The sequence below is a fragment of the Quercus robur genome, chromosome 11 (assembly GCF_932294415.1).
Source record: "Quercus robur chromosome 11, dhQueRobu3.1, whole genome shotgun sequence".
NCBI classification, from domain to species: Eukaryota; Viridiplantae; Streptophyta; class Magnoliopsida; order Fagales; family Fagaceae; genus Quercus; species Quercus robur.
Genome location: NC_065544.1, coordinates 27415609 through 27559787, shown reverse-complemented (window position 1 = coordinate 27559787; position 144179 = coordinate 27415609). Strand labels below are relative to the sequence as shown.

At 39.3% G+C, this 144179-nt stretch overlaps 3 protein-coding genes across 9 annotated transcripts; 2 read left to right on the top strand and 1 right to left on the bottom strand.

Annotated features, from left to right (window-relative positions):
- Window positions 1–52252: 52252 nt before the first annotated feature.
- On the top strand, window positions 52253–131614 carry LOC126707551 (TMV resistance protein N-like). Of its 7 annotated transcripts, none has more exons than XM_050407266.1 (10): window positions 52253–52429; window positions 52536–53035; window positions 53241–54336; window positions 54458–54733; window positions 54832–55006; window positions 120524–121578; window positions 121663–122270; window positions 122610–122776; window positions 130042–130238; window positions 131414–131614. In XM_050407266.1, the coding sequence occupies exons 2-7, from the start codon at window positions 52536–52538 to the stop codon at window positions 122062–122064; spliced, it is 3504 nt and encodes a 1167-aa protein (XP_050263223.1). In that variant the 5' UTR covers window positions 52253–52429; the 3' UTR covers window positions 122065–122270; window positions 122610–122776; window positions 130042–130238; window positions 131414–131614. The 7 variants fall into 7 exon arrangements, with proteins under 7 accessions (XP_050263223.1, XP_050263222.1, XP_050263221.1 ...); XM_050407265.1 differs by lacking the exon at window positions 131414–131614 and adding an exon at window positions 130578–130915; XM_050407264.1 differs by lacking the exon at window positions 131414–131614 and adding an exon at window positions 130566–130915.
- LOC126707552 (disease resistance-like protein DSC1) lies at window positions 55248–65330 on the top strand. The gene is made up of 4 exons (XM_050407271.1): window positions 55248–55978; window positions 56065–56672; window positions 57001–57167; window positions 64441–65330. The coding sequence occupies exons 1-2, from the start codon at window positions 55328–55330 to the stop codon at window positions 56464–56466; spliced, it is 1053 nt and encodes a 350-aa protein (XP_050263228.1). The 5' UTR covers window positions 55248–55327; the 3' UTR covers window positions 56467–56672; window positions 57001–57167; window positions 64441–65330.
- Window positions 92312–93498, bottom strand: LOC126707553 (B3 domain-containing protein At2g24670-like). Its single transcript, XM_050407272.1, has 2 exons — window positions 93355–93498; window positions 92312–93094 (listed from the first exon to the last, which is right to left on the bottom strand). Exons 1-2 carry the CDS (start codon window positions 93424–93426, stop codon window positions 92456–92458), a joined length of 711 nt encoding a protein of 236 aa, XP_050263229.1. The 5' UTR covers window positions 93427–93498; the 3' UTR covers window positions 92312–92455.
- Window positions 131615–144179: the final 12565 nt, after the last annotated feature.

Genomic DNA, 144179 nt, shown 5'->3' with positions numbered 1-144179 from the left:
GCCTTCCCTACAACGCTAAAGGGCGCAGCAAGAATTTGGTTCAGTCGACTGGCCCCAAACTCCATCAGCACCTTCAAAGAACTCAGCGCTCAGTTTACCGCACACTTCATTGGAGGCCATCGGTACAAGAAGTCTACGGCTTGCTTAATGAGCATGAAGCAGCAAGAAGACGAAACTCTAAGAGCCTACATCTCCCGCTTCAATAAAGAGGCGCTCTCGATCGACGAAGCTGACGACAAGATACTTGTCGCGGCATTTACAAATGGTTTGAAGAAGGGCAAGTTCTTGTTTTCCATATACAAAAACGACCCAAAAACCATGTCAGAAGTACTTTATCGCGCCACGAAGTATATGAACGCTGAGGATGCACTGTTAGCGCGAGAAGAAAGGCCCAGGAAGAGAGAACGGCAGGAAGACAATCGGCAGGACCAGGGCCGAAAGAAGACAAGAACCGCGGACCGAAGAGACGAAAGACGCCCTAAGCCCCTGGGAGGAAGGTTCACGAGCTTCACTCCGCTAACAGCCCCGATAGATCAAGTCCTTATGTAGATCAAGGACGAGGAGTCGCTGACATTCCCAGGAAAGCTGAAAAGCGACCCCAGCAAACGCTCCCGAGATAAGTACTGCCGATTCCACCGTGACCACGGCCACGACACAGCTGATTGCTATGACCTCAAGCAGCAGATTGAAGCCCTTATCAGACAAGGAAAGCTGCAGAGGTTCGTTAGAAAGGAGAGAGCGGATCCTCCCGCGCAAGACCAACACCCCCGACGGGACAATGAGCGGCCAAGGCCCCCGATTGGGGATATAAGGATGATTGTAGGGGGAACGACCGTCGCCGGGTCATCCAAGAAAGCCCGCAAGACCTATCTTCGGATGGTACAAAATGTTCAACTAACGGGGGCCGTGCCAAAGATGACACGAAGAGAAGGCCCCGTAGTCGGATTCTCGGAAGAAGACGCACGACGCCTTCACCATCCACATGACGACGCACTCGTCGTCAGCTTACGCGTAGGAGATTACAATATGCACCGGGTGCTGGTCGATAACGGCAGTTCAGCAGATATCTTATACTACACCGCGTTCCAGCAGATGAGGATCGATAGGGGGCGACTGATCCCGACAAATGCCCCACTTGTCGGCTTCGGCGGGAGCCGAGTATTCCCACTGGGCGCGGTCACCTTATCCGTAATTGTGGGTGATTACCCCCAACAGATAGCCAGGGACGTGACATTCTTGGTTGTTGATTGCTCATCCGCCTACAACGCTATCCTCGGGCGACCCACGCTCAACTCATGGAAGGCAGTAACCTCCACCTACCACCTGATGATTAAGTTCCCAACTGACTACGGAGTAGGGGAGTTGCGCGGGAATCAGATGGCCGCGCGCGAATGTTACATAGCCATGATGGAAATGGAGGATCAGGTTCAGACTTTAAGTATAGAAGAGCACCGGACGGTAACGGAGCCGGTTGAGAAGCTAGAAGAAATACCCCTTGACAGTTCCGATCCTGGCCGAACGACCAAAATTGGAACGCTCGCTAACCCCACGACCCGTCAAGAGCTCATAACATTCCTTAGACGCAATCAAGACGTATTCGCATGGGGTCATGAAGATATGCCAGGAATAGATCCTTCAATCATGGTGCACAAGCTGAATGTGTCGCCCGCCTTTTCACCCGTCAGACAAAAGAAGAGGGTGTTTGCCCCGGAGCGAGACCGAGCCATAGCAGAGGAAGTCAGAAAGCTACGGGAAGCAAGCTTCATCAGGGAAGTATACTATCCCGACTGGTTAGCAAATGTAGTAATGGTGAAGAAAGCAAGCGGGAAATGGCGGATGTGTGTGGACTTCACCGACCTTAACAAAGCCTGCCCCAAGGATAGCTACCCCCTACCGAGGGTCGATGTCCTAGTAGACTCCACGGCCCGACACCAGATGCTGAGCTTCATGGACGCTTTCTCGGGATACAACCAAATCCGAATGCACGAAGCCGACCAGGAGAAAACGTCGTTCGTAACCAGCCAAGGCCTATTCTGTTACAAGGTCATGCCCTTCGGCCTAAAGAACGCAGGCGCAACGTACCAAAGGCTCATGAACAAAATGTTCGCGCAACAGATTGGGAGGAATGTCCAGGTCTACGTGGACGACATGCTAGTTAAGAGCCGGAGGGAGGAAGATCATCTAGGAGATCTCAAGGAAACATTTGATACACTCCGCTCCTACAATATGAAGCTCAACCCAGGGAAATGCGCCTTTGGAGTAACGGCAGGAAAATTCTTGGGATTCATGGTGTCTCAAAGGGGAATCGAGGCGAACCCGGATAAAATCCGAGCCATTATGGAAATGACACCGCCGAGAAGTGTAAAGGAGGTACAGAGCCTGAATGGAAAAATAGCGGCACTTAACAGGTTCGTGTCGAGAGCAACGGACAAGTGTTTGCCCTTCTTCCGGACATTGAAAAAATCCTTTGAATGGACCGACGAATGCCAGCAAGCATTCGAAGAATTGAAGATTTACCTCTCCTCTCCTCCGTTGTTGAGCCCATCACAGCCGGGAGAAGAGCTTTTTCTCTATCTGGCCGTCTCCCCCGCAGCTGTTAGCGCAGCCTTGATGAGAGAAGAAGAAAGGATGCAGAAACCCGTATACTACGCAAGCCGAGCGCTTCGTGGTGCCGAGGAAAGGTACCCGCCGATGGAAAAACTTGCCTTCGCATTAGTTACGGCAGCCCGAAAGCTCAAACCGTACTTCCAAGCTCATACGGTAAATGTCCTGACTGACAAACCTTTACGGCGAGCAATGAGCAGCCCCGAGGCCGCGGGCCGACTGGCATTATGGGCGATCGAGCTAAGCGAATTTGACATTCAGTATCGTCCGCGGACCGCCATCAAGGGACAGGCTGTCGCCGACTTTATAGCTGAGTTCACCCATGACGAGGACCAGGGGGCAGCAGAGTCCCCTCAATGGAGCATACATACGGACGGATCATCCAACAGGCAAGCCGCCGGGGCCGGCATTGTGTTGCTATCACCTGAAGGAGACACCATTGAATGTATGGTCCGTCTAAACTTTCCCGCCACCAACAATGAATCAGAATATGAGGCTCTGATAGCAGGACTCGACCTTGCCAAAGCAGCAGGAGCCGCAAGGGTAGTCGTCTACTGCGATTCACAGGTTATCACCAACCAGATAAATGGAGACTACGAGTGCAAGAGCGAAAAGATGAAGAAATACCTTGCTGAAGTAAGGACAAGAGTGGGCGACCTAGAAGCCAAAATCATCCAGATTCCCAGAGAGGAAAACGAGCGAGCAGACCGTCTCGCGAAGGCCGCCTCAGCAGAACGAATGGTCGTCCCTGGTAATGTACTCTCCTTTGTACAGCTTTCCCCGCTAATAGATCTCAGCAATATGCAGGAAATATGCTCCGACAGCGGCTGGGCAGCGCCGTTGGTTTCATACCTAAAAAGCGGGGTCTTACCGGACGAAAAGGAAGCCGCAAGGAAACTTAAAGTCCAGGCAGCAAGGTTCGTCCTGATAAAAGACGTCCTATACAAGAGAGGTTTCTCCCGACCGTATCTGAGATGCTTGGGTGCGGAAGAAGCAGACTACGTCATGAGAGAAGTACATGAAGGAATCTGCGGAAACCACTCAGGGTCCAGATCATTGGTACACAAGCTTGTACGAGCAGGGTATTATTGGCCCACCATGCAGAAGGACGCCGAAGCCTATGTCAGGGCCTGCGACAAATGCCAACGGTTCAGCAATATTATTAGACAGCCAACCGAAGAGCTGACCCCAATGACAACCCCATGGCCGTTCGCACAATGGGGATTAGACATTATGGGGCCTTTCCCTACAGCTATGCGGCAGCTGAAATTCCTGGTAGTAGGCATCGACTATTTCACGAAATGGGTGGAAGCTGAAGCTTTAGCCACGATTACGGAGAAGAACGTTCGCAGCTTCGTTTGGAGATGCATCGTATGCAGGTTTGGCATTCCTAGAGTCTTTGTCTCGGATAACGGGAGACAGTTCGACAACAACCATTTCCGGGACTTTTGCTCACAGTTGGGAATAAAGAACCACTACTCCTCCCCCGCCCACCCTCAAGCTAATGGACAGGTCGAAGTCACAAACCGATCCTTGCTCAAGATCATCAAGACTCGGCTCGAGGGGGCAAAGGGTATATGGCCCGAAGAATTGCCAAGTGTACTATGGGCATACAGGACAACGGCAAGAACACCCACAGGAGAGACACCGTTTCGCCTGACGTACGGAAGCGAAGCAGTCATCCTGGCCGAAGTTGGACTCGCAAGCTACAGGGTACACAACCACGATGAGAGCAGAAACGATGAGGCTATGCGACTACAGCTTGACCTAGTGGACGAGATCAGGGCAGCAGCAGAACAGAGGCTCGCTAGGTACCAGGATCGCATGGCCAAATCCTACAACTCTCGGGTCCGACACAGAGACTTCCAAGTCGGAGACCTTGTTCTTAGAAAAGTCATGGGCGCCGCTAGGGACCCTACCCAAGGGAAACTCGGCCCCAATTGGGAAGGTCCTTACCGAGTCTTGTCGTGGCAGAGAAAAGGTACTTACCACCTTGAAACATTGGAGGGACAGAAACTACCACATCCTTGGAACACCGAGCACCTACGGAAGTACTACCAATAGGAGCAGCAGCATGAAGACCAACTCTTTTTTAACTCCTCAGATTTATCGTTTATTTTAGTTTTTTCGCAACAACTTTTTTAGCCCAAGGGGCAGGATTTGTTTTTAATTACTTTTATTTAAATGCATGGCAATAAGAGGAGTTTTATTCAAAAATTGCTGAAGTGTATTTTCCTTCCGACAGCCCACTAAGTTTGCAGCCCAAAAAACGACTAAGTCCTCAAAACTGACGGACCAAAAAGATGTCAAATGACATCAAGGCCAAGGCCAAGGCCAAGAAATCGACGGCCCAAAAAAGGCTAAAAGCCAAAAGGCTGACGGTTTAACAAGATGGAATAACCATCGTAGGAACAGTCCTCAAAACTAACGGACCAAAAAGATGTCAAATGACATCAAGGCCAAGGCCAAGAAACCGACGGCCCAAAAAAGGCTAAAAGCCAAAAGGCTGACGGTTTAACGAGATGGAATAACCATCGTAGAAAGTCCTCAAAACTGACGGACCAAAAAGATGTCAAATGACATCAAGGCCAAGGCCAAGAAACTGACGGCCCGAAAAGGCCAACAGCCAAAGGGCTGACGGTCCAATAGATGGAAATATTATATGACAGACGGTCAAAATGTTGACGATCTTACCAAAAACAAAAAATAATAACTACTTACAAATAAGTCTCTCCAACCAACAAGCTTGTAAAGATGACGAGCTAATCGAAAAAGGCTAAATAAAAAAGAGATAACGGTCTCATTAAAATTAGTCATAATCAATGTATATGTTTAAAGTAACGGACAACGGGGAGTAAATAGAGTTACAAGTAAAAAGCCCAACAAAACATAAGGGCACTTAAATACATTGTTCAAAAATTACAATTAACAACAAGGATTAAGCGGCAGGAACGTCCTTGGAGACCCCGTCAGCTTTATCCTTAGCAATATGATCTGAAGACTCAGCAGGAGTAGGAGCAGCAGGCTGGGCCAAAACGACCCCAGCGTCGTTAAGCAAAAAATCCAAACTGAGGGGTTCGTCATCTCTGTCAGCAGCAGGAGTCATTGGCACGGAGGCATCCATGGTGATTCTAGAAAGATCCAGCTCCGGATAAGCTGACGCTACTTGCTTCAGACAATCATCAAAACCTGTGCCGTAATAGTCAGCACAGGAATCGATGAAGGACTGGGTGGTCTTGAACTTTTCCACTGCGTCAGTCCCAGCCGTCAGTACTTGCGCACGCAGAGACTCAACCTCCTCCTCAAGTTTCTTTTGAAGGCCCTCAGTTTCTCCTAATTTCTCCTTCACCTCCTTCAGCTCTGTGTTTAGGAGACGGACGGCCTCCTTGTATTGCGCCTGCTGGTCCATCAGGGTGGAATTGTGCCTCCTCACCCGAGAGACGACGCCTTCTTTGGCCACGCATCGGTCCTGAAGAGCTTTGACACGGACCAAGGCCTGATGGAAACACGACCGTCAGCAATTAAGCAAGGAAAATATCAGATTGATCAAAGTAGGAAACGTACCCGTGCAATATCGAAGAAAGCCGACGCTCCAAGGTCCTCCGTACCAAGCTGGGCACAAGGATCCAGATCCGTCTGTTTAATGAGGGATTCCACCCCCTCGACAGCGTAATCCTTGTGAGTCAGCAAGGAACGGGGGCCCTCAATGACGGGGCCAGAAGAGGTCATCACCCCTTTCCCAGCACCATGGCCAGACTTGGAGGGCGACTTCTTGGAAGGAACGTCCATCAGGCTGACGGTTGGCTTCTTGGAAGGAGGATCATCCTTTCCGTCAGCTTTTCTCTTGATCGGACCCTTCAAAGAAGAATGAGGGGTTGACGTTCCCTCTTTCCCCTTGGCCTTATCCTCTTCCTTCTTACGGGCAGCAGCGGCCCTCACTCTCTGTTTCGCAGCCTCCATCTCTGCACGAAGTGAGGTGACGGATAAGTGATAACAGACAAAATAAAATACCAACGGATTAAAATACTACATTTACTTACGCTTTCTTGAAAATTCTTCCAACTTCCGAGCTTCAACCGTCGGCTCCGGACCACCGCAATACAAATGTAGAGTGTCCAAGGTTATCAAATCCCTACACCTACGTTGCTCAAGTGGGATGGTAAGTATCCGACGGATGAATTCTCTTTGTTCGTCAGACACCTCCGGACGAGCGACGGCTGAAACAAAAGAAAATAAACGGTGTTAAAGAGACGGTTAAAGTTCCCTGAAAGATGAAAAGCGACGGAAAAAAGAAAGAGACGGGGGCAACCTGACTCCTTAATATAAGCCCAGGTGTTATCAAAATAACCCCCGGGCAACTTATCCCATTCATCTGGGCGACACACCCAGTCCGTCCCTTTAACGAAGAAAAATCTATTTTTCCAGTTCCTATTCGAATCCGGCATATCAAACACTAATCTTAGGTTCTTTTCACGAGGTGCAAAATGATATGTCCCCTTGGCGGATACTTTATGCTGAGGACGGTAGCAGTAAAAGAACTCGTCTATCGAAAGTTGACGGTTCCCCCCACTCAAGCGACCCCAAAGAACCTCAGCTCCAATAAAGATCCTCCAGGCATTCGGAGAGATCTGGCTGACGGATAATCCTAAGAAATCCGCCAGCTGACGGTGTAAAGCCGTCAGTGGAAGTCTAAGGCCAGCCGCGAACATGGCATCATACATCCCCACATCAGCCGTCCTCCCTGTATAACACCTCTCATTCTTTTTAGGGAGACGGAGGGGAATATGATCTGGGATCTGGAAGCGAATACGCAACTCAGAAAAAACTCTGTTGCTCATCTTGGGGAGAAATTTATTGATGGCCCACTCCTCTGGAAGGATGAAGGGACGATTACCTCCGGAACTCCCTGAAGTTCCCTCACTGGACTCTTCGTCATCTTCATCCTCATTACCATCACTACTAACCTCGCTACCGTCATCCCTAGCTCCGTCACTATAGATCTCTTCGTCACCTTCCTCCCAGTTCCCGTCATCAACAACCTCCTCGTCGATCCCCTCGACCTCAACCTCACTTGACACCTTTCCCCTAACTCCCTCAACACGGTCCTCTACATCAACACTAAAGGATTGGGTGGACGCTTCTTTTCCTGACGACTCCAAAAAGCCGTCGGACTCTTGACCTGAGCCAAAGACTTCGTCGTAGCCCGCTCCGTCGCGAACTGACGACTGATCACTCGACGCGTCACTTGACATCTGACTACCTACAAGTGACGGATACACCCTAAGTTCCTAGACTGACGTTCTCAATAAAAGAAATTCTTGGGCAAAAAGTAAAAATAAAAAAGAAGCAAAAAGAGAGGAAGAAGAACTTACAGGTGAAATAGATCTTGAATAAATGGAACAAAGTGTGACGGTACTGGTAAGAGCCGACGGAGCAAAACGTAAGCGAGAGTGACGGTTTCTCTGATAAAAAGATCTGCGAAGTTAAAATGACAAAATGAAGCAAAGCGTGATATTTATATAAGGGAAAAAACGCACGGAATGCGAGGCGACGTCCGTGCCCAGAAACGAGGCCAACGACCGCTCGCCACGTAACCTTGCATTAAATAGCTCGCAGCTCGAGGAGGCATTCATAGTTCTTTTTCTGTTTCAAAAATAACTCAACATGCTGACGGTTGTAAGCGTCGAACATGTAGAGTAGGGGGCAACTGATAAGGATAAAAGGAGTCTGACCTCGGACTGACGGTTCTGTGCGATCTTCCATACATAGAGCCGACGGAGCCATAGCAGACGGTCTAAAAGCTGACGGTCTAAAAGCTGAAGGAAATGAGTTGAGGCTGACGGACAAAGTAATATGACTTGCTCCCCACGCTACAAGTAAGGGATTGGCTTGTTTCCCACGCTATAGAATATTCAAGAAACCCCTATAAGGAAAGGATCCCGAAAAATACGCCCAAAAAGGACTCCTATAAGGAAAAGACTTCTACTCTAAGGGAAAAGGGCATGACCCTTGCTACTATAAAAACCTTAACACCCTCGTGATCCAAGGTACGCATAATTTTACCCTCTCTAGCACTCTAGAGCAGTGAGAATAGTTCTAACTTGACCTTCGGAGGGTATTTGGCCGGTACCACACCGGTACACTCCGCTAGGTTATTCCTTTTCGTTGTGCAGGTGCCGTTTGCGATCGAGTGAGGAGCGTGCGACTCATTGGTGGTATTGTTTTCAGTATCATCAAATGTAATATCCATTAAGAAGAAGAGGAGGAATAAGTTTTACTTAATTGGTCAGGTTTTTTTTTTTTTTTTTTTTTAAATAATTTTATTTATTTATTTATTAAATTTCAATGGACAAATAAATCCTTACTCTTTATTTATTTATTTTTGGGAAGAATAAATCCTTACTCCTTGAGGTCTGTTTTATAAAAGCAGAAATTGTTTAAACTTCTTTTTTTTATTATAAATAATCGTAGTTTAAATCTCTTACTCAGTCGCTTCCTATTAATATAATTATCAAATTATTCTGATTAAAAAAAAAAAAAAGAGACTATCAAATTTTAAATAATCAAAAAAGAACTATTGATTTATTAAGAAAAAAAAAATCTATTTAATGACCCTTCTATGTAGGCTTTTAGTCAAATTATTTTTTATTTTATTTTTTTAAGTATTTAAAAGGGGTCGTTTCTTAATAGATTTAGATGGGAAAACCAAGCTTATTCATTTTTACAAAATAAAAAAAAAAAATTTTGAAAATAAGTAAAATTTAAGGATTGATTTGAGAATTGAAATTAAATTAATAAGTAAATTGTCTAAATTGAATATTAGCCTTGATTATTTTAAAACTAGTTGAAGGCAAGTGTGCAACGTGGTTTTTAATAATCAATGTATGTTGTGTTCTGCAATATATTCTTTCTCTGTTTCTTTGAAGTTATTGTTGATTTTTGGGAAATTACACAGAAAAGGCCCAAAATTTTGAAATTGTTTCAATTAAGAACCTTTTCACATGTGCCAGTGCTACACTTAGTGGCCACCACATCAACAAAAATAGATGAAAGGACTGAAATCAAAGTGATAAAAATGTTATGGTAAAACAAAATTTTAAAATTTTAGGGGGCAAAATCAAAATTATCCCAAATGCTAAGGATATAAGCAATTTAGTAAAAAATTATCAATTGGGCTAAACTGAAATCCATTTTACGTACTAGAGGTTTTTTTTTGGGGGGAGTTAAACTTGTTTGTATCATTTCAGGATTGAAAATTATATATATCAAAATACAAAGCTTCCTCTGCAGGTGGTGGAAACTAAAAGTCCTCAATCCAAACAATATTATTAGCTAAATTCCTAATAAAATTTGCTAAACAATAAGCTACTGAGTTAATACATAAAAAGACACAAAACTCTATCGTAAACTTTTGATATCTCTATTTTCCCAACTTTTGATTATCCAACTGTTGTATTAATTTCACCAATAAATTTAGGAAGTCCTCTTGAGTCTAGAAAGTCCTCAATCCAAACAATATTATTAGCTAAATTCCTAACAAAATTTGCTAAACAATAAGCTACTGGGTTAATACATAAAAAGACACAGAACTCTATCGTAAACTTTCGATATCTCTATTTTCCCAACTTTTGATTATCCAATTGTTGTATTAATTTCACCAATAAATTTAGGAAGTCCTCTTGAGTCTAGAAAGTCCTCAATCCAAACAATATTATTAGCTAAATTCCTAACAAAATTTACTAAACAATAAGCTACTGAGTTAATACATAAAAAGACACAGAACTCTATCGTAAACTTTCGATATCTCTATTTTCCCAACTTTTGATTATCCAACTGTTGTATTAATTTCACCAATAAATTTAGGAAGTCCTCTTGAGTCTTGACCTGAAACAAATTTCCTAATCTTTAGATAATTATTCCATGTCAGGCTAGATCTTTCTTGGTAGGGAGGATAGCTTTGTAGGCTCTCCAACTTTTTTATTTTATTTTGGGATGTTAAAACTTCCAAATCTTTGACCACACTTGTTGCCCATTGGGGCTCTCAACTAAATTTGCTTCTCTTGCAACAATCCTAGCCACATTAATAACTATATGTTTGATAAAAGCATTAAGAGCACACCAAACACCAAAAACAGAGCATCATGAGGTGTGTTAAATGTATCAAAATATTGAGACATGCTACAGTACCGTCTCAACTTTGGCACGGTACATAACAAAATGGCATATGGTTTTATTATTTTTTATTCTCTTTTCTCTCTCCTCTCTCCTCTCTCATCACTTTATTCCTTTTTTTCCTCTCCTCTCTCATTCTTCCTCAGACATTCAGACTGGACCTATCAACCCATCTCTTCTTTCACTCTTTTTTCTTCTCATTGTTGTTGCTTTTCTCTCTTCTGTTCAGCCTCGTTGTGCCACCAAACGCCGATTAGTGGTTTTTTTTTTTTTTTTTTTTTTTTTTGTGCAATGATTTGATGGGTGGGTTCGGCAATGGGTGTGTTTAGATGGTGATAGGTAGATCGGTTAGGTTCTGGGTGCGAATTCGATGTTGGGTGGGCCGGCCTGTGGATGGGTCGACGGTGGGTGGGTGGGTGTGAATTTGGTTTTGTTTTTTGTTTTTGTTTTTCTATGGTGGTGGTTTTGGTGTTCTGTTGTGGTGGTTCTGGTGTGAGATAGTGGTCGGGTGGGATGTGGGGTGTTGATGGGTGGGTCGGTCGGTCGGCGGCAGGTGGGTTAGCAGCGGCAATGGGTGGGTTGGCCTCGCCGTGGAGTTCAGCTCTTTTCTCTCATTTCTATCTGTATATTGGCGGCTAATGGATTTTTGTTGGTGGTGGCGGGTTGTACCTATGGGTGGTGGTGGCAGGCTGTGCTGTGTATGGTGGTGGGTTTGTCATTGGTTGTGTTTGTGTATGTAGGAGGTTTTTATTTTGTAGTTTTTATATTAATGGTTTTTTTTTAATGTTATTTTAATATTGGTATATATTATTTTAATGTATCGAATTGAAGAATAGAAGATGTGATAAATGGTAAATTGTAAAATGGTGTGTTAAAATAATAAAGTAGGCTTTTGGTGTGTCAAAATGACATTTTTTTTTTAAACAGCTGATGGTGATGCTCTTAGCATCATGTGTGCTAAATGCTAAATTTTTAGCATTTAGCACACCTAACACAAAAAATTACCTTTATGAAGTGTGTCAAATGCCAAATAAATTTAGCATTTGCTACAATAACATTCTAATAATAGCATTGTATGGACAAGTATGCTATTAATATTTTGGATTCTTTTATTCATTTTTTGTTAATCTCTTCTATCATTTATGTTCACTGGTTGGGCATTACTTAAATTTGATCTCTCTTATGTGACATTGGGCTAGGGGTATGCAGCCAATCTACCAACCTGCCAAAACTAACCCAATCCAACCCAACTTGTTGGGTTGGGTCAATATTTAAGGGCTGGTGGATTGGGTTGGGTTGTGAATTTTTTTTTTTTACAATGGGTCAAGTTGGGTTCGGGTCATAATATTTATTAATCTACCTAACCCAACCCAATCCACTTATATTTAATATATATTTAAAATTTTAAATATATATTTAATATATATTTTAAAATATAATATACAATTCTATCCCTCTTCCTAAATGAAACTCAAACCCTAAGTTCTACTCATTTGAATATCCTTCTTATCTTATGTTACTCTCTTTATCACCACTCCAACTCCTATTTTGAGTCCTAAATAAAATCCAAACCTTAAGTTTTTCTCATATAGTTTGTGTTGGTTTGGTGTTATGCTCAATATTATTTGATTATAAATTTGCTCTTATTTGTGGTGGTGTTATTCTAATGCTCAATTTAATAATAATAATAATAATTTAAAAAAAAAAAAAATTGGCCAACCCATAAGTCCAACCGGATCCAACCTGAGAATTTTTTTTTTTTAACCCACCATGTGGGTTAAAAAGAATTCAACCCAACCCTACTCGACCCATACAGACCTTTAGTTGGGACTTGGAAAAACAGAAAGAATTTAAAAAGAGAAAAGAAAAAATAAAAAAGAATATTTAAATAAAATGATAAAAGAATAGAAGATGCGATGTATGATGTATTGTAAAGTGATGTGTTATAATAGATAGAATAACTTTTTAATGTGTCAAAATATAATATTTTTAGAATGTCTCTAACAAGTTGTTAGGGGAACACATAAAATTGCCTCTTAACAAAGCTTGCAAATTGTGCTTTATTAAATGTTAAAAAAAAAAAAAAAAAAAAAAAAAAAAAAAACACATACACACACAAATAGAATTTCAGTTTCTCTAGCCTAGGGCTCTCTCGAAACCCTAGTAGCCAATAGAAAACCATGCCTACTCTTTGAGTGACGCCTCCAGTTTTCTCTCCTCTTTTTGTCAAGAACGAGTGGAATTTTTATGTGAGAGAGTCAAAATGGAAAACTTGTTTGCTATGTGGGAGAATCTTTCACTGTTGGTGTTTGAGGGAAGTAAATATCTAGTCCAAGATGGCAGGGTCGAAGGGGAGTTCTTTTTAGCAGCTAGATATTTTATTGGGAGAGTGCTGAGTATGGAGGCAATTGCACGAACTTTCAAGTTGCTTTGGCATACCAAGAAGGGTTTTGAAGTGAGAGGCACGGGGAATCACAAGGTTCTATTCGCTTTTGCGGATGAGTCAGATGTGGATGAAGTTCTGATGGGTGAGCCATGGTGTTTTGATAAATATCTGGTGGCATTAAAAAAGGTGAATAGGCACACAGATGTAAGGAGTCTTGTTTTTTACAAAACCAGTATTTGGGTTCAAATACATGATCTCCCTATTGGAAGTTTAACTATGAGAATGGCGAGGGATATTGCTTCGATTGTTCGAGACGTCGATGAGAATGAGACGAGTAGTGGAGATTGTGATGGATGTAATTTTATGAGATTTAGGGTGGTTATTGATGTTGCAAAACCTTTATGTAAAGGTTGAAAAATTGCTTTGAGAAGTGGTGAGGAAAGTTGGATTAGTTTCAAATATGAGTGACTGGCCAATATATGCTATTGGTGCAAACAACTCACTCACCATTATAAGGATTGTCCCACTTGGCTAAAAAGGAAGGGGACCATAAAAGAAGGGGATCAACAGTTTGGTTCATAGCTGCGTGTAAGCACCCCAAATTCTTCGCGAAAAACAATAATTCGAGTGGCAGGTTATGAGGAGGAGGATAATGGGAATGATGATAATATCCAAAGTAAAGAGGCTGAATTTTGAATGAATCACAATGGGGGAGTAAAGTTTGGTATAGTTTTAGCACCCCAGGGTAATTGAAACAGTAACCATGGTCAATGAGGGGCGGTGGAGCTCCATGGAAGGTGGAATTGTGGAGGCAGTTGACCAGATTGATCAGTTTATGGTAAGTTCCTAATCACAAGGTACAGTAGTGGATTTTTCAGATTATTTGGATATTTGTTCCCCTGCTTTAGTGGATTCTAGTTCAGGATTTTTAGGAACAATTGGTGGAAATTGATAGGGAGATGGCAAAGTTTGATGATATTGAAGGGTGGAGTGAGGAGAAGCTCACATCTATGAATTCAGTTGCACAATTATAGGAATGGCAACGGGTCGGGTTTGGGCCGGGTTTTTACATACCCGAACCCGACCCGCGAGCCAAGACCCACAGTCCGAACCCAGCCCGTTTTCTAATCGGGTTTTTTTCCAGGGCCCAAACCCGCCCCAGTCGGGCCCCATCCAGTGGTCCCCCTTCAGGGCCTAATCTAAAGGCCCTAAACCTTGACCTAATTAAAAAAAAAAAAAAAAAAATTCCAAGCTTCACATCAAAAATCACAAAATTACAAATCATAGCCAAGCCATTTTCATTAATGCATGGTAAGCTAGAAACAGATCACAAGACCCATGCTTTCATTTTCCACACTTCACATCACAAATCACCAAAAAAAAAAAATTTACAGAATTTATCAATTATCAAATCGAAAACAATACAACCCAACCCAATACCAGAAATCATATAAGAATTAGGAAATTAACCCAAAAAAAAAATTTGGGGAACGAACCCAGAGAGGTGGACATTGGCTTGGCAAACCTAGGAAATTTCACTCTCACGGTCTTACGGTGAGCGGTGACAGATCAGAGAGGGAGGAATGTTGGCTTGGCGTCAATGCGGGGTGGACATGGAAACGCATGGAGGAGGAGTGGCTAAGTAAGAGTGAGGCCGTGAGGGTGGGTAAGAGTGAGTGCTTGAGGGGGGCAACGATTATGCGGTGGGTGAGACCGTGAGACTGTGATAGTGATGGCTTGAGGGAGGTGGCGGCTGTGACTGTGAGGATGGATGAGAGTGAGAATAAGAGCTTGAGTGTGCTTCTATGAGGGTGAGGCACTGTGAGGGAGGCGTGAGCTGCTGCTGAACAAATGAAGGGCTAGGGCTAGTTATAGCTCTCTATATATATAGGGGCTTTTTTTGTAATTTTAATCGGGTTATATCCGGGTCGGGTTTCGGATTTTTTTGATAAAACCTGGACCCGCTTCCGTTTTTTTTTTAAAAACCCATACCCGACCCTATTTCTAATCGGACCGAGTAAAACCCGGCCCATTTGGGTCGGGCTGGGCCGGGTACCCGCAGGTCAGGCAAAAATTGCCATCCCTATGCACAAACGAGTTTGGTGGGCTCTTGGGTTGTGGGCTTAGCCTAATTTCTGAAGAACTTGTTTGTCCAAAATGGGCCGAGCAAGACACCTATATCAAAATCTAAACCAACTCATGTAATAAGGAAACAAAGTTTTACAAGGAAGCCCATTAAGCTAAAGGAGCTGACTTTAGCTAAATGATTGAGGCAAGAATCAGATGAGGATACGGGGGAAAAGGATAGTCATAGGAAGAGACAAGCATCAAACAATAGTGATTCAATGGTGGAGGCTGATGTCCAGCCCCACTGACATCAATGAAACTTTTAGCATGGAACTGCAGGGGGCTTGGGAATTGCTATGCAGTTCAAGAGCTTGTGGACATTGTATAAGCACAAGATCCCATGATTGTGTTTTTGTCAGAAACATGGTTAGATAAGAAGTAGATGGAACGGTTTTGTGATAAGATAGATTTTGATGGTTTGTTCATTGTACTGACCAATGGTCAAAGGGTGTGTAGACACCGCATTCTATACCCCTTATGACTCAGGCCCCCGTTTCCCAATGATGGAAAAATCCCAAAGCTCAAGGTTGGTTTAAATCTCGATCAAATTGAAATTGACTTGAGGAAAGTATTTATGAAAAATATAACTCTTTTATGAACAAAATAAAGCTATTTTTAGAAAACAAAGGCCACGAAAACCCTAGGGCATGTGTACGCATACACGCATATGCGCACACATGCTCTAGACCTGCATACGCATGCTTTATGCCTATGTACGCATACATGGGAATGTGTATGCATGTTAGGGTTCTAGAAACTATGAAAGACAAGTTTTTCTACATTAAAGCTGAGATTTGGAACTAATCCCACATCGTTTGAAAGCTGTTCCAAACCCTCATTTTCTCAATATAAAAAGCCATGCATGGTACCTTTTCAAAGCACACAGAAAATCCTAAGGGAAAACACAAGATTCACTAGAAATAGTAAATCAAAGAGGGAGTTTTTCACAAAACATCCTTAAGTCAATAATTTCTGATTAGGGCATTTTCTAGCCTTGATCTTCGAGTTTTAAGATTACCAATCACTTTTATATTTGATTATAAATAGATTAACTGAGGGGAACGGTCAAAGTCAAGCTTAGGAGCTTTTCTTTTTAAGGTATAAACCTTCTTGCCTTTTCTTATTTTTCTTGCTTTAATCTCTAGTTTTATCTTTGTTTTATTTGTTTTTCTTGTTTAGTTTATGTTTTAATATGTTTATATAGCTTAGGGTTTAGTAGCTTTCTGTTCTAAAGTACGTTAGGTTGTTAGATTTAATTTTCTATGTTGCTGTGTTTATGTTTCTAGGTTAAGGTATTTAGGGTGTGTAGTCGTACGCATGCTTCCTACATGCGTACACATACTCGAAGTATGGGTACGCATAGAACTAAGCTGCGTACATAGGCCCTATGTATGCGCATGCATACTCGTGCCCAGAAACCCTAATTTAACCCTATTTTGTTTCGGTTTCTTTATTTCTCTTATTTAATATGCTTCTGCCTTGTGTGGGTTTATGCTTATAAGTCCCTGCTTCTTTGTTTGTGTATTTGTTTGTCCTTTACATGCTAGATTAGGGTTTTATCTTCCAATTTTATTGTTTTGCCATGAACATCCATATGATATGACCATGCATTGATGCATAGGTGCTGTGATGCAACGAGGTAAGTGAGATAAGGCATGCATTCAGATGAACATGCATTTATCTTGTGCTTTGATGATGGATATGAACAAGTTTGGTTGAATGATATGTTTTGATGTTGGGATATCTATCACATGCTTGTTTGATGCTAACATGCCTACGTTTCTACGAAATATGTTTGTTGCCTTGTCTATGCTTCTGTTTAGATAATGTGAATGTTTGTTTGCTTGCTTGGATGAGATGCTATATGTGATGTGATATTAGGGTGTGGGATAGGATAAGATGCATGTTAGGGTTGAACATGCCATGTTGATTGCTAGATGTATATTAGTGTGTACGTGAGTATACAATATTGAACATGCCTTTAATAGAATTAAGACGTAAAATACAATGAGTGGAAGCTGACCCACAGGTCGGCTGTCTTAGGTGCCTAACACCTTTCCAAGCCGTACCTAAACTCCAAACCAATACTTTGGTAGTAAGATCAGTCCTTCCATGTAAGGGCACTATATATATGGTTCCTAGACCTAATCTAGGCGGCGACTCTGTTCTTTTTCTCCACCTTGGTCCACTCGGCCGCATACTCCCCAAACCCATTGCGCCCATAGGCTGGATTGGCACTTCATTGGAAAGCAAGTGCGAATGTTTGGGTAGATAGTTTTTCGAATTATCATATTAATTCAATTGTTCATGGTGGTTTGAAAAATGCATGGAGATTGACTGGGTTCTATAGGGAGCATGATACTAGTCGAAGAAAGGAAGCATGGACCATGTTATGTATGTTGAGCTCAAAGCTGAAGCTGCCATGGTATTGCTTTAGTGATTTTAATGAATTACTAAAGGTGCAAGAAAAAAGGGGTGGTGTCCTTCAAGCTCACAATCTGATGCAAATATTCAGAGATGTTTTAGACCATTATGGTTTTGTGGACTTAGGATATTTAGGTTTAGATTATACTTGGCATGGTCGTCGGAGGGGTGAGTTGATATGGCAAAGGCAAGACCATGGTGTTGATGTGCACGCAAGAGGGGTCAAAATGGAGTCACCACCTAGTTTTTGCAATGGTCTAGGAACCATATATATAACGTCCTTTCAAAGAAGGACCTTTTGATCTTACTACTAGAGATATGGATTCGGAGTTAAGGTACTGTCATGGGAAGGTGTTAGACACCTAAAACCACCCAACCCTAAGGTTAGCTTCTCATCATTGTGTCTTATGTCTTAATCCTATTAAAGGCACACTGAATACTTTTATCTAACTCACAAACACGCTAACATACATCTAGCAATCAACATGGCATCAAACATCCCTAACTATACATCTATCATGCTCATAAACAAAGCCTATCATACATCTAATCATGCATATCACTTCATCAAAGACCCTAGCATTCACCTAATCATGGCATCAAGGCATTCATCACATCACAAACCGTAATAATACATCTAAGCATGCTTCATCATCATACTCTAACATTCAACTAGTTATGGCATAACATATAATCTCTAACAAGGCAACATATGTATCATCACATCAAAGCAACGATATAGCAAGCATATCATTATTAAAAGCATTGCATGTATACTTTGGAAATACTCAACCAAACAATCATATTCACCTCCATTATCAAGACAAGATCATATCACAAATGCATGACTTACCTTTTACTTACCTTATAGCAACTCAGCACCTATGGCATTTATGCATAAGCATGCGAATGCATGTTTCATGTCATCAAGACAATAAAACACAAGATAAATCCTAATTCTACCATATGACAGAAAACCAAGCAATTAAACATGTGAAACATAGGCATTGAAAGCATAAAAGTATGGGAAAAGAGGCTAAACAAACAAACATGTGAAAGTAAAAGCGAAACAAACAAAAAACAAAAATTAGGGTTTCTAGGTAGTGGCTTGCGCATGCAAAAACAAGCCTACGTACACATTATCAAGCCAGCATATGCGGGTAAGATTATGCGTACACAGGTTCTTGCCCGGAAACCCTAAAAACACCAAAAACAGGGCAAAACCTCAAAACAAGAATCCTAACAACCTAACATGCATTTTAAACATACAAAAACGTAAACCTAGACTAGAAAAGCATATCAAAACATGTTATTAAAAAAAAAAGACGAACAAAAAAATTAAAAGTAGAAAATAAAAGAAAAGGAAAAGAAGGGTTTAAAATGAATACCTCAAAGAAAAGCTCTTCAAGCTTGATTTTTAATCATTCCCTTTAGTTAAATCTATTCACAATTCAATAAAAAAGTGATTAACAAAGATTAAACTCAAAGATCAAGGCCAGAAAAGACCCTAATCAAAAGAAAATTGACTTGAGGGTGTTTTGTGAAAAACTCCCTTTTGATTCACTATTTCTAGTGAATCTTAGTGTTTTCCTGTGGGATTTCTGTGTGTTTTGAAAATATACCATGTAAAGCTTTTTATAGTGTGAAAAAATGGGTATAGAACGATCCCCAAACGATGTGGGATTCATTCTAAACATCAACATAAATATAGAAAACTTGTCTTGTATAACTTTCTGGAAATCACTATGCGTGCACAAGATCAAACCAACATACGCATGCAGAAAGCCACGTACGCAAGCTAATTCATGCATGCACATAGCGAGGGTTTCCTTTGGCCTTATTTTTCAAAAATTGATTTATTTGCTCATTAAAAGTTATATTTCTCATTTTAACACTTCTCAAGTCAATTTAACTTTTGAGTGGCCCTAAACCAACCTTGGGTCTTAGAATTCAACATCATTAAAGAACGGGGCCCGAGTCATAAGGGGTACAAAATGCGGTGTTTACAGATGCCCCTCTTTTGATTCGTGAGCTTCACTAACAGAATCAAAAGAATAAGAGAAAAAACATTTTATTTCGACATAGCTTGGATCCAACTCATGCACACGACACACATCATACATGGGGTAGGGTACAACTCCAAAGAGTTGCATGGGATTTCGTATGTCCGAATTCCCACCTTTGTTGCTCGAGAAATGAGAACCGATAGGTTCGCTATCCCAAAACTTGTTTTGCCAATTGCAAGCAAAAGGCGAGTGAAAGGCGAGTGACTCACTATCCTAGAGTCACTAAAAAGAAAAACAAAGGTGCTCTTATAAGCTCAAACAATCTAACAAGGGTACTCTTACAAGCTCAAACAACCAAACAAAAGGTTCTTTTACGAGCTTAAAAGGATATATATATATATATATATATATATATCTGTAGTGTCTATCTGGGGTTCTTGCCTCAAACTTCTCCATCTCTACCTGTTCTAGTGAGGCTCTTGCCTCGGGTTGACCTTGGTCTCTACCTCTATCCCTACCTCTTCTATCGCGCCTACATGTTCAATTCCCATTGGATATGTGAGTGAGATTTGTATAGTGTGCTTGCATGTTCAACTCCCGAAGGATATGTGCACAACTTTTGACTTGTATAAGATCTGTGCTTGCATATTCAATTCCCGCAGGATATGTGCATAAGATCTGCATTCTAACTTTTTGACTTGTATTGGGTTTTGTGCCTGCATGTTCAATTCCCGTAGGACATGTGCACAAATTCTTTGTTACATGGGATCGATGCCTGCATATTCAATTCCCAGAGGATATGTGTACCATTCATACTTGTACAAGATCTATGTCTACATATTCAATTCCCGAAGGATATGTGCACAAGGTCTGTACTCTGACTCTCTAACTTGCTTGACTATTTTCGGATGAAAGAAAACTGGGGATGCTGGAGGACTCATTAGAAGTATGATTCTGTTGAAAAGTGTCTTGGTGATGATTCCGACTTACCACGAAGTCTTGACGATGTGTGTCTCACTAAGGAAGGGGTAGCTTGCTAGGGATTTTCTGATGGTGTGCTATTCAATGGGGAACTTCCTTTCACCGAGGAAATGATTATCTTCTTCTTTCTCACAAATCACTAAGAATTGATGTTGATTCCACCCTCGAGGGGGGTTTTACCAACTTTACTAGGGAAATTTTGTTTTGCAACTCTCGAGGGAGCTACTTCTGTGCCTTGGACTCATGAGAGAATTTGTCTATGATACTAGATTTACTTGAGATTTAGTTGATGATCTTGACTCATAGAGGAGTATTCATGATGATTTTTGGTCCATTGAGGGATGTTTAGTGCCATTGATCCACTAGGGATACTTCTGATGGTTTTAATCTGCTGGGAAGTGATCTTGATGCTTTTGATCCACTAGGGATGTTTTTGATGTATGCAGATCTAGTGGGGATACTCTTGAATTTTTGGATGTACTTTTGAATTTTCCTTTGCACGCCTAGCCTTTTGCTAAACTAAACGTAGTTTAGCAGGGGGCCTAAACTATGTGTAATTTAGCCATCTAGTGTGTTCCCGCCTCTTCATTTTTTCTCCAATGGTTACAACCAAATTTTTTTTCTTTTCATTATCGTCATTCCCTTATCTCTTCACATTCTCTAACTCTTCAACTTCTCTTCTTTCATTTTCCCTAAAACAACTTCTACCCTTTGTCTCATTCCTTCACAATCTGACTTCCATCTTCTTCTTCATTCTCAACTTCTCTTTCAAATTCTCTCATCCCTTTCAATGGCACCCAATTCTTAGAAAAGTTCCTACGTCCTCTCCACTGACATTCTCCATCTCACCTATTGGAATGGAGTAGTAAGGCTAACGGTGGCCCTTCATTTGACCTACATATCACAAAAACACATTTTGGAGGGTGCAAGGACCGGATTAGTAGGTTTTTCAAACTTTCCTCACTTTTCAAGTTCTCCTTTAATCTTCTATTTTAATATGTTTTTATGCCTATAAATGCTTGGGTTTTGCTTTGGGATGGGTTTAGAAGAAAACCTCACACTCTGGGAGGGGTAGGAACATGTTTAGGTTGAGTTCTGGTTGAGAAAACTTGAAAAATATCGAAGAACACCCTTTTGTGTTCGTTCTTGCGTGCGCAGAATCGGTCCTACATACACAGACTTGTTCTTGCGTACGCAGCCTGAATTCATGTGTACACAGGCTTGTTCATGCGTGCATGCATCTGTTCTTCAGTTTATACATGCCCATAATTCTTGCTGCGTACACGTATAGTATTCTGTGTATGCAGGGTCCTTCTTGTGTACGCATGGCACCAGGCAGAAACCCTACTTTAGTATTTAAGCTCATTTTTCACCTGTTTTCTCATCTTTTTGGCAATGTAACATCCTTCTTCACCATTTTTTAACTCAAACGCATGTTTCATGTCACATTTCGTCTATTATGCACCTAATGTCATTTTCTCACCGTTTCTTTCACCTAACCATGAATCTAATCCCATTCTCTTTTGTAGGTCCCAACCCCATATTTTGATAGAGGAAGTACCAGTCAGGTCTTAGTATGGTACTCCATTCTGAACGAATAGACTCGGGGCCAATGCTGCAAGTTTTGAGCCTGCCATCCGTTTGATGCCTAAGAGGTCTGCCAGTGCTGTCTTGGTGCAGACCTTGGTTGAAAGGTGGTGGGACACTACCCACACCTTCCATATTACTGGCCGGCAGATGACCATCACTCCTTATAACTTCCACCACATGACTGGCTTGCAGTTTAATGGAGTCCCAATCAGTCTCGAGGACGAATCAGGTGTTCGGTTGGGTGCAGATTTACTGGGGAGGCGGTATACTACTGAGACGATCCGCTACACTAATCTTGAGGCATACTTTATGCATCGTCCATAAGAGATGGTTGAGAAGTGCCCTTAGATGGCTAAGGTCTTTCTGTTGTTCCTGGTGGGGGTGTACCTATTTGCCACAAGTGGGCAGGCAGTGTCTTTAAGGTGGTTGGCCCTTTTCTGAGACTTTGAGAGGGGTCAGGCTGCCAACTGGGGGTCAATATGCTTGGCTTATCTTTACTCCTTTTTGGACACTCTCAGTCGAGGGACACTGCACTAGCTAGTGGGGTCTTCGAAGCTCCTTGAGGTTAGTTTCTCTCTCTTTTCTCTCTCTCTTTTCTCTTGTAGTTCATGCATTCTCATTCTTATAGTCATATATCCACATGCCATATAGGTTAGGACCATGTACTATATTCTTGCTAATTTCATTCATACCTATATCTTGCAAACTATTATCCTGCAAACTGTCAATCTATCTCTTGCAAACTATACCATATTTGAACCTTAGAAACTATCATCTTGCAAACTGTACCATAACCTCTTGCAAACTGCCATATTTTTATGTTGGGTCGTGGAGTACGGTCTCATTGCTAGAGGAGCTGAGTTGGACTTGAAGAGAATCACTCCGCTTTGGGCTCACCTGGTTAGGCTCTCTCCCAATGATGTAAGTTAGAAACATATTACGCTTTCCATTATTTGCATGCTTCTTTAGGGTTCTCTTTCTAACTTCATGTGTTGTTATAGATCATATGAAGTCCTTGGGCTAGAGCTACCCCTATAACGGACCCAAGCCTAGAGGCAGCTGCCATAGTTGCTTCTAGTCTCTCCCAGACCCTTGAGGGTGGTCGATTGAGGGTGATCTACTTGGCGGAGCAAGTGTGCTGCCAACTAGTGGGGGAGGATGCACTTTAGGTTCCCATGGACCCTCTAATGTTTATGCTTGCTCCTCATTCCATGATGGATGTGGAGTACAGCCAGTGGGGGCCGAGCATTCCTTTTACTGATTAGGTCATAGATGAGTCAGATTACAAGAAATTCAGTGGGACTCGCCTCATGCCTTCTCTCCTTGCTCAGGTATATGTTCTTGCTTCTCTTATTTATTTTAATCTGTCATCATTTGCATTCTTGTACCTTAGTAACACTCGAATGAAACACTTGTGTCAGGAGGGCCCTATGGCAGGTGCTATCATTGATCCTCCCTGCTTGTCTTGGTCGTTCTATGCTTATGGCCCTAACGACTTTGCTTGGGAGCACCCTATTAGCCGCAATACAAATGTCACAGGCTATCCCTTCCCTGGAGGCACTCGGGCGATGAGTTCTCTTTCATCCTTGTTCCCTTTCCTTTCTATCCTTGCATTTGAATATTTGTTCTAACAACCTTTCCTTCAATAATTTAGCCTACTGTTCAGGAGCATGAGAAGCTTGTTTAGCTTGCGGGCAACCTCAAGCTAGAGTTGATTGTGTACTCTCGGCAGCTATATGGAGTCGGGGATGATGATGAGGAGGAGGAGGAGGATGGTGCTGGAGGTTCAGAGTAGACTCCGAGTCATCAACAAAGAAAGAGGCGCTTCCAGTGATCCTATAAACTAACACAGACATAGCAGCATAGCATACTTTTTTTTTGTTGCTTTTATCATTTTTCTTTATAGCATACATGCTTGCACTTTAGACTTTGTTTGAGACATTGGGTTGTATTTTAAGAACACCTTTTACATTTATGCTTTTATTTGGGATATGTACTTAAATCACAAACTTGTGGGAACTTTATTCCATTCTGTTGTTCTTGGAAATTCTGTGCTTGAATTGCACCTTGAGTAGCCTTTTTAGTTTTTGCCTTGTGCCTTCCCATATCATCAAGTTAAAATGGATGAATCTCTTCTCTCAAACCCTAATTTTTGCCTAGGTATTTGACCTAGCGGGATTCCTTGAACTTTTGCATGGATTGCCTTTCGGTTTTCAACCCATCAAGGCTCCTTGTATCATCTTTGAACTTATTTCCATTTTTTATTTTTCTCTCTTTTTCTTTTCCTTTCTCTCACATCTTCTCTCACTCTCTTTCAACCCATCAAGGCTCCTTGTCATGAGGTGGGTTCATATAGCTGAGAAAACTTATAAAAGTCCACTCAATTAAAAGAAAGAAAGACTAACTGACCACCTTGATATGCCCAAAATTTTACTTTTTTGCATTTTATGATTCTCATGTCTTCTCTTATGAACTTAATAAAGGATTGGAATGTTCCACATCCCCTATAGAAACAATTTATCATCTTTTAATTTGAGCAATGAGAGAGCCACCCATTTATTATCTTTGCTAATTGTTATCATTTTTCTTTTTCTTTTTCTTTTTCTTTTTCTTTTTTTTTTTCCATGCCATGTAATTTTGGCTCATGATGTCCTTTGAGGAATTTTTGCCATGCCTATGGTCTTTGCCCCTATCTTCTGCCTAGATCACCCTTTCGAATTTTAAACCTAGCGGGGTCCTTTTGCCTTAACTTTTGCCTAGACCGCCCTTTTAGGTTTTCAACCTAGCAGGCTTTTTCCTTTTTTTTTTCTTATCAAATGTGGTATCTTTGGAGTTTATCCATGTTGATTGGACGAAGCATTTATTCCCCATCTAAATCTATAATTCTTATAGCACCTCTTGACATGATCTTCTTAATAATAAAAGGACCAGACCATCTTGGCTTCATATTTCCTTTAGGATCAAACATTTCATCTCTAAGCACTTTTAGAACCAAGTCCCCTTCTTTAAGGTTTCTCGGTCTCACCTTTTTATTGAATGCTCTAGCAATCCTCGTTTGGTATCCTTATGCATGGTATTGTGTCTTAGCTCTCTTCTCGTCTATCAAAGCCACCTACTCTTATCTTTGTTTCATCCAATCTCCCTATAGGACCTTGGTTTCTACTAGTACCCTCAAAGATTGTGTCTCCACCTTAATGGGAAGTATTGCTTCACTACCATAGACCAAAGAGTAGGGAGTTGCCCTAGTTGATGCACAGATAGAAGTTCTGTAACCCCATAAAGCAAATGGAACTTTCTCAACTTAATCTTTGTATGTCACTACCATCTTGGCTAGGATGTTCTTGATGTTCTTGTTGGCTGCTTCTATGGCCCCATTGGTCTGTGCCCGATATGGTGAAGAGTTCTGATGCTCAATGTTATACAATTCCATGATTGTTCAAGTTTGCGTGTGTTTGACAATCGTGGCAACTCTTCACACAGTCTACACAATCAGTCTCCATCATGTTCTAGTAGTACCCTATCCTTAAGATATTCTTGGCTAACATTCTCCCATTCATATGAGGACCACAAATCCCTTGATGAATTTCCTCCATAACTTTCTCGGCTTCTTCTTTCTTTAGACAACGAATGTGTATACCATCATAGGATCTCCTATAGAGTTGATCTTCACATAGGATGTCCTATAGAGTTGATCTTCACATAGGATGTATCGCATTGCCATCATCCTAATCGAACAACGCTCTTTTTCGTAGGCACCATCCGGATACACCCCCAACTCCAAGAATTTCATAATGTCATAATACCAAGGAACCCCTTCCTCTTCTATAACCAAGACTAAAGCTTCAGCCTTCTCTTTGTGTACCATCCCATAACTTTGTTCAATCTCTAAAGGTCGCATCCATACTCCTTTGGTATTTCAACCATGGAAGCTAAAGTAGCCAAGGCATCTACAAACTGATTCTAAGCTCTAGGGATGATTGTGTACTCAATTCTGTCGAAAGTTTTGGTCAAATCCTCTAGATACTGCTGGTAAGGTTTTAAGTGCTCTTCCTTCACTTTCCACTTTCCACTTTCCACAACCTTTGTGCTTGAGCTATTACCAAAGTCGAATTCCCAAAGACCTTGGCCTCTTTCACCCCTAATTCTCAAAGAGCTTCCATTCCAGTGATCCAAGCCTCATATTCTGCCATGTTATTGGTTGCCTCAAAGTTCAACTTAACTGCTAAGGGTATGTGAGATCCTTTGGGAGTGATCAAGAGTACTCCTATTCCATTTCCATATTAGTTCACGGCTCCATCGAAATACATCTTCAATGCCCTTAGCTCAATATCCAAAATATCCTCGTCCGGGAAATCTTCTCTACCATCCACTCCCTCCACGGGATTCTCGGCACAAAAATCTAATACGATACTCCCTTTGATGGTTTTTCTTGCCACATACTTCAGATCGAACTCCGCTAGTAAGATCAACCATCTCGATAGTCTTCCACTCAAAGCAGGTTCCTCAAACAAGTACTTCAATGGATCCATTCTAGCCACTACCCATATTTGGAAAGGTAGAATGATGTGTCTCAACTTCTGTACGGCCCACACAAGAGCAAAGCATGATTTTTCTATGGGTGTGTATCTGGTCTCATAATCATGGAACCTCTTGCTCAAATAGTATATGGCTTTCTCATTTTTATCATCATCTTCTTGTGCAAGCATAATTCCAACCAGATCTTCTATGATAAAGAGATAGAGGAGTAATAGTTTCCCATGCATCGATATCAAGATAGGTGGATGGAGGAAATACTCCTTAATGAGCTCAAAAGCTTTCTGACATTCATCATTCCATTCATGAGGTTCATTCTTCCTTAGGAGCTTGAAGATGGGCTCACTGTAGACATCCAATTTTACAACTTGCATTTAACCAATCGGTAGGTCTTCAAATTTGTGATGCAAAACAAATCTTGATGCTTTAACGATCATAATAGTATGTCATGGGTTTTGATCAAACCACCTGATCAAAATTTATCATACAAAAAATTTTCAGTGATCATGGCTCACCTACACGATGGGCCCGATCACGTCCTATTTTAAACACTTAATTTTGATTGGTTCTCACAATAATTAATTTAAAATTAATTAAGTGTGATTTTTTATTGGATTTCATTTTAAAAATAATAATAATAAAAAATGTTTTCCTTTATGGCATCTTATCTGCTCTTTTGAAAAAAAAAAAATTGGAGATAGAAAAAGATAAGATCCAAGAAAAAATTCAAAAAAACAGAAAAATGCTCAAAAAACGTCATTATCTTCAGCAGCAACTTGAATCGCATTTTTGGCATGGAAAATGTTGAAATTTGGTTTTCTCTATTTCTAGAAAAGTTGTAGAGAATTTCATTTCATTTCAAAAAACACCAATACTGAATCAATTGGAATTTTAAACAGAAAGTTATGGCCAAAATACGAAACAGGTGCAGAAGATAACACAAATTCAGCATCATCTTCAATTTTCTTTCAAAATTTCAAATGGGGATCAACATCAAATCTGTTCAAGCTTATCTAATAGGCTTATCCCTTCCCTTAACTTCAGAAGAAAGTTTTTTGAAAAATAAATTGGATGGAGAAATAGATGCATCCTGTGAAAATTTTCAAAAAAACAAAAAAATGCTCAAAAAACCGTTACTATTTTCAGCAGCAATTTGAATTGCATTTTTGGCCTGGAAAACGTTGAAATTTGGTTTTCTCTATTTCCAGTAAAGTTGTATAGAATTAAATTTTCTTTCAAAAAACACCAATCTTGAATCAATTGGAATTTTGAGCAGAAAGTTAGAGCCAAAATACGAAAAAAGGTGCACATCACCTTCAACTTCCTTTCAAAATTCAAATGGGGATCAACACCAAATCCGTTCCAGCTCATTTAAACAGGTTATCTCCTCCCTTAGCTTCAGAAGAAAGCTAATAACTTAGCTTTAAAGCTAAGCCATCCCTTCCTTTATAAAAAGAGAAGACCTCTTCCATTTTCGGGACCCTGAATTCCCTCAGAAGAGCTAGTGAGAAAGCAGAAAAGAAAAGCTGTTGTGCAACCATTGCTCTTACTTTGGTTGTAGTTTAGTACTTCCTTGCTTTCTCCCTAGTCCTTTAAGTGATCACTTCCCCCTTTTAATTTATGCTCTATGCTGGTAAGTAGTTAATTATGTTCTTAACTTTCTACACATACTTTAATAAATGCTTAACAAGTCATTATTTGTTTATTTCATGATATGCTTGGATGAACATGCCTATATGTCTCATTGATATTCCTTTTACATTCTTAGATGAACACTTCTAGGCACAACTTTCTCTTGAATGCTTAGATGAACATGTCTAGGTAGTTGTATTTTTTTTTTTTTTTTAAATGCTTGAACGAACATGTCTAAGTATTTTGATTTTCTCTAGATGAACATGTCTAAGGGATTTTCCTTTACTTTTTTCATAATTGCTTGGATGATCAAATATGCTTAAATGTTTTTTTTTTTTTTTTTTTCTCTCTCTCTTTGCAATCATGTTGATGACAAATAACATGACAACTTTGTTTTTTCTTCACATGCTTAGATGAACATTTCTAGGCTAGGAATTCTTTGTTTACATTGATTTCTTGAATGAACATGCCATTACCTTCATGCTTTCTTTACATTAAAATTGTTGTCTAACAAATTTCACTTTTTGTGTTAAATTCCCCTAACACATATTTGTTTACAATTCTTGCAAATTAACATGTTTATATGAAATATTATTTGTATTTGTTTGACATGAAATGATATTGGCCACCTTAACCTAGGAGACCGGTTTTACCAGGCGAGATGGGTGCTTAATCCCTTCCCATCTCGTAAATTAGCCTTCAAACCAAGATCAAGGGTTCTAGACTACGCTCTTGTATATGCAATTTTACATTTTTTAGAATGTAACTAGGAAATAAAGCAATATAATTTACTTTTCTTAGATTGTATCTAGGACAAAAAAGCATTGTAAATTTTTGTTACAAAATTTATGTAAATTGTCATATACATTAATACAACAGAAGCATTTTTTATATTGAAGGTTTTCTTATTTTTCCATTTAAATTAAATAAGTGGCAACTCCATGTAAAACCCTCGATCTAGGAGGGAGTACATTTTACAGTGAATTCGACATTTTGAGCATCACGATCCCACCCGTTCACGCGGGTTAGGCCCAGTTTAAGAAAAATTGGTGGGCCGGGGTCGCGATTGCTCACACTCACAAGTGGAAGTGAGTTTGGCAATGAATCAGCTAATGTATTGTAATCAGCCTAAAAATCCCCTTATCTCCTTCTCGCTTTTGGATGGAGGCATTTCTAATATGGCTTTGATCTTTGATGGGTCAACTTCTCTCCCTCTATCACTTACCAAAAGCCTAACAACTTTCCTACGGTTACTCCAAAGGTGCATTTCTGTGGGTTCAATCTCAGCCTATACCCCTTGATCCTTTCTAAGAACTTCCTCAAGTTAACGATAAGACCCTCTCCTTCATTGTGCATCAAATCATGTAACAAGGCTGTGGCCATTCTTTGGTAGGTTGCACCCGTATTTTTGAGCCCATATGGCATCACGGTGTAGCAATAAATTCCTCATTCTATGGTAAAGGTAGTCTTGGTCATATCTCTAGGAGCCAATTTGATTTGGTTGTATCCCGAGAAACCATCCATGAAGGACATCAAGGCACTACTGGCTATGTTATCCACTAAGACATCTATGTGAGGAAAAGGGAAGTCATCCTTAGGGCAAGCCTTGTTCAAATCCCTAAAATCCACACACATTCTCACCTTCCCATCTTTCTTGGGTACGGGCACAACATTGGCTATCCACTCGACTTGGTGTACGGGTTTGATGAACCCTTCCTTCAATTGCTTGGTGACCTCTTCTTTGATCTTTAGAAGCCATTCGATTCTCATACACGTCAACTTTTGTTTGACGGGTACCTTGTAAGCATAAGTGTCAATGTGATGTTGGGCTATCTCGGGATCAATGTCGAGCATACCTTTATAGGACCATGCAAACACCTTTTGAAATTCGATGAGCAACTCTTTAAGATCTTTTCTTTCTTTCTTTCTTTCTTTCTCATTTAGGGTTGAGCCAATTTTAATTAAATGTGGATTCTTATCATTGTCCAAATTAAGAGTTTCAGAAGTTGGTTCCATAGGTTCAATTTTCTTTGCCAATTGTTTATTAATTTCATTTTCAAATTCATTTGAATCATTTAAGTGTAGAATTTTAATATTATGGGACACATCAAAATAAGCCAAATCAGAATTCATCTTATTAAAAATGCTGAAAAGTAAATTGGGACTTGCATTACACATTTTCTTTCCGGCATTTTTAGAAAAATTAACCCAAGTCCAATTATTAAGTTGCCCCACAATAGGCATGATGAATTCTGTCTTCTTTCTTCTTTAAGGCTTGTCACTCTTCTGCTCATCCTCCTTCAACTCAACAGACTAATCCTCCTCTTTTAGAGGTTTCCATACATGCATAGCTTTGGTTATGTCCTACAGAACCTCACCCTCATTAGGGAAATCTCTTCCCACCTCGTCGAAGAACTAGTCGTCGTCATCTTCACTCCAATAGCTGATCACTTAATCATCCTCTTCCTCTTCTTCTTCATTTTGATTCATCATGAGGTATTGGTCATCGTCGAAAGAAGGGTCCATGTTACGTTCAAGCATGAAGTGAGCTAAGGTGACTTGAGTTGTTCCCTCCTTTGAGGTCCATTCTAGCCAATCATAAACTTCCCACGATCCCGCATCTCCTGATTTAGAGAAGTCATTGACATGGGCCCTCTTGAAAGTCCATGGTCCGAGAGTGCTCTTCAATTGTGGCATAAAGTTTGGTAGAAGTAGATGGACCTTCCCTTCTGTCATCATGCGTCGTTGTCTTCTTGAGTTAGCTTGCTTTGTCCATAGTTAGCATTGTCTTCTTCTATCTTGGAGAGATGGCTTATTATCTTCTTAAGAACTTCAACTTGCGTTTCCACACACTCAAGTATCTTTTTGCATGAGGACCTTTTTACTTGAAGTATCCATCCTTTCCTCTTGAGGGGCTTCCTTTTTGAATGTCTTGCCTTCCATTGGACTTAAATTTGAGTGGAGACGTGTTCTCTTGAACTTCGGTAGTGCAACAATGTCTGAAAAAGAAGTCTCATTTTTATTAAGTTCATGTCCCAATTAAAAAGTTCCTTTTGTTTTTAGGTGTCCTTAGAAAATCTTTAAGTCCATTTTAGTGGAGGCTTAATTACAAAATCACTCCCTTTCCTCTCACGGACAATGCCTCTTGTTTCATTGGGCTTTGGTCCATTTACAACAATGCTTTCATCTTACCCTCATGAGCTTCCATTAGAATGTACTTTAGAGATTTTCAACCTTTTGTCTCAAACATGGGCTTACAATATATTCATCACCTATGGGCTCTTCTTTCTTCATTTCATTATTATTTTCATTTTTTTTAAGTAGCTCATTAGCTAGAATATATTGTAACCTTCCTCTCAAGGTCCATGAAGTTTTCATCATTTTGGGGCTTAGGCATACAACAAAGAGGCCCACGATTTGGGAAGTTCATATTGACTTTGTAGGATCTTGGATGCTAAGTCCATTGCATACTTGTTATCTTAGGCCCAAAGTCATCTTTTTCAAAAGGGCTTTTTGATTTAGGCTTATGATAGCAATTAGGCTATAGTCTTATGAATCTTTCAAGTTAAGACAAACCCTTTAGATTTAGGGAAAAACCTCTTACATGTGAGAACTTTTTTTTTTTGGTCCCATTTGTCTTAGGGTATGCCAAAAGTTTAGGTCATCCTTTCAATTTTATGTCTTTTTTTTGTCCTTTAGAATTAGGTGATCACAAGATATGGTTGAACAAACAAGAGATATATAAAGGGTACCCTCTTTTGATAAGATCTAGGATCTCTCTAAGTGTGGGTAGGCTCCTTAAGGCTAAAGGGATAGATAAGTAGGTCACTCACAACTAGGTGGGCCATGATTTCAACCGAGGGCCTAAGTGGCAAACTGTTAACGTACTCAAAGCCCATCATAGGCAAATGGCACACATTGTGAGATGGTAGGATGAATTTCGAAAGACTTAAGCCTGAATGGAACCTTCCATCTTCCCACTCATCACCAATCGAGGTTAAGGAACAAAAAACCCAAGTGAATATGTGTGTAAACAGATATTGAATAAGCCTTTATTAAGATTAAGACATAGGACACATAGGAATTAAACTCATAATCCCCAGTGGAGTCACCACTATGGACACAAAAGGGGTCGAAATGGAGTCGCCACCTAGTTTTTGCAATGGTCTAGGAACCATATATATAGCGTCCTTTCGAGGAAGGACCTTTTGATCTTACTACCAGAGATATGGGTTTGGAGTTAAGGTACGGTCTTGAGAAGGTGTTAGGCACCCAAAACCGCCTAAAAGGTTGGTTTCCCATCATTGTGTCTTATGTCTTAACCCTATTAAAGGCATACTTAATGCTTGTATCTAACTCACACACACGCTAACATACATCTAGCAATCAACATGGTATCAAATATCCCTAACCATACATCTATCATGCTCATAAACAAAGCCTACCATACATCCAATCATGCATATCACTTCATCAAGGACCCTAGTATTCACCTAATCATGGCATCAAGGCATTCATCACATCATAAACCTTAATCATACATCTAAGCATGCTTCATCATCATACTCTAACATTTATCTAGTTATGACATAACATATCATCTCTAACGAGGCAGCACATGTATCATCACATCAAAGCAAGGATATAGCAAGCATATCATTATTAAAAGCATTGCACGTATACTTTGGAAATAATCAACCAAACAAGCATATTTACATCTATTATCAAGACAAGATCATATCACAAATACATGAACATTACAAATGCATGACTTACCTTTTACTTACCTTACAACAACTTAGCACCTATGGCATTTATGCATGAGCATGTGAATGCATGCTCATGTCATCAAAACAATAAAACATAAGATAAACCCTAATTCTACCTTATGATAGCAAACCAAGCAATTAAACATGTGAAACATAGGCATTGAAAGCATAAAAGTATGGGAAAAGAAGCCAAACAAACAAACATCTGAAAGTAAAAGCGAAACAAGCAAAAAACAAAAATTAGGGTTTTTGGGCAGAGGCTTGCGCATGCAAGAACAAGCCTGCATACGCATAATCAAGCCTGCGTACGCGGGCAAGATTATGCGTATGCAGGTTCTTGCTTAAAAACCCTAAAAACACCAAAAACAGGATAGAACCTCAAAACGGGAATTCTAACAACCTAACATGCATTTTAAACATACAAAAATGTAAACTTAGACTAGAAAAACATATCAAAACATGTTATAACAAAAAAAAGAAGACAAATAGAAGAATTAAAAGCAAAAAATAAAAGAAAAGGAAAAGAAAGGTTTAAAACTAATACCTTAAAGAAAAGCTTTTCAAGCTTGATTTTTGACCGTTCCCTTCAGTCAAATCTATTAACAACTCAATAAAAAAGTAATTAGCAAATATTAAACTCAAAGATCAAGGCCAGAAAAGGCCATAATCAAAAGAAAATTTACTTGAGGGTGTTTTGTGAAAAACTCCATTTTGATTCACTATTTTTAGTGAATCTTAGTGTTTTCTTGTGGGATTTCTGTGTGTTTTGAAAATATACCATATAAAGCTTTTTATAGTGTGAAAAAAGGGGTTTGGAACGATCCCCAAACGATGCGGGATTCGTTCCAAACCTCAACATAAATGTAGAAAACTTGCCTTGTATAACTTTCTGGAAATCGCTATGCATGCGTAAGATCAAGCTTGTGTACGTATGCAAAAAGCCACATACGTAGGCTAATTCATGTGTACGCATAACGAGGGTTTCTTTTGGCCTTATTTTTCAAAATTTGATTTATTTGCTTATTAAAAATTATATTTCTCATTTTGACACTTCTCAAGTCAATTTAACTTCTGATTGGGTTCTAAACCAACCTTAGGTCTTAGAATTCAGCATCATTGGTGAACGAGGGCTCGAGTCATAAGAGGTACAAAATGCGGTGTCTAAAGTTGCAAACTATGAGTGGTTGACAAAGTTCCCCACGGGTAGGGTAAGACATTTGAATTATTTTACTTTGGATCACCGTTCGATTCTCCTATCACTTGACATTAATGGGGAAAATCAAAAATGGAGAAGAAAGCCTTTTCGTTTTGATGTGGGTAACAAATTTTGGGTGTAGAGATATAATTACTAAAGCATGGGATTGTACTCCTAATGGTACTCCTATGTTTGCTACAACAAAGAAATTGAAAAAGTGTAAGAGGATGTTGAAAGATTGGAGTTGGGATCATTTTGGTAATGTGCAGAAAAATATAAAGAAGGCCAAGGATTGGTTATGGAGGGTTGAAGAGGATTCGATCAGAACAGGGGATTACAATGAGGTAGCTCGCTTAAAGGTTGAATTGAATAGTTTATATGATAAGGAAGAAAAGATGTGGCATCAATGGTCTCAAATTCAGTGGATGCAAAGTGGTGACCAGAATAAAAAAATTTTCTATGGGTCAACAACTCAAAGGAAGAGGAAGAACTTCATCAAGGGCCTGAAAGATGCTAATGGTGTGTGGCAAGAAGATGAAGAGGTTTTTTTAGGTTTGTTGATTGATTTCTATACACAACTTTTCACTTCTTCAAATCCACATGGTTTAGAGCATATTTTGGATGTAGTTTAGGCTATGGTAACTGATGAGATGAGGGTAGATCTTGCACGACCCTATACTATTGAGGAGGTGGATGTAGTAATCAAAGAGATGGCCCTGCTAAAGGCCCCAGGTCTGGATGAGATGCCCCCCTTATTTTTTCAGACTTATTGGATTGATGTAGATGTTACTCAGGCTATTTTGTCTAGTTTAAATTTGGGTTCCCTCCTAAAATCCATAAATCACACTTTTATCACTTTGATTCCAAAAGTTCATGATCTGGAAAAAGTGTCTGAATTTAGACCTATTAGTCTCTGTAATATGATTTGTAAGATTGTTAGTAAGGTGATTGCTAACCGCCTTAAGCCATTGCTTAATTTTATTATTTCAGAAACTTAGAGTGCCTTTATTGCTGATAAACTGATTATTGATAATATCTTAATAGCTTTTTAATCCTTACATTATATGAAGACTAACTGTTCAGGAAAGAAAGGCTTTATGGCTCTCAAGCTGGATATGAACGAAGCATATGACAAGGTGGAGTGGATTTTCTTTGAAAAAAATCTCCTAAAGTTGGGTTTTCAAGATTCATGGGTGGCTTTGATAATGGAATGTATTAGCACAATTTCTTATTCCATACCTGTGAACGAAGAACCAAAAAGTATGATTACACCATCAAGGGGTTTAAGACAAGGAGATCCTCTTTCTCCTTTTTTTATTCCTGTTTTGTGAAGAAGGGTTAAATGCTTTATTCAGGAAAGCTGCAGTAGAAGGGGAAATTCAGGGTTTTTCTATTTGCAAAAATGGCCCAAAGTTTACTCATCTCTTTTTTGCAGATGATTGTTTGTTATTTTGTAGATCTACCTTGAAGGAATGCAAAAAAATTCAAGATTTGTTAGCTTATTATGAAGTAGCCTTGGGCCAAATGATAAACAAGGAGAAAGCCACCTTATTTTTTAGCAGGAACACGAATGAACGAACCTAGGAAGCAATTAAAGTCTCTTAATGTCCCAGCAATACAACATTACAAGAAATATCTGGGGCTCCCTTCTTTTGTTGGCAAAGACAAGAAAGCATGCTTTACTCATGTCAAAGAAAGGATATGGGCAAGGATGCAAGGGTGAAAGGAGAAGCTTCTATCACAAGCTGGTAAGGAAGTCATGATCAAGGCAGTGGTCCAGTCTATTCTGGCTTACTCAATGAGTGTTTTCAAATTACCGGTTGGATTGTGCAAAGATATAAAAGCAATGATTTGAAAATATTGGTGGGGTCATAGAGATTCAAAGAAGATACATTGGGTTAAATGGAGTTCTTTGTGTTCCTCAAAATTAGTAGGGGGTATGGGCTTTCGGGACATACAAAAGTTCAATAATGCCTTGTTAGCCAAATAAGTTTGGAGACTTATTCACCAAAAAGTTACACTCCTATATAGAGTTTTTAGTGCAAAGTATTTTCCTAATGGTAGTATTCTAGATGCTCCAATTCATCCGAAATGCTCTTATGCATGGAGGAGTATTTTGCAAGCACGTGAAGTGGTTAATGAAGGGGGTATTTGGCAGGTAGGGAATGGACAAATGATAGATGTTTAGGACCACAACTACCTTTCTGATCCCAACTACAGCAAAATTGTGTCACCTAGAGCTAGTTCAACAGTGAATCGGGTGAGTGCTTTGTTTTACACAAATACTAGAATATGGGACCCGAGATGTTTGAAGAGTAGTTTCTACCTGTGGGAGGCTGAGATGGTGAGCAAGATTCATGTGAGTGAAGCTTGGGCCGAGGACCTTTTGATTTGGCCTTTAACTCTGGATGATGACTTTAGTGTTCGAAGTGTCATATGTTGGCCGCTGATGAGGCAAACACTAATCTGAGCTCCTCTTCTTTGGATAGCTCTTAAGAGTGTTTGGAAGAAAATTTGGAAGATCCGGCACTTTATTTGGCGTGCAGCAAAAGACTCCCTTCCCATAAAGCAAAATTTGAAATCTCAACATATTCCGATGGATGAAACATGCACTCTATGTGATGATCATCAGGAAACTCTTATGAACTGTCTTTGGTTATGTGATCATGCTTAGTTTGTATGGAAATTAGATCCTGGCTTCAACGTTTTGTACCAGAAACGGTACGGGTCTTTTGTGGATCTTGTGGAAGTCATGCTCCAACAAGGCTTGGGCTATCGTATAGCTCTGTTTTCTACCATCCCTTGGTGTCTATGGCAGCAGTGAAATCGTCTGAGAGAACACCAACCTTCCTGGCCTCTTCATGAGATTGGTGCCAGAGCTAAGGACTTGGTTATGGAGTATTTCAAAGTACATAAACAAGCTCCCTAAGTGACTGTTCACGGTCCCCCGGTCCGTTGGCCTCCTCCTGAGCATTGTTATAAAGCTAGCTTCAATGCAACGTTATTTGAGAACTCGGACTGTGCTGGAATTGGGGTGGTGTACCGAGATCATGCAGGGAATTTTATTGCAGCACTAAGCCAGAAAATTGCTATGGTCCAATCGGTGAAGTTGGCAGAAGTGTTTGCAGCGAGAAGGGCAGTGGTATTTGCTAAGGAGTTAAGCTTGTTCCAAGTGATGATAGAGGGGGAATGTCTACAGGTAATTCAGGCTTTGAATAACTCAGGCCGATGTAACACTCTATACGACCATGTTGTTGAGGAAATTCAAAGCCTAGGGAGCACTCTTCAGAACTATCAATTTCAACATGTAAGAAGGGAAGGGAGTAGTTGGGTTCACGCCTTAGCTAGAAGAGCAGTAGTATCTGCAGACACGGATGTATGGGTAAAAGATTTGCCTGGTAATTTGAATAATGTATTCCAATCTGATTTACTTCAATAAAATTTACTTACCTTTTTCTCACACCAAAAAAAAAAAAAAAAAAAAAACCCTAATAGAAACAATGTGAGGCTAAAAAAAAGTACATTTTCCATCGAATTTAAGATGATATTTTGGAATGGAAAATACAAAGAATCTATCATTTAGACTTTACTTAATACACACAATAAATAAGTTAACAGATGCATTAAGAACATTGATTTACGAAATATTTTTATCAATCGTTTAAGTTAAAAAAATTATTTTTAGAAATTTTTTATAGGAAAAGATAAAAGTAGTTGCTTTTTTTAAAAAAATATTTCCTATTAAATGGTTATAAATTTTAAAAAAAAAATAATCTATTTACAAATAGACTAAGAACACTCATTAATCCGACCATACAAAAAACTAGCCTTATGTTATCTATTATATTTTTTTGGCAGACAATATTTACTACATTATTTTTTTGAGAAGAATATGTATTAAGTTAACTCATGCAAATTAAAAGGTGCGTCGTATTTGAAAGCAGAGGTACATGCACAATATATATAACAAGCCTCACCACACGCGTTTTGTGCGTGTGATGAGGCTCTTTTTTTTCTTTTGAAAATTCTCCAGATATTTATTTTACTTTACTATCAAAGTCTCATGATTCCTTGATTTTGGCAGGGCCGGCTCAACAATTTTAGGGGTTTTAGATGAAAATTTTAAGTGGGGCCTTTTTATTTTTAAATATTAATCAAATAATATATATTGAATATTTTCATATTTGTAATATTTTCACCCAAACTTTCTATTGTGTTTTTTATAATACTGGTAACAAATTTATCCATAGATCTTTCTTGAGATTCAATTTGTTTTTTAATTTTTCTCTTTTTTAAAAGTTTTTCATATCCGGATAAATATTTTCTAGTAGACATTTATAATGAGAAAATATTTATAGATAAATAAAACACAATTTATAATTAAAAATGATAATTTAACTAAAAATAAAATTTAAAGTATAGAACAATAGAACCTAGTTATTGCAATTTTTCTGAAGTCGTGACCACTTTAAAGTCTAAACCTGCACAAATAAAAATTAATTTAATACATGGTTCAATAAATTAGTGTCACTATAATACAAATAAGTTGATATAATACACATCAAATTATTAATTGGTATAATAATTTATAATAATAGATAAAGTGAGAAATCGTGTTCATATTAAAATAAAAAAATAAAAAGTGTGAAACCGTGTTGTCTTATAAGTAACAAATGTGGCCTGCATTGCACAGTTGTGCATCGTGTAGCCTATGCTGCTATGCACCTGTGCAGTGCAGATGTGAGCAGGGCTTGTACTCCTATCATCCTATGGCTAAGTTTTAAAGCAAAAAATGTGTCCTAAGCAGAAAAGGGTCCTATCAAAGCAAAAAACGTGTCCCATGATGGGACTCCCATCAAACAATTGTGCAGTGAAATAAACTATATATATATATATATATATATTGTGGGGCCAGAGAATTTCTGATCCCGGCCCACTTTACATTAGGGCCCAAGGCCCGCACCGAGGAGAGACGTTGTCGAGGACATGCAACGAAAGTCCAAATGGCCTCAAAATGTAGCCAAGGACGATCATGTCCTCGGCATCCCAAAACCTAGAAGTAAAGAACGGCACGCCATCAAAGGCAGTCCCCAGAGTGTTCCCAGAAGAAAGGGCGAGTACAGTAAGACGTGCACGGGGGTACAGTGTAGGAGCGGTTTAAGGAAAAGCTGTCACCTCCGCATTGAATGTGCCAACAAACGTCCTGGCCGCATTAATGGGGAAAGGACCCCTGAACAGTATGGCTTCGGTTACTGCAACTAACAGAAGGTAGGGGAAGGCGGCTGATGGGACAAGCACTCAAGTAGTTACCTGCCTGATCAACAGATGGAAGGTCAGGATCAACTGAGAGGGGCTATATAATGTAAGAATCCCTCCATGAAAAAGGGGGAGAGAGAAGTGAGCAGCATTATGTAACGTCTCTAGGACCATTGTAACCTAGCGTAAAGGAAATAATAAGAGCATTAAGCTCCTCGGACCAGAGGCTTGAGGACGAAGTTTCCCTTATTTAGCCTACGTATCTGTTATTCAACCCATTCATGACCATGTTCGGTCGTTGCATTCCTCGCTAAAACCCAGCTCTTGAACCTACTCTCTACAAATTTATTGTATTGGGCTAGTTGGGTTTGTATCCACTTCTACCACGAAAGAAGTGCGTGAACCCAGTCCCTACAATTGGCGCCGTTTGTGGAAAGAGCTTGTGTGTTAGTAAGGACAACAGTCAGGCATGGCAAGATTAGGCCCTCATCAAACAGGCTCCCATCAGCCCGAACCAACCAAACCCCAACAGCAGGGTAATTTCTCCAACCCTGAGCGTACTCGAAATGAAGAAAATGGAAGGTTATGGGAGGGAAGTGTGAACACCACTCAAACCAGCAAAAGCCATTCTCGTGGGGGCAACCACGTGCTCTAGGGACGAAACAACAACCGGGTCACGCAACCAGAACAAGTTAAGAGCCATGCATCCTAGAGACAGAACGATAAGCGGGCCATGCAGCAAAAGATAGAAGACTTGAAGATGAAGTTATACCACGCACAACGAAGGTCAACCCATTCCAGGCATGACACACCCTTCGATGACGAAAGCGATGACGACTATAGGCAAAGATCAAGGACTCCTCCAAGCGAGACCTTCTTCCACGAAGAAAAGCATTTCCAGAGGCGCGAACGTAAAAGCCCACCTCCCAGGGGCTTGGGAAACGACGCCATGAGCAAGGCACTGGACCAGCTCTCCAAATCCCCCTTCACGCACCGCATAGAAGGGGCTACGCTTCCTCGACGATTCCAGCAGCCGAACTTCACCCTTTATAACGGTAAAACAGACCCCGTGGAGCACGTGAGCCAGTTTAACCAAAGGATGACTGTCCATTCTAGGGACGAGGCGCTAATGTGCAAGGTTTTCCCATCCAACTTGGGACCTGTGGCGATGAGATGGTTCAATGGCCTAAAGACGAATTCCATAGATTCGTATAGGCAGCTAACCCAAGCCTTTGGCTCCCGTTTCGTTACGAACAGCAGAGCCCCTCGACCCCTAAATGCGTTATTATCGCTGTCCATGCATGATGGAGAGACTCTAAAAGCCTACTCGGACCGTTATTGGGAAATGTTTAACGAACTGGAAGGCAATTTTGACGAAGTTGCCATCAACACCTTCAAAAGTAGCCTTTCGGCTAAGCACGGCTTGAGGAAGTCATTGATAGGCAAACCTGCCACCAATGTGCACCAGTTGATGGACCAGATTGACAAATATAAACGAGTAAAGGAAGACCAGCTGCAGGGTAAAGGAAAAGAGAAGGTTATCCCCTAAGAGAGGAGGGATTTCAGGTCGGACCGATATCACAGCAACCGCCCGAGGAGAGATTTCATAGGGCAATCCGGAGCAACCAACACGCAAACTGTTAATGCTGTATTCCAAGAACCAATACACCGGGTGTTGGAGAAGATCAAGGGCGAGTTATACTTTAGATGGCCAAATAAGATGTCGGAGAGTCCACGAAGCGCAATCAGAACTTCTATTGCCAATACCACCAGGACCACGGGCATACTACGGAGGATTGCAGGAACCTTTGGAACCACTTGGACCAGCTCGTCCGAGAAGGAAAGTTGAAGCACCTCCTGCACCATTCTAGTGGTCATCAAGGTTGAACCCATCAGGAACTCCAGAGAGACGCTGCCCTAAGGCCGCCTGTAGGGACGATCAGTGTAATCCTGGCCGCGCCAGGAAGAACAGGCGCGCGCCCTTCTCGAGTATTTTCTGTGTCCCAACTGCCTGCTAGAGAGTCCCAGCCAGAGCCGAAAAGAGCCAGAAGGAATTTTCACCTGGCCTTAAGCTTTTCAGAAAAAGATATGGACGGTACCATCCAACCCCATGACGACGCGCTGGTGATCACTCTCAGAATCGGGGGTTACGATGTGAAAAAAGTGATGGTGGATGGTGGCAATGCCGTCGATGTCATGTACCCCGATCTCTACAAGGGGCTAGGATTAAAATCGGAGGATCTGACGCCCTATAGCTCCTCTTTGATGAACTTCGATGGGAAGCTCGTTGTTCCAAATGGCATGATTAGGTTACCCATCCAGACCGGCCCAAAGACGGTGGAAGTAAACTTTATCGTGGTGGACACCTACTCTCCCTATACGGCCATCGTCGGTCGACCCTGGCTCCATACACTAGGAGTTGTTGCCTCCTCCTTACATCAAAAGTTGAAATTCCCGTCGGGGGACCAAGTCTGCGAAATCCGTGGGAGCCAGTCCATGGCAAGGCATTGTGTGGTGGCTGTTGTCTCCCATCGGCTCGATGCTGAGTCCTTGGCCTCTATTGAAAGAAACTTATAGCAATCAAAGGTCCTGGCTTCGCCCCCTGACATGGCCGCCGACGAGGCGAAATGCGAAGACTTGGAAGAAGTGGTTATTGGTAACAATCCGGAAAAGTTCTTTCGGGTAAGGGCTCAGCTGCCTCTTCAGGAGAAGGAGAAATTGATTGAGTTCCTCAAAAGAAACATCGATGTGTTTACCTGGGACACCTGGGATGCTCCTGGGATCGACCCGGCCTTCATCTGTCACCATCTTAATGTCAACCCATCCATCATTCCTAAGAAGTAGCCGCCTTGTCGCCCGTCAAGAAAGCACGCTAATGCGATTAGAGATGAGGTGGCAAAGCTTAAGAGTACAGGGGCTATCAAAGAAGTTTTTTACCCCGAATGGTTGGCCAACACTGTGGTAGTCAAGAAGAAAAGTGGGAAATGGCGAGTTTGTGTGGACTTCACAGACCTAAATAAGGCGTGCCCTAAGGACCCCTTCCCAATGCCTCGGATAGACCAGCTAGTCGATGCGACAGCAAGCCATCCTCGGATGAGCTTCTTAAATGCCTTTCAAGGCTATCATCAAATACCGCTGGCACTGGAGGACCAGGAGAAAACGGCTTTCGTGACACCCACTGGGAACTACCACTACAAGGTAATGCCGTTTGGTCTGAAGAACGCGGGATCCATTTATCAACGGATGATGATGAGAATGGTCGAGCCAAAATTGGGCAAGAACATCGAAATCTACGTCGATGACATGGTGGTGAAGAGTAAAGCAGTGTCCGAACATTTAGGGGACCTCGGCAGCACCTTTGGCATCTTAAGGAAGCACAAGCTGCACCTAAATGCTTCCAAATGCTCGTTTGGCGTGGGATCAGGCAAATTTTTAGGCTACATGATTACTCATAGGAGAATCGAGGTTAACCCCGACCAGATCAAGGCTATAAACGACCTGAAACCACCACGAAATGCAAAGGAGGTCCAAAAGCTCACAGGGATGATCGCAGCCCTCAACCGATTCATTTCCAGATTGGCAGATAGATGTAGACTGTTCTATCTCTTGATCAACAAGTGGAAGGGGTTTAAGTGGTCCGAGGACTGTGTTGTGGCCTTCCAGCAACTCAAGGAGTACCTATCCCGACCACCTATCATGTCCAACCCCGAGGCCGATGAAGTCTTGTACGCATATATTGCTGTGGTCCCCCATGCTATGAGCTTGGTACTAATGCGGGATAACAAGGGCATCCAAAAGCCGGTCTATTACATGAGTAAGTCGCTGCATGAAGCTGAGGTCAGATACCTACCCTTGGAGAAGGCCATATTGGCTGTAGTCCATGCCACGCGGAAGCTTCCCCATTTCTTCCAAGCTCACATAGTGGTTGTCCTAACACAACTACCCTTGAATTCTGTACTGCGGACCACGGATTACATTGGAAGGATCGCCATATGGAACACGGTTCTGGGGGCTTTTGATATTAAGTACATGCCCCAGACCTCTATAAAGGGCCAAGTCCTGGCTGACTTAATGGCTGAATTTGCTGAACCACCAGTGGGAGTAGTAGCAAAGGAGCAAAGCATGGATGGAAAATCGGTTGGAATAATCTCTGCACCAAGACCCACATGTTGGAAGGTGTACGTCGATGGCGCAGTAAATCAAAGGGGATCCAGAGTGGGGATAGTCCTAATATCTCCCGAGCAAACCGTCATAGATAAGTCCCTCAGACTTGGGTTCTCGGCCATGAACAACGAAGCCGAGTACAAGGCCCTGCTACAAGGAATCGTCATGGTACAAAAAATGGGGGAAAAGGTCGTGGAGATGATCTCAGACTCAAGACTGGTAGTGGGCCAGGTAAAGGGGGAATTAGAGGCCAGAGATGCGAGGATGCAGGAGTACCTAAGTCGGGTCAAACGCCTGTAGTCGAGCTTCGATCTCTTCAGCCTATCGCACGTCTCCAGAAGTGGAAACACTCATGCGAACTCGCTGGCCACGCTTGCCACATCCTTGGCTGGGGATCTGCCTCGAATTATTCTTGTCGAGCATCTGGACAGAACGAATAAATGAGCGAAAGGCATGGTCCCTGTTCACGAAGTCAGGGCGGGTCCCAGTTGGATGGACCCTATGGTAAGGTACCTCAAAGACGACATCTTGCCCGAGGAAAAGTTGGAGGGGGAAAAAATACGAAGAAGAGCTCTCCGGTTCTGGTTGTCCGAAGACCACAAACTATACAAACGTTCATACTTCGGACCATATTTATTGTGTGTCCACCCCGAGGCATCAGAGCTACTGTTCGAGGAGCTGCACGAAGGGATCTGCGAGAGTCACACAGGAGGAAGATCCCTATCCCACCGGGCCATTACTCAGGGATATTGGTGGCCGGGGATGTAGAGGGAAGCCCTGGAGTACATTAAGAAGTGTGACCAGTGCCAAAGGTTCGCCCCAAATATTCATCAACTGAGCGGGATCCTCAACCCTTTATCCAGCCCATGGCCGTTCGCCCAGTGGGGCCTGGATATTGTGGGACCTTTCCCGAAGGTAGCGGGAAATAAGAGGTATCTACTGGTCGGCACGGATTATTTCACCAAGTGGGTCAAAGCCGAGCCCCTGGCGAACATCAGGGACTTGGATGCTAAGAAATTCATCTGGAGAAACATCGTCACACGATTCGGGGTCCCTCACACCCTCATTTCAGATAATGGACTCCAGTTCGATAGTAAGGCCTTTAGAAAATACTGCTGCGAGCTGGGGATCACTAACAGATACTCAACTCCAGCTTATCCTCAAGGAAACGGTCAAGCCGAGGCCATCAACAAGGTCATAGTTAATGGGCTTAAGAGGAGACTGGATGACGCTAAAGGAAGATGGGTAGAAGAGCTGTCGTACGTTTTATGGACTTATCGAACTACTCCACGACGGTCCACAGGGGAGACACCTTTTGCCCTGACCTATGGGACCGAGGCTGTTATCCCCCTAGAGGCAAACTTCCCAACACTAAAGACGAAATCCTTCACCTCGGACAGTAACGATGAACTACTGGAGAAGAACCTGGACCTAATCGACGAACGAAGAGAAAGGGCAACGATCCATTTAGCCTATTACCACCAGAAGCTCAAATAGGGTTAAGATGCCAACGTGAAGCTCAGGCCGCTAGCACCAGGAGACTTAGTGTTGAGAAAAGTTATGGGTGCTACGAAGAATCCATCCTGGGAAAAGCTGGGACCCAATTGGAAAGGACCATACCGAATTACTTCGGTCGTAGGAATAGAAGCCTTTTAGCTAGAAGACTTAGATGAAAGGGTTGTACCTCGTCCATGGAATATAAATAACCTGAGAAGGTATTATTATTAATAACAACATTTCCCTAGTTCAAATTTTAAGTCTATTATGATTGTATGTCTCACCTCCTAGCAACTGTCTAAGTGCTAGACAGAACTAAGGTTTTGTATGGTCTTCGGACTCAAGCCTATGGGGAAACTAGACACTCCAAGAGAATCTAAGTGCTAGACAGAACTAAGGTCTTGCATGGTCCTCGGACTCAAGCCTATGGGGAAACTAGACACTCCAAGAGAATCTAAGTGCTAGACAGAACCAAGGTCTTGCATGGTCCTCGGACTCAAACCTATGGGGAAACTAGACACTCCAAGAGAATCTAAGTGCTAGACAGAACCAAGGTCTTGCATGGTTCTCGGACTCAAGCCTATGGGGAGACTAGACATTCCAAGAAAATCTAAGTGCTAGACAAAATTAAGGTCTTGTATGGTCCTCGGACTCAAGCCTATGGGAAAACTAGACACTCCAAGAAAATCTAAGTGCTAGACAGAACTAAGGTCTTACATGATCCTTAAACTCAAGCCTATGGGGAAACTAAATACTCCAAGAAAATCTAAGTACCAAACATGGCCTAAAGACACGCTCGGCACCTCGGGTAATGCACTTAGCTCCCTAGAAGTATGTGTAGGCGCAAACTCAGCGTCCCATGGGCGCGGGTAAGTTAGAATTCTGGGATGTAATTCCAAACATATCATATGCACAACCATTCATACATGTTAAGATAACTAATTCAAAAACCATGAGGCTCGCAGCAATAGTAAATATCAACAAAGGCAACAAATGTATAATTTAAAGGAAAAAGGAAGAAAGGAATTTCATACATATAGTCAAAGAGTTTAATTACAAGCAAATTCCAAGGCCCTCAAAACAAAATGGGAACTAATTAATAGTTGAACTAAAAACAAACGCAAAAGTTGGCCAGGGCTCCTATTTCTTCAATTTTGTCTCGGCCACTTCCGGGGGAGGCTAAGCAGGATTAGACTCGAGACCCTAAGAGACGTCCCCTTCCTGGGGAAGCTGAACAGGGTTAGCTTCAAGGCCCTCAGAGACATCAGCAAGGGGAATGGCCTGAAGGGGCTGAACCAAGAGGGCCGGTTCCTCGGCATTAGAGACCTGAGCACTGATTGTGGACTTAGCAGCCTCCTGGGGCACCTCAGGATTCAAACCTCCAGGTGTTTCTGTCGCCCCATGAAGCTCTCCTCCCTTAGTTGGCTCGTCAGGAATGAGAACGAACTGAACAACTTCCGGCTGAGCAGCCTCAGCCTCCTATGGAGCTCTCACAGCCTCGGAGCTGGCGGAGGTGGTCTCACGGATGGCCGGAGGATAGTACACCTTCTCCGCCTTCCACAGGTCGGACGAAGCCTCCACCCCAACTCGTTTGAGGGCTTTATTCCAAACCTGGGAGTAGTATAGCCTGCATACACCAGAGATTTGAGCTTTAAGGATGGCCTGGGTTTCAGCCACCCCCGCATCGTAAGCCTTCTTCTCGGCCTTGTCCTTGGAGGTCTCAGCCTCCGTCTTGGCAAACTCAGCCTCTGTTTTGGCCCTCATGGCTTCGTCCCTGGCCCATTCTGCGACGCCCCTAGCCCCCTCGGCCTCAGTCAGTTTCTTCTTTAAATCACCGATCTGCTCCTTGACGATTGCCAATTGCTCCTCGGCAGCAAGCAAGCGCCTCGTCTGGTCCTCGGCTTGTTTTTGGGCACCGTCCAGACCTGCCTCGGCACTATCCCTAGCCTTGGTCATCTCCTTTAAGTCCTCCCTGGCCTTCGCGAAGTCAGCCTTGGAATTTTTAAAGGTTCGCGCAGCCTTTATACGCTTATTACGCTTAAGTTCTACGGACTTACTTTGCCCCTTAGCCTTATTCTCCAGCCTATAGGTGACCTGGACGGCCTGCCAATTGAAACAAACACATTATGAATGAAAATCTATGAGCAAAAGTTGACGAAGTCATAGGTATTAGGAGCCTTACCATACCCAAGTACCTATTCATGCTGAGGAAAACCTCCTGCATCCTCATATTCTTCAACTCGTTCATATCAGCGGGGAGCAGTAGGGTCTTCTCCAACGCGTCGGCCACATAAGCGCCTTCGCCGTCTCAAAAGCTCCTCATGGATGCATCTTCCATCAAAGGCTCCCCGTGGAGCATTGGGGCAGGAAGCCAAGCATTGGGCGCGGATTGGGCATCGACCCCTTTCCCCTAGCCTTGATGCCCAATCTTTAACTGTTTTTGAGCTCGCGGGGTTTCGTCCTCCTCTCGAGAGGAGCGGGATTTCCCCCCATCCATTGGCTCCTTACCCTTGGAACTCCTCTTTCTCTTTGGGTCGGTAGGCTCAGGCCGAGGTGGCAGAGTAGATTGGGGAGGGGCAGGAAGTTTGGGTCGGGGAGATTGTGACTGCGATCGGGAAGGAGAAGACCTAGTCTGGATAGGCTGGGCTGTGGTGGGGGAGTTGGAGCACTGGACTGTGACCTTCCCTGCACACCCTTCCCCGGCTAGCCCTCAAGTAGGTCAAACAAGCTGGTCGGGGGCTTTCTCTTAACACCCATCTCCGTCCGAGAAGATGTTCCTACTGACAACAATTCTGCCTCGGACAAGTCAGGATCACCCAGGTCACCGGAAGGATCCTCGGATGGATCAGTTTGGTCAAATACACCGAACCCCTCCTCGAATAAACCCAAATCACCCTCGTCCTCCGCTACTTGGTGGGGTAGAGAAGAGCCCACCAACGGGATGCCCTCCGGGACAGGAGATCCTTCAGAGATCAAAAACCCATGCTCGATTACAGTGATTTTCTGAAGCCGAGGATCGTTAGCCCTGATCACGTGCTTCGGGGCGACAAATGACTTCTGGATAGGATCGTACCCTAAGATTTTGTGAGCGGCTCTGACTTGGTTGTCCTCTTCGTTTACAAAAACCGCCACCTTGAGAATAGTTTCCAAATCCTCCCGGTTGGTCAGATGAAAGTGTCGGTGAAAGGCATGTGGATCCGCAAAAAGAAGGCATGTTCATAATTAGTAACCGAACCACACAAATTACGACGGCACAAAAGATTAGCCCCCTCCTACTCTATACACCCCACCTAGTTCTCCCTCCACAGTTGGGTAGGGAAGGCCATCGTGCCACTCCCCAGATACAATAAGAAAATCCTTGTTCAATCCTTTGCTGGACTCGGGGAGGCACTGGATTAGCCGAACCCTATCATCTCTCGTCTTCATGTAGTAGGATTTGCCCCTCAAATGTTAGAGGTTGTAGCACCAGTTTACATCATGATGGGTTAGTCTTAGCTCTATTTTTTCGTTTAAGGCGTCCACACAACCCAAGATCCTAAACACATTAGCAGCGCACTGGGTGGGAGCTAATTGGAAGTGCCTAAGATAATCCCCCATTACCGACCCCATGGGGATTCTCACACCCCCTTCTATAAAGGCGAGAAGGGGAATCACCACCTCGTTCGTTCTTCTCTTAAGATGCCACTCCCCCTCCTTGCAGTACCTCAAACCCATATTGGGAGGTATCCTATAGTCGGCGATGAACTTTCCATCGCCTCTTCGGTCTCAACCAACTTTTTTAATTTATCCATCTCTAGGAACTGCTAAACAGACTCAGGGGATGACGAAAGAAGGAGAGGAACAAGAGAAAAATAAACCCAGAAGAGAGAAAACACGAGTTAGTGAGAGCAGAAAAACTTACAGAAAGGAGGAAAAGTTCCTCGGACGGGCTTTTTATGCTGGAGAGAGACTTGAGTTTGGATGGAAGTTTAACTGAACCTAGGATATGTGCGCCAGAACTCTTAAGTGCGAAAGTGAAGAGACAAATCAATTTTAAAAAAAAATTATTTATACCTCCCATCAAAAATAACTGTGCGGATTTTCCCGCCCATAAAGGTAAGGAAATCTCCACCGTTAGATTACCATCGCACCGTTGAACGTGGGGAGCATAGAGCCGCCTGCATTTAATGAAGACGCGCTTCACATACCGAAGCGCCAGGAACGTGTCTCGGGCAGACGAATAGGTTCTGGTATTGATAGATGGCAAGGATTGACAAGCTATGACAGAGGCCTGATGTCATCAAAACCCTCCTCTTCGTCCGAGGAGCCGGATAGCAGGATTTTGAGGGGCTATTATGGGGCCAGAGAATTTGTGATCCCAGCCCACTTTACATTAAGGCCCAAGGCTTGCACCAAGGAGAGACGTTGCCGAGGACATGCAACGAAAGTCCAAATGGCCTCGAAATGTAGCCGAGGACGATCCTGTAAAGAACGGCACGCCATCAAAGGTAGTCCCCAGAGTGCTCCCAGAAGAAATGGCGAGTATAGTAGGACGTGCACGGGGGTACAGCGTAGGAGCGGTTCAAGGAGAAGCTATCACCTCCACATTGAATGCGCCAACAAACGTCTTGGCCGCATTAATGGGGAAAGGACCCCTAAACAGTATGGCTTCAGTTACTGCAACTAACAGAAGGTGGGGGAAGGCGGCTGATGGGACAAACACTTAAGTAGTTACTTGCCTGATCAACAGATGGAAGGTCAGGATCAACTGAAAGGGGCTATATAATGTAAGAATCCCTCCATGAAAAAGGGGGAGAGAGAAGTGAGCAGCATTATGTATCGTCTCTAGGACCATTGTAACCTAGCGTAAAGGAAATAATAAGAGCATTAAGCTCCTCGGACCAGAGGCCTGAGGACGAAGTTTCCCTTTTTTAGCCTACGTATCTGTTATTCAACCCATTCATGACCATGTCCGGTCGTTGCATTCCTCGCTAAAACCCAGCTCTTTAACCTACTCTCTACAAATTTATTGTATTGGGCTAGTTGGGCTTGTATCCACTTCTACCACGAAAGAAGTGCGCGAACCCAGTCCCTACATATATAATTTAAGTTAAATAAATAGAAGACTCTGAGTCTTCATTTTCGGAAAGACAAAGAGAGGAATAATTGAAGAAGATTACCTCTGGTAGACTGGTATGCTTCCCTTTTTCAATTTTGAATTTGCTGTGAATGGAAGGGAATCAACAAAGAAAAATTTCAGGGTAAACTGACTGACTGAGTTTATGGAAAAAGATTAAGAATCAAGATGAAGATGAAGAAAAGAAATGTAAGAATATAGATGGAGAGGTAGAGAGGTAGAGAGATGAGAGATTTTTTTTTTTTTTTTTGAAATTTATAATATCTATTATAGCATATTTCAAGACAATTATGTTGTATTATTAATGAATTTGTCTGGTATTAATTTTGATTTTAGCATATTTAAGAATGAGTTAATAAATTTGTTTCCTAAAATTTAATTTTGTTAGCTGAAGTTTGACTATTTTTGTTTTTTCCCTTTTTAATCTTCTGCATTTTAAGATACAATGGGGCCTTTTTAATGCATTTTATTGAACAATAAAAGTGCTTAAATTTTTTTTTAATTAAAATATATAGATAAATATATTATATATATATATATATATAATTTTTTTTTTTAGAAGTGGGGGCCTTCTTTTATTTGGGCGCCTGAGACGATTGCATCACCTATTGAGCCGGCCCTGAATTTTGGTTCAAATAAATAACATCTAAATATATTTATATTTGAATTAAAATTAGTTTAGCCACGTACAAATGTAGTTTAATTTGAATGCAGCCTCAAACATTCCATTGTCATACTTTTTTGCATATAAATTATGGAAATTACAATGATAAAGGCATAAATCACAAAAAAAAGAACATTTATTCATTGGGTGTAAAGTTCATACAAGTTGAAATACTTGTACAATTCTTCATTATACACATTGTGTACATCCAAAATTAATCCCTCCAATATCTCATTTGTTACTCTATCTAATTTATGCTTCTCACTTCACTCTTCTACAAAGTAATGATTTTCACAATATTAGAGGAGAGATCAAAAGACTTGTTAAAGAGATAGAGAAGAAGAGATTAAAGTAACATAATATTATGAAAATAATAATGCACAACATACAAAATTATAGCTTCAACAATGTCAAAGGATTTCTCAAAAAAAGAAAAAAAAAATGTTGAAGGAAACAAACCTTTTGAAATGAAAGATAATGATGAAGTGAGAAAAAAAAAAATATAGGGATCAAAGGAACTTTGGAGAGGGACTTGAGAAAGAGATTAAAAAAAGGCGTAAGAATGGTAAAAAATTATAAAAACAAAAATACACAAACTAACAACATAATAATTTCAAATTAGAATAAATTTGGGAATATCATATTGGAATAAATATAAGTATCTTAATATATAATAAAAAAAATTTAGATAGTTTCAACTATCAGAGAATATATATACTTTTGTTGATTCTAAAAAATAAAAGAGAATATATAAAGATATATAAAAAAAATATATATACGTCCATAAAAAATAAAAAAAAGAATATATTTATTTATTTATAAAGATATATAAAAATAGTTTCAATTTATTGGAACCCACCTTAATATATAATAAAAGAGAATATGTAAAGATATATTACACGAGAGCTGGTATTTCATGCTCTATTATTAGCATGAGACCAGCCTTTCACAAACAGATGGGCCCCACACTACTTGTGAGAGGCAGGTCTCATGCTGACACGAGATGTGGGGCCCATTTATCTGTGAAAGGCAAGTCTCCTGATGATGCAGGAGAGATTTTTCCATTACATGAACACTTTTATATATATATATACACACGATTGCACAAGCATTGTTGTCCTTATCAAAAAAAAAAAAAAAGTTACATTACACGAGCAACGGAGCTATGGAGGTGATACTCATAAAAATAATACTGTATAAAATAAAATGGAGCTCTGCAATTTTCACAATTTCACTCTTCTCCTCAGTTCTCTCTCTCATCAGTTCCAAATTTCAGATTCGATTCCTATCTCTCCAATTCAACTCATTTTCAGGTTTGGGATCAAGCAGTTTCTTTTCCTCTAATTTTCTTGTTTAATCTTTCTTCGATTCTTAAAAAATTAAAAAAAATTAAAAAAAAAAAAAAAAATTTGCTTGCAGATGGAAACAGACTCATTATCTTTCCCAAGTTCTTATTCTACTACTGCTCGGAGGAAGAAGTATGATGTCTTCCTCAGTTTCAGAGGCGAGGACACCCGCAACAATTTTATGGGTCATCTCTATGAAGCATTGATACAGAAAGGCATTGTCACCTTTAAAGACGATGAAAAACTCGAGAGAGGAAAACCCATTTCGCCAGAGCTGTCGAAAGCGATAGAAGAATCAGAATTTGCTATAGTTATTCTCTCAGAAAACTATGCTTCTTCAACTTGGTGCTTAGATGAACTTGCAAAGATCATTCACTGCAAAAACGAGATGGGAATAACAGTTTTGCCTGTCTTTCACTATGTAGACCCATCTGATGTACGGAAACAATGGGGAACTTTTGCTCAGGCATTTGCTAAACATGAAGAAAAAGAGAACAAAGAAAGGGTGGAAAAGTGGAGAGATGCTTTGAGACAAGTAGCCAACCTTCGCGGATGGCATTTAGAGGATACATGGTAATTTAATATAACTCTATTTGGAACCTTATGCAGATTTACGTACATGCTTCATTGTACTTCTTTCAATTTTTTCCTAAGCGAATCAATTTACATATTTTTGTTTCAGTCAACAGAATTGAACATTAAATATGTATCATATTATTTGGGTGACCTATTGGTGGTTCAAACTCAATGCATATATATTGTACTTTATTCATTACAGGCCTGAGATAGAAGACATCAAAGACATAGTGGAATGGATATCACTTAATTTGAAATATGATGCGTTCCCATATATTGCCAAGAAACTAGTAGGAATATACCCTCGAGTGATGAAATTGAAGTCATGTTTAGCTCTAGGATCATATGATGTTCGCTTTATAGGAATTTGGGCAATGGGGGGAATGGGCAAGACAACTCTTGCTAGAGTTGTTTATAATATGATTTCTAAAAAATTTGAAGATTGTGTTTTTATTGAGGATGTCAGGGAAAAGATTGAAAAATATGGTGTTGTTCCACTGCAAGAGAAAATTATTAAAGTTTTGAAGGAAAAGGATACGAAAATACAAGAGAAGTATGATGGAGTTTGCAAGATCTACAATAGGTTATGTAAGAAAAAGATTCTTCTTGTTCTTGATGACGTCGATAAACTGAAACATTTAGAAATGTTAGCTGGGGAGCATGATTGGTTTGGTTCCGGCAGTAGAATTATCATAACAACAAGAGATAAGCATGTGCTGGAGGCACATGGAGTAGATGAAATATATGAAGTTAAAGGATTATGTCATGAAGATTCTCTTCAACTATTTTCCTTAAAAGCCTTTAAAGAAAAGCATGTCCCAAATGATTATTTAAAGCTATCTAACCATTTTTTGAGTTATGCTGCTAACCTTCCTTTAGCTCTTGAGGTTTTGGGTTCCTTTTTGATTGGAAGAAGTCTTGACGAATGGAATAGTGTGCTAAAGAGACTTAAACAATATCCTGAGGAAGATATTTTCCAAGTACTTAAAATAAGTTTTGATGGGCTGCAGAAACCACAGAAGGAAATATTCTTGCATATTGCGTGCTTTTTTAATCATCATAAAAAAGATTATGTAGTAGAAAAACTAAACATTCTTGGCCTTTACCCTGGTATAGGATTGAAGGAACTCATTGATAAATCTCTCTTGAAAATTATTAATGAGGATATAGTGTGGATGCATGATTTACTTGAAGAAATGGGTAGGAGCATAGTTTCTCAAGAGTACCCTGATGATCCTGGGAAGCGTAGTAGATTGTGGTGTTATGAGGACATTGACAAAGTGTTAAGAAAAAATAAGGTAATAGGTTTATGTTGAGAATTTGAGCTCATTCCCTACCTTCATGTTCAACAAATTTGAAATTTGAATTGTTTTGCTAATAATATATTTTGCAATTCACCATTTCCTTCTTGATTATTAGGGAACAGAAGCTATTCAAGCCATGGTTATTTGGGATACTTATGACAAAGCACAAATGGCACATTGGAAACCTGAGGCCTTTTCCAATATGTACAATCTTAAATTTCTTAGAATGAATGACGTTGCCTATGTCCCCACACATCTTCCTGATGATTTAAGAATTCTTGATTGGATTTCGTATTCTTCAAAATCTTTGCCATCAAGTTTCCAGTCAGATGAGCTTGTTCAACTTTGTTTGCAAAAGAGCAGAATTGAACAACTTTGGATAGGAATAAAGGTAAGTGAGTTATTAAGTATCCTGATACAAGTTTTCTTTTAAGTCACAATAAACAAATAGTAGGAAGCTAATTATTCTATGTTCTTCAATTCTAACAGAAATTTGAGAAGTTGAAGTTCATTGACTTGACTGCCTCCTCATACTTGATTATAACTCCAGACTTCACTGAAGTGCCAAATCTTGAGAAATTAGTTCTCGAAAGGTGTATAAATTTACACAAGTTTCACCCATCCATAAGAATTCTTAAGAAACTTATTCATCTTAATTTAAAAGGTTGCGAAAGACTAAATCCTCCTTCATGCACGTTTGAAAGTGAGTGTCTTGTGGCTCTTGAACTTTCTAATTGCTCAAACCTCAAGAAATCCACAGAACCTAAGGATAGTCAATGGCCTAGAGAATCTCGATTTGAGTTATACAGCTATAGAGGAGCTGCCTTCATCAATTGTACATTTGAGAGAACTTACTTCATTGACTCTAAGATATTGCATAAATCTTGTGCACCTTTCTAGCACCATTTGTAGTTTGAAGTTGCTTAATTCTCTTGATCTTTTTGGATGCTTAAAATTAGACAACTTGCCAGAAGAAATAGGAAATATGCAACTTTTGGAGCTGCTTAATTTGAGTTGGACAGCCATAAAAGAGGTTCCTTCTTCCATTGTTCGCCTTAAAAATCTCAAACAGCTGCATATTCGTGGATGGAAGTTATCTGAATTTTATGCTCGGCCAGCAAGTCCTGAGTGGAATGACCCTTTACAAACTGCATTATTTTCCCTGCCAACAAGTCCTGCTCCATGGAACATATTATTGCCTTCATTTTTATATTATTCCCTGCCAACAAGACCTGTTCCGCTGGGCTTGTTATTGCCTTCCTTATCAGGTCTGCAGTCTTTAACATATTTGCATCTTAGTGACTGCGATCTTTTGTCAATCCCCAATGATTTTGGCTGCTTGTCCTCTTTAGCACACTTAAATCTAAGTGGAAATAATTTTGTTTCCCTTCCTAAAAGTATCTCTCAACTCTCTAAACTTCAAACACTTCTTTTGGAGGGCTGCAGGAGGCTTCAATCATTGGAAAGTGTTCCACCAACTATTGATTCTGTGATTGCAAACAATTGTACCTCACTGGAGAGATTTCCAGAACTGCAATTTCATCTTCTTACATCCAATCACTCCCATTTGAATTTCCAGTGTCTAAACTGCTTCAAATTGGTTGATAATATTCAAAGCATCAGTAACATGATTCAGGTCTCTCTCTATATCTCTCTCTCTCTCTCTCTTTCTCACTCTCTCTCTCTCTCTAAGTTCTAAACGTTATGCTTTGTATATTTCAGGGACAAAGTGTTAAACTACCATGCATCTTAGACATTATTATCCCTGGAGGAGAAATCCCAAAAGGGTTTAGCCCTGTAGGTTGGTGTGATAACATACAAGTGCCTAATTGTGAGTATCAATACCTGATGGGAATTACGTTGTGCATTGTTTTTGTGCTCAACCCGTGGCGTCCTTTCTCTAGAGATTTTCAACTTACATGTTTGTTTGAAGTCAATGGAGTTGCCATGAGATATCCAGTACGCTCTTTTTTTAAGTTAAACTATGCTATGGCTGAATCACCTCACCTTTGGCTGCTCTATTTGCCCCCTCAGTGTGGTGAATTTTCAATTAAAATAATTTCCGATAACATAAAGGTGATGAAAAAAGGGTTTAATTTGGTATACAAGCAGCATGCTCTGTGAGGATCTGGGTGTAAATGTGTAATCCAACATGATATTGATGATTCAGCCTCGGAAGGTACCCGAAATAAGTGAAGTGATGATGAGGATGATGGGGCTGGATCTAGTGGAGGAGGCTACTCTAATGAGGAACTGCATACGGTGACTTGGAGATTTATGGCTCATTCTGAAAAATATAGTAAAATGGGAATTTTTCGACTTCTTTGCCTGTAAGTCATCATCCTTCTTCTTGCTATTATAATTTACAAAACCTGCTGTTCTCTTTTAACTTGAGGAAGGGAATCCAATGAAAGTGTTGATTCTGATTGTCAGGTTTAAATTGGCATGATAACAAATTTAATTTGTCATAGGTATAAAATAATACAGTTTTTCTTTTTTGATTTCCCTCACTAGCATTTAAAAAAAAATCATTGTATTGTGCTAGTTGTACCTTAGCATTTCCTTTTGGCACTCATAGCCACATTTAAAAAAATAAAAATAAATAAATAAATCTTAATCAGGTTGGAATAATACAAATTTGTCCTGTTGTCTTGTTAGAGTATTTTAATTTAATGGAAGGAGGGGATCAAACGCCCAAGAAGCATGTAGCCTATTGTGGCGATAAAAGGGATATTTACCAGAACCACATTGAAGAATTACCCAAGTATGGTCCCTTGTCTCACGTCCACCTGGGCTCTTGCTAAAGTGGTCAAGGACTCAAAATGGTCAGTTATTTAAATTAACTGTCAAGTGGCTCTTATTATTGATTAAATCATGTTTTTTTTCTTCCTGCAAATGTAATGCTCTGTTGAACTTCTATTCCTATGCAAATACATTTTGAAATTTCTCAAGGTCTGTTGTATTTATATAATTGTTTTTTTTGCCTTTTCTCTAACAGTCCCACATATATAATGTATTCTTTTTTTTTTCCTTGCCGGCATTTGGGTCTATGATTCATATTGAAGAAATATCCAACAGAAACCTGGATTGGTTCAGATGTTGATTTTGGACCATGATTTGCACAACTTAAATGCAATTGAAGTTAGAAACAGAAAAGTAATGAAAAAATGTTGAAGTTTTTAAAACTTTTTTTGCCCTGTTTGATAAGAAAGAAAGAGAAATGAATAATGAGTATAGAATAAGTGGATAACTATACAATGTTCCATGAAAATGAGTCTTAGTAAAGTTTATAGCAGAATTTACTATTCATATGAGAGGTAAGAATATTACCCAAAATATTGAATAAACTTTCAATGAAATTGTCTTATAATTTGTACAATGTGCTGTGTTTATTATGAATGAACACTTTTATCCAAAAAAAAAAGCATTTCACTTCAATTTTCATCTTATTATGGGAAGAAATATAATGAGGTTCCGTTTCCTTTTTTATTTCTTATCAGTTTTCTTCTATTATATATCAAAACATGAAAGTTGATTTAAAATTTTCCCAATTCAATTTTCTCAATCTAACACTTTTTTTTTTTTTGATAGGTAAGAAAGCAATATTATTAGTAGAAAAGAATAAAAGATACATAGAGTTTACGGTAGTGAACAAAGAACAACATAGCAACAAAAAGAAATAAAGGAATCAAAATCATATTCTAAGAGACAAAAGAAAATCAATAATAGTAGAACAATCCAAAAGACCCCAACTCCGGGACCAATCAAAGAGAGTCCACTGGCACAAATCTAATAATTGGGCCATTGATTTCTTGATATCCTCAAAAGAACGCCGATTATGTTTAGTCCAAATAGTCCATATCAAACAGCCTGGTACTAAATTCCAAATATCGGAATTATATTTCCCAAGCCAATGGTGCCAACAACAAAGTAAGTCTACAACCAAACTTGGCATGATCTAATCAATCCCAAACAGCTGAATCTTATGCATCCGCATAGAATGAGCTAACGGACAAAAAATAAGAAGATGATCCACAGATTCCTCATTACAACAGCACATACAACAACGATTTGCCAAGGGACGACCACGGAGCATAAGATTATCCAAAATGAGAATCTGGCCATGGGCTGCTATCCACATAAAAAATGGCACCCTTTTAGGGAACTTTACTTTTCAAATTCCCTTCCAAGGGAAACTAGGAGTAACATTTCGAATCTTGAGAGAACCAGATGATTTTCCACTGTCCTACTGTTAAAAGCTTAGCCCTGACCTACTCCCATGTTTCTGCACTTAGAATAGGTACCACTCTACCTGTTTCACCAATGTTTAGTGAACAAAGTTTACTCTGAATGGATACCAGGCCATATGATCTAACTCACTTCCAAGACCAGTTTTTATCTTTCCCAACACTTGAAAGTTGAAATCCTTGCATTTGATCTGGTAGCAACATCATCTCTGACTTGAGTACCATACTTCTGAATTAGGACTCCATCTGGTAGTCACCAATCATGCCATAGGAAAATGCTACAACCTGATCTTCAGTAATGGCCTGAAAATACTTCTAAGATTTAGAATTTTTCTCTAGCCCGGAGAGCTATCTTGAGGGATGTTAACAAACCCAAAACTATTGTCTTAGCAAACAGATTTTAACACAAGCTACCCAAATTGAGCCTGCCTTAGCAAACAGATTCCATATATGTCTAGTTATGGCTGCTTTGTTCCATTCTTACACCCCTTTCAAAGCTAATCCACCTTCTCTTTGACTTGCATACAACATCCCAGGATACTTAAGCCCCTAGATCTCCTTTCCTTTCCATAGGTAACTACTAAATTTCTGTTCAATAGGCTTGAAAATCTTCTTTGGCAATATGAAGATGCTTGACCAGTAAAATCTAAAGGCTATAATGAACTGATTGGATCAACTGGATCCATTCTGCAAAGTAAAGATTCCTTGCTGCCAGGATTCATTTCTGCCTGTTATCTCAAAAAGGGGCATACATTCTTTTGCACAAGGACTCCCAGAAATTAGATGGACCTGGAGGTATCTTACCAGTATTGAAGCTCTTTTGAATTGTAAGATCTCAAAAATTTGGTTCTTCAGCCCATCTGGAACAGCAGCACAGAAAACCTCATTCTTTTGAGAGTTACCAGCCAAATCAGACAGATTTTCAAACTCCTCCAATTACTATGAAAAAACTTACTGCAAACTAGGTGTTTCTTAATAGTGGCTTCTGGATTTCCTGACAAATTCAGTAAAGTTAAAAATATGACCAAAAACAGCACATTGATCTTGACCCAAAATTTAGAAGTTACACACGCACATATACATGTTTGTATGTATGTATGTATGTACCTACTACCCAGGTTGCATGATAATGAGTTTTTGACCTAGTCCTTCACTATAATGTGGAAGTAATTATAGCAACAGGTTAGGTGGAATCTTCATAGTATGAAGCAAAAGTAGTAGGAGACAAAATGGGACAAATTATTTGACTCAGATAGAGGATATAATAGAGCAAATTATTTAGCTTTATTCTTCATGTGGTCCAACTCCCAAAACAAGGATAGTGAATGCTTATACATGATAACAATAAGTAAATTCTTGAATCAGGAAATCTGCAACATTGAACATGTTAGTATATATTATGAATATGATTATAAAATCTGACACAATGGAACTTGCAGTTGAAATCAAATTTTAGCGACAAACTTGGATATCTTGTTCAGATCACTTATAAAGCCTTAAGAGAAATACCATACACACTAACAAGTCATGAGAAATTAAAATAACTATCTGCAGCAGGTTTTCAAATGTTAGTTTCAGACTGTTATTCACATCTACATCCCTTTCATTGGAACACTTCTCTTTTCCTCTTTTTTGATATGTCAGTTCTTCCTCCTCCTTTTCATTTTCCATTTTTTTCTCCCTCTCTTCCTGGGGAAAACATTACATGGAAGAGTTTATTTTTTTTCTCTTTTCAGCCCTTTTTTTCCTCAGATATTTTTAGTTAGGTCATTTGTGTTGGTTGTTGTATTTTACAGGAGAAAGCATGATTAAATGTGCCATAAAACCAAATAAGTAATATTTCTTCTAATGAGAAAGTTCAAAAAAAAAAAAAAAAAAAAAATTCATGCCAAACGGTCACCTCAAATTTTTACCCATAAGATAATCCTTTTTCAGTGCTTGACAAACAAAAGCAGTATCGAATGCTAACTGCATGGTTAGTCATAAGAAATAAGTGTCCCTTTGAACATACTCAGCTGCCCCATGTATAGGTATATAAAATAGGAGAATAAGTTGAAGCAGCCTTCCTGTACTGTGCGGGCACAAATCAAGAAACAAAATTACAATGATCAAATAAAACAGGAAAGGAAAAAGAAGAAAAATGCGACAGAGCCACACTCCATACAAGTAGAGTATGTAAGAAAAATGACTTGATATCTAGCAAGGACCGCTCACATCCCTCAAAGCATCTAGCATTTATTTCACTCCAAATACACCACATCAAGCAATGCGACACAAGTCTCCAAAAATCTATATTACGATGCCTCCCGAGTTTACCTTGCTGAGACTCAAACAACTCAATTACCTTATGAGGCATAACCCAATGAAGTTTAAACAAACAAAACACCAAAGACCTCAAATGCTATGGGGCAATGAAGCAGAAGTTGATCCACCGACTCCTCACACCTCTTACACGTAACACCAATCAAGAACAATAATAAGCCTTTTGCGAAAGTTATCAGTTGTTAGAACCTTACCTAAAGAAGCTGACCATGAAAAGAAAGCCACTCTTGGAGGCACCTTCGATTGCCACACCAACCTCCAAAGGAATGAAAGAGTAGGAGGAAAAAGAGAGATAAAAACCTTTAACCTCAAAACCTTTACTCCTTACTTACTTCCAACAAACCTTGTGAGGGCCAACACCCTGCACTTTTGAAGAGTAAACGATGACCATAAACTGATCAAAAGAGTCTTCCTCCCAATCCTACTGCAGTGAACGACGAAATTGAAAATTCCAATGAATCCTCCCACCAAACCAACACATAACCTCCCCCACTGAAGAGTCCCTTGCCCTACTCAGACAGTAAAGTTTTGGAAAAGCCTCTTCGAGGGTACAATCCCCACATCACACATGCTTCCAAAACTTCACTCTAGTACCATCACCCACATCATACTGTAGTAGTTTAGAGAAGTTCAACCGGCCACTTCTAATAAACCTCCGAAGGCTAACACCGTACGCACTGGTCACCTTTTTCGTGCACCAACAACCCCAAACATTCCTATATTTCACCTCAATAACCTTCCTCCATAATGCATCTTTCTCTAAACCATACCTCCACAACCACTTACCTAAAAAGACAGAGTTAAAAATCCTCAATCTTCTAATACCTAGCCCCCCAACCTATATTGGCTTACAAACCTTAGCCCATTTCACCTAGAGTAATTTAGAATCACCACTAATACCACTCCAAAGAAAATCTCTCTATAATTTCTCCATGCGATTGGCAACCTTCCCAGGTATAGGAAGAATGGAAAGGAAAAAAGTAGGTAAAGAGGAGAGAGTATTTTTTATAAGAGTAACCTTACCCCCCTTAAGTAAATAAAGCCTCTTCCAACCTGCTAGTCTTCATTCCATCTTCTCTAATATAGGATTCCAGATTGACACCTCCTTGAATTTAACATCCAAAGCCCCAAATATTTCAAAGGAAGGGAAGAATGCCTACAACCCAACAGCCCCACCAACACATCCAGATTATGTACCTCTCCATCATTAAACCAATTTTGATTTCCCCAAATTAGTCCTTAAACCTAAAACCTTCTCAAATCTAGTCAGAAATCTCCCTCAAAGTAATTAACTGATTAGGGTTAGCATCACAAAAAATAAGAGTGTCATCTGCAAATAAAAGATGAGACACCATCATTGAAGTACTAGGTCTAGAACCTACAAAGAAGCCTGAAAATTGTCCAGCAACTACAGCCACATCCAACATACGGCTCAAAGCCTCCATAACCACATCAAAGAGCAACGAAGATAGAGGATCCCCTTGCCTAATCCCCTTAGGGCTCCCAAAAAAATCTGAAGGACCCCCATTAATCAAAATGAAAAATTTAACGGTAGAAATGCAACACATAATCCATTTTCTCCATTTTTCTGAAAACCCACAATGCTACAACATATATGTTAGAAAACCCCAATTCAAATGATCATACACCTTCTCCACATCCAACTTACACAACACCCCTGGAATCCCTGTCTTCAATCTATTATCAATACATTTAGAAGCAATTAGCACGGAATCCAAAATTTATCTACCTTTCACAATGCATTCCGTGAATCTAAAATAAGCCCATATGCCACCCTTTGGAACCGATTAGCCAACACCTTTGAAATAATCTTGTAAATCCCACCAACTAAATTGATTGGTTGAAAATCCTTGATTTCCACAACATCTGCCTTTTTAGGAATAAGGGCAAGAAATGCAATATTAAGATTCTTGAACACAACTTTAGATTGAATGTTCTAAAAAACTTCCATAATCTCTTTCTTCAAAACACTCCAACAGGACTGGAAAAAAGCCATGGGAAAACCATTCGGGCTAGGAGCCTTATCACCATTAAAACCATTAATCACCCCATACACCTCTTCCTCGTCAAACGGCCTATCTAACCAAAGGGCATCTTCCTCAGAAATTCTAGAGATGTCCACGTCATCAAGGACAGGTCTGCCAACCACATTTTCAGAATAGAGCTGCCTATAGAAGCGAGAAATACCTTTTACTATGTCCTTTGGATCCGAAGAAAGTTTTGCATCCACCATAAGCCTATCTATGGAGTTAAATCTTCTGTGAGAATTGGTTATACGATGGAAGAATTTAGTATTCCTATCTCCTTCTCTAATACAAAGAACTCTAGATTTTTGCCTCCAACAAATTTCTTCCAGAAGAGAAGCTTTTTCTAGCTCACCTTGGATTCTTTCCAAATCCAACTTGTCCTCCGCCGTTAGACCACGACTTTCCTTAATAGTCTCTAATTCGCTAAGATCCTTCCACAACTGTTTACCTCATTCTTCTACATTTCCAAAAACCTCTACATTCCATTTTTTCAAATCATTTTTCAACAATTTCAATTTATTTGCCAATACAAAACTTGAAGCACCTTGAAAATGATAAGATTCCCACCAAGATCACACCCTTTGCACAAAGCCCTCATCCTTAAGCCACATGTTCCCAAATCTAAATAGCCTCTTGCCCTTATGATGAAAGGCTCCACCCTCTTATACAATTGGAAAGTGATTTGATAAAAGCCTAGACATTCTTCTTTGACAAACAATAGGAAACTTAGCCTTCCAATCTGTAGAGAACAAGAAACTATCCAGCCTTGCTTTTGACTCAACTTCTCAAAAATTAGACCAGGTAAAACTTCCTCCTTCCAATGGGAGATCAATCAGACCTTGTTCAAACATAAAATCAGAGAACTCACGCATAGCAATTGTAAAAACAATAGAACTAGAACGTTCGGAAGGAAATCTTACCACATCAAAGTCACCTCTCATACACCATGGAACATTCCACCAACTACTCAAACCAAACAATTCCTCCCATAAAAACCTTCTTTCACTCATTGAGTTAGGACCATATACTCTAGTAAATGCCCAAACGAATTGGTCAACCATATTTTTAAATTTACAAGACACCGAAAAGCATCCCATTGCTACCTCCACTTTATCCACAACCCGCGTGTCCCACATCAGCAACACCCCTCCAGAAGCACCACAAGAACCTAAATATGACGAATCAACATGTTGGCCACACCACAAACTGCGAATTACAACTCTAGTTATCAACTCCATTTTAGTTTCTTGAAGACAAACAATATTTGGCCTCCAATTCCTAATCAGATTTTGAACTCAAAGCCTTTTTTCCTACTAATTTATTTCTCTGACGTTCCAAGAAATAAATCTTCAAATTCTATAATTCTTATGGATGCCTTATGTGGTTGTACTCTAAATTGTTGGATTCTCATTTATTATTAAAAGTTAATTCCATTTGGAAATGAATATGAATTCCAGTATTCCATATTTACTATGACACAGTGCAGCAGCTACAGCACGTTCTATGAGGATCTGGGTGTAATTCATCATGATATTGACGTTTCAGTTGCCGAAGGTAGCATAGATAAGCAGTGACGGGGCTGGACCTAGTGGAGAAGGCTACTCTAATGAGGGACCAGATCCTAAGACTTGAAGGATGTGTGGCTGATTCTTTCGGGAATTTTTTGACTTCTTTGCCTGTAAGTCATCATCTTTCTTGTTCCTATTATAATCCAATGAAATCAAAGTGTGAGTTTTGATTGTTAGGTTTATTTTGGCATGGTAAAAGTTTTTAATTTTTAATAAGTATAAAATAATAGAGTTTTTCTTTTTGGATTTTTCCTTTTTCTCTTTTTCCTCAGATATATACTAGCGTTTAAGGAAAAAAGAAAAAAAAAATCAATGTATTGTGCTAGTTGAGCAGTTGTGCCTTAACATTACCTTTTGGCAATCAATTCCCAATCACCACAAACTCGAAAATTAAAATCATCCTGTATCATCTTTTTTTAATTTATTTTTTTAGTTTTTTCATCAGGTTTGAATAGTTCAAAATTTTCTTGAAGCCTATGGTGGCTTAAGAGGGATGGTTGCCAAAGTGACGTTGAAGAATTAGCCAAGGAGGGTCCCTCCTCTCTCACCCACCTGGGCTTTGGTTAAAGTGGTCAAGAACTAGCTTAGGAGGGTTCCTTTTTGCTGTATGTGTGTGGCTTTGTTCAATTGGTTTTATAGAGTTTAGGCACTGGCACCAGTGAAGAGATATTAAAGATTCTCTTGTCCCGTGCTATTGTGCCATTTTGTAATCTCCAATTTTCTTAGTGAATTTTTCTGTTAGACACTGTCTGTGGATGTAGGCCTAAAGCTGAACCACATAAATCTTTATGTTTCGTGTGTGATTGTCTTTTTTATTTCTATTTTGCATAACCTACTATTATTTTGTTACACACAACAAATGAGAGAATAAATGCTTCTACTAACTTAACAGTTTGTGATTAGAGCAATATCTGCTTATGAAATAGAGTTGCACACTTGCACTGTTGTAATGTTTGAGTGCCCTGTTGGGCTTGTAAAGTGTGGTTGTAAATGTAGTTGTTTGTACTTTGGTAGCTTAGAGGGGGGTTTGTTCGAGTGTTGTTTGTTGGGCTGGTGGTTGTGTCCAGCTTTGTCTGAAGTTTTTTCTTTTGGTGTTTTGATCAACAAAAATTAATTATTCTATAAAAAAAATTCTTTTGAGGGTTGTTGTATTAGTATAACTAGTTGCAGACCCGCGCGTTGCGCGTGATAAATTTTTTTATGATAGTGATATTATTATTAATATTTTTCTATGTATTACTACTAAAGTTGCATTACATATATGTAACCAATATATTGCAGGATTCTTGTTGATTGGAGGTTTTGGTCATGGAATTAATTTTGTATTATTAGAGATTAGTATTCGGAATAGAATGAGGAAATTTTATTGTAGATTTTTTTTTTTGAAACATAATTTCTACCATACTCGGTTGGCTAATTTGTACATTCCCAAGTCAATTGCGCACATTTTGATTGTTATATGTAATTCTTCATTCCTATAAGGGTAAGGGCATTCACAATCCCAATGACCCACTCCATTTTTCTTGCATGCTTGGTTATTTGGGATGCAAAATGCGTTTGTTCCAAAAGTTGTATGTCAAACGATTTGTCGATAGTTTAATAGCAATAATTTTCCATTTGGTTGGTTTAGAATTAATAATAGTAGTTGTATTCTCTCATCTTTTGATTTGCATGATTGCAAGTCTATATTTGCATTTTTGTATCCTTCTATGTTGGCTTGAAGAAGGATTTCTTTTCCCGCTTTGGTTTGATCTTGTATAAAATATTTGTGAACTCCGACCCAAAATGGTGCTTGTTTGTTTCCAACCCTAAAGCATTGATGAATGAGTTTTTTTTCATCCTTTCAAAGGAATAAAGGATTTTGGAACAGTCTAGTCAGATTGATGTGGTGAAGAAACTGGTCAAAGGCTTCTTCGTCCACCACAAGATTGGGAAGAAGAAGCCTTTGACCGGTTTATGGAATTGGTCTATTCTTCGATAGTGCGGGGGTTTGGTCCTGATAAGGTTTGTTGGAAACCTGCAAGGAATAGAGGTTTTGAGGTTAGAGGTTATTATAACTCCTTCTACCCTCCTACTTTTGTTTCTTTTCCATGGAGAATGATATGGCAATCGAAGGTTCCTCCAAGGGTGGCTTTCTTTTCTTGGTCTGCTTCCTTGGGTAAGATCTTAACAACAGATAACCTTTGTAAAAGACGAGTGATGGTGCTTGACTGGTACTATATGTGTAAGAGGAGTGGGGAGTCAGTGGATCATCTTCTACTTCATTGCTCCATAGCTTGGGAGTTGTGGTCCATGGTCTTCTGCTTGTTTGGTACTCAATGGGTTATGCCTCATACTGTTCTTGAGTTGTTTGAGGCTTGGCAAGGAAAGTTTGTGTGACATCGTCATATTGATGTTTGGAGACTAGTGCCTCATTGCTTGATTTGGTGCATTTAGTGTGAAAGGAATGCTAGAAGTTTTGAGGGTTGTGAACGCTCTTTGCTGGAGCTTAAGTCTTTTTTCCTACACACTCTCTTTGAATGGAGTGTGGTTTTTTCTCATTTTTCTTGTTCTTCCTTTTCTTTGTTTCTTGACCGTTGTTCTTTTGTTTCCTGATTTGTGCCCCCATAGTACATCCCCAATGTACTCGGTTTGGCAATTTTTTTATTATTAATAATATTCTTACGTTATTTATCAAAAAAAGAATCATTTGCAGCTATTTTTTAAAAATATAAACAATCATATAATAAGGATGACACGTGAACATTGTTGTCATCACAATTGCAATATTGGATCCATGAAGGCAATTTTTTTCTTCAAAAATATAATAATGACTCTAGAACTGTGCACGACATCATTGTATAAAGTTAATCAAAAGAGAAAATATAGGACTACAATATTTTGTGCCACAATTTTGGACGTGATAGACTGTGATTAGTAGAAAAAAAAAAAAAAAAAAAAAAAAAAAAAAAAAAGTGGAGTTCATGTGAAAGTAACAAACATTAGTTGTGAATTTAAATATGTGTACCTCGTTTTGATGTAGCCTAAAAATTTTGGCAATTGTCTTCCAACTTTGGAAAATATTTCGAGCAATAATTCTGTAAGTAATTCATGTTATATGCTCATTTTTGTGATTGTGTAAAGAGTATTTTTGAGATATTTTTGTTTTGTATTTTTGAAATTGTTTAGGGTTGTAATTTATAGTATTTTTCTTGCTTTATGGATGAGTAAACCATTTCAATTATTTTATTCATAATTTTCATTGTTTAGTTATAAATATCTAAATTAAAGTATAAGAATACATAAATGCAAAGTTAAATGTAAATTTAAAACCATCCATGAAGAATATGTAAAAAATTTCATGAATTATTATTTATTTGTCTAGTTATAAATATCTAAATTAAGTAAATGAACTTTTTCAATTTTTTTAAAAATAGATGAACATGTAAAATCCTCTCACACGTTATTCTTACAACCAAAGAAGGTGCCACTTCACTCATTGGTTTACTACATGACTAATGGTCTTGGTATGTGGCATAAGAGATCCTTCCTTCCCCTTCTAATTTATTTTAGAGACCGTAGCAATATTTCTTTTTATATAAGTGCCTAATGTTTTGTCTAATAATAAAGAGTCCTCCTAGGAACACAAAAATTCTCAATAATTTCACGACATTAATAAATTACTTTATTACCTCACTTACACGTGGGCCATTAAACAAAATTAAAGTCATATTTGTTAGGGGTCCATGCAATAGCAAAGCAAAATAAATTTATGATCAGCAAATGATGAGGGTAGCAAATAAATTAACATGTATCCGTTACTTGCATCAATGGTAAAATAACAGTTGTGGAGCAACCGAATAGCAAGTTGATTCATTTTCTTGATTGTAGTTTCATTTCTCAATCTGTTGGCAAAATATATAACTTTTAAAATAGCTAAGGGATGCTCTTATCGAGGCATTTCAATAGCTTCCAAATATGCACCTTTGAAAACTCATCCAAGTTTTTCTTTTTCAAATTTTGTTACTCATCTGTCAAGTTTTTCTGTTCAAGAAGCATAGCATTAAAACACGCAGAAAGTATTTGTGTTCCAACAAAGGAAAATGTGTGAATTTTATTTGTTGAATTTTTTTATGTTTCAGCATCTGACAAATATTAATGTTGGAACCAAAAGGGGAATCCAGAGTACATTAGAATCAACAAAACAACGAACTGGTAGAATTGTTGCAATCTTTATCCCATTAGTTTCATTTCTCAATCTATCAGAAAAATATCTCTTCAAAAAAAATAATGCATGCATTTATCAAGACATTTCTACAGCTTCCAAATCTGCGCCTTTGAAAGCTCCGTCAAGTTTTTCTCTGTCAAAATTTTGTTACTCATTTCCTCTACTGTCTTTGACCCAAAAGAATGAAAGCGTCAAAGAGATACGTGTAGAGAGAATGTGTAAGCATATCAAACTGATCCTCTTACTCCATCTTGGTCTTCCAAATTAATTGTAAGTTAACAACTACCAAAAATAAGACATTATAATTTGTAATTTTTCCAAGTTAACATTAATGACCAAAATATTACTAAATATTAGGAGAGGTGGGTACGAACCTGCAAAAGGAATTCTTCCAAATCTAAGCCTCTAAAGCTTAGTCAAGTTTGCTGAGTTTCACATATATGGAAAATTATGCAAACAATTTGACTCTAGATATTTATGGTCGTTTAAACGAACTATATTCGTGAATACATCTCTGAAGTAGACTCAGTTCAAGTCAAGTTTATGATAAGTACTCGATTTCCTTCAAAGACAGTATATTGATGTAGGGAAAGTAACCTATCATAGAAACCACACTCACGCAGTTCCCCAAAATGCAAATATGATAAAAAAAAAACTTGATGTATTAAACCGTGCTTTGTAAAACCTATATTTAGCAAGCTGTTCAATGCAAACAATAAAAAAAATATATATATATATATATATATATATATATATATATATATCCAATAGAAAAAAAAGAAACACAAACATTTCAAGCAAAGAGTAGTATGGCAATCAGTACATTTTTCATCAACATACATGCTTAAATATTAACAATCTCTATTTAATACATAAATAGTGATAGATTTAATATATAGATTCGATATAGCTACATGATTGTCACAATGTCATATGAATATATTGATTTATATGACATTGTAATTTTCTTCAGTTTTTGTCAGTATTAAACAAAAAGACAAAGCAATTCATTAAAAACCCCAGCAATCAAAACAATCATCCACACCATAGCAAGGCAATTCATTTTTATTTTCTAGTAAAGCAAACCATTGAAAAATGTCTTTTTTTTTTTTTTTTTTTTTTTTTTTGTTAAATTCTTTTGGTTACATAAACTCAAGAAACAATCAGCTTGTGGGATACTATGGAAGGTGATGATGTGCCTCTTGCATCACAGCTTGTGGCATGAAAGTTGACCCACAATGTTTCAGATGAAAGTTGATAGGTATAAACGCTATGTTGGGAATTTTTCTTTAGGTTCTATCAATATTGAATCTATTAGAAATAAGACAATGTCTTTTACATTATATTTTGGTATTAAAACCGAACAGCCTACACAATTCATATAATTCAAAACCAAGCAGCAATTCATTACGAATGATCTATTGGCGGTTTTGCTGTCAAATCATTACTATGGATGGGGATGATATGCCTCCTCCATCACAGCTTGTGGCAAGATACAATGTTTTGGATGAAAGTTGACCTAGGCTTGGTATTAAGTTATTAACATGTTGGTCATGCATGGTTGCAAATTCAGAATTCAAGTTGGGTCATGACATGTTTGTGATAATAGGTGCTAGTGATCTTTACATGGTATATATGGAGCCTTTTTAATATTTAAGTTTTCACTTTAACAATGTAGAAATTGAGTCATCAATGATTGAGTGTTTATATGTTACACATTTCTGCAAATCTTTTCAATGCATTGCATAGATTAGCGATTACTACAAATAATAATTGTTCAATCACTTTAATTTTAAATTTAGGTTTGGATTAGATTAAAATCCAACTTATATATGAATACTTCTCAAATTATTTCTTTATGGGATGCACAACTTTACTCTTTGTAGGGGCCTTTTTTTGTGCATGGTGTATTGGGCTGGGCTGCTTCCTGCAATGATGGGCCCGAATGTGTCTGAGTAAGGGAGTTAAGGCCGGTCCAATTGTAACTCAACTTGGGCCGGTTTGTGCACAAACTTATGCCTTATCTGTCAGAAGTAAACTTACGGCAAGCAGCACTGTTGCAGATGAGTTACGGCAGACAGATATAATAATAATAACCAAAACAGAGTATCTGACTATTTAAATAAATGGCTATGTAATCCCTACTTATAAAGCATGATTACAGTCATGATGATGTCAATCACAGAAAAAAGTAAAGAAAATAATACGAACTAATCAAATGGGCATAAATTAAGTTTTAAGTTTAGTTTGCCGAAGCAAAGCCAAAGAGGGGAGAACGCCTCTTCTCAATGCAAATAATCTCCCAGGAAAGGATCCTACCGTGGGGATTAATGGCTTTGAGGGAGTCGGACTTGAATGGTTATTACCCAAAAAAGGAGTCCTTGTTTACGTTTTGGAAAAGAGCAAGATTTGAAGGGGGAGAGAGGGAAAACGATCTACCGGTGCATGCCCACTGTATTACCTCTCATTCTTCCTTAATTTTCTCTCTTTTCTTCTCTGTTTTCTTTCTTATCTTTTCACTCTGTTTTTCTTCCTACTCCATAAATGCTCTATTTTTTTATCCCCTTTTCAGGGCACGGCAAGGGCCCTTTTATAGTGCCTGCTGTGACCAATGTTTTACCGTTTTGCCCCTTAACTGCCTTTGTCTAGTCTAGGCGCACTTGCCGACTACCAGGTCTGTGTGACATTCACCCTTGCCAGACAGAGGCAGGTTTGTTTCGTTCCTCTATATACCGTAACACCTCTTCCTGCCACGGTATAAATGCTTTCTCTCTCTATTCTCAAGGCATGCACCTAACTGTTCCCCCTCAAACTTGCCTCTTTTGGGTGGTCTATCATCCTAGCAGGACGTACCTCCCAAAAGGGGTTGGGCAGGAGCTGCCAAATAGATTTTTTCCCCTCTCCCCACCACCAAACCATACCCCCTTTACCTCTTACCTTTGGTCCATAGCCCCACCACGTCCTATATTGGCTGGGTACAGGCTGGTGGTGCCTGGGCCTTGCGCGTGCTTTCCTTTCAGATATGTCAAAGAGTCTGCCTGCTGCTCATGCGTCTGCCGTGATCTGGAGGCTCTCCGTCCGTGTTTTCTAACCTTTTATGTGGGCTTTTCTTTGGTTTTCTGCTCCATTCAAGAGCTGTGCTTTGTCTGATGATGGGCCTTACATTTCTTTGGTCCACTCTTGATTTTCTTTATTTCTTGCAACGTTGGACTGTTATTCCTGCCGCAATAACTTAATCCTGCTGGACCTCTTTTGGGCCAGCCGTTTATCCCTTTTCTCAGTGGCCTGTCATGGGCACTGTTTTGCTTTTACTTATGGGCTCCTATGTCCCTTTGGGCTTTCCTTTAAGCATCCCCAACCCGATTGCTTTCTTTGGGCTTCCTCGACCCATTTGCTAATTCCACACTCCCATGGACTTTTTACTAACTTCATTGGGCTTCCCCGGCCCAATAACCTTATTCTTATCTTTGGGGTTCATGGGCCTGTCATAAACCCCTTACTCTCTTAGTTTGCATTGCCTTGGGCCTGCGGTGGCCCTTTCTCACTTTTCTACCTCATACACTGTCCATAGGATGCTATTTCTTTCTTTCCTGATTTCTTTGAGCCCACTTGCCTCTTCAAGACCCATTTATTTATTTGTTGGGTCTGTGATCCATTATTCTTGCTGCTTGGGTCTAATGGGTTTTTGCTATCTATTTTGTCAATTCTTTGTAGCCCTCATTATTGGGCTTTCTTTCTGTCTGTCTGGGCTTCTACAAATGGCCCTCAACACTCTTATATAGCTTTTTTTTACATAAATATACAAATAAAGCAATCTCAAACAAATGCAAAGTCATTGAAAATTAATATTTCATCATTGAATCAGGGAAAAAATATAATATACAGAAACATGGTATGCAAACAAAATTAGGCAAGAACTTATTTAAATTACACATTTGTTTTAATCTATAGAAAACAATCTTTATTTTGCTCAAACAAATAACAACTAAAGCAACATAGGAATTTATTCAAATTACAAAAGAGCCATAATAGAAAGAAACTAATGGTTACATTCTTTGAAAGATGACAAGTATAAATGCTGTGTTGGGAATTTTTAGTATTGAATCTATTAGAAATAAGACAATCCAAACAACCTACATGATTCATATAAATCAAAAGATAATCTATTGGACATTCATTACTACCAATTCATATAAATCAAAAGATAATCTATTGACGGTACTTTTGTAGCGAAGGTGGGGAGATTTTCACTTTTTCAAATGGTATCAAATTCCTTGCCTTCATGGTTTTAGACTTTCTGGGTATAGCAAAAGTGAAACGATGTGAAACTGTATAGCAAAAGTTCAAACCATATGGTTGTCCTTCAAACCGTCAAAACAAAGCTCCAATTAAGAACCACAGCAATCAAAAAAATCATCCAAACCACAACATGAAAGAGGCAGTAACAAAATGTAAAAAGGGAAACAAAAAACATCAAGCAAAAGAATGGAGCACAAAAAGAACTGGGATTTAGAGATACCTCAACCGAATCATCCAAGTTCTGTCAGTACTTATATACTGTGAGGAGAGGAAAACAGAAAGGAAGGAAGACAAATAGGCGGCCGTTATTGTGAAACCGTAGAGCAGGAAGGTAGGGAGTTTTTCACGATTTCAAATGGTATCAGATTCCTTCCTTCACGGTTTCAGACTTTCAAGTTTTCCTTAGGTTGAAACGATGTGAAATTGTACAGCAGAAGTGAAACAATGTGAAACTGTATAGCAGAAGTTCAAACCATTCCCTACGTTGTGTACCCCATTTCACGATTTCAATTTTCCTGTTTTTCCTTTAAGTTGAAAAGACTTTGGGTTTGGGCTTTATGGTGGAATTAAATAGATAAGAAGTGGGCTTTATGGTGGAGATAGAGCTGGGATTTATTATTATTTTGAAATTTATAGATTTATTATGATTCTGAAATTTAAAAAAAAAAAAAAAACTATTTTAAAATTGTAGGAAAAAAAGGGTGTGAATGACATGGCCGTTGACGTGGCACAACCTGAGTGTAGCAACATTTAACGCTTTGCTTCAGCTTTTAGTAATATATAAATAGATATAGATTCTCTTGGGCTGTTTGGTCAATTCGTGCTTCTCTGCTAGTGACAAAATACTTGAGAACCTTTAGCAATAAATTACTAAATCTTTTATTTGTAAAACCAGCCATCTAAACCACCTTCCTAAAATAAGTTCTAAAGGGCCATTTCACACACAGCCTCATCTATTCCTCAACTGTGCTCTTAGCATATTTTTGTTCCTCTTCCTCCTCTACTCTCCTTTCTTCTTTCTCTATTGCCTTTCTAGCTAGAAACAGACTCAAATGTTGTCATCATTTGCTTGGAACTTACTATAGGCATCAACCAGCCCTTGGGTCAATTGATCTCTAATGTACCTTAAAGAGAGAAAATTTCCTGCTGTAAGCCACCAGTGCCATTCCCAATGCTCTTCCAAGGATTCCAAGAAATCTTGGACTATTTCATCAACCAAGTTCTGAAGATTTCTTGAACCTCATTCTGAATTTGAAACTAAGATTTTGACCCATTACATAGGGTCAACATCTTTAAAACATGCTGTAAGATCTACATCCCCAATTTCCCTCTGTTCCTCTCTAGCATTTTACATTGGTGCAGAATGATGTCTCTACAAGTGCATGGGTATTGGAATGCACCACTCATTGTTATCCAGGTTACTAAATCTTTGACCTATATATTGTTAAAACACACTGTAGCAGAAGTAATGTTTCTGCATCTTATGTACATGTTTAAGATAGAGGCTCCCAAGTGTCAAGTTTCTTCCATAAATCTGTAAAACAATTTTCTTACAAAGTAGCCATGGATTGTTTTAACCAATTACAGAGCTCCCAGTTGGGTATATGCAACAAGAATAAATCTCAGCTTCAGGTTCACTATTTGCAGCTTGCATTTGACAGAACAAATTTACGGCATCCTTAATATATCCATTTTGAATGAAACCTGACATCATAGCACCAAATGTAACGTTATTTCTATTGAGAATTCACTTAGCATAAAAATCTAACAAAGAAGTCAACATATTGTAAAACCCAGTTTATTGGCTAAGCAATGCATATGTTCACCTTGAAAATTGTTAGTGTATAGCTTAGACTAGTTTAGCCCATTGGGCTTAGCCCAGTATATTGTACTTGTAGTTTACTCTTTTTACTTGTACTGCACACATATCTAGCCTATATAAGGCTCTCTATTGTACATTGTTCTATACACATCAATATACAGACTATTCAGTTTATAATCTTAACATGGTATCAGAGCCATTCCTCTGACTTTCTGGTTCCTGTGGACATCTCCGGCGTTCTTCCGCTGCCCTCGCCTTCATCCAGTAGCCACTGTCAGAAGCGAGTCACCGCCGTCACGCCCACAGTCCCAACAACTCTCGGATCTTATTGTTCTGCTCATCCAACTGTCAAAGCAAAGGCATTGAGTGACAGAACAGACAATCCCGAGCAAAACCCAACAAAGAACGGCCAGAAATAACCTCACACGCGCCTCCACGCACCGCCTGAAGTTTCTGCCTCACGAACACGCGCCGCCACGCGCCGCCACTCTCACTCACGCGCCGTAACAGACGCCCTCCCACGCACCCCACGCGCCCCACGCGCCAGCTTCGTTCTGGAACTGCCACGTCAGCCCTAGCGTGACGTCACACCGCCCACGTCAGCACACGTCATCAGTTGACATGACCAGGCCGCCCGTTGACTTTGACCTTTGACTTTGACCGTTGACTTTGACCGTTGATCAAGTCAAAATTTTTCAACAGGACCTATCTTGCTCAGTTTTTCGCGTAGATTCTGATTTTGGGCTCCGTTTATGCATTTGAGGTATCTAAATCTCACTTTTTGGTCATTTTCTTCATTATGGCTCAACAAAGTGAACGAGATATCATACGTCCTATCACCATCATGTTGGATGGTCCTACTAGCTATCATGCATGGTCTCAAAATATGACCGTCTTTCTCAAGGGTTGTAAACTGTGGAGATATGTGACTGGTTCAATTCCTAAGCCAGTACCAGACCCTAAGTCCAAAGCCACAGCTGCTGAAGAGTCTTCCAAGACTGCTGTTACAACAGATGATTATGAAGAACGTCTAGAGGAATGGGAGAGTATTCAGAGTAAGATCTTATCTTGGTTTATCAATACCTCTATTCCCTCCATTCATAATCTTCTTCCTCGTCTTGAAACTGCTGAGGCTGCTTGGAAATTTTTGGCCGATCGTTATAACTGCACTAATGATTCAAGCTTGGAGTTTCACATTGAATCAAAACTTTATCAAATGCGCCAAGAGACAGGTCAGTCTATTTCTGATTTTTATTCTCAGAATTCTACTATGTGGGAACAACTCTCTGCTGCAGATCCTCCACTGGTGTGTTCTAAGGACATTGAGCTCTTTGTCAAATACCGGGATCGCCGTAGATTTATGCACTTCATGATGGGTTTACGTGAGGATTTTGAGCCTACTAGGGCTTCTCTACTTAGCCGGTCTCCTACTCCTTCTCTTGATGCTGCAGTAAAGGAGCTCATTTCTGAGGAGAATCGTCGGCCTACTTATCACATGACATCATCTGATCATGTATTGGCTACACCCTCACCACAGCCTCCCATTGTTGCATTCACTGCTCCTCCGCGAATAAACTCCGGGCGTCCCACCTCTCAGTCTTCCAAAGGTATTCACTGCAAGTTTTGCCGTGCCAAAGGCCATGACATCTCTGTTTGTCGTAAGCTACAGAAATTTGTGCAAGAGCAGAATAAAGCTTCTCTTCCTCAGGCAGCTGCTGTATGTCCTTCAGATCCATCGGTTCCTACAGGTCCATCTTTGGCTTCCTCACTTACTACGACTGATATTGAGGCTGTTGTTCAACAGGTTTTATCCCGCACTTCCACTGCCCTCTCTATCACCTCAGGTAAACAACCTTGGTTTTTTGATACTGCATGTTGTAACCATATGACTCCTGATGAATCCCAATTTTCTGATAAGGCACCCTTAGAACATCCAATCACCATTTACACTGCTGATGGAACTCCTATGCCTGTTAGTCATAAAGGAACAATCTATTCTCCTTGTTTATCCCTTAGTGACACTTTTCATATTCCAAAGTTATCTCTCAATTTGCTTTCTGTTGGTCAACTTTGCGAATTAGGCATAGATCTTCTATTTACTAATCATGGTGTGGATGTGCAGGATCCCCGGACGGGTCAAGTGCTTGGGACAGGCCGTAAGGTTGGTCGCATGTTTGAGGTTCATGACTTGAAGATTCCTTCACAAGTTGTTTCTGCAGCTGCTACCACTGCCACCTCCTCACCTGATCTATGGCATGCTCGTCTTGGTCATCCATCCTTATCTCGTCTTCAATTATTAGCTTCTCAAGGTCATTTAGGTTCAGTTCAGTTTCAAAAATTTGATTGTACTTCCTGTCATTTTGGCAAACAAACAAAATTGCCCTTTAATAAAAGTGCCTCCTTTTCTTTTGCCCCTTTTGATCTTATACATTCTGATATTTGAGGTCCTGCACCTGTTCCCACTGAGGGGGGATCTAAATATTTTGTCATATTTGTGGATGATTTTTCTCGGTATACTTGGATTTATCTGCTTCACCATAGGTCTGAACTTGTGTCTATTTACCAAACATTTCATAAAATGATTGAAACACAGTTCAATCGCACCATTAAAGTCTTTCGATCAGATAATGCTCAAGAATATAATGATAAATCTTTCCTATCCTTTTTAGACAGACATGGTACTCTTCCTCAGCGGTCTTGTCCTTACACCTCTCAACAAAATGGTCGTACAGAACGAAAACATCGTCACATTCTTGATGTTGTCCACACCCTTCTCATTTCTGCCTCTCTTCCTGAGCGCTTTTGGGGTGAGGCTGCACTCACTGCTGTGCACACCATTAATCGTATTCCTTCACCAACTACACACAACAAATCACCATTTGAGCTTCTCTATGGTCAAACTCCTGACTACTCCTCTCTTCGGGTTTTTGGTTGTGCTTGTTTTGTCTCTCTTCCTGCTCATGAATGAACAAAGTTCCAACCTCGTACTCGTCTCTGTTGTTTCCTTGGTTATGGTGTGTCTCAAAAAGGGTTTCGCTGCTATGATCCCATTTTTCATCGCCTTCATGTCTCCCGTCATGTTGAGTTTTGGGAACATCGTCCTTTCACGAGGCTTCAGCAGTTTACTACATCTTCTTCCTCAGAGTCTCCCATTTTTACTGATCTTTTCCTCCCTCTCTATCCTGAACTTGTGGAGGATTCTTCAGCATCGACTGCCTCTCCAAACGACTCATCTCCGGTTCTGTCTCCGGCATATGACCCGCCTGTCTTGGATCCTGTGGCACCACCCTCTCCTGAGTCTCCTATTGGTCCTGAATTTCGTCGTTCCACTCGGGTAAGCATTCCTCCCCCTTATCTCACTGATTATCATTGCTCTTTTGCTCTTGCCACTCTCTATGAACCTCACACCTATCGTGAGGCTCATACTGACCCTCTTTGGCAGCAAGCTATGAATAAAGAACTATATGCCCTTCATAAGAATCACACTTGGGATATGGTTGATTTGCCTCCTGGTCAGTCTGTAGTAGGTTGTAGGTGGGTTTACAAGATCAAGACCAAGGCTGATGGATCTGTTGAACGATACAAAGCTCGCCTAGTTGCCAAGGGCTTTACTCAGGAGTATGGTATTGACTATGAGGAAACATTTGCTCCTGTTGCTCGTCTTACATCTGCTAGATGTCTCATTGCTGTGGCTGCTGTTCGCCGTTGGCCTCTTTATCAAATGGATGTGAAGAATGCTTTCCTCAATGGAGACCTCCATGAAGAAGTGTACATGCAACCACCCCCTGGCTATCCACACTCAGGCAATCAAGTTTGCCGCCTTCGCCGTGCTCTTTATGGCCTCAAGCAGGCTCCTCGAGCTTGGTTTGAGAAGTTTAGCTCAGTTGTTGCTCAGCAGGGTTTCATTTCGAGTCCTCATGACACTGCTCTCTTTGTTCGACGATCTTCTGCTGGTATTACTCTTATTCTTCTTTATGTTGATGATATGATTATTACTGGAGATGATTCTGCAGGTATCCGCTCTCTTCAGAACTTCCTTAGTCAGCATTTTGAGATGAAAGATCTGGGCACTCTCAGCTATTTTCTTAGGCTTGAGGTTACCTCATCTTCTGATGGATACTATCTTTCCCAGGCTAAATATGCTTCTGATCTTCTCTCCAAAGCCGGTGTCACTGATAACAAGACTGTTTCCACTCCTTTGGAATACAATGCAAAGCTTACACCCTTGGACGGTGAACCTATATCCGATGCTACTCGCTATCGTCAGTTGGTTGGCAGTTTGATCTATCTCACTGTTACTCGTCCAGATATTTCACATGCCGTGGGTATGGTTAGTAAGTTCATGGATGCACCTCGTTCTGTCCACTATGCTGCTGTTCTTCGGATTCTTCGATATGTCAAAGTTACACTTTATCATGGTCTGCATTACTCCTCTCGATCTTCTCTCGAGCTTCATGCTTATTCAGATGCTGACTGGGCAGGTGATCCGACTGATCGATGCTCTATCACAGGTTTCTGTTTCCTGTTAGGTACTTCTCTGGTCTCATGGCGCAGCAAGAAGCAGGATGTGGCTTCCCGTTCCAGTACTGAGGCTGAGTATCGTGCCCTTGCCGACACCACTTGTGAGCTTGTTTGGCTTCGCTGGCTCTTGGCTGACATGGATGCTCCACAGCCCACTGCCACTCCTCTTTATTGTGACAATCGTAGTGCTATCTACATTGCTCATAATGATGTCTTTCATGAACGCACTAAGCATATTGAGATCGACTGCCACATCACTCGCCAGCATCTTAAGAAAGGAAATCTCAAGTTATTCTCCATCTCCTCTGCTGACCAGCCTGCTGATATCTTTACCAAGACTCACCCGCCTGGTCGTCTTCGAGATCTTATATCCAAACTCCAGTTGGCTTCCTCCTTGCCACCTCGAGTTTGAGGGGGGATGTTAGTGTATAGCTTAGACTAGTTTAGCCCATTGGGCTTAGCCCAGTATACTGTACTTGTAGTTTACTCTTTTTACTTGTACTGCACACATATCTAGCCTATATAAGGCTCTCTATTGTACATTGTTCTATACACATCAATATACAGACTATTCAGTTTATAATCTTAACAAAAATGATCTCTCGACTTCTCAAATGCCGATATAAGTAACGTTAAAGTCTTAATGTGCCAATATATTGCTTTTCGGTTGGGACATGAACAAAACATTAACCTTTTACTTTATCACTTATTATTTATAAATTTTCTCTTAAAAGATGAAATTAGAATTTGATTGTTTAATTTAATGTCATTATTTAGAAAGTGATCAAATGGGAAATTATTGTGTACTCCTGGAGTACCATAAATGCGTATTCCCTCCTCTCACATGAATGGTGGGTCTCACTAATTAAATTCATGGTAGGACCCACTATTTATGTGCGACGGGAGAGTACGCATTTATGGTACTCCAGGAGTACCTAATAATTTTCCCAAACTAAGTTGGTTGAGCAATTTAAGTTATTGAATTGATTTATCATAATATTTTTTTTCTTGATTTGATCATTTTGGTCCTGTTAGGCTAAGTTCTTATTTATCCTAAATTAATTGGGTTATTGTCATGTAATGAGATATTGTAAACCTCTTTGTTGTGTAATGGTGATGTTAAGAATGTGTATTATTTGCTTTTAAATGACACTAAAATCTTTGAATCAACATTATTTAAGATCCGGTCAATGCATGCTAAGGAAGTTTCCACAAAATGTTGATGTTTTATTCATTTTCTAGTTTCCCCAATTTGTTAGGGTGTTTGTGGAAAAGTAAACTGATGGATTATGGCTTGTGAGATAAAACATTTATCAAATTTAGTTGAAGTATATTCACCTTGAGGTCAAGCCTTAGTGCGATGGCAAGTTCCTTCAACCAAAAGTGACAGATCATGCGTTTGAGTTTGAGAATCAGCCTCTCCAAGAAAATTGGGGATAAGACTGCTTATCATAAACTCTCCCAAACTTCACAAAAGTAGGACTTTGGTGCATTTGATACGAACTTTTTAGTTTAAGTATATTCATCTCCAGAGTCACTTCTTAGGATTTAAGTTTGGTTCAAAAGTTATGTTTCCATAATGGCTATAAAATGCTAAAATGTAGCAAATACTTCTAATTTATTTTACAGCAGATACAACCATGTAAATCTAGTGAAATGATCAACAAAGATTAGATGGTACCTTTGATTAATTATTGAAAATTATTTACTGATTTGGGGGGGGGGGGGGGCGGGGGTTGGCATTGGCCCCTAAATGTATGGACTGGTTTAAAGGGGCAAAAGCTTTGAATCCAGAATTACAAAGGGAACTTGTTACATTTTGTCACTAAGGCAATGTTTACAAAGATGTGGGACATTTTGGAATTGGAAAATAGAAAGTTGGACAACTCTGGTAATGCAGTTTGTAGCACATCTCTTGGATGACCAAATTGTTTATGCCACAAATCCAACTTATCTGGACAAGGATTTCCTGCACACTTGTGTGCAGGAGTTGCTATAAACAGGGTTAGGTGGCAACATCCATGGTGACACTTGTCCTAGTATCATGTGAAATGCACATGATTAGTTTTAGGCTGTGTTTGTTTTGGGTGTAAATGATTTCCGGAAAATATTTTATACCCAGCAGCGTGTTTGGGTGCACATGTAAAATAGAGTTTTCCGGAAAATCAAAAACTTTGACCGTAAAATAAGCCCTTTGACCCGGAAAATGAATTACGCTTCTATTTTACCTTCAAATCATTTCTGGACTCAAAGACGCTCAAAGAGAGAGAAAGAAGACCCACACCAAGTCAAAGGAACTAGGGAGAGAGCTACCCAAGATCAAGCCTGTGTCCACCGCCGATCAAGCCCGTGTCCACTGCTGGTTAAGCCCGACTCCACCGCCGATCAAGCCTATGTCCACTGCCGGTCAAGCCTGTGTCCACCGCCGATCAAGCCCGTGCCCACCTGCCTCCTCTCACCGGACTCACACCCAGAGAAAGAGAGAAAGAAGACCCATCCCTCAAACTGAGCAAGGAAAGGGTACTCTGACGACCCATCCCACTCCAGTGACCCATCCCTCATCCTCACTGACCCATCACTTGTCCTCGTCCTCCGCTGATCCATCCTTCGTTCTCAGGGTACTCCGCCAACCCACCTCTATCGACGCATCCCTCGTCCTCACCAACCCATCCCTCATCCTCACTGACCCACCTCCGCTGACCCATCTACCTCCATTCTTTTCCCTCAAGACCCACCTCCTTTCTTTTCCCTCAAGATCTACGATTTTATGGGGTTCATATAGTGTGTTTTTATTTTGTTTACATGATTTGGTTGAGGTAGTAACAATAATTTGTTCTTAGTTGCAATTGATTTGTTTTTGCTGGGATTTGCTTGTATTAAGGTAAGGTTTTTGACAATTTTCTGGAAAATGTTTTACATGCAAAACCAAACACTGGAAATATTTTTTTAGGTGTATTTTACAAAACACAACCAAATAGAAAAAAATGTTTTCCTTTCCGTAAAATATTTTCAATTGAAAATATTTTACACTCAGAAAACATTTTACATCTTACCAAACGCAAACATTTTCTCTCTCTCTCAAACGTCAAACATGCAAAAAGGAATCCATCTCTCCTCTCTCTGAAACCATGACTCTCATTCAGCGAAAAAAGAAGAAAGAAACCATCACTCTCTCTCCTCTCTCCCCCCCCCCTCTTCGAAATCATCAGACTCTGTGTCCATCTTTCTTCCTCTCTCTTCCTCCTTCTTCATTCCTCTCATTAGAAACCACAGCCACCTCAGCCCGTAATAAAAAACTCTTGCTACCAATCCCACCTAAAACCAAAGATCCAACATGCAACAAGGAATCCTCCCAAAATTTAGATCCAATCTATGCACAGTGAGGATTTTGGCTCTAGTGTGTGCAAGTATTTTGGAAATCAGGGTTTTGATCTGGCACTAAATCATTGGGGATTTTGTTTTTTTTTTTTTTTGGGATTTTGGATTCTTGTTGTTTGGATGCCAAGAAAATATTCAAGACTGAAATTAATGTACTGATCTGTGCACAATGAGGATTTTGGCTCCAGTATGTGCAATTTTTTTGGGAATCAGGGTTTAGATATGGTGCTAAATCAATTGGGTTTTATGAGGATTTTGGCTCTAGTATGTGCAATTTTTTTAGGAATCAGGGTTTAGATATGGTGCTAAATCAATTGGGTTTTATGAGGATTTTGGCTCCAGTATGTGCAATTTTTTTGGGAATCAAGGTTTAGATATGCTGCTAAATCAATTGGGTTTTATGAGGATTTTTTTTTTGGGGGGGATTTTGGATTCTTGCTGTTTGGATGCCAAGAAAATATTCAAGACTGAAATTAATGTACTTTTTGATGAATGAAACTAATTCAAAACTTCTTGAGATGAAGGCAGATTTATCTTTGGCTAGTTTTAATGCTTGAGATGGCAAAGAGAGAGAAGGGATGGACGAAGGAGGTGAAGAAGAGAGAGAAGGGATCTAAAGGCTTGATGGGTGAAGAAGGGAGTGAATTTGGATTTTGAGAGAGAGAGAGTGTTGCTATAATTTTTACAGAAAAAGTTAACTCAAATTTGATCATGTGCGTTTCACATGATACTAAGACAAGTGTCACCATATATTATTGCCACCTAACCCTGTTTGTAGCAACTCTTGCACACTTGTGTGCAGGAAATCCTTGTTCAAAGACATATATAAGCCAAAGGAGAACCACAAAAACAAAACAAATGTACCGAGTATATAACTACCAAGTCCTGCTTTCTATGCTTTATAAGAGCATTCTCATCAAGAATGCTAAATATTTTAGCATTTACCACTTCAAAATCCTACTTTATCAATTTTAACATACCATTTTACAATCCATCAAACATTCTATTTTTTTTACAACTTCATTTAAATAATATTATTTTTATTTTACCACTTTCTCTCTCTTTCCACCACTTTCTTCTCAATGGCTAGCCACTGTTAGCCACAACCACCATAAACCATCAACATTCCACAGCAAACCCAGACCCATGGCCAACCCACTGCCACCACAATCAGTATCCATCCAAAAATCAACCCCACAGCCAAAAAAAAAAAAAAAAAAAAAAAAAACAACAACAACAACCCATCAAACCGTGAGAGGAAGAGAGGGAGGCGGAGGATAGAGAAACCCATCAAACCCAAGACCCATGCCTCAGCCACAACAACCCACCTCCACCACCACCCACCCACCTCGTTCTCAACCCCAACCAAAACCCACCACCCCGTTCTCAACCCCAGCCAAAACCCACCACCTTGATCTCAACCCCAGCCAAAATCGTCACCGAGCACCAACGATACCCGCCAAACATTACAGCCACAGCTCCGGTCACAACAAGAAACCACCACCACAAGAACCACAAGAAAACACACAACACGCCAATCTCCACACCGGTCTACACATCGATCTCCTCCACGCCGATCTCACACCATCACGCCATTCTCCTCGCCACCAAGCCGATCTCAAACGTACGATCTTGTTGTGCGGGAGTGAGGAAATGAGAGAGATGTGAGAGACGGAGAGAGAACCAAAAAAAGAGAGAGATTTGGGAGATAAAGCTGGAGAGAGAGAATAAATAAATTAATAAAATATTATACAATACTGCTACAGTGCGCTCTCAAAAATGAGAGTGCACTGTAACAGTATTGCAAATTTTATAACATTTACCAGGTTTGATGGAGTGGATTTTTGGGTTTAAGATGCTAAAAAATAGCATTTATAGCATATGCAAGGCTTGATAAGAATGCTCTAAGAATGTAATCTACTATAGTGGGCTAGCAAAAACTTTTTCTAAACAAAAACTACTGAAGAGACAGATATTGGATACAAAAAAGTACTTCCATTCTAACTAGTATCTATCAAAAGGTTGAAAGATTGACAACATCAAGTGCCCTATTGACTTTTACAACTATAGAATAAGTATTCCCCTTTTATTTTTTTTTTTCTTTTCTAATAAAAGTTAGCCTAAATGATTTGTCAGAGACTCACAATACTGCAAAGCTGTGTACATCTATGTAAAGACAAGTCTGCAATCAAATTTCAATGGGAAATGCCTGTTCTGTTAATGATGGACTCATTTATGATTGTTTTTCTCCATGAATTGATTATAAATTTAATAACGATGCATTAAAGGTTTCTTTTTTAAAATAAATTCTCTTATGGGTTTGGTAGTAATAAGAACCAATGAATTTTATTATAAAATGTTACTGTTACAACTTACAAACATGAAAATGGAATGGGGTGATTTCACTAAGCTTGGTGCCTGTGAGCCAGTCATCTATGACCGACTTCTGAAACTCCGATAATTTTTTTAATTATATTATTTTTGCATGCTGTAAATCTCACTGCACAGGATTGGTGGTACCCAAAAAAATAGTAAATAATGTTGAGTGAACAAATACCACATTTGGAAACTGGCTTTATGAGTAAATAGTACTAACGGTTAACAAGACACAAAAAGCCCTTACAGTAATAAGAAGAATTGCTCCCTTCAGGTGGGAAGGCTAGTAGAAATGCACCTTCTCATTAAAGGAAATCAACCATAGCACTGTCAATCCAACTACAAAACAGTAACTATTCTAAAGGGGTCAAAAAATGGGAAGGTAAATCAAAGACTATAGATACAGGAATTGCCATTGCCACAGTAAATCGGCTGTAAACCTTCTGCAGCTGCTATTGTTTTCTGGATATGTTCAGGACTATGCACCAAGCCTGTAGATCCTGCCTCAAACTTTGGAGGAGCAAGATACACTCCCTCCTCTAGCATTCCCCTGTAGAATCAGACATACCTAGCAGTACTACTTTTCTTTGCATCCCCAAAGTTGTAAACAGGCCCTTATGTGAAAAAAAACCCAGACATGCCATGTATATACCCACTGCACATCGCATGCCCTGCCTTTTTCCCCAGCATCAATTATACCTTGAACAAGTTCACCTGTGATCTTATTCAAATATTTATAACTTCCTGATAATAACTTTTTCAAATAGTAGGAGAGCACCAATATCTTTAGTGATTTTGCGTATGGCATTAAGGAACTCAGGTTTAGGAGCAATGAAACCAGAGTTCCCAACAACAGGTTCAAGAATCATTGCCGCAATCTCTCCTTAATTAGTCTCAAAGAGATATTCCACAGCGGATATGCCATTGAAAGGGGCGGTTAGAGTTTCATAAGTGGCTCCTTTTGGCACACCAGGGGAGTCAGGGAGCCCTAAGGCGGCAACCCCCCTTCCTACCTAGACAAGGAATGGATCAGCATGGCCATGGTAACAGCCCTCAAACTTGATAATCCTCTCCTTGTCAGTGAAAGCACGGGCCAGGCGGAGAACACCCATGCATTCTGTACCTGAATTAACAAAGCGGACCATTTCTATGCCCAAAGTATTTTCTAGCAGACAAGGAGCACCAAAGCTGGTTCCTTTCTTCATCGTTTCAGCTAGGGCAGCAATTACCTGCAGGTAAATAATAGCTTGGAACGTTATCCACTGCAATATCTGGAAGACTACCATCAGAATTGAAAAACAAATAAAGGATTCATCATTCATCCACCATTACAGGGTCTAGTTCAGGGTATTGGCAAGATAAATCTTAAGAATTACAGTTCTCCAACACTTATTTTTCCCCCAAGAAAGAGGGCTGTGTATGTGGAGTTGTGGACAAACCTACTTTAACAAAGTTATCACTTCTCTTCAATAAAGCATTATAAGTTATAACTCTTCCCCAGCTAAATTAATTTGTATAGTCTATTTAGATTAAAAAATAAAAATATTAAAACAAAATACTAATGCATCAACTTGTAAGAAAGAAATGTAAATAAAATAGTGAATAACCTCTGCATTGGCTTATTAATAGCAGATGAATCCAATTGGAGGAAAATTATTTTCTTTTGAGGCTCTACCTGATTGACAGACGAATGGTTTTTCTGCATCTCCAATTACTTTGTGTGATAAGCATGTCATCTTAAAATGCATGCATGTATGCATGATGCCATGATCTCTCATCTGAATGTTTTAAATTCCCAGAGGCATTTTCTTTGTGGATTAGCCGATGTTTCATTAAAGAGGGAAAAAAAATCTAGAAGGCCAAAGTTTTAATGAATCTCTCTCTTGTTTTATTTTATTTTTGGGTTAAGTTCTAAGTTCTAAGTTTGTGAATTCAAAATGGCTTTTTCCCTCCAAATCATTGTAATTTTCATGAACTAAAAGGGCAACTATTCTCGGGAGTAATGGATGCTCCAAGGACATTAATTTTTGAAATATCTTTCAAAAATTTTATAGGAAAAGGGAAAAAAATTATTAATTATTTTAATATCTTTTTATGTTTCTCATGAAAATAATATCAAAATTTTCTTAAAATTGTCCACTAAAAAATGACCTGAAGGCATCCGTTAACTGGACCATTTCTCTTATGGCTAATAAACTCATGAAATAGGATTGTGGGACTTAGGAGCTTTAATTTCCTTGCTTTTGTACATAGTTAGGTGTTTTTTTCCTAGTTAGAATGTACTCAATGTCTAGGGTTGAATAATAATGGTTACAATAGTAGAATTCTTAAACAAGTAACAACTTCAAGCAGGGATGAAACCATCTTTGTATTGTGGCACCCCAATTTTATTTATTTATTATTATTATTTTTTTTTTTTTTACAAATAAAGGCATTCAGATCTCTTCTAATATCTGACTATTTCCTCGCACATGTGCAGTCTCTCATCCCACATGCATTGAGTTATTACATGGAGGAATTCGTTGGGAGTAGCTCCAAGATACCAATAAGAAGTTTTGAACCCAAATTTTTTTTTTTTTTTTAAATGTCAAAACCCGTCATTAAAATCATAAGAAAAGCACTCGTACAATCATGAAGAGGCCATGCTTGGACATTTGGCTTGTTGACAGATACAAATTCAGCACCACCTTTTATATTGACTTGCTTTTATTATTTTGGCTTTTGCCATGGCGAATAATTTTTTGTGTAAAATTTAGATATAAGGTACAATATATTAAGTTCTTAAATTAAATTCAAATATATAGTTGCATTGCATTTAATTATTTTTGAAAATAATCACTATTTTTATTTTATTGGTGAATGCAACTAAGTGTTTAAATTTAATTGACTTAATGTACTATACCTAAGGTACTTTAACCAAGTTTTACCTTGACCTTTTGTATTGGCTTGTTTTAGAAGCTTCACATTTTTATCCTCATATCTCAAAACTCTTACACAAACCAACTACCCTATTCCCCAAAGGCAAACGCCTCTCATGATTTCATCACTTTCATCTAATGCTCTCGCATTCTTACTTAAGTCCTCCCTCTTCTTTAATTAAGAGTTTCTTATTGAACATAAGCACATTAAAATCTTGAGATGTGCATACAAAGGGAAAATGTTAATTTTGAAAAGAATGATAGTTTGTATTGTAAAAGAAATCACCCAAAATTTTACAATGGAGATTATAATGGGTGGATTTTTATTATATGAAAGACTACCATGCAATCATAACTTTAATGGAAGATACTGAATCCTTATTAAAATACTTGTTAAATATGTAGGTAGCAAATTAAAAAAACTCTTGAACACTCAACAGAGTTTAGAAAGATGCAAAAGTCTCATGTAAGATGATTTTGTTGATGTGTAACTTTTGTGAGTGTACATACAGACATATATAAACCAAAGCTCAGAGAATATGTAATTATATTCTATAATTAGAGTCTAATTTTGCGCCACATGTCTAATTATTATTATTATTATTATTATTATTATTATTATTTTTTTTTTTTTTTTTTTTATCTTAGTGCCCATTGACTCTTTGACAACACACATCAAAAATCAAGGAGACCACAATAATTACATTCATTCACCTAGGTACACACATTAACAAACTCTCTCTCTCTCTCTCTCTCTCTCTCTCTCAGACCTTTCCATTCTTCAATCTGTCTCTCAAATTCATAATTTAAAACCAAGGAAGGTAGTGCACCAAACTATATTTCTCTTGCTACGATCTTTAATTTTCAGCCTTAACCTCATAGGATACGTATATCTTTAATAGTTACTTCTTTTCAGGATATGTTAGACCAATCAAAGACAAATAGGTTTCAATATTTTTAGACATGGAGACTAGAAAAAAGGCAATATTGTGGAACTGATGGATGCTTGGTTAGGGGACTCATTCTCTATCCCTGCATCACATAACCAAAATATTGTTCATTGTAATTTGTGACTTATATTCCAATATTAATGTCACTTTGGTAAACTACTAAACTGTATTTGGTAGACTACAACTTTTATTAAATCCAAAGGCAGGGCAATAGAACCTGCAAGCCTCCAAGATAGCAGAAGGTAGATTATGCATATTATTACTTTGTAGTTTTATTATTACTTTATAGTTCCCAAGTACAAAGCTCTAAAGTATATTAATTCTTACATAGTTTTGTCCTATGTATACCCATTAGTTTTCAGGTGTAGAATTTTGGGCCATGTTGAGGTTAGTTCTTGGTATAATTTATTGATATAGTGCTTGAATCGTCGATTTTCAATGGACCCATGTTCAATTCTAGCATAAAATCAAAGTTATTCGTTTGTAGGCCTGGTTTGCAATTTGTACATAAAGATATAGTGAGGGTTTGAGTGATAAAAATATTTATGTAGTGAATTTGGGCTTCGTTCTAGTAGAGAGTTGGTGAAGAGTGATTGTTTTGGCAGTAAGGTTTGTGGGGTTTTGGTATTTGAACGTAAGGGAGAATGTTTGCAATGGAAGCTACGACTACACAATTTCCTTCTAATATAAATTCTTTTACTGTATAAGATCACACATGAGTGGGTTAGTGTTTGTACATTTTAGACAAATTAGTCGTGTTTGCTTTCTCTATGAGATCATTTATTGGGCTTTTGGAACATATATGAGATCTCTTAGTAGACCAAAATTTCCAATGTCTTTTGCAGGATTAACATCAATAATATGCATTTTCAGGTTTGTGTTTTTTCCTGTTTTTACAAATGTGTTTTTTTTTTTTTTTTTTTTTTTTCGGTTCGTTTTTCTAAGATTTAATCAAATGTTAATTTTAAAATCCAAATCAGTTGTGACAAAAGTTAGGTTTTTCTTTATACATTTTATCTCTTTAATTGAATAATGACTCGGCATAAAAAAAAATTATAACAAAATGTAAAAGTGTTTTAGATTTTATGTTTTCATTTTTTTTAAAAGAACACTTTTGTGTTTTATTTCAATTTTGTTTCCAATTTTTATGCCTTTCTAAGATTCAACAAAGTATCAATTTTTGAGGTCTAAATGTCTAATTCCATTTCAAGGCAAACCCTAAAAACTCTAAATTGTCTCATGTGTCTAATTCCATTTTAAGGCAAACCTTAAAAACTCTAAATTGTCTCATGTATTGATAAATGGTATAACTAGTATTTGTTTAAATTTTGTCAAGGGGCATAGCCAACTTTATAAATATCATTGTCTCATGGTAACACTAATATTGTATAAATTTTGTCGAGTGTCATAACTACCTTTGTAGATATCATTATCCTATAATTAAAAGACTTATGTTCTTCCTACTAGGGCTGATTTCAATAAAATTTATTAAAAGCTTAAATTGTCTCACATAATAACAAGTGGCATAGTCAATTTGGCATACGTTTAGCACGTAGCATAACCAATTTTGTTAAAATCATTGTCATACTACTAAAATACTTTTTGAAAAAATTTACTTCTCCAGAAGGAATTAATGATCATTATCCTATAACTAAAAGAATTCTTAAAAAAATTTACTTCTCTTAAAAAAATGCAAAGAAGTTTCGGCACCGCCACAATTCTTACAAAAAAAAAATGATAATGTTGAAGAATTAACACAAACAAAAATATATATATATATATATATATATATCAAGTGTTGTTACATCTTATTAATAGAATTTTATCATGATTTTTAGCTAATCCTTCGACTTAAAGAATTTTACATATTTTGACAAAAATAATAAATAAAATAAGATATAAAAATAACCCCTAACACCATTAGAATTGACAAATTCCCTTGTATAAGCACATGTTACTAGTTAATTTGATAGTTTAGTCTCGACCTTCCAAACAAAAATTCCTAATTCCGCTATTAACTTCGAGTCTCTAAAAAAACAAAAAACAAAGAAAAGAAATGAGGATGTGAAGAAAACCATAATTTGAGGGCCAAAAGAGAGGGACCATTATTCAGGTTATGCATGACACAGAAAATTCAGCCTAAGTTTTCTTCCCTGAGAGTCCCCAAAAAGGGAAGTGACACGTTTTTTTTTTTTTTTTTTTTTTTTTTGATAGGGGTAGTGGCACGTTGAGACTTGAGCTAGAGAGAGTCCTCAAAGCTTGGATTGAAATGCATTGAACCAAAATATCCAGTTACAGTAGATTCAAACGAGTCAGTGAGATTCAACGAAGAGGAGAATATGCTTTTGATTAATTTTGGTGCATCCATCCATCCATGCATCATCATCATCATCATAAAAACAATACTCCGTAATTTTCACTATTCATGTGTACGAGTTTAGAGCCCACAACAGATTTGGAGATGGACCTGATTTTTTGTAAAGGTCTTGATCGCATCAAATGATGTAAACTTTCTAGCGATTTTGATTAATAATAATTGTCTTGAAGACTGAAAATCCAATCAATCAAATATTCTTCGTAACATACAGAATTGAGTGTGGAATATATATCAATGTGTCATCAATCAATAATGCGTCACTTGAGAGTTTGGTATAATGAATGGTTTGGTACTTTAGTGTTTATTTCCTTTTATAAGTAGTTTGTGTCAAATTTTACTTTTCATCAAAAGTATTATTATTCATAGGATATTATATCCACAAAAACATCATGGTATAATAATGAATGATTTCTAGACTAATTACCATAAGGGTGAGAATTCTAGACTAATTACCATCAAGAATCCCCAACATTCATACAATTGCAATTATTAATAATAATATTATTATAATACTAATAAGTAAACCTCAAAAATCAACACAATTGTTACTGCAAATAATTGTTATCTATTGGAGGAAATTTTATTTTGTGGTCAAATACATGCACAAGGATTTAGAAAATTTGCAACTCAAAACTTTAAAATTTCTAAGGAAAATTATAGAACCACTACTTTTACCACAATTTTTGTTACAGCTTGCTCATGTAGTGGTGGATCCATATGTGTTCACAAATCCACCACTCATAACTCTCCACGTGGATAAATTGTAGCAAAGTTATGGTAAAAGTTATAATTCTAGCCAATTCAATTTGTAAACACCATCCATAACTAAAAAAAACATAATATCCATGACTGTCGTACCAAATTCTCTTACACAAGCTGAGCTATACCTAAGAACAGAGTAACCAAAGTAGAACAGACTCGACTATTAGTATCAGCTATCAGGGTGACTATCAAAAAGTAAAAACTGTTTTTTCCCTGCAAGAAATACCTTTTTTTTTTTTGGGTAGCCTATCATAAACTAAACAACACTCTATTTAAAATGAAACAGTAAAATAACTAGTAAACATCACGTTCAGAAATCTAAAGCTTAACAAGGGCCAAGTGGACAATTTGGTTGACTTTGAAGGACCATAGCTGTATGATGTTGTCAGTTTCAAGTCCATTGTCAACTGCAACCTTTTGCCACCCAGAGCTGAGCATGTAGGACGTGCTGCTACCCAACTTCCACTTCTTCAAAACGATTGTTGATTCTGCAAGGCTGGGCTCTATCAAGGGGACTTCCATTCCTTTGTAATTGATTCTATTTGCTTCCCTTTGCTCCAGAATGGTATGGTCCTCTTTACTGAGAAAGTCAATCCTCACCTGACCATTTGGTATGGAAAGGCGAGCAAAGTATGGCCTAATATCGGTTTTGGACAATCGTTTCTGGATAACAAGCTTCAAATCTTGGCCGTTAAGCCCATTGATTTTGTCCTGGAATTGGGTGGGCAAGCAAGGTGGTGGGTGAGGACCAGCTTGCTGAGTGACTCTGGGTCTGGGTTTGATCCGCTGCCTCTTGGGTTTGGGTGGCTTTTCTTTAGATAGCACAGAGTCAGATTGATTTGGACTGGTAATGAGTGAAACGGCATGAGCAAGCACAGACAAACCCTCAAACTTGTGATGATGATGATATTTGTTGGGAGACCCCTTAGCTTTATCTTTCCATCGTTGGCTGTAAACCTGCAAGCAAAGTATGAAAAATGCTTAAGTTCCTCGTAAATTATGATGTGAATAAATACATAGTAAATCTTATGCTAACCATTAAACATTTATATTAGAATAAGAAGCACGGAAACTTTAAAATTTTGGCTCTTTTGATAGTCTGTAAGTTAAATTTAGGCTTCAACTTTACTTGTTTGTTAAACAAACAAATATAAACAAGTGCTTCATGAGTGGAGCTCAAGCTTTTTATCCATCACAGTAGTAAAAATAAAACTCACAAGGGAAGGCTTTGATCTTCGTCTTTGAGCACCCCAAGTGGAAAACTCACAGATGGTAATAGGCTTGTCCATGCCAATTGAGAAATTTGAGAAACAGAGACGTAGAAAGCAATGAGAAAGGGAGAACAAAGCAACAAGAGAGAAACCAGAGGAAAAAAAACGGGGATTGCTTAGTCGGTTGGTGTGAGAAAAACCAAAGTCTGGGGCCTCTTTATAAAGAGCTTGATAGCATCATTCATATTTGATGAGATATACGGGAGATTCCTTAGAAGAAGAAGAAGAAAAAAAAAAAAAAAAACAAATATATCAAGTGAGTCCCACATCGAACATACTAAGCTTTATTAACAACTATAAAAGATTTCAATGGTAGTAAGTATAGTACAGGGAAAAAACAAATCCAAGTCATCTACATGTCCAAATCAAGTCCTTTGCGATTAAGTACATAAATAACACATATATAAACATAAATAAATTGGAAGAACCGCGCACTACATAAACATCGTCCAAGTAAAACCGCGCACGTACATAAATAAATTGCAAACAAGTCCTGACAAGTCCTGCGCATATATTGACAAAAAATAATATTTAAAAAAAGAATAAAGTATCTTATGCATTTGAAAACAAATATATTTATTGCATTGTTTTAATAATAAGTTATTACATACCTTAGTTTCACATAATATGAATTAATTATATAACTTAAACATCATAAACATAAATAAATAAATTGCTTCCAATTGTCCAAGTACATAAACATAAATAAATAAATTGCTTCCAATTAAATTGCTTCCAATTGTCCAAGTACATAAACAAAAATAAATAAATTGCTTCCAATTGTCCAAGTAAACCGCGCACGTACATAAATAAATCGCAAACAAGTCCTGACAAGTCCTGCGCATATATTGACAAAAAATAATATTTAAAAAAAGAATAAAGTATCTTATGCATTTGAAAACAAATATATTTATTGCATTGTTTTAATAATAAGTTATTACATCCCTTAGTTTCACATAATATGAATTAATTATATAACTTAAAAGTAAAATATTTATTTATTTTTATTATCTATTCTATTATCTAATTTTAAGTAAATTAATATAAAAAAACTATTTACATATGAATTTTGATTATGCCATTCATCGCACAGACATAATGTTAGTATATATATAAAGCAGAGACCTTATATAGGAGTACATGAAGTTCTGCTATGTGACACTTTAATCATGCATTTAGTCTTTTTAACCTCTTTTCATTAAGTTGTTTTTACTATTACCCAAAAATCACATTAACCTATTTTGACTGTTATATAAAAGATGGGCCAATGTTAATACATGGGCCATTGTCAGCCTCAATTAAATGGAAAATGAGGAAGCTATAAAAACAAAGGCTTTTGGCATTTACTAAAATCCCATCGTGTTGTGCAACTTAGCTATCATTTCTCCTTCTACAAAATTTAGTAGTTTCATAGGGCCAACCTCTTGGTATTCTTTATAAAATGGTTGTTCTTACGTTACAATTTTCTTTGCCATTAATTTATCCAACTTCAGTTACTACCCCTCTTTCTCTCCTCTTATCTTCATCAAAGTTAAAACCCTCAAATGAGATTGCTAAAAAAAAGGCTGATAATGACTACTCAAGAAGAAAGAGAACAAGAACTTGACGGCTAAAAGAGATTGTCACAAATACAAAAGAAGCAATCTTCAATGGAAGATCAACTTTATAGGTCGCATGTTTAATGAAATTTCTCTTAGAAAGGTGATTTGTAATCCTTTGATTTTTTTTTTCTCATTCAGATTCAATCCCACTCTGTCTCTTACTATCTCTCTCCTTCCCAAATCTTATTTTATTTATTCCCTCTCTCTATTTCTCTCCTTTTACCCTTCTTTCTCTTTTTTTTTTTTTTTTTTTTTTTTTTTTAAGATTAATGAAAAACCCGAGCCTTTGCCAAGTCCGTTAGTTTAAGCCCCCACTTGGCTCACAAACCCACATAACTGAGCTCAACTAAATAGTAATACATTATACATATTGCTTGATAACGGTCATTGTGGTAGAGCACAGTTGGGTGGCTTTGATTTTATCTTCTAATTCATAATAAGTTGAAAATTTGCAGTGTTTTATATATGTTCTTTTGGAATTTTGATTAAATGTAATTGACTTATTGTTGCGAGCCATATGTTCATTGAAAATTTCTTTTTGATGTGATGTGTGAAATTTCTTTTGTGATCACTGTTTAAGGTTGATTTCCTTAAAAATTATTTTTTGGTTGGAACAGAGATTATGGTGGTTCAATTCAACTTATATCAAAGTCTTTTGACTAATTGGTAAAAGGGATTTGGCTAAATGAAGATTGAAGAAATTGACCAAGTTTCAATTGTGAGCAAATAATAATCCACATTCAAGTTTAATTCATGTGAGGACAAAAGTTTCAATCGTGAGCAAATAATAATACTTGTGAACAAAAATTTCAATGGTGCGCAAATAATAATCCATATTCAAGTTTCAACTGTGAGGCAAATATAGTCCCGTGGTACAAGAATGAAGATTGGAGAAATTGACCATATAAAATCAATTGTAGTGGGATTTAGAAATTGGCAAATATGGTAACATGAATAATGAACAAATATGATACTTATGGGACGTTTCAATTGTGGAGGAATATAATAGAAAATGCGAATATAATAGAAAATGCATGACATGAATAAGATTGGAGAAATTGACCATAATAGAAACGCATGACATGAATAATTGGAGAAATTTACCATAATAATAGAAGTGCTGATAAGTTGACAACAACTAAAAAGCTTAAATTTAATAAAAATAAACTTGAATATATTGACATCATACACACAAATAAATACTTAAAATTTTTCTTCTAGAGGAGCTGAATATGAAGATTGGGGAAATTTGGAGAAATATGGTGCTGAATCCATATGACATGAAGATTGGAGAAATTGACCATAATAGAAACGCATGACATGAATAATTGGAGAAATTAACCATAATAATAGAAGCGCTGATAAGTTGACAACAACTAAAAAACTTAAATTTAATAAAAATAAAATTGAATATATTGACATCACACTCACAAATAAATACTTAAAAAATTTCCTTCTAGAGGAGCTGTATATGAAGATTGGAGAAGTTTGGAGAAACGGTGCTTAATCCATATGACATGAAGATTGGAGAAATATGGGGCTGAATATGAAGCATATGACAGTCCATATGACAATACGATGTGGATTAACTACTGTTTATTCAAAGATAGAAAACTCGTTGGCGAAGACAACAACTAAAAAGTTTAAATTAAATAAAATTTAATAAAAATAAAACTTTTTTTTTAATATTAAAAGTATTTTTAACACACACAGGAAGAGAGGAGAAAATTTTTTTAAAGAACCTTACAGTGGTGTATATCCAAAAAGGTCTAACTCTTGGATACACAACACAGGCTTTAAACCTCTTTTATTCACACTCATTTTTCAATATAAGATTAACCCACTATTTTTTCTTTTGAGAATACCAAGAGTTAAGCCCTTTTGGATATACACCACTGTAAGTTTCTTTAAAAAAATCTTCTTCCCTCTCCCTGTGTGTGTATGTGTTAAAAATAAAACTTGAATATATTGGCATCACACACACACAAAAAAAATTAAATTAATACTTAAATTATAATAAAAAATTTCTACGAGTCAATTACGATAACCAAGAGGTTGACAAGAACCTATTTGTAAGTATGGCCCTTCTTATTTCAGCATGATCATCTATATATATTTAAAAACTGAAACGTAATATTTACACATTTTAAGGTGACTTAAATGCTCAATTATTTAAAAATTAAAATATCTTTTAACCATTATTTTTCTTATTAATTTTTCAACATTTCTCCCTCTCTTTTACCTTTTCATCTGTTGGGTTTTGTGGAGCCAAATTGTGTTTGATCTGGATGACGACCCAACTTGAAATGATGTTTCATGGTTTTTAATAGGAGATTTTTTTAGGTTTAGTCCATGGAACGGAGACTTGGGCCGATAGGTCCAAGCCGTAGCGCTCATGGACAAGCCTCCTAGGGGTTCGAGGGCAATGCCCTTGGGAAAAATTTTTGGCCTGTTTTATAGCCCATTATTAATCCTGTGTGTAGGATATAGAAACCGTTGTTTTGGTGATTAGGGTTTCTTGATGTAGTTTTCGTGAGAGAGAAAAAAAAAAGGTACTGCCACACTTTGTATTTTTCCCCGATAATAGTAAAATCCCTGCAACTCCGTGGACGTAGGCAAATTGTCGAACCACGTAAATACTGTCTTGTGCGTGTGATTATTATTATTTTTTTTGGCGTATGTTTTCTCTATTTTTGTTTCTAACAGGTTTGAGAATTTTGTGTTAATTCCCTACATCATCTTCCCACTACTTTTTACTTTAATATCACTCATTCTCTATCCATTTATCTTCTTTTATTTTGACTCTTCTTATTCTCATCATCTTACTATAAATTTGACATTTTTCCTTCCATTCTACACATATTTTTTTCACACAAAAAAGGTTACCTCTCTCTCTCTCTCTCTCTCTCTCTCTCTCTCTCTCTCTATTTGTTTTTCATTTTGTTTGATTTTTTATTTTTCTTGCATCATACTTTAGGTTGATGAATTTTTGTATTAGTTAGAACTCTACTTTCGGTTAATACGATTTAGTTTTGTGTTTTATAAGTTGTTATCATTTTATTCTCTTTGATTGTTAAATATTATCTTACTGCGTTATACATATAGTATATAATAATTTTTTGTGTTAGTTAGAACTCTACTTTGGGTTAATGCGATTTAATTTTGTGTTTTAAGTTATTATTTTTTTATTCTCTTTGATTGTTAAATATTATCCTACTGCATTATACATATAGTATATAATAATATAATGTTATTATATTATATAGTATAATTTGAAAATTTTGATGTTTATTACTATATATTTTATTTTTACTCTTTTTTATTCTCATTAAATTATGCAACACAAATCAAGAAAATGGCTAGACACACACCTACTTTCCTTTACCATACATTAGTGGAATCAAAATATTTGTGTAATAAAGGGTCATATAATTTATAATTTAGATAGCATTCTATGAATGTTCCTAGGCCTATAGATTGAGCAATTTGTAGACTTAAAAGGCTATTGAGAATGGACTTTTTGAATCAAGACTAAAAGAATATGGACTACTATATATCATTTAGAAAAAAAACCTTTATCATAGATATATTAATTTTTTTGCCATAAATTTAAATCGCACAAATTTAATAATTTTATATTTTGTATTAGCATTTTCTCTGCTTCTTCTTCTTCTTCTCAAAATATTATGTATCATCTTTAAAGGATGTCAACAATATTGATCTTGTGGGAAAAGTTAAATAAAATATTGAGAAAAAAAGTTTTATATTATAATTTACTAAAAATGCTTTTTAAATATTTAAACCTTTCTATTTTTTTTTAATCATTAACGTGTGTTACAGCTACCACATGTGGTAACTTAAGTTTTAATATTCTTAAGTTGTTTCTGCAAAACGAAAAATAAAAAATAAATAAATAAATGTTGTCACAAAAGAGGACTTCAAGTAAAGTTTTTTTTCAAACTGAATTACCTATTTTGTAAGGCCACCAAACTTGATAATTTGCAAATAGTGAAAACACTCGCAACAATATTTGCATAGTTATATAGTTCCAACTAAAGCAATCAAATATACTTTTAGTCTTAAAAAAACACATATCTACCAGTTTAAACGTTCATCTTGAGTAGTTTTAACTTTTCATATAATTTTTCCTTTACATATTCATCTACTTTGATTTAGATTTTTCTATAAATAAAAGAAACTTTAATTTAGATATTTACAAGTAAGCAATGAAATAATGATTCATGAAGAATCAAAAACAAAAAGTATTATCTATATATATTCATCTTATAAGGACGCAATTTGTAACAACCCATAATAGTGTTGGGTTCGCACGTAAAAAAACCCAAACAATATCATTTATAGAGCGTGGGTTTGAAAGGCTAGGCCTTGGTCACAAGACAGTGGATTTTTCGTAGTGTTCATGCATAATTAAATCGTGTTCGCCCTATGAGTCTTTCTCCTGGAGGCGGACTACGAGGCTCTGGTTTTTGGCCATTTTTCCCAGCCCCTTTCTTGGTTTATTAACCTTCACCTTATATAGTCCTTCTTGGTTGATCTTAGCCCTCCACTTGTTAGTCAGGCAGGTGCCTACTTTTGTACCCGTCTCATCAGCTGTCCCTCCTTGCTTTCTGTTAGTTGCGATGATCGAAGTCACCCTGTCCAGGCGTCTTTTCTCATTAACATGGTCAGGATGCTGGCGGGTGCATTTAATGCGGAGGGGTCGTATTTACCCTGAACCAGTTTTGCACCGTACCCCCACGTGGGTCCCATTCTACTCGCATCTCCTTCAGGGGGCTTTTTTGGGGGCGGCCTTCATCGAGACGTGGCTCTTCCCCTTGAAGTCCTAGAGTGCCGAGGACAAGGTCGTCCTCGGCTGTTCCCCTCGACACTTCAGCCTTTCCCATTCGTCCTCGGCACACACCCTCCTCGGCATGGGCCCCGAGCCCTAATAGAGCGTGGGCCAGATCATAAGTTCCCTGGCCCCACAATAACCCCTCAAAATCCTGCTATCCGACTCCTCGGACGGATAGGAGGGTTTTGATGACATCAGATATCTGTCAATGCCTGTCAATCCTTGTCACCTATCGGTTCCCGAGACTTTTCATTTGCCCGAGACACGTTCCTGGAGCCCCTGGAAGGTGAAACGTGGCCTCATTAAATACAGGCGGCTCTGTGTTTCCCACGTTCTACGATATGATGAAGATCGAACGATGGTGATTCCTTGGTCTTTATGGGCGGGAAAATTTGTGCAGTTACCCTAGAAAGTATAAATGATTTTTTGGAACGGATCCGCCTCTTCAGTTTTCCACTTAAGAGTTCTAGCGCGTATACCCTGGGTTCATCTGAACTTTCGTCCAAACTCAAGTCTATCTCCAGCATAAAAAGCCTGTCCGAAGCGTCTTTCCTCTTTTATGTAAGTTCCCTGCCTCCATTAACTCGTGTTTTTTCTTTTCTGGGTTTATTTTTCTCTGGTTCCCTTTCTTCTCCCGTTGCTGGTTGAGTTTGTTTAGTAAATCATAGAGGTGGCTAAATCGAGACTGAGGAAATTAGTCGATACTGAAGAGGCGATGAATAAGTTCATCGCCGATTACAAGATTCCTCCCAACGTAAGTCTGAGGCATTGTAAGATGGGGGAGTGGAACTATAAGAGGGAAACGGGCGAGGTAGTAATTCCCGTCCTCGCCTTTGTAGAGGGGGGTATGAGAATCCCTATGGGGCCGGTAACGAGGGGTTACCTTAGGCACTTTCGATTAGCCCCCACCTAGTGCGTCGGCAACATGTTTAGGATTCTGGGTTGCGTGGATGCTTTAAATGAAAAGATGGGGTTAAGACTGACCCACCATGACGTGAATTGGTGCTATAATCTCCAAAATTCGAAGGGGAAATCCTACTACATGAAGACGAGAGACGAAAGGGTTCGACTAATCCAATGCTTCCCTGATTCCAACAAGGGATTAAACAAGGATTTCCTTATCGTCTCCGGTGAATGGCATGATGGCAATTCGTGCCCCATAGTAGAAGGAGAACCAGGTAAGGTATAGGGAATGGAAAGGCGCTGACCCTTTGCGCCATTCTAATCTGATGTGGTTCGGTAACTAACCATGCATATGTGTTTTTCTTTTGTAGATCCACATGCTCATCAACGGCATTTTCACTTAGTTAACCGGGTGGACTTGGAGACTGTTCTACAAGCGGCAGTTTTCGTCAATGACGGAGATGGTCAAGTCCGAGCCGCTCACAAAATATTAGGGTACCCTCTCATTCAGAAGTCATTTGCCGACCCTAGGCACGTGATCAGCACCAGCCGTCCTCAGCTTCCAAAAATTACCGTGGTCGAGACAGGATTTTTAATCTCCGAAGTACCATCTGTCCCAGAGAGCATCCCACTGGTGGACCTCTCCTCATCTCATCAAGTAGCGGAGGACGAAGGCGAGTTAGATCAGCCCGAGGAAGGGTTTGGGGTGTTTGACCTAGCCAACCAATCCGAGAATCCTTCTGGTGATATAGGTGACCCAGCCTTGTCCAAGGTGGAATTGTCATCAGTAGGCACATCTTCTCAAGCCGAGATGAGACTCAAGAGAAAGGCCCCGACCAGCTTAATCGAACTCCTCGAGGATCAACCGGGGAAGGGTGCGCAGGGAACGCCGCAATCCAATGCTCCGTCCCCACCACCTCAGCCCCAGGCTATCCAGACTAGGTCATCCTCCACCAAGTCACAACCATAGTCCCCCCGCCCCAAACTTCCTGCTCCTCCCCAATCAGTTTTGCCTCCTTGACCGGAGAGCACTGATTCAAAGAGAAAGAGGAGTCCCAAGGGCAAGGAAACCATGGATCGGGGAAAATCCCAACCTTCTAAGGAGAGGGAACAAGCCCCTCGTACGAAACAATTGAAGATTGGGCACTAAAGCAAGGGTAAAGAGATTGAATCCCAATCTTCCTAAGGCAAGGGAAAGGGGATCGAGGCCCAATCCTCGCCAAGTGCCTGGCTTCCTGCCCCAATGCTTCACGAGGGGCCACTGCTGGAAACTGCGTCCATGAGGGACCTTGGAGATGGCGAGGGCGGCTACATGGCAGACGCACTAGGGAGAACCATGCTACTTCCCACCAATGTGGATGGGCTAAAGAAAATGAGGATGCAGGAGGTCTTCTTCAGTACGAAGAGGTACTTGGGCATGGTAAGGCTCTTGAAACCTAAAACTTTATTAACTCTCACTCCCGGTTTGTCATTCACGATGTATTTATCTCCCTTGACAGGCTCTCCAGGCCACCTATAGGATGGAGGAAGAGGTGAACAATCAGAGTAAGGCGGCCGAGAATGAACGCTCCAAGCGCTTAGTGGCCACGCGGACTCTCAAAGCTTCTGAGGACAACCTTGCCAAGGCCAAGACTGCCCTAACAGATGCTATCCGAGATAGGGATAGCGCCTCGGCGGGTTTAGCTAGCGCCCAAAAACAGGTCGAAGACCAAACAAAAAGTCTGCTAGAAGTCGAGGATCAGTTGCGTATAGCCAAGGAGCTGATCAATGATTTAAATAAAAGACTGATCACGGCAGAGCATGACAAAGGTGTGGCGGAGTATGCCCGCGACGAAGCCATGAGGGCCAAGCGGTAGGCCGAGTTTGCCAGAAATGAGGCTGAGGCTGAGGCTGCCAAGGAATCGGCCGAGGATGATGGTTATAACGCGGGAGTAGCTGAAACCCAAGCCATCCTTAAAGCCCAAATTCCTGGAGTATGCAGGCTTTACTACTCCCAGGTTTGGGAAGAGGCCTTGAAGTGCGCTGGGGTGGATACTTCGTCCGATTTGTGGAAAGCGAAGAACATATTCTACCCTACAGCCATTCGTGAGGCCACCTCCACCAGCTCCGTGGCTGTAAGCGACCAACACGAGGAAGGGGTCACTCAGTCGGAAACCGTACAGGTCGGCGCCTCTCCTAGCAAGCCGCTCAAAGAGGGAGAGCTTGAGGATGTGATAGAAGTATCTCGGCGTACGGATCCTGAGGTACCCAAAGAGGTTGTTGAGCCCTTGGTTGGCACTCAGATGCCTAATGCCGAAGAGCCAGCCATACTTGCCCAGCCCCTACAGGCAATTCCCCTTGCGGTGGTCCCCAAGAGTACCGACACTGACCCTGTTCAGCCTTCCCCAAAAGGGACTATCCTCCAGGGCATCGAAGCTGATCCCGTTTCGCCTTCCCAGGATATGGCCGACGCAAAATTAAAGAAGTAGAAACCCTGGCTAGGCCTCGTATTTGTTTTTAGTTTAATGATTAACTAGTTTCTTTTTTATTTTGAAAACTTTGTAATCTGCCAGTAGTTTGAACCTGTTGAACACGTATATGAAATTCTTTTCTTCCTTTTTCCTTTTGGTTACTTGTTAGTTGCCCTTGTCGATACTTACTATTGTTTATGAATTTTGAACTAATTATCTTAACACGTATGAATAGTTGTGCATGCGATATATTTAGAATCATGTTTTAGAACGTTAGCTTACGTGCACCTGTAGAGCCTTGAACTCATGTCTGACCCTCATTCAATGGAGATATAGGCATCATCCGAGACGTCACGTGTAGTGTTAGGTCCTGCTTAGTATCCAGGTTTCTTTAAAGTAGTTGGCTTCCCCACAGATTTGAGTCCGAGGACCATGCAATACCTTGGTTCTGTCCAAAACTTGATTTCTATAAGTAGTTGGTTTCCCCATAGGTTTGAGTCCGAGGACCATGCAATACCTTGGTTCTGTCCAAAACTTGATTTCTATAAGTAGTTGGTTTCCTCATAGGTTTGAGTCCGAGGACCATGCAATACCTTGGTTCTGTCCAAAACTTGATTTCTATAAGTAGTTGGTTTCCCCATAGATTTGAGTCTGAGGACCATGCAAGGTTTGAGTCCGAGGACTATGCAATACCTTGGTTCTGTCCAAAACTTGATTTCTATAAGTAGTTGGTTTCCCCATAGGTTTGAGTCCGAGGACCATGCAATACCTTGGTTCTGTCCAAAACTTGATTTCTATAAGTAGTTGGTTTCCCTATAGGTTTGAGTCCGAGGACCATGCAATACCTTGGTTCTGTCCAAAACTTGATTTCTATAAGTAGTTGGTTTCCCCATAGGTTTGAGTCCGAGGACCATGCAATACCTTGGTTCTGTCCAAAACTTGATTTCTAAGTAGTTGGTTTCCCCATAGGTTTGAGTCCGAGGACCATGCAATACCTTGGTTCTGTCCAAAAATTGATTTCTAAGTAGTTGGTTTCCCCATAGGTTTGAGTTTGAGGACCATGCAATACCTTGGTTCTGTCCAAAACTTGATTTCTATAAGTAGTTGGTTTCCCCATAGGTTTGAGTTCGAAGACCATGCAATACCTTGGTTCTGTCCAAAACTTGATTTCTATAAGTAGTTGGTTTCCCCATAGGTTTGAGTCCGACGACCATGCAATACCTTGGTTCTGTCCAAAACTTGATTTTTAAGTACGACTATGGCGTGAGACCTTGGTTTAGGGGGACTAGCCCCTCGGCCAAGCCCCTAGAATCATTCGCGCTGCTGACGCTACGAAGCGCAGCCCCTAGTGAAGAAACGTAGCCCCTAATGGGACTCTACGCTAAAACACTACACCCGACTGTTGGAAATGACGTGAGTGATTATCTCAACCCACCACCTGTGCCAAGACACAAGCCTTCCCCACAAACGGCGCCAATTGTAAGGACGCAATTTGTAACGACCCATAATAGTGTTGGGTTCGCATGTAAAAATGCCCAAACAATATCATTTATAGAGCGTGGGTTTGAAAGGCTAGGCCTTGGTCACAAGACAGTGGATTTTTCATAGTGTTCATACATAATTAAATCATGTTCGTCCTATGAGTCTTTCTCCTGGAGGCAGGCTAGAAGACTCTGGTTTTTGGCCATTTTTCCCAGCCCCCTTCTTGGTGCATTAACCTTCACCTTATATAGCCCTTCTTGGTTGATCTTAGCCCTCCACTTGTTAGTCAGGCAGGTGCCTACTTCTGTACACGTCCCATCAGCTGTCCCTCCTTGCTTTCTGTTAGTTGCGATGATCGAAGTCACCCTGTCCAGGCGTCTTTTCTCATTAACATGGTCAGGACGCTGGCGGGTGCATTTAATGCGGAGGGGACGTATTTACTCTGAACCAGTTTTGCACCGTACCCCCATGTGGGTCCCATTCTACTCGCATCTCCTTCAAGGGGCTTTTTTGGGGGCGGCCTTCATCGAGACGTGGCTCTTCCCCTTGAAGTCCAGGAGTGCCGAGGACAGGGTCGTCCTCGGCTGTTCCCCTCGACACTTAGGCCTTTCCCATTCGTCCTCGGCACACACCCTCCTTGGCATGGGCCCTGAGCCCTAATAGAGCGTGGGCCGGATCATAAGTTCCCTGGCCCCACACATCTTATGCGGTTATAATTTTGCATTTATATATTTATCTACTTTAATTTAGATGTTTATAACTAAATAATAAAATCTATGAACAAGATACTTAAAACAATCATATTTCTACTCTTCAAAAAGTCACCAATTTTTTTTTTTTAAAGAAAAAAAAGGCCTTTTACATTTCCTTGGAAATTCTTTTTTTTTTTTTTTTAACTTTGACATACCACTAACCTAACCACTTCATACATTAAAAAAATTTAAGACTCATTATTATTTCCGTTAGGATATTATGGATGTCTTAAGTGATTAAGACCAGACTAGAGAAATGCCTTTTATATTTCCTGAAAAATTCAAAAGAAAAAAAAAATAAAAAAATAAAAACCCTTTGACATACCACTAATGTAACAACATCTATAACTATTTCCATTAGGATATTATGGATGTTTAAGTGATTAAGACCAGACTAGAGAAATGCCTTTTATATTTCCTGGAAAATTCAAAAGAAAAAAAAAACCACTAATGTAACTACATCTATAACTATTTAAGACATCCATGATATCTATTTCTTATTGATAACCATAAAAATTAGTAACATACAAAGTAATAAAGAATAAATGAATGAAGATAAAAAGAAATAAAATCAAACTTCAATTAGTAACCAATAAATGGAAAATAAAGAAGTGGTCAAGAAAGTAAAAATAAAATAGAAATGACCACATAGAGGACATTAAAAACGTTACAATGCAAAAAAAAAAAAAAAAAAAAATCAATCATTACATTCACTTAATTAAATCAATAATCAACAATTAAATATAATATACAAAATTTAACTTAAACTAATCGAACTCTAACTAGGGAAATCATATTTCATATCATAACTAAAAATGAGATGTTCTCTAATAATAGAAATTATATAAGAATAAAGTTGGAAAATTTTATAATCTTATTTTTTGACATTTCATTTAACCACACACACACGCACACGCACATATAACTATGTAATATCCATACACAATGACTTTTAAAAATCTAATGACCAATTCTACCTCTCATTTAATGTCATTGTTATGCAAATCATCAACCAATAAATATATGATAATGGTGAAAAAATGTTACATATGAGATCATGAAAAATATAATAAAACTAATTTAAAAAAAAAAAAAAAAAACACTATTTACAAAGTTTAGGGACTAAAATAGTATTTTGCCTAAAAAATTATTGCGCACAACGCGCAGGGCTGCGACTAATTAGAATGAAAAGATGCGACATTTTCTAATAGCTTAGGATCCGAAGGAAAATTATTCAAGTCCATACAAATTTTCGTAAAAGATGAATCTTGTAATACAATTGATTCCTTATAAGAAATATATCCATAGTTCCAAGCAAAAAAATAAAGCATAAACTATAAGTTCATTCAACACATTCAACTATTACATTAATCATGTTTAATAAAGCATTCAAACTTTATTTTAGTGAATATGCGTATATACAGAATGTATAACATAAATCCAACAAATTTAGCTAAAAACTTAAACAAGCACTACCCAACTGTCTATTTGAAAAAAAATGCATATTTTTAATTAAAAAATTAGCGATTTTAAAATTTGTCTTTTGAAAACACAGTTTGAAAAATCACAATTAAACATTTGATAAATTGCAATTTGATAATTGAGCTAATGATCTGAAATTTCCATTTCAATACAAATAATTAGAAAGGACTTAACGTTCTATGAAGATTATCTGGTCATTTTTTTTTAATATCTTGTCATCTTTTTTAATTGTAAACAAGACTCAGGGATTGGCTTTTCCGATTTGTTTTTTATAATCCCTACTGAAATGCCCTTTTTCTAAACCACATTAAATTTTTTTTTAAGAAGCCCTACAAGGTTACACCACAAATAAAGAAATGTCATTAATCTAAGCCACAATAGAAACCTAGGTTTTGCCCAGAGAGATAAAGTAAAGCATCTGGCAATATTTTTTAGGGGAGGTGAGATACGAGCATTTGTTCATAAAAATGTGTGTCTGGCTCAGAAGCCTGGAGATGATTTTTTCTTATGTGTTTTGGGTATATTGAGCTCAGGAGTCTCCTAACCAATGTGTCCAACGTAACAACCACCGAAAATTTTGTTACAAAGACGTTCTCCACCATTTGCTACAGCTTGCACCGAGAATCTGATATTTGAGGAGAGGTGAGCCTGTGAGAGTTTTTGTTGCATTTTTACAAACTGATCTTTGTCATTAGCAAATGGTTAAGGATATTTTAGAAATTGACACCTAAAACATGTGTGTTGTGAGAATAAGATCTTACCTTAGGTTTTTCTTTTAAAATTCAGCCATATGAAAAAATACATTTCTATTCCATATGAAAAAAGCTACATGTCAAAATTTTAAGAGTGAAACCTAAAGAACAGTACCTTCGTACTATACCTAAGTTTTGTCCAAATTCAAAAATGGTTGATTTCTGTTATTTGGGATTTTGAATTGTATTTGCTTGGACAATTTTTTCCATCAATCTTCTAGACCAAAATTTTGGAAATGTCAATTTTTTTTTTTTTAATGGGCTCAAAATTTTATTTAGGATGTTCAAGTTTTTTTTTTTGGTGGTGAAGTTTTTTTCTAGGATGGTCAACATCCCCATATTAATTTAAATTTTTTAAAGATACATATAAAATAATAATAATAATTCAGGTCAAGGTGGTCATGTGACCACCTTGACTAACACATAGCGCCGCCCTTGGGTGCCATATATGTGGAACGATGTGACGCTTTGGACAACCAAACAACCACCATGATTTGACTCGGAGATGTCGATAGTGTTGCATGAAACCCAAGGACTATTGAGAGAGATACAAACTCTCGGGAGAGAGAGAGAGATAGACAATGAGCTAAGTTTATGAAGGAAAGAGACAGTCGATTGAAGAGAGAATGAGAGAGAGGTCCGAGTGAAAAGAGAGAAAGAGATCTGAGAGAGAGAGAGAGAGAGAGACGTTTGTGTTTAGTCTCACGTTTTTCAAAATATTAACAACAATGTCACTCAATTCTATTACTCATAAACTAAAATTGTTCTAGATGCGTTTTCAAAATATAGTATTTAAACACCTTAAATTGAAAATTATAACTCAAACACTCTTAATTAAACACTCCTACCCAGTTCAAAAAAAAAAAACACTCCTACCAAATACACTTTTTTTTAAAAAAAACACACTAAAAACTATTGTTTAAACTCATGTAATAAACAACCCTGATTATCTCTTCTTTTTCTTTTTTTTATTCTTTCAACAGTTCTGTTTTAAAAACTATGATATAAATCTAAAAACTGAAATATAGCATTTCATATTACTACGTTCAAGTTAAGCCACATTAGCAGTCATGTCATTACCATTCTTCATCCTAAATTTGTTCTACAATTTAAAAATAGTTTTCCTAAATTTAAAATACTAATAAAAAAAAATCTCAGCCCTATCTCCACCATAAAACCCAATCTTTATAGCTTTAATTCCATCATAAAGCCCAAACCCAAGCTTTAATTCTACCATAAAGCCCAAACTTTGTGTTTCAACCTTTGTGTTTCACGGTTACAATCTCAAACGGTAACCCTTCAACTTCCTACCGCCAAACTTTGGCTTTCTAACTCCTTCGTCTCTTCCTCTCCTCACACTATGGTGCGGTTTAGATAGAGATTATAGCGTCTATGTTTTGGAAGGGACGCGTTTCAGCTTTTTTTTTTTTTTTTTTCCTCTGCACCCGTTTCAGCTGGGGACAGAAGTTACTGTTCACACTGTGCGGTTACTATTCACGCACTATTTCGTACTATTCATGTACTGTTCACCCACTTTTCAGCCACTTTTTAATTAAAAATGGGTCACACAGCACTATTTACACATTTAAAAATTATTTTACTACAGTGTTTTCAGTTTTTAGTTTTCAGCAAAAATAAGTTATATTCAAACGGACCTTATATTAATATTGAGAAGTTGTTCAAGTGACTCTAAATCCCAGTTGCTCTTAACCTCTATTCTTGTGATTTCTTTGCATAATAATACAATGTAAGGATTAGATTAATAGTATTGTTTTTTTTTTCTTTTTTTATTGCTGTTTTTTTTTCTTTTTTAATTTTGTTACTACCTCTTTTGTGTTATGGGTCATATATGGATTTTTATGTATTTGGGTTGGGTATTTGTACTGATATATGATTTTTTGTTTCTATGTTTAAAATTGATTTGGGGTTTTTTTTTTTTTTTTTTTTTTTTTTTTTTTTTTTTTTTTTAAATGTTTGAGATTGTAACGTTATTGGTTTATATGGTGTAATTTGTGTGAAGCTAGAAATAGGAGTGTTAGTAGTTAGCAAATTGAATGATAGAGTTTTAGTACTATCTAATGATGTACAGAAAATCAGTAGGCTGAATGTTTTGGGTTTCAATGATTTGGAAGACCTGAAAAGGAAAACAAACAATCAAAGGAGACTGGTGGTGACCAGCCAAGAGCCCTCCAATGCTTAAGTTAGTTTCTCTCTGAATTTCTAGAGTTTCAACTTTTTGGGAATTGTCACACTTACCTTTTCTTTTCGTGAATGAGTGTTTATATAGTTTACTCTTGAAGCGGTTACTTTTCTTGTAACTTCTCCTACGTTTGAGGAGACCAGAGGATTCAATCTCAACTTCCTCAACCACTATAACAGTTATAATTCTCCTATAACTGTCATTAGAAGTTGAGCACTAAGGGGGAGGTTACAGCGATGAATCAGGATTTTGTTCATGTCATGGAATAATAACACGTGGTCCATAAAGATAAATCTTTATGGGATTTTCCTGTGTTGAGAATCGTCTTTATTCAATCCTCATGAACGACCCATAAGCCCATGGATGACCCATAAGCCTATGGACGACTGTTTTGTTAAGCATAGCTATTTTTGTCTTCCTGGCCTAGACGACTCTTTTGTACCAAAAACAGTATAGGTCTTTTGTGGATCTTGTGGAAGTCATGCTTTAACAAGGCTCGAGCTTTCGTATAGCTCTGTTTTCTACTATCCCTTGGTGTCTATGGCAGCAGCAAAATCGTCTAAGAGAACACCAACCTTCCTGGCCGCTTCATGAGATTGGTGCCAGAGCTAAAGACTTGGTTATGGAGTATTTCAAAATACATAAACAAGCTCCCTGAGTGACTGTTCGCTGTCCCCCGGTTCATTGTTCCCCTTCTCTTGAGCATTGTTATAAAGCTAGCTTCGATGCAACGTTTTTTGAGAACTCGGACTGTGCTGGAATTGGGGTGGTGTACCGAGATCATGCAGGGAATTTTATTGCAGCACTAAGCCAAAAAATTGCTATGGTCCAATCGGTGAAGTTGGCAAAAGTGTTTGCAGCAAGAAGGGCAGTGGTATTTGCTAAGGAGTTAAGCTTGTTCCAAGTGATGATAGAGGGGGATTGTCTACTAGTAATTCAGGCTTTGAATAACTCAGGCCAATGTAACACTCTATATGACCATGTTGTTGAGGAAACTCAAAGTCTAGGGAGCACTCTCCAGCACTATCAATTTCAGCATGTAAGAGGGGAGGGGAATAGGTTAGTTCATGCCTTAGCTAGAAGAGCAGTTATATCTGCAGACACAAATGTATGGATAGAAGATTTGCCTAGTGATTTGGATGATATATTCCAATCCGATATACTTCAATAAAATTTACTTACCTATTTCTCAAAAAAAAAAAAAAACTAATAGAAACAACATGAGGCTAAAAAAAAGTACATTTTCCATCAAATTTAAGATGATATTTTGGAATGGAAAGTACAAAGAATCTATCGTTTAGACTTTACTTAATATACACAATAAATAAGTTAATAGATACATTAAGAACATTGATTTATGAAACATTTTTATCTATCGTTTAAGTCAAAAAAAAAAAAAAAAAAAATTGAGAAATTTTTTATAGGAAAAGATAAAAGTAGTTGCTTTTTTTTTTTTTTTTTTTTTTTTTTAATATTTCCTATTAAAGGGTTATAAAAATTTTCTCAAAATAATCTATTAACAAATAGACTAAGAATACTCATTAATCCGACCATACAAAAAACTAGCCTTATGTTATCTATTATATTTTTTTGGGCTGACAATATTTATTAAATTATTTTTTTGAGAAGAATATTTATTAAGTTAACTCATGCAAATTAAATGGTGTGTCGTATTTAGAAGCAAAGGTACATGCACAATATATATATATATATATATATATATATATATATATATATATATATATATATAACAAGCCTCATCACACGCTTTTTGTGTGTGTGATGAGGCTCTTTTTTTTCTTTTGAAAATTCTCCAGATATTTATTTTACTTTACTATCAAAGTCTCATGATTCCTTGATTTTGGTTCAAATAAATAGCATCTAAATATATTTATATTTGAATAAAATTAGTTTAGCCACGTACACATGTAGTTTAATTTGAATGCAGCCTCAAACATTCCATTGTCATACTTTTTTGCATAGAAATTACAATGATGAGGCACAAATCACAAAAAAAAAAAAAAAAAAAAAAAAAACAATTATTCATTGGGTGTAAAGTTCATACAAGTTGAAATACTTACACAATTCTTCACTATACACATTGCGTACATCCAAAATTAATCCCTCCAATATCTCATTCGTTGCTCTATCTAATTTATGCTTCTCATTTCACTCTTCTACAAAGTAATGATTTTCACAATATTAGAGGAGAGATCAAAGGACTTGTTAAAGAGATAGAGAAGAAGAGATTAAAGTAATGTAATATTATGAAAAAAAATTACAAAAATAATAATGCACAACATACAAAATTATAGCTTGAAAAAAATTACGAAAATAATAATGCACAACATACTACAAAATAATAGCTTCAACAATGTCAAAGGATTTCTCAAAAAAAAAAAAAATGAAAAAACAATGTTGAAGGAAACAGACCTTTTGAAATGAAAGATAATGATGAAGTGAGAAAAAAAAAATTATGGGGATCAAAGGAACTTTGGAAAGGGACTTGAGAAAGAGATTAAAAAAAAAAAAGCGTGAGAATGGTAAAAAATTATAAAAACAAAAATACACAAACTAACAAAAATAATTGTCGTGGGCTTGGGAACCTGCGCACAGGAAGAGAGCTTGTGGAAATCACATGAGCAAAAGATCCCTCTGTAGTGTTTGTGGTTGAGACACTTACAAATAATGCAAGGCTAGAGATTGTACAAAGAAGTATTAAACATGATCATCGATGGGTGGTCCCAAAGGAAGGTAGAGGTGGTGGTTTGGCCCTATTTTGGAAATCTTCAATAAATCTGACGATAGTGGGATCGTGCAAGTATTACATTGATGTAGTCATAGATAAGGGTTCAGAAATCGAATGGTGTTTGACTGGCTTTTATGGTGAGCCTGAAACAGCAAGAAGGATAGAGGCGTGGGAGAAACCCAGGTATCTCAATTCCCAATTTGACATTTCGTGCTTATGTTTTGGGGATTTTAATGAGATAATTAAACAAGATGAGAAGGTGGGAGGTGCACTTAGGTCCCATAATCAAATGCAGCTTTTCAGAGGAGTTTTAGACGAATGCGGATTTATGGATTTGGGATATGTAGGACCTAAATTCACATGGGCTAGACATTTTGATAATGGAAACTCAATTTGGGAAAGATTGGATAGATGTTTGGCCACAAATAATTGGTTTTTAAAGTTTCCTGGTATGAGGGTTCACCACTTATGTTGTGATTCATTGGATCACATCTTGATCCACATTGTTTTCTCAGGGTTGGACCCTCCTAAAAGGAAGAAATTGTTTCGGTTTGAGGAAATGTGGTTGTCCAAATCGTGTGGAATAGGTGTGGTACCGAATCTGATGAAGGTATATTGCATAAAGTGGAGACGTGTGGTAGGGATTTGAGTTGGTGGAATAAGAATGTATTTGGGAATGTGCGAAAGGAGTTGGAAAAGTTAAGAAAATTACTCCTCAAGGCCGAAGAGGAAGCTGTCCTAAGGGGTGACAATACTCGGGTTAGACAACTAAAGAAAGAAATTGATGGGTGACGTGATAAGGAGGCTACTATGTGGGCACAAAGGTCAAGACTATTATGGGCAAGGCAAGGGGATAAAAATTCAAAGTACTTTCATAGTTGTGCCATGAAAAGATATCGGAAAAATTTGATAGAGGGTATGAGAGATGAAGAGGGTTCATGGAAAACCAATCCGAAAGAGGATGCAGAAGTTCTTGTAAGCTGTTACTAGTCACTTTTCACTTCTACGGGTTAGATGGATTCTTCAAGGGTGTTGGAGTGTGTGCCACATGTGATTACTGATGAGATGAATGCCTTATTAAGCCGAAAGTTTGAAGTCAATGAAGTGGAAGTGGCTTTGCAACAAATGGCACCCCTTAAAGCTCTTAGTCCGGATGAAATACCACCATTATTTTACCAACACTTTTAGGGTACGGTTAATCATGATGTCACTTTCTCCATCTTGATTTGGCTAAATTCAGGTATATTACCACCATCCCTTAATCATACTTTTATCACACTGATCCCTAAAATTAGCTCCCCTGAACATGCCCACCAATTTCACCCTATTAGCCTATGTAATGCATTGTATAAAATTTTCTCCAAAGTTTTAGCCAACCGTTTAAAGAAAGTTTTACCCTCTATCATTATAGAACACCAATCTGCCTTCACTAAAGATAGATTAATTTCTGATAATATGATGGTGGCATTTGAAACCCTACACTGCTTGCAAAGATATAAATCTAGTTCCCATGGTTATATGGCAATAAAACTTGATATGAGTAAGACTTATGATAGGGTGAAATGACCTTTTTTGGAAGGAATTATGAGGAAGATGGGGTTCAATGAAGGATGGATAAATCTTATTATGCTATGTAAGAACGGTTACCTATTCAATATTGGTGAATGGAGAACCTTGTGGTATGATTCATCCAACAAGGGGTATAAGGCAAGGCGACCTTCTATCCCCTTTCCTATTTTTTCTTTGTACTGAAGGGTTGAATGGGTTGATTAAAAAGGTAGAAAGGAATGGGGATATCCATGGCTTCTCCCTAAGTAGAAGAGGCCCAAAACTAACACATTTGCTTTTTGTAGATGATAGTCTCATTTTTTGCAGGGTAACAATGGACGAGTGTGGCAAGGTGTTGGATATTTTGAATGGCTATGAAGATGCTTCCAGAAAAGAAAAGAAAAGAAAAAAAAAAGAAAAAAAAAAAGAGCAAGACGACACTTTTCTTTAGCAAAGCAACTAATGTTGCTATAAAGGACCACATCAAAGAAGCGTGGGGTGTTCATGAAATTATGCAATATGAGAAATACTTGGGTCTGCCATCCTTTGTTGGGAAAGGAAAAAAAGGAAGCTTCAATTACATTAAGGAGCAGGTGTGGCAAAAAATCCAAGGATGGGAAGGGAAGTTACTTTCACAAGTAGGAAGGGAGGTGTTGATAAAATCGGTCATCCAAGCCATTCCCACATATACAATGGGATGTTTCAAAATTCCATTAGGTCTATGTAATGACATCAAGGCTATGATTAAAAAGTTTTGGTAGGGACAAAGAGGTGACCAAAGGAAGATCCATTGGGTTAAATGGGATGACTTGACCAAATCCAAAGGAGCTGGTGGTATGGGCTTTAAAGATCTAGCCATGTTCAATGACTCACTACTAGCAAAGCAAGCGTGGTGCCTTTTTCATAATCAAAACTCTCTCTTTTACAAAGTTTTCAAGGCACGGTTTTTCCCAAATACAACTATTATGGAGACCAAGGATTCTAGAATGGGATTTTATGCATGGAAGAGTATACTTATAATGAGGGATGTTATTCAAAGAGGGGCTAGTTGGAGGGTTGGTGATGGGAAAAAAAAAAATCAAAATTTGGCAAGATCATTGGCTGCCAAAGAAGCACCCTCCACACTTGTCATCCTATCCATTGGCAGAATTTGAGAATTCTACGGTGGATATTCTTATTGACCCCAGTAGGAGGCAGTGGAATACAAAGATGATAGATGGGCTGTTCAACCTTAAGGAAGCAAATTTGATCAAGAAAATCCCTTTAAGTCGTGAAGCATCTGAGGATATATTATTCTGGCCTCACTCAAGTAATGGAAGGTATAGCTACAAGATCGGGTATAGGTTCTTAAAAATAGAGGAGGAGCTATTTGTTGAAACACAAGTACCTACAAGTGATGACAAACAAGTGTGGAGAGAAATTTGGTCCATGTGTGTACCACCAAAGGTGAAAACGTTGCTGTGGTGAGCTTGCCGTGAGGCTATGCCTACAAAGAACTCACTGTTCCGTCGCACAATCTTGGCGGATCCGTTATGTGTCAGATGCCATGCTTCACCTAAAAACTCCTTGCACACCTTGTGGTCATGTCCTGAGCTGGCTTCTGTGGTTCAGTTCAGTTCTTGGATTTCAAAGAACTCTCATCGTGGCTACTGGCTAATCAAGAATAAACACCAGCTTGAGCTCTTCGCAGTCACAGTTTGGTCAATTTGGAACTAGTGGAATCGGGTACGACTCAATCAACCTGCAGATGCATTTCACCAGATTGCTCACCTCTCAAAAGCTTGGTTAGATGACTTCCATGCAAGGCAAGTGATTCCAGCTACACAAGTGCAGCAAACTCATCACACCAGAAGTCATTGGAAGCCACCACCATCAGAGCTCTTCAAAATAAACTTTGATGGAGCGGTATTTCCACATGATAAAAAATCAGGCATAGGCGTCATTATTAGAGATTACAGAGGCTTAGTGATAGCATCATGCTCAAAGTTGGTGCATCAGGAACTATGCAGTAATGATATTGAGGCGATAGCTGCGGGTTGGCTCTTTCTTTTGCACTGGAGGTGGGAGTGAAGCGGGCTATTTGGAAGGTGACTCCTTGGTTGTTATTAAAGGACTAATGGAGGAAGAGAGGCTATTGGTACCACTGGGTCTGCTAGTTGAGGATGCAAAAAATTTGTCTCACGTTTTGATGAGTTGCTTTACTGTCATACAAAGAGGGAAGGTAATATTTTAGCTCATAGTTTGGTTAAATATGCCATTGGCATTCCAGATTTTCTAGTTTGGATGAAGGATATTCAATCACAGTTCCACAATGTACTTCAAGCTGATTTATTAGGCTTATCTGAATAAAAGAAGTTCCAATGTTTTTCCCCTAAAAAAAAAATAATAATAATTTCAAATTAGAATAAATTTGGGAATATCATATTGGAATAAATATAAGTATCTTAATATATAATAAATTTGTTTTAGATAGTTTCAACTATCAAAGAATATATATACTTTGGTTGATTCTAAAAAATAAAAGAGAATATATAAAGATAGATAAAGAGAATATATATATATATATATATATATATATATATATATATATCTTTATAAAGATATATAAAAATAGTTTCAATTGAGGTTACTAGAATCCACCTTAATATATAATAAAAGAGAATATATATATAAAGATATATTACACGAGACTGGTATTTCATGCTCCAAGCACATGAAACCAGCCTCTCACAAGCAGGTGGGCTCCACACGTGTGAAACCCACCTGCTTGTGAGAGGCAGGTTTTATGCTGACGCAGGAGAGATTCTTCCATTACACAAGCACTTACATATATATACTATTGTTGATTCTAAAAAAAAATATATATATATATATATATATATATATACACTATTGCAGGAGCATTGATGTCCTCATCAAAAAGGAAAAAAAAATATTACATGTGGAGCCCACCTGCCTATAAGAGGCAGGTCTCATGCTGGAGAAATTATACGGTCCTTATAGTAGACCACGTCATTTGTCCACCATTCTAATAAAAAACTCTCATTTATTTAAAATTGCTGAGTCAATATTTAGTTTTTATTTAAAACTCCTCAATTTTAAACAAGTGGAAATCTTTTACTGGAAATGTGGACCACATCACTTGTCCACCATGAGTATATTATAATTTCTCCTCATGCTGACACGAGAGATTTTTCCATTACACGGGCACTTACATATATAGGTGCGGTTTGGATCCATGTTTCCTTTAGCGTTTTGATGGATGTGGGACCCATGGCTACAGTGGCAGGAAGTAAACGAGCAAAAAATCTCAAATGAAACCCAAAGAGGTGACAAAATTTATTGTTTAGCATTGTTCACGTACTGTTCACACACTGTTCACGCACTGTTCACGCACTGTTCACACACTGTTCACGCACTGTTCATGCACTGTTTACACACTATTCACGGGTCTCACAACACTATTCACACGTTTAAAAATTATTTTGTTACAGTATTTTCAGTTTTAATAAAAATAAGTTGTATCCAAATGGACCCATATACTATTGTTAATTCTAAAATATATTTATATACTCTATTGCACGAGCATTGTTGTCCTTATTAAAAAAAAAAAAAAAAAATCTTACATTACACGAGCAATGGTGCAGCTATAGAGGTGATACTCATAAAATAAAAAGAAGCTCTGCAGTTTTCACTCTTCTCATCAGTTCTCTCGCTCATCAGTTCCAAATTTCAGATTCGATTCATATCTCTCCAATTCAACTCATTTTCAGGTTTGGGATCAAGTAGTTTCTTTTCCTCTAATTTTCTTGTTTAATCTTTCTTCGGTTCTTTAAAAAAAAAAAATTAAAAAAAATAATAATTTGCTTGCAGATGGAAACAGACTCATCATCTTTCCCAAGTTCTTATTCTACTACTGCTTGGAGGAAGAAGTATGATGTCTTCCTCAGTTTCAGAGGTGAGGACACCCGCAACAATTTTATGGGTCATCTCTACGAAGCATTGATACAGAAAGGCATTGTCACCTTTAAAGACGATGAAAAACTCGAGAGAGGAAAACCCATTTCGCCAGAGCTGTCGAAAGCGATAGAAGAATCAGAATTTGCTATAGTTATTCTCTCAGAAAACTATGCTTCTTCAACTTGGTGCTTAGATGAACTTGCAAAGATCATTCACTACAAAAACGAGATGGGAATAACAGTTTTGCCTGTCTTTCACTATGTAGACCCATCTGATGTACGGAAACAATGGGGAACTTTTGCTCAGGCATTTGCTAAACATGAAGAAAAAGAGAACAAAGAAAGGGTGGAAAAGTGGAGAGATGCTTTGAGACAAGTAGCCAACCTTCGCGGATGGCATTTAGAGGATACATGGTAATTTAAGATAACTCTATTTGGAACCTTATGCAGATTTACGTACATGCTTCATTGTACTTCTTTCAATTTTTTCCTAAGCGAATCAATTTACATATTTTTGTTTCAGTCAACAGAATTGAACATTAAATATGTATCATATTATTTGGGTGACCTATTGGTGGTTCAAACTCAATGCATATATATTGTACTTTATTCATTACAGGCCTGAGATAGAAGACATCAAAGACATAGTGGAATGGATATCACTTAATTTGAAATATGATGCGTTCCCATATATTGCCAAGAACCTAGTAGGAATATACCCTCGAGTGATGAAATTGAAGTCATGTTTAGCTCTAGGATCATATGATGTTCGCTTTATAGGAATTTGGGCAATGGGGGGAATGGGCAAGACAACTCTTGCTAGAGTTGTTTATAATATGATTTCTAAAAAATTTGAAGATTGTGTTTTTATTGAGGATGTCAGGGAAAAGATTGAAAAATATGGTGTTGTTCCACTGCAAGAGAAAATTATTAAAGTTTTGAAGGAAAAGGATACGAAAATACAAGAGAAGTATGATGGAGTTTGCAAGATCTACAATAGGTTATGTAAGAAAAAGATTCTTCTTGTTCTTGATGACGTCGATAAACTGAAACATTTAGAAATGTTAGCTGGGGAGCGTGATTGGTTTGGTTCTGGCAGTAGAATTATCATAACAACAAGAGATAAGCATGTGCTGGAGGCACATGGAGTAGATGAAATATATGAAGTTAAAGGATTATGTCATGAAGATTCTCTTCAACTATTTTCCTTAAAAGCCTTTAGAGAAAAGCATGTCCCAAATGATTATTTAAAGCTATCTAACCATTTTTTGAGTTATGCTGCTGACCTTCCTTTAGCTCTTGAGGTTTTGGGTTCCTTTTTGATTGGAAGAAGTCTTGACGAATGGAATAGTGTGCTAAAGAGACTTAAACAATATCCTGAGGAAGATATTTTCCAAGTACTTAAAATAAGTTTTGATGGGCTGCAGAAATCACAGAAGGAAATATTCTTGCATATTGCGTGCTTTTTTAATCATCATAAAAAAGATTATGTAGTAGAAAAACTAAACATTCTTGGCCTTTACCCTGGTATAGGATTGAAGGAACTCATTGATAAATCTCTCTTGAAAATTATTAATGAGGATATAGTGTGGATGCATGATTTACTTGAAGAAATGGGTAGGAGCATAGTTTCTCAAGAGTACCCTGATGATCCTGGGAAGCGTAGTAGATTGTGGTGTTATGAGGACATTGACAAAGTGTTAAGAAAAAATAAGGTAATAGGTTTATGTAGAGAATTTGAGCTCATTCCCTACCTTCATGTTCAACAAATTTGAAATTTGAATTGTTTTGCTAATAATATATTTTGCAATTCACCATTTCCTTCTTGATTATTAGGGAACAGAAGCTATTCAAGCCATGGTTATTTGGGATACTTATGACAAAGCACAAATGGCACATTGGAAACCTGAGGCCTTTTCCAATATGTACAATCTTAAATTTCTTAGAATGAATGACGTTGCCTATGTCCCCACACATCTTCCTGATGATTTAAGAATTCTTGATTGGATTTCGTATTCTTCAAAATCTTTGCCATCAAGTTTCCAGTCAGATGAGCTTGTTCAACTTTGTTTGCAAAAGAGCAAAATTGAACAACTTTGGATAGGAATAAAGGTAAGTGAGTTATTAAGTATCCTGATACAAGTTTTCTTTTAAGTCACAATAAACAAATAGTAGGAAGCTAATTATTCTATGTTCTTCAATTCTAACAGAAATTTGAGAAGTTGAAGTTCATTGACTTGACTGCCTCCTCATACCTGATTATAACTCCAGACTTCACTGAAGTGCCAAATCTTGAGAAATTAGTTCTCGAAAGGTGTATAAATTTACACAAGTTTCACCCATCCATAAGTATTCTTAAGAAACTTATTCATCTTAATTTAAAAGGTTGCGAAAGACTAAATCCTCCTTCATGCACGTTTGAAAGTGAGTGTCTTGTGGCTCTTGAACTTTCTAATTGCTCAAACCTCAAGAAATCTCCAATATTTGTGGGAAACATGGAATTCTTACAGAAACCTTTTTTGGATCGCACTGCTGTTGTGGAACTAATTAGAAACTTTCCACAGAACCTAAGGATAGTCAATGGCCTAGAGAATCTTGATTTGAGTTATACAGCTATAGAGGAGCTGCCTTCATCAATTGTACATTTGAGAGAACTTACTTCATTGACTCTAAGATATTGCATAAATCTTGTGCACCTTTCTAGCACCATTTGTAGTTTGAAGTTGCTTAATTCTCTTGATCTTTTTGGATGCTTAAAATTAGACAACTTGCCAGAAGAAATAGGAAATATGCAACTTTTGGAGCTGCTTAATTTGAGTTGGACAGCCATAAAAGAGGTTCCTTCTTCCATTGTTCGCCTTAAAAATCTCAAACAGCTGCATATTCGTGGATGGAAGTTATCTGAATTTTATGCTCGGCCAGCAAGTCCTGAGTGGAATGACCCTTTACAAACTGCATTATTTTCCCTGCCAACAAGTCCTGCTCCATGGAACATATTATTGCCTTCATTTTTATATTATTCCCTGCCAACAAGACCTGTTCCGCTGGGCTTGTTATTGCCTTCCTTATCAGGTCTGCAGTCTTTAACATATTTGCATCTTAGTGACTGCGATCTTTTGTCAATCCCCAATGATTTTGGCTGCTTGTCCTCTTTAGCACACTTAAATCTAAGTGGAAATAATTTTGTTTCCCTTCCTAAAAGTATCTCTCAACTCTCTAAACTTCAAACACTTCTTTTGGAGGGCTGCAGGAGGCTTCAATCATTGGAAAGTGTTCCACCAACTATTGATTCTGTGATTGCAAACAATTGTACCTCACTGGAGAGATTTCTAGAACTGCAATTTCATCTTCTTACATCCAATCACTCCCATTTGAATTTCCAGTGTCTAAACTGCTTCAAATTGGTTGATAATATTCAAAGCATCAGTAACATGATTCAGGTCTCTCTCTATCTCTCTCTCTCTCTCTCTCTTTCTCATTCTCTCTCTCTCTAAGTTCTAAACGTTATGCTTTGTATATTTCAGGGACAAAGTGTTAAACTACCATGCATCTTAGACATTATTATCCCTGGAGGAGAAATCCCGAAAGGGTTTAGCCCTGTAGGTTGGTGTGATAACATACAAGTGCCTAATTGTGAGTATCAATACCTGATGGGAATTACGTTGTGCATTGTTTTTGTGCTCAACCCGTGGCGTCCTTTCTCTAGAGATTTTCAACTTACATGTTTGTTTGAAGTCAATGGATTTGCCATGAGATATCCAGTACGCTCTTTTTTTAAGTTAAACTATGCTATGGCTGAATCACCTCACCTTTGGCTGCTCTATTTGCCCCCTCAGTGTGGTGAATTTTCAATTAAAATAATTTCCGATAACATAAAGGTGATGAAAAAAGGGTTTAATTTGGTATACAAGCAGCATGCTCTGTGAGGATCTGGGTGTAAATATGTAATCCAACATGATATTGATGATTCAGCCTCGGAAGGTACCCGAAATAAGTGAAGTGATGATGAGGATGATGGGGCTGGATCTAGTGGAGGAGGCTACTCTAATGAGGAACTGCATACGGTGACTTGGAGATTTATGGCTCATTCTGAAAAATATAGTAAAATGGGAATTTTTCGACTTCTTTGCCTGTAAGTCATCATCCTTCTTCTTGCTATTATAATTTACAAAACCTGCTGTTCTCTTTTAACTTGAGGAAGGGAATCCAATGAAAGTGTTGATTTTGATTGTCAGGTTTAAATTGGCATGATAACAAATTTAATTTGTCATAGGTATAAAATAATACAGTTTTTCTTTTTTGATTTCCCTCACTAGCATTTAAAAAAAAAAAAAAAAAATCATTCTATTGTACTAGTTGTACCTTAGCATTTCCTTTTGGCACTCATATAGCCACATTTAAAAAAATAAAAATAAATAAATAAATCTTGATCAGGTTGGAATAATACAAATTTGTCCTGTTGTCTTGTTAGAGTATTTTAATTTAATGGAAGGAGGGGATCAAACGCCCAAGAAGCATGTAGCCTATTGTGGCGATAAAAGGGATATTTACCAGAACCACATTGAAGAATTACCCAAGTATGGTCCCTTGTCTCACGTCCACCTGGGCTCTTGCTAAAGTGGTCAAGGACTCAAAATGGTCAGTTATTTAAATTAACTGTCAAGTGGCTCCTATTATTGATTAAATCATGTTTTTTTTCTTCCTGCAAATGTAATGCTCTGTTGAACTTCTATTCCTATGCAAATACATTTTGAAATTTCTCGAGGTCTGTTGTATTTATATAATTGTTTTTTTTGCCTTTTCTCTAACAGTCCCACATATATAATGTATTCTTTTTTTTTTCCTTGCCGGCATTTGGGTCTATGATTCATATTGAAGAAATATCCAACAGAAACCTGGATTGGTTCAGATGTTGATTTTGGACCATGATTTGCACAACTTAAATGCAATTGAAGTTAGAAACAGAAAAGTAATGAAAAAATGTTGAAGTTTTTAAAACTTTTTTTGCCCTGTTTGATAAGAAAGAAAGAGAAATGAATAATGAGTATAGAATAAGTGGATAACTATACAATGTTCCATGAAAATGAGTCTTAGTAAAGTTTATAGCAGAATTTACTATTCATATGAGAGGTAAGAATATTACCCAAAATATTGAATAAACTTTCAATGAAATTGTCTTATAATTTGTACAATGTGCTGTGTTTATTATGCATGAACACTTTTATCCAAAAAAAAAGCATTTCACTTCAATTTTCATCTTATTATGGGAAGAAATATAATGAGGTTCCGTTTCCTTTTTTATTTCTTATCACTTTTCTTCTATTATATATCAAAACATGAAAGTTGATTTAAAATTTTCCCAATTCAATTTTCTCAATCTAACACTTTTTTTTTTTTGATAGGTAAGAAAGCAATATTATTAGTAGAAAAGAATAAAAGATACATAGAGTTTACGGTAGTGAACAAAGAACAACATAGCAACAAAAAGAAATAAAGGAATCAAAATCATATTCTAAGAGACAAAAGAAAATCAATAATAGTAGAACAATCCAAAAGACCCCAACTCCGGGACCAATCAAAGAGAGTCCACTGGCACAAATCTAACAATTGGGCCATTGATTTCTTGATATCCTCAAAAGAACGCCGATTGTGTTTAGTCCAAATAGTCCATATCAAACAGCCTGGTACTAAATTCCAAATATCGGAATTATATTTCCCAAGCCAATGGTACCAACAACAAAGTAAGTCTACAACCAAACTTGGCATGATCTAATCAATCCCAAACAGCTGAATCATATGCATCCGCATAGAATGAGCTAACGGACAAAAAATAAGAAGATGATCCACAGATTTCTCATTACAACAGCACATACAACAACGATTTGCCAAGGGACGACCACGGAGCATAAAATTATCCAAAATGAGAATCTGGCCATGGGCTGCTATCCACATAAAAAATGGCACCCTTTTAGGGAACTTTACTTTTCAAATTCCCTTCCAAGGGAAACTAGGAGTAACATTTCGAATCTTGAGAGAACCAGATGATTTTCCACTGTCCTACTGTTAAAAGCTTAGCCCTGACCTACTCCCATGTTTCTGCACTTAGAATAGGTACCACTCTACCTGTTTCACCAATGTTTAGTGAACAAAGTTTACTCTGAATGGATACCAGGCCATATGATCTAACTCACTTCCAAGACCAGTTTTTATCTTTCCCAACACTTGAAAGTTGAAATCCTTGCATTTGATCTGGTAGCAACATCATCTCTGACTTGAGTACCATACTTCTGAATTAGGACTCCATCTGGTAGTCACCAATCATGCCATAGGAAAATGCTACAACCTGATCTTCAGTAATGGCCTGAAAATACTTCTAAGATTTAGAATTTTTCTCTAGCCCGGAGAGCTATCTTGAGGGATGTTAACAAACCCAAAACTATTGTCTTAGCAAACAGATTTTAACACAAGCTACCCAAATTGAGCCTGCCTTAGCAAACAGATTCCATATATGTCTAGTTATGGCTGCTTTGTTCCATTCTTACACCCCTTTCAAAGCTAATCCACCTTCTCTTTGACTTGCATACAACATCCCAGGATACTTAAGCCCCTAGATCTCCTTTCCTTTCCATAGGTAACTACTAAATTTCTGTTCAATAGGCTTGAAAATCTTCTTTGGCAATATGAAGATGCTTGACCAGTAAAATCTAAAGGCTATAATGAACTGATTGGATCAACTGGATCCATTCTGCAAAGTAAAGATTCCTTGCTGCCAGGATTCATTTCTGCCTGTTATCTCAAAAAGGGGCATACATTCTTTTGCACAAGGACTCCCAGAAATTAGATGGACCTGGAGGTATCTTACCAGTATTGAAGCTCTTTTGAATTGTAAGATCTCAAAAATTTGGTTCTTCAGCCCATCTGGAACAGCAGCACAGAAAACCTCATTCTTTTGAGAGTTACCAGCCAAATCAGACAGATTTTCAAACTCCTCCAATTACTATGAAAAAACTTACTGCAAACTAGGTGTTTCTTAATAGTGGCTTCTGGATTTCCTGACAAATTCAGTAAAGTTAAAAATATGACCAAAAACAGCACATTGATCTTGACCCAAAATTTAGAAGTTACACACGCACATATACATGTTTGTATGTATGTATGTATGTACCTACTACCCAGGTTGCATGATAATGAGTTTTTGACCTAGTCCTTCACTATAATGTGGAAGTAATTATAGCAACAGGTTAGGTGGAATCTTCATAGTATGAAGCAAAAGTAGTAGGAGACAAAAAGGGACAAATTATTTGACTCAGATAGAGGATATAATAGAGCAAATTATTTAGCTTTATTCTTCATGTGGTCCAACTCCCAAAACAAGGATAGTGAATGCTTATACATGATAACAATAAGTAAATTCTTGAATCAGGAAATCTGCAACATTGAACATGTTAGTATATATTATGAATATGATTATAAAATCTGACACAATGGAACTTGCAGTTGAAATCAAATTTTAGCGACAAACTTGGATATCTTGTTCAGATCACTTATAAAGCCTTAAGAGAAATACCATACACACTAACAAGTCATGAGAAATTAAAATAACTATCTGCAGCAGGTTTTCAAATGTTAGTTTCAGACTGTTATTCACATCTACATCCCTTTCATTGGAACACTTCTCTTTTCCTCTTTTTTGATATGTCAGTTCTTCCTCCTCCTTTTCATTTTCCATTTTTTTCTCCCTCTCTTCCTGGGGAAAACATTACATGGGGCAGTTTATTTTTTTTCTCTTTTCAGCCCTTTTTTTCCTCAGATATTTTTAGTTAGGTCATTTGTGTTGGTTGTTGTATTTTACAGGAGAAAGCATGATTAAATGTGCCATAAAACCAAATAAGTAATATTTCTTCTAATGAGAAAGTTCCAAAAAAAAAAAAAAATTCATGCCAAACGGTCACCTCAAATTTTTACCCATAAGATAATCCTTTTTCAGTGCTTGACAAACAAAAGCAGTATCGAATGCTAACTGCATGGTTAATCATAAGAAATAAGTGTACCTTTGAACATACTCAGCTGCCCCATGTATAGGTATATAAAATAGGAGAATAAGTTGAAGCAGCCTTCCTGTACTGTGCGGGCACAAATCAAGAAACAAAATTACAATGATCAAATAAAACAGGAAAGGAAAAACAAGAAAAATGCGAGAGAGCCACACTCCATACAAGTAGAGTATGTAAGAAAAATGACTTAACATCTAGCAAGGACCGCTCACATCCCTCAAAGCATCTAGCATTTATTTCACTCCAAATACACCACATCAAGCAATGCGACACAAGTCTCCAAAAATCTATATTACGATGCCTCCCGAGTTTACCTTGCTGAGACTCAAACAACTCAATTACCTTATGAGGCATAACCCAATGAAGTCCAAACAAACAAAACACCAAAGACCTCAAATGCTATGGGGCAATGAAGCAGAAGTTGAACCACCGACTCCTCACACCTCTTACACGTAACACCAATCAAGAACAATAATAAGCCTTTTGCGAAAGTTATCAGTTGTTAGAACCTTACCTAAAGAAGCTGACCATGAAAAGAAAGCCACTCTTGGAGGCACCTTCGATTGCCACACCAACCTCCAAAGGAATGAAAGAGTAGGAGGAAAAAGAGAGATAAAAACCTTTAACCTCAAAACCTCTACTCCTTACTGACTTCCAACAAACCTTGTGAGGGCCAACACCCTGCACTTTTGAAGAGTAAACGATGACCATAAACTGATCAAAAGAGTCTTCCTCCCAATCCTACTGCAGTGAACGACGAAATTGAAAATTCCAATGAATCCTCCCACCAAACCAACACATAACCTCCCCCACTGAAGAGTCCCTTGCCCTACTCAGACAGTAAAGTTTTGGAAAAGCCTCTTCGAGGGTACAATCCCCACATCACACATGCTTCCAAAACTTCACTCTAGTACCATCACCCACATCATACTCTAGTAGTTTAGAGAAGTTCAACCGGCCACTTCTAATAAACCTCCGAAGGCTAACACCGTACGTACTGGTCACCTTTTTCGTGCACCAACAACCCCAAACATTCCTATATTTCACCTCAATAACCTTCCTCCACAATGCATCTTTCTCTAAACCATACCTCCACAACCACTTACCTAAAAAGACAGAGTTAAAAATCCTCAATCTTCTAATACCTAGCCCCCCAACCTATATTGGCTTACAAACCTTAGCCCATTTCACCTAGAGTAATTTAAAATCACCACTAATACCACTCCAAAGAAAATCTCTCTATAATTTCTCCATGCGATTGGCAACCTTCCCAAGTATAGGAAGAATGGAAAGGAAAAAAGTAGGTAAAAAGGAGAGAGTATTTTTTATAAGAGTTACCTTACCCCCCTTAAGTAAATAAAGCCTCTTCCAACCCGCTAGTCTTCGTTCCATCTTCTCTAATATAGGATTCCAGATTGACACCTCCTTGAATTTAACATCCAAAGCCCCAAATATTTCAAAGGAAGGGAAGAATGCCTACAACCCAACAGCCCCACCAACACATCCAGATTATGTACCTCTCCATCATTAAACCAATTTTGATTTCCCCAAATTAGTCCTTAAACCTAAAACCTTCTCAAATCTAGTCAGAAATCTCCCTCAAAGTAATTAACTGATTAGGGTTAGCATCACAAAAAATAAGAGTGTCATCTGCAAATAAAAGATGAGACACCATCATTGAAGTACTAGGTCTAGAACCTACAAAGAAGCCTGAAAATTGTCCAGCAACTACAGCCACATCCAACATACGGCTCAAAGCCTCCATAACCACATCAAAGAGCAACGAAGATAGAGGATCCCCTTGCCTAATCCCCTTAGAGCTCCCAAAAAAATCTGAAGGACCCCCATTAATCAAAATGAAAAATTTAACGGTAGAAATGCAACACATAATCCATTTTCTCCATTTTTCTGAAAACCCACAATGCTACAACATATATGTTAGAAAACCCCAATTCAAATGATCATACGCCTTCTCCACATCCAACTTACACAACACCCCTGGAATCCCTGTCTTCAATCTATTATCAATACATTTAGAAGCAATTAGCACGGAATCCAAAATTTATCTACCTTTCACAATGCATTCCGTGAATCTAAAATAAGCCCATGTGCCACCCTTTGGAACCGATTAGCCAACACCTTTGAAATAATCTTGTAAATCCCACCAACTAAATTGATTGGTTGAAAATCCTTGATCTCCACAACATCTGCCTTTTTAGGAATAAGGGCAAGAAATGCAATATTAAGATTCTTGAACACAACTTTAGATTGAAAGTTCTAAAAAACTTCCATAATCTCTTTCTTCAAAACACTCCAACAGGACTGGAAAAAAGCCATGGAAAAACCATTCGGGCTAGGAGCCTTATCACCATTAAAACCATTAATCACCCCATACACCTCTTCCTCGTCAAACGGCCTATCTAACCAAAGGGCATCTTCCTCAGAAATTCTAGAGATGTCCACGTCATCAAGGACAGGTCTGTCAACCACATTTTCAGAATAGAGCTGCCTATAGAAGCGAGAAATACCTTTTACTATGTCCTTCGGATCCGAAGAAAGTTTTGCATCCACCATAAGCCTATCTATGGAGTTAAATCTTCTGTGAGAATTGGTTATACGATGGAAGAATTTAGTATTCCTATCTCCTTCTCTAATACAAAGAACTCTAGATTTTTGCCTCCAACAAATTTCTTCCAGAAGAGAAGCTTTTTCTAGCTCACCTTGGATTCTTTCCAAATCCAACTTGTCCTCCGCCGTTAGACCACGACTTTCCTTAATAGTCTCTAATTCGCTAAGATCCTTCCACAACTGTTTACCTCATTCTTCTACATTTCCAAAAACCTCTACATTCCATTTTTTCAAATCATTTTTCAACAATTTCAATTTATTTGCCAATACAAAACTTGAAGCACCTTGAAAATGATAAGATTCCCACCAAGATCACACCCTTTGCACAAAGCCCTCATCCTTAAGCCACATGTTCCCAAATCTAAATAGCCTCTTGCCCTTATGATGAAAGGCTCCACCCTCTTATACAATTGGAAAGTGATTTGATAAAAGCCTAGACATTCTTCTCTGACAAACAATAGGAAACTTAGCCTTCCAATCTGTAGAGAACAAGAAACTGTCCAGCCTTGCTTTTGACTCAACTTCTCAAAAATTAGACCAGGTAAAACTTCCTCCTTCCAATGGGAGATCAATCAGACCTTGTTCAAACATAAAATCAGAGAACTCACGCATAGCAACTGTAAAAACAATAGAACTAGAACGTTCGGAAGGAAATCTTACCACATCAAAGTCACCTCTCATACACCATGGAACATTCCACCAACTGCTCAAACCAAACAATTCCTCCCATAAAAACCTTCTTTCACTCATTGAGTTAGGACCATATACTCTAGTAAATGCCCAAACGAATTGGTCAACCACATTTTTAAATTTACAAGACACCGAAAAGCATCCCATTGCTACCTCCACTTTATCCACAACCCGCGTGTCCCACATCAGCAACACCCCTCCAGAAGCACCACAAGAACCTAAATATGACGAATCAACATGTTGGCCACACCACAAACTGCGAATCACAACTCTAGTTATCAACTCCATTTTAGTTTCTTGAAGACAAACAATATCTGGCCTCCAATTCCTAATCAGATTTTGAACTCAAAGCCTTTTTTCCTACTAATTTATTTCTCTGAAATTCCAAGAAATAAATCTTCAAATTCTATAATTCTTATGGATGCCTTATGTGGTTGTACTCTAAATTGTTGGATTCTCATTTATTAATAAAAGTTAATTCCATTTGGAAATGAATTTGAATTCCAGTATTCCATATTTACTATGACACAGTGCAGCAGCTACAGCACGTTCTATGAGGATCTGGGTGTAATTCATCATGATATTGACGTTTCAGTTGCCGAAGGTAGCATAGATAAGCAGTGACGGGGCTGGACCTAGTGGAGAAGGCTACTCTAATGAGGGACCAGATCCTAAGACTTGAAGGATGTGTGGCTGATTCTTTCGGGAATTTTTTGACTTCTTTGCCTGTAAGTCATCATCTTTCTTGTTCCTATTATAATCCAATGAAATCAAAGTGTGAGTTTTGATTGTTAGGTTTATTTTGGCATGGTAAAAGTTTTTAATTTTTAATAAGTATAAAATAATAGAGTTTTTCTTTTTGGATTTTTCCTTTTTCTCTTTTTCCTCAGATATATACTAGCGTTTAAGGAAAAAAAAAAAAAAAAAAAAATCGAAGTATTGTGCTAGTTGAGCAGTTGTGCCTTAACATTACCTTTTGGCAATCAATTCCCAATCACCACAAACTCGAAAATTAAAATCATCCTGTATCATCTTTTTTTAATTTATTTTTTTAGTTTTTTCATCAGGTTTGAATAGTTCAAAATTTTCTTGAAGCCTATGGTGGCTTAAGAGGGATGGTTGCCAAAGTGACGTTGAAGAATTAGCCAAGGAGGGTCCCTCCTCTCTCACCCACCTGGGCTTTGGTTAAAGTGGTCAAGAACCAGCTTAGGAGGGTTCCTTTTTGCTGTATGTGTGTGGCTTTGTTCAATTGGTTTTATAGAGTTTAGGCACTGGCACCAGTGAAGAGATATTAAAGATTCTCTTGTCCCGTGCTATTGTGCCATTTTGTAATCTCCAATTTTCTTAGTGAATTTTTCTGTTAGACACTGTCTGTGGATGTAGGCCTAAAGCTGAACCACATAAATCTTTGTGTTTCGTGTGTGATTGTCTTTTTTATTTCTATTTTGCATAACCTACTATTATTTTGTTACACACAACAAATGAGAGAATAAATGCTTCTACTAACTTAACAGTTTGTGATTAGAGCAATATCTGCTTATGAAATAGAGTTGCACACTTGCACTGTTGTAATGTTTGAGTGCCCTGTTGGGCTTGTAAAGTGTGGTTGTAAATGTAGTTGTTTGTACTTTGGTAGCTTAGAGGGGGGTTTGTTCGAGTGTTGTTTGTTGGGCTGGTGGTTGTGTCCAGCTTTGTCTGAAGTTTTTTCTTTTGGTGTTTTGATTAACAAAAATTAATTATTCTATAAAAAAAATTCTTTTGAGGGTTGTTGTATTAGTATAACTAGTTGCAAACCCGCGCGTTACGCGTGATAAATTTTTTTATGATAGTGATATTATTATTAATATTTTTCTATGTATTACTACTAAAGTTGCATTACATATATGTAACCAATATATTGCAGGATTCTTGTTGATTGGAGGTTTTGGTCATGGAATTAATTTTGTATTATTAGAGATTAGTATTCGGAATAGAATGAGGAAATTTTATTGTAGATTTTTTTTTTTTTGAAACATAATTTCTACCATACTCGATTGGCTAATTTGTACATTCCCAAGTCAATTGCGCACATTTTGATTGTTATATGTAATTCTTCGTTCCTATAAGGGTGTAAGAACCAAGTACAGGAACTCTGGGCCTTAGGTCCCTTGGGCTCACAATTTATTTGTAGTGGGTTTAAGGATTTCCTACAACGGGTCGTTCTAGGCAGAGAGACTCAAAGCAGTATTCAGTTGAAAGGCTCTCTCCTTGACTATTTTCTCTCCATTTTTCTGAACCCCCTCTTCTCCCAACTTTCTTCTATTTATAGTCAAGGTTAGTGGGGAGATCATGATTACAATCACCGTTAGTGCTACTAAGGGTCCAGTATTATCTGGTTAAAGTGGCCGTTTAGGTGGAAGGGCGGTGCAGCATTTATGATCTTGGAACTTGTTTCCACTTGCGCCGATTATGTTCGGCAACTCGCGTCCCCGTTCATATCGTGTCCTTCCCGGTCATGACTCAAGCGCTCTTCCGGGAAGGAATAACCGGAAAAACTCCGGGAACATTGTGCTCAAAACCTGTTTTTACCTTAAGGCAGTTTCAAGAAGGGTCCGGGCCCAAGGACAGTACGGGCTTTGGAAGCTCGGCACCGGGCCTGCATCCAGGACCGGTATGGGCTTGGGCCCGGGGCCCAGACGGATCTGGGCCCAAGGGAAGTATGGACTTTGGGAGCTCGGTGCCGTACAATAGCCCCCCCTTGATTCATACTCGGTTGCCGAGGAGAATCAAGGTGCTGTTTAGGGCCTTTTGATCCCAGGAGTCTTCTAGCCTTGGGCTTCTGGCTGTCACTTCTAATTAACATTCATCTCAAAAGACGCGCCGTTTCGCGGCGCCAGGCTCAGTCATCATTATTGCCTGACGGTTCGCAAACCGAAGCGGCGCGCACGTCAGTTACGCTTGGCATTCGTTGGGTCGCTCGTAGGCTGTGCCCATTTATTGCTTGATAAAGCGTTTCCTCTCCCCCCGTTTCTTTTGGCTCTATAAATAGTCCTTCTCCACACATCATTCCATTTTTCCTTCGCCTCTGATCTTTAGCGTTTACTCTCTGCCGACCATAGTTCTGTGTGCTTGCTCGCTCAGCGCTCTTTTCCTCCTTAGAACCCACAGTAAGTCTTCCTTCCCCTTCCTTTTCCTTCAGCTTTGCTTTTTTGAGTTTATTCTTATAGTTTTAGGCTTTATAGATGGGTTATTCTTACCTCCTAGATACCCCGGCTGCGTTGGCCACCTTTAGGAGTAAATTTAGCATTCCCAGTGACGTGGACGTGGCCTACTGTCACGAGAGTGATATGGAATTCCACCGAGGGCAGGGTACAGCCTTCTTTCCTTTGATGTCCATCTTAGAAGGTGGGGTTAGGTTCCCGGTAGATCCCCTCCTGATAAACACACTCATCTACTATGGGTTGTGCCCCGACCAGCTTCCCCCCAATTTTTACCGGGTAGTTAGTTGTGTTAGCCAATTGAACCGAACCTTTAACTTACAATTAGACCAACATGATATTAACCAAATGTACAGCCTCTGTGGGAGCAAGTCCACAAATTATTATTTAAAGACGAGGGATGCTCGGGTACGGCTGATATCTTGCCTACCCGATTCGAACAGGAACTCCGCCGGGGAGTTCGTCAGGGTGCGCGGCAATTGGTTTGCCGGGGAGATCCCTTGCCCTCTCACACGCCGTGAAGTGGGTTCGTACCCTCCCCTTCTTATAGTTGTTTGAGTAAAAAAAATTTGTTTGTTAAAGGCTAACGCGTTATCTGTTCTTTCGCAGACGGCAAAGTTTTTGCTCAGGATCTCAGAGCAGTCCACGTCAGGGACCTAAACTTCGTCCTTCGTTCCGAGATCTTTGTGCATTGGGACGGGCAACTCCGGGCCTCCCACCTGATCCTCGGCGTGGAACCGGTTTACTCTACCTGGCAGCCTTTCAAGCAGGCGTTGATAGTAGACAGCCCCCTGCTATCGTACATAGACGTCCGGTACGTGAACTTCTTGCCGCCGAAGCTTACAACCGGGGAAGAGAGGGAATTTGGTCGGCGGTTCACTACCGCGGATGAACTAGCCCCCCTACGAGACGATTCCGCGGAACAGGTATCCCGGCGCCTTAGAGAGAGAGCTCACGAAGCCATACAACAAGGGGACCAAGCCCAAGAGCAGCCCCATCCCGAGGATCGACCTGCCGAGCACCATCAGCAAGTGACAGACGCGGCTAACCTGCTAGCTGAAGCGATCCAGCCCGGAGTAAGAATGGTGGCAAGGAGAGCAATGACCCTAGACAGGTTCGTGCCTGGTGCCCGGCCGACCAACCAGCCCCCGCCTACTCAGGGTCGGGGTCCAGTTTCTCAACCTCCTCCCCCCTCGCAGTCCGGACGTGCCCGGAAGAAACAGAAAGTTACCGAGCAACATTCCACGGGTCCGGGGGACGCCGTAGTTCAGACTCCTCCCCGTCCAACCGGCGGGATCGTTATCCGCGAGCCGCCAACCGAGGCTGGCACGGGGGGCGCGTCTTCCTCCCAAGTGGCTCCAGCTTGGGAGCCTAAGTTCCTTTTGGACGGCAAGCCATTGCCCTCAACCGCCTCCATCCGGATGTGGGATAAGGGCGAGGGCGGTCGTATCGCCCATACTTTGGCTGGAGCTCTCCAACTCCCCGAGGACGTGCATGCTTTCGAGGATGGGTCCGAGGAGTCTGTGGGGCGCCGGTTAGAGTGGCACGCCATTGCGGTAATTCTTTTATCTCTTCACTTTCGTATATATATATATATAGATTTCCCCGGATTTCCTTGTTAACCCCCGTGCTTGCTAGGCCGCTCAACTGGCTCATATCGTGGCTGCCCGGGCTCGGGAGCTTGATGAGGAGAATGAGCGTGAGAAGGAGGCGCGGGAGGCAGCAATGAAAACTGCTAAGGAAAAGGCGAAGATTGCTGATTCTGCCGAGAAGAAGGCTGCAGCCGCGGAGAAGTTCCGAGCATCGGCTGAAAAAAGGTGTGCCGAACTCCTGGCCCGGCAAAATGAGACAGAACTTAAGCTGGCCGAAGCCCTCAGCCTCAACACTTCTCATGCTGATGAGATAGCCGATCTCAGGGCCGGCTTGGCGGCCGCGGAGCAGAAGTGGTACGATGTAGGTTTCGCAGATGCCGAGAACTCTGCAGAGCCGGTGGTTACTGGGGCTCGGCGTATGGGTTTTGAGGCCGGATGGTTTGCTGCTCTTCAGGCACTGGGAGTTCCTGAGGATTCACCGCTGAGGGACCCCAGCCAAGTCCCATTCCCGAACCCTGAACCTGCCGGCCAGGATGCCCCGACCGCTCTTGACGAGGAGGAGACGGCTAGTATGAGGGAGTTGGTTGAACAAATCGACTCCCATGCTGAGCCCGAGGAACTGGAGGCGACGAGCATACCTACCGTGCAGGAACTTCTTGACGAGGCCCAGCCTCTCACCCTGACCGTCCAGCAGGAAGTGCCCCCGCCGACTCAACCCCTTAGTTGACTTTATTTCCTTTTTATTTCATTTTTTATTTGCCTATGTCACCGGGATGTGGTGACTGAACCGTTGCACTATTTTATTGGTTTTATTTTGCCCATGTCACCGGGATGTGGTGATTGAACAATTTGTTTTTACTTGTTTAATTGGTAGTCCGTTCCCTTTTCCTGTTTCAATTTGTTGAGTGAAATTACTTCCGTTTGTGCTTTGCTTGAATTATACCTGTGCTATGGCCGTTTGACAGAATGTTACCCCGGAGAGCCTGTAGTTTTGAGAGCGCTATTTGGACTTAATTTTTGTAAAAAGGCATAGGTTTTTATTAGGTTTTGGTTTGACCGAGAATGGAGTTTTTGTTATCCGAGCATTTGTTTTCAAGGTCCTCGTTTGTCCGAGTATTCGATTTTAACCGGGAACTAGTTTCGTATATTTAATTCGCAAGTTTCACACATGCTCGGTGATTTTGACTGGGCCGAGGGTCAGGTGTATGCCCTTAAGATTTATTCGTCAGATTTTCACATGCTCGGCGATATTGATCTAGCCGAGAGTCAGGTTTCTGTTCTTAGGATCTTGTTCGTAAGGTTTTCACCTGCTCGGCGATATTGACCGAGCCGAGAGTCAGGTTTCTGTCCTTAGGATCTTGTTTGCAAGGTTTTCACCTGCTCGGCGATATTGATCGAGCCGAGTGTCAGGTTTCTGTCCTTAGGATTTTGTTTGTAAGGTTTTCACCTGCTCGGCGATATTGATCGAGCCGAGTGTCAGGTTTCTGTCCTTAGGATTTTGTTTGTAAGGTTTTCACCTGCTCGGCGATATTGATCGAGCCGAGTGTCAGGTTTCTGTCCTTAGTATTTTGTTTGTAAGGTTTTCACCTGCTCGGCGATATTGCTCGAGCCGAGTGTCAGGTTTCTGTCCTTAGGATCTTGTTCGGTTTTCACATGCTCGGCGATTCTCTTAATGCGCGGCTACTGGTTCAAAAACAGCAATGACAAAAAGGTTCATCATACTCTTAATCTTCACAGAATACAAGTTTTGACTTACATCGAGGGTTACGCGTAGAATTTCTTCAGGTTGTTGGCGTTCCATGGTCGGGGGAGCGGCCTCTCGTCCAGGTCCTCCAAGTAGTAAGCTCCTGCCCCTGCGATGGCTGTGACTCTGTATGGTCCCTCCCAACTTTGAGCAAGCTTCCCTGCAGCCACGTCCCGCATGTTCCCTACTACCCTTCTTAACACCAATTCCCCAGCGCTGAATTCCCTGGTCCTCACATTTCGGTTGTACCTTTGCGCCAGCTTCTGTTGATACTCGGCAAGACGTACGGTCGCGGCCTCCCTGCATTCTTCTAGCCAATCCAACTGCTCCATCATAAGGTCGGCGTTCTGCATGGGGTCGAACCCGGCAACCCGCGCGCTGCACAAGCTCACCTCGGTTGGTATTACCGCTTCTGCTCCGTATGCCAGAGAAAATGGGGTTTCCCCCGTGGATCTCCTGGGGGTCGTTCGGTAGGCCCACAAAACACTGGGTAGCTCTTCTGCCCACCTTCCTTTCGCTCCATCCAACCTTCTCTTGAGCCCGTTCAAAATAGTCTTGTTCACTGCTTCAGCTTGGCCGTTGCTCTGGGGGTATGCCGGGGTCGAATACTTGTTCTTGATGCCGAGCTCGCTGCAAAATGTCCGAAAAGCGTTGCTGTCGAACTGTAGCCCGTTGTCTGTCACTAGGGAATTCGGCACCCCAAACCTTGTAACTATGTTTTTCCACACAAATTTTTTCACGTCGGTATCCCGGATATTGGCTAAGGCTTCAGCTTCAGCCCACTTTGTGAAGTAATCTACGGCCACCAGAACAAAACGGCGGTTCCCCGTTGCTCGGGGGAATGGCCCGAGGATGTCGAGCCCCCATTGTGCAAATGGCCACGGACTGCTGACAGGGTTTAGATGTCCGGCAGGCTGATGGATCATTGGGGCGTGCCTTTGACATTGTTCGCAACTTCGAACATATTCGGCGGCGTCCTTCTGCATCTGTGGCCACCAAAACCCCTGCGTCATTGCTCTGTGTGCTAAAGATCGTCCCCCGGCATGCCCGCCGCATACTCCTTCATGCAGCTCGGTTAGAAGTTCCTGGATTTTTTCAGGATGCAGGCACAAGAGGTAAGGGCCAGCGAAGGACCTTCTGTACAACTTTCGGTCCGAAGACAACCAATACCTGGGAGCCATTCGTCGAATCTTATTGGCCTCGGCCTCATCCTCTGGAACTTTATCTTCGGAAAGAAAGTCTACGATTGGATTCATCCAGCATGATCCGGGCACCGCCACTTGCGCAACCCCTACTCCAGCTTGGTCGAGGGCAGTCTTCACACAGATGCTCGGTTCCCTTACCAGTTCAATCGTGATAAGCCTTGGTGTGTCCTCGGTAGCCGATGAGGCTAAAGTGGCAAGAGAGTCAGCATGCTTGTTTTGCGACCGGGCTACCTGGGATATTTTTACCGTTCCAAACCGACCGATAATCTGCTTTGCCGTGCTCAGATAAGCTTTCATCCGGGGATCCCGAGCCTCGAAGTCACCAGTGATCTGATATACAACCAGCCGAGAGTCCGAGTAGACTTCCACGTCCCTGGCGCCCAGATGCAATACTGCCCTCAGTCCGGCCAACAAGGCCTCATATTCGGCTTCGTTGTTCGAGGCTTTGAACCCCAATCTGAAGGAATGTTCCAGTCGCATACCCTCAGGGGTGATTATGACAATACCGGCCCCGGCCCCCATAGCGTTTGCTGCGCCGTCCACAAATAACCTCCATGGGCGAATCTCCGCACTACAGATTACCTGGCCTTCGTTCTTAGGTGTAAATTCCGCGATGAAATCAGCGAGAATCTGCCCTTTCACCGAGCTTCTAGGTCGGTATCTTATGTCGAACGATCCCAACCGAGTTCCCCATTTAGCAATCCGTCCTGTGAAATCGGACCTCTTCAACAGTGACTGTAATGGATACTCGGTGAGGACGAACACTGTGTGTGCCTGGAAGTAGTGTGGTAACTTCCTCGTGGCGTGTACCAAGGCCAAAACCAACTTTTCAAGCGGCAGGTACCTTGTCTCGGCATCGACCAAAGTTTTGCTTACGTAATACACCGGTATTTGCACTCCCCGGTCCCTTAGTAATACAGCGCTTACGGCATGATTGGTTACTGCAAGGTACATAAACAGATCCTCCCCGGGCTCTGGGGCCGTCAACCTCGGCGCCTTTGCCAAATACTCCTTTAGTTCTCGAAAAGCTTCATCGCAGCTCTCGTCCCACTGAAACCCCTTCCACTTCTTCAAAAGTTGATAGAATGGCCGGCAGCGATCGGCAAATTTGGAGATGAACCGGTTCAGGGCGGCCAACATCCCGGTGAGCACCTGCACCTCCTTAGGGTTGCTCGGGGGTTTTAGGCGATTGATTGCCTCTATTTGATCGGGGTTAGCCTCTATTCCCCGAGTGGAGATCAGATAGCCTAGGAGCTTGCCAGCCCCCACGCCGAAAGTGCACTTTTCGGCATTGAGGCGCAGCCCGTGTCGTCGTAGTATCTCGAATATTCCCCGAAGGTCTTCAATATGCTGCGACTCTTTTCTGCTCTTTACTACCATGTCGTCGATATAAACCTCAACCGTGCAGCCAATTTTTTCCCGGAACATCCTTGTCATCATACGTTGGTAAGTGGCCCCGGCATTCTTCAATCCAAACGGCATGACCTCATAGTGATAGTTCGCGTTCGGGGATATAAATGCTGTCTTCTCTCGGTCCTCGAGTGCTAAGGCAATCTGGTGATACCCTTGAAAGGCGTCCAGGAAACTCATTCTCGGGTGCCCGTACGTGGCATCCACCAACTAATCAATCTTGGGCATCGGGAACGGATCCTTGGGACATGCTCTGTTTAAATCGGTGAAGTCCACACAGACTCTCCATTTACCGCTCTTCTTCTTTACTACGACAGTGTTTGCTAGCCATCTTGGGAAGAATATTTCTTTTATGACCCCGGCTTCTTTCAGTCGCTGGACCTCCAGGTTTACTGCATCGACGTGCTCCTTTGATGCTCTTCTCGGCTTCTGCTTTTTCGGAGGAAATGATGGGTCCACATTGAGTTTGTGAACAATGAACTCGGGGTCTACGCCGGGAACTTCATACGGGTTCCATGCGAAGACATCTATGCTCTGCAACAGGAACAACAACACCTCTACCCTTTCCCGGTCACCCATGCTTGTACCTATCTGGAAGAATTTGTCACTATCTGGGAGAATTCTTACCTTCAGCACCTCCTCGGCAACGTCCGCCCCCTTTTCCTGGGGTATCTGTAATTGCTATGCTGTCTCCTTCTCGGCGTGCTCAGCTTGGCCGAGCTGTTCCTTTTCCCACTGGACCGCGGCTACGAGGCATTGCTTCGCCACCTTCTGACTCCCCCTTACCTCTGCAACCCCGTACTCAGTAGGAAATTTTACTTTTACGTGAAGGGTGGACGGAACAGCCCCCATGGCGTGAATCCACGGCCTCCCCAGGATCGCGGTGTAGGGTGCGAACGATCGGACTACTATGAACGTAACTACAACTTCCTTGCCCTCCATGTCCACTGGGAGTGAGATTTGCCCCTCGGGAATCACAATTCTCCCGTCAAACGAGACCAATGGCGTGTTATACGTCGCCAAATCCTGGGTTTTTAACCCGAGCCCTTCGAAGAGATCCGGGTACATGACGTCAGCCCCGCTACCCTGATCAATCATCACCCTCTTCACCAAGAATCCGCCTATCCGGGCTGTGACCACCAAAGCGTCGTCGTGAGGTTGGATGGTTCCTTCGAAATCATCTTCTCCGAACGAGATGTCCGGTCGTCCAACTCTCTTTTGTTTCTTGGATGATTCTCCCCCCGCGCAAGCCATTGTCATCACCATCTTCGCCGCTGCTGTCCCTCTCGGTGCGGCATGAATGACGTTGATCACTCCCCGGGGTGGTGGGGGGGGATTCCTTCTCTGTGGGACGCCCTGCTCGGTCTCCCGGTCAGCGGAATCTGCTACGAACTCTTTCAGGTGCCCTGCCTTCACTAACTGCCCGAGATGATCTCTCAATACCCTACACTGCTCGGTGGTGTGCCCCTTGTCTCTGTGATAAGTGCAGTACAGGCTTTGGTTCCTCCGAGATGGATCGCCCCCCATTTTGTTCGGCCATCTGAAGAATGGCTCGTTCCTTATCCGTTCCAGTATCTTGTGCACGGGCTCTTTAAATAACACATTAACCCCTTCGAACTGCACCTCTGGTTCCTGCATTCTGAAGTCCCTTTTCGGCTTTGGCGGCAAGATGTTTTGCCGAGATCTCCCCGAAAAAGGAGCTTTCCCCCTGCTTTGCAGCCGGTCATCCTCCAAGCGTTTGTACTCCTCTATGCGTCTCATCAGTTGCCTCATGTTCTCCGGGGGTCTTCTTGTCAACGACTCCCGTAGTTCAGAATCCTCGGGGAGCCCCATCCTGAAGGTGCTAGCCGCAATCTTCTCGTTTCCCCCACCAATCTCATTGTAGAGTTCCCAGTATCGGCTGGCATAACTCCGAAGGGTTTCCCCGACCCTCATTTTCATGGAAAGCAACGCGTCGACCGGTTGTTGCACTCGGCTGCATGTTACGAACCTGCTGCCGAACTCCTGAATCAGTTCGGCGAAGCTGTGTATAGAACCTTTCCGCAACCCATTGAACCACCTCAGTGCGGTAGAACCGAGACTGGAAGGGAATACTTTACACATCAATGCGTCGTTGTGCGCATGCAACGACATCATGTGGATGTAATGATTGACATGCTCCACGGGGTCTGTCCTCCCCTCATAGGAATTGAATGGTGGGCGCGCGAATCTGCTCGGCATGGGTGCCCGTTCAATCTCATCCGAGAATGGAGACCGGGCCGCCATCCGCAAGGCCCTGCTCATGGCATCCATTGCGGCGTTGTGGTGCTGCTGCTCCCCTGGCGACTCTGACCCTTGGTTATCATACCCATGTGACCGGGAACGGTCCCGTCTACGACGAATATCCCGGGGGTGACGACGTGACTCTTGAGAATGGGATCGGTCTCGGCGTTGTTGCGTGACAGGTCGGCTGGAACCTTCCTCGCCACGGTTCCTCCTATGTTGGGGGTTGTGGTACCTTTCCTGGCGCCGACCCCTTGCCTCCAGCTCCAAGTCCATTACCAATCTGCGCAACCGCTCCAGCTCCCGGTCTCTATCATCAGGTTGTCGATGTGCTGAGACGTTTGAAATCGTCCGGTGCGTTTGGTCCGATCCTTCTCCCAGTCCGGACCCTTCCTCTCCTCTTGAATGCTCCCTATCCTCCAGCCGCTTCTGCCTTCTCTCCCTCCACGTCGATCCCCGGGAAGATCCTGCGGAATTGCTCGGAACGTGCCCTCTTGAACGCTCCTCAGACATCTTCTTGCTTGAGTCTCACTCGAACCACAGCTTCGTAGGATGGCCCCACGGTGGGCGCCAATTGTAAGAACCAAGTACAGGAACTCTGGGCCTTAGGTCCCTTGGGCTCACAATTTATTTGTAGTGGGTTTAAGGATTTCCTACAACGGGTCGTTCTCGGCAGAGAGACTCAAAGCAGTATTCAGTTGAAAGGCTCTCTCCTTGACTATTTTCTCTCCATTTTTCTGAACCCCCTCTTCTCCCAACTTTCTTCTATTTATAGTCAAGGTTAGTGGGGAGATCATGATTACAATCACCGTTAGTGCTACTAAGGGTCCAGTATTATCTGGTTAAAGTGGCCGTTTAGGTGGAAGGGCGGTGCAGCATTTATGATCTTGGAACTTGTTTCCACTTGCGCCGATTATGTTCGGCAACTCGCGTCCCCGTTCATATCGTGTCCTTCCCGGTCATGACTCAAGCGCTCTTCCGGGAAGGAATAACCGGAAAAACTCCGGGAACATTGTGCTCAAAACCTGTTTTTACCTTAAGGCAGTTTCAAGAAGGGTCCGGGCCCAAGGACAGTACGGGCTTTGGAAGCTCGGCACCGGGCCTGCATCCAGGGCCGGTATGGGCTTGGGCCCGGGGCCCAGACGGATCTGGGCCCAAGGGAAGTATGGACTTTGGGAGCTCGGTGCCGTACAAAGGGTAAGGGCATTCACAATCCCAATGACCCACTCCATTTTTCTTGCATGCTTGGTTATTTGGGATGCAAAATGTGTTTGTTCCAAAAGTTGTATGTCAAACGATTTGTCGATAGTTTAATAGCAATAATTTTCCATTTGGTTGGTTTAGAATTAATAATAGTAGTTGTATTCTCTCATCTTTTGATTTGCATGATTGCAAGTCTATATTTGCATTTTTTATCCTTCTATGTTGGCTTGAAGAAGGATTTCTTTTCCCGCTTTGGTTTGATCTTGTATAAAATATTTGTGAACTCCGACCCAAAATGGTGCTTGTTTGTTTCCAACCCTAAAGCATTGATGAATGAGTTTTTTTTCATCCTTTCAAAGGAATAAAGGATTTTGGAACAGTCTAGTCAGATTGATGTGGTGAAGAAACTGGTCAAAGGCTTCTTCGTCCACCACAAGATTGGGAAGAAGAAGCCTTTGACCGGTTTATGGAATTGGTCTATTCTTCGACAGTGCGGGGGTTTGGTCCTGATAAGGTTTGTTGGAAACCTGCAAGGAATAGAGGTTTTGAGGTTAGAGGTTATTATAATTCCTTCTACCCTCCTACTTTTGTTTCTTTTCCATGGAGAATGATATGGCAATCGAAGGTTCCTCCAAGGGTGGCTTTCTTTTCTTGGTCTGCTTCCTTGGGTAAGATCTTAACAACAGATAACCTTTGTAAAAGACGAGTGATGGTGCTTGACTGGTGCTATATGTGTAAGAGGAGTGAGGAGTCAGTGGATCATCTTCTACTTCATTGCTCCATAGCTTGGGAGTTGTGGTCCATGGTCTTCTGCTTGTTTGGTACTCAATGGGTTATGCCTCATACTGTTCTTGAGTTGTTTGAGGCTTGGCAAGGAAAGTTTGTGTGACATCATCATATTGATGTTTGGAGACTAGTGCCTCATTGCTTGATTTGGTGCATTTGGTGTGAAAGGAATGCTAGAAATTTTGAGGGTTGTGAACGCTCTTTGCTGGAGCTTAAGTCTTTTTTCCTACACACTCTCTTTGAATGGAGTGTGGTTTTTTCTCATTTTTCTTGTTCTTCCTTTTCTTTGTTTCTTGACCGTTGTTCTTTTGTTTCCTGATTTGTGCTCCCACAGTACATCCCCAATGTACTCGGTTTGGCAATCTTTTTATTATTAATAATATTCTTACGTTATTTATCAAAAAAAGAATCATTTGTAGCTATTTTTTAAAAATATAAACAATCATATAATAAGGATGACACGTGAACATTGTTATCATCACAATTGCAATATTGGATCCATGGAGGCAATTTTTTTCTTCAAAAATATAATAATGACTCTAGAACTGTGCACGAAATCATTGTATAAAGTTAATCAAAAGAGAAAATATAGGACTACAATATTTTGTGCCACAATTTTGGACGTGATAGACTGTGATTAGTAGAAAAAAAAAAGTGGAGTTCATGTGAAAGTAACAAACATTAGTTGTGAATTTAAATATGTGTACCTCATTTTGATGTAGCCTAAAAATTTTGGCAATTGTCTTCCAACATTGGAAAATATTTCAAGCAATAATTCTGTAAGTAATTCATGTTATATGCTCATTTTTGTGATTGTGTAAAGAGTATTTTTGAGATATTTTTGTTTTGTATTTTTGAAGTTGTTTAGGGTTGTAATTTATAGTATTTTGCTTGCTTTATGGATGAGTAAACCATTTCAATTATTTTATTCATAATTTTCATTGTTTAGTTATAAATATCTAAATTAAAGCGTGAGAATACATAAATGCAAAGTTAAATGTAAATTTAAAACCATCCATGAAGAATATGTAAAAATTTTCATGAATTATTATTTATTTGTCTAGTTATAAATATCTAAATTAAGTAAATGAACTTTTTCAATTTTTTTAAAAATAGATGAATATGTAAAATCCTCTCACACGTTATTCTTACAACCAAAGAAGGTGCCACTTCACTCATTGGTTTACTACATGACTAATGGTCTTGGTATGTGGCATAAGAGATCCTTCCTTCCCCTTCTAATTTATTTTAGAGACCGTAGCAATATTTC

Bases quoted from the DNA above. Each gene is read 5' to 3' on its own strand.
- LOC126707552 (XM_050407271.1), top strand. From the start codon at position 55,328: ATGCAACTTTTGGAGCTGCTTAATTTGAGTTGGACAGCCATAAAAGAG. The intron at 55,979-56,064 runs GTCTCTCTCTAT...TGTATATTTCAG, and splicing joins GCATCAGTAACATGATTCAG to GGACAAAGTGTTAAACTACC.
- LOC126707553 (XM_050407272.1), bottom strand. From the start codon at position 93,426: ATGGACAAGCCTATTACCATCTGTGAGTTTTCCACTTGGGGTGCTCAA. The intron at 93,095-93,354 runs GTGAGTTTTATT...CTTTGCTTGCAG, and splicing joins GAAGATCAAAGCCTTCCCTT to GTTTACAGCCAACGATGGAA.
- LOC126707551 (XM_050407266.1), top strand. From the start codon at position 52,536: ATGGAAACAGACTCATTATCTTTCCCAAGTTCTTATTCTACTACTGCT. The intron at 54,734-54,831 runs GTAAGTGAGTTA...CAATTCTAACAG, and splicing joins AACTTTGGATAGGAATAAAG to AAATTTGAGAAGTTGAAGTT. The intron at 121,579-121,662 runs GTCTCTCTCTAT...TGTATATTTCAG, and splicing joins GCATCAGTAACATGATTCAG to GGACAAAGTGTTAAACTACC.